Here is a 144,179-nt window from a genome sequence, read left to right as displayed (position 1 = left end):
ACCACATCAGAGTTCAGATGTCAAGAATGAGAGCTGAATGCACTTTTATGCCCTGTTGCTCTTTCTGTCTTGCCCCTCAGAGTCACAATTCAACTCAGTGTTAAGACAGCAAAAGAATACACTTGGTGGAGCAGAACCTTTCTCCAGTGCTAGAGAGTGGAAATCAATGCAGAGAATGAAGTTTCAGTACTGAACATTTCAGCAGTGGGACGATCACTAGTGCCATTTCTTCCATCAAAGGTTAAGCTGCCCGACAAGTTTAAATCCCTAGCTGACCCATTACACTGTGTTTTATTTTTGAAGTGAATTAATTGGGCTTTTAGTTAGTCAGAAAGAGCATTTTATTCATCAGCTTCTCATGTGGGTAAAACCCAGAAAGCGAAAGATCATGTTTCTTCAACCATCCTAGACAGTCTCCAGGATAGCTGTGACAGAGGTCCTAGAGTGAGGAGACCTGAGGCATGTGTTTAAAGATAATCGCTCTTTTCTTCTTGACACACAGCCCTCGTTTACATGTGATTAGGTGAAATTGTAGCTAGGTAAGTGCATTTTCCCTCTCTGCTGCTATGCCCTTCCTTACTGGATCCATTCTACTGTAGGGCTGTGATCTTCACTTTTTGTCAACTTGATATAAACTAGAATCACTTGAGAAGAGGGAACGGCAACTGAGGAACTGCCTCCTCCAGACGGGCTTGTGAACATGCCATTGAGACTTTGTATTGATTGATAATGTTAGAGGACCCAATGCCACTGTGAACAGTCCCATCCCTGGACAGATGGTCCTGAGTTATATAAGGAGACAAGCTGAACAAGGTATGGGTAGCAACCTAGTAAGCAAAGTTCCCCCATTATTCTTCAGTTCCTGCCACTAGGTTTTGGACTTGAGCTCCTGCCCTCACTCCCCTTCGTGATGGGCAGTGAGCTGCAAGATGAAATGAACAAATTTCTCTCCAATCAGCTCATTGTCACATTGTTTATCATAGCAACACAAAGCAAACTTGGACACAAACTGGTACAGGGAAGTCACGTATTGCTGTGATAGATTTAACAATGTTTTGGTGAAGGCTTGTGAAAGGATTTTGAAGCTTTTGACCAGAAAGGGCCATTGAGTGCTCAAATCTTAATGAGATGTATGGGAATTTGGAAGATAGGGCTGTGTGGATAGTTCCAGAAAATTGAAGGCTTAGCTCATACAGTTCCAGAGGGAAGCAATGACTCTTTCAGGGTCATTTATGCAGTATCGTAGATTAAGCTTCTAGGGAAGTAAAACTTAGCTTTACTGGAATGATCAATGCAGGCTAGATGAGCCTGGAGAATTGGTGGTGATTAAATAGAGACTAGCATAATTGACACAACAGCCTCAGAGAAGAGTTTCTTATGGTCAGTACACAGAAGCTGCAATCCAATAGGGAGGCAAAGCTGTACCTCAAATTGTCAACTTGCTAATTTGTAACAGTCTGCACATAGTACTAGTTTCACAACATGAAAATTACAGGATGGAAAGGGTTATGGAGAGTAACTGAAGCTAAGTAGGGTGAGAGGTCAGGAAAGCCCACCTGTGAAGGAACAGCCTCAGTTACAGGGTAGGCACATTGGGGTAGTAGAACAATAGGTGACCACTAATGACAGTAACACATGTAGCTAACCTGAGCCCATGAGACAAGCTCTGTGAATTGTAGATGGCAGAGCCAGAAGAAGTGGCATTATCCAACCTCTTTGGAGCCCAGAAGATCCTGACTGAGCCCGAGATGTTAGACTACTCAGCTACAAGGTTTGCAGCTACATTGCTGGACTTTGGTTTTGCTAGAGTGTGATGGCTTTTAAAGATATTTTATTATTTTATATGCATAGTTGTTTGTGCTGGATGTATTCCACTTTACCTTGTGTGTACCTGGTATCTGAGCAGGTCAAAATAGGGTGTTGGATCTCCAGGAACAGAAGTTAAAGATGTTTTGGCGTCATATGAACACTAGGAATCAATCCCAGGTTCTCTATAAAACTAGTCAGTACATTTTTTCCCCCAGAAACAATGATAACTCAATCGCTGGACATAACAACTAAAATCCTAATCTTGTAAGCCTTATTAAATTTACATCCTCTAGTGGAGAATCCTGATGGACCTGTCATTGAAACCAGGAGACACTCGTAGCTACATCTTGTCCTCACGTTGTCCCTGTCCAAAAGGACCTAACTCTCTCCTGCTTCCTCTCTTCCTCTGTCCAACCTGGATGTCCCTCCTACTCACCTAGTGATTGGCTCCTTTATTCATTAGGAGATTGGTTCACAGGAAGTGTACCTGAGTACATGACTTACTTACTCCTTGTCCCCAACCCCTCCAAGGAAAATGGAATTAGCATCAAAATACAAACAGCACCAAGCCCATCATCCACAACACTTCCCCCCTTTCTGTTCTAATAAAAAACAAAACCTTTCTCTCAAACATAAATAGAGAACAACTATTACACTGGGAATCAAACCTAGGTCCTCTGGAAAACTAGTCAGTACTCCTAACTGCTGTCCCCTTTCCATCTGTGACATGAGATTGCTTTTATGTACTGATTCTTCCCTCTTGGGGTAAGAAAGCAGTTAGTCTGTTTTTGAAGACTTTGGATATTTTAAAGATACTTTGACCTTTAAAACGTTTAGAATTGGGAACAAAACACCCATGGAAGGAGTTACAGAGACAAAGTTTGGAGCTGTGATGAAAGGATGGACCATCTAGAGACTGCCATATCCAGGGAACCACCCCATAATCAGCTTCCAAACGCTGACACCATTGCATACACTAGCAAGATTTTGCTGAAAGAACCCAGATATAGCTGTCTCTTGTGAGACTATGCCGGGGCCTAGCAAACACAGAAGTGGATGCTCACAGTCAGCTATTGGATGGATCACAGGGCTCCCAATGGAGGAGCTAGAGAAAGTACCCAAGAAGCTAAAGGGATCTGCAACCCTATAGGTGGAACAACAATATGAACTAACCAGTACCCCGGAGCTCTTGACTCTAGCTGCATATGTATCGAAAGATGGCCTAGTCGGCCATCACTGGAAAGAGAGGCCCATTGGGCTTGCAAACTTTATATGCCCCAGTACAGGGGAACACCAGGGCCAAAAAAGTGGGATTGGGTGGGTAGGGAAGTGGGGGGGGAGGGTATGGGGGACTTTTGGGATAGCATTGGAAATGTAATTGAGGAAAATACGTAATAAAAAAATTAAAACAAACAAACAAACAAACAAACAAAAAAACCCGTTTGATTATTTTTTAAAGGACTGCAGTGCTTTGAAAGTGTTACTATATTTTATATTGTGAATTTGACAGGAGATCTTGGGATAAACAAAGGAAATGTTGCAGTTTAATAGTGTGATGTTTGTGTGTCCAGATGGCAAGGGTGAAATTGTGCTGGTTAGTTTTTGTCAACTTGACCCAAACTAGAGTCGCTTGGAAAGAGGAAATTTCAATTGAGAAATGCTTCCATTAGACTGGCCTATGAGCCTACCTGCGGGCCATTTTCTTGAATAATGATTGATATGATAGTGCCTAGACCACTATACGTTTTACCATCTTTGGGTGCATGGTCCTTGGTTGTGTAAGCTAGCAAGCTGAGCAAACAAAACATGGATAACAAGCTAGAAAGCAGCATTCCTCCATGGTCTGTGTAGGTCCTGTATCCAGGATCTTGTCTTAAGCTCCTTCCTTGGTTTCCCTTGATGCTCTTCTATAATTATCTTTAATTCAACTTAAGCCTCTCCTACCTTGAGTTGATTTGGGTCACTTTTATCACAGTATCTAAAGCCTAAACCTAGGCTGGTGTCTTATCTCTGCTATGCATGATGTTTTATCCGTGTCTCTTTAGACACAAGCCCAAATCCTTCTCCATGTTTTCATTACAAACTTTTTAAAGTAGCAGTCAATGTTCTCATTAAAATCTTCCTCCTATAATTGTGATTTTATTTCCTCCCATGAGTAGGCATTGAGCTGTATATTAGGCAACAGACAAAACTGGTCATTTCTTTCATTAAAATTCTTCATTTGCCAGAGAACCAGATAACAGGTAAACCATTGAAATGAGTTAATTCTCTGTTAGTGAGAAATGGGAAGATAGTTCAGGAGTTATCAGGCTGAGAATGGGATAAATGTTAGAAGTCCCAGTCTCCAGAGTGGCTGGCTGTTCATTGAAGTTATAATATACATTTTGAGACAAGCACTATAAGAAGAGGCCAGCCATACTACGACCTACTTCTCTTTGTGGCTCTAGGATGATGTATGAAGCCCCTGAAACAACGAAAAATCATTTATACCTACTAACATCTTTTTTTTAATTCTTATTTTTATTTTTATACTTCCAGGAACGACTTTCTACAAGGAAATCCTCATTCACATGATGCCAAGAGACTTTTCTGGCTCACATGCACACAAGAAAACCTACAAACAGAAGCTGATACCTGTAGTGTTATCTGTGTGCCAGCCTCTAATTTCAGCACTTTGGATATAGCAACTCATTTAATTTTTGCAGTGTACCAGGCAGTTTTGTCACCCCTATCTCATATACAACAAAAGAGGCACCTGTGGCAAACTTCCACATTTATAAATATGTAGGCAATTGAGAAGTCTGAATATATAACATTGTTTCAATAAAAGCTTCAAACATGGGCTCTTGTCCCATGGGATATGATTTATTAATTGTTAAACTCATTTTCTTTCTCTTTCTTTCTTTCTTTCTTTCTTTCTTTCTTTCTTTCTTTCTTTCTTTCTTTCTTTCTTTCTTTCTACCTCCCCTCCCCTCCCCTCCCTTCCCCTCCCCTCCCCTCCCCTCCCCTCCCCTCCCCTCCCCTCCCCTCCCCTCCCCTCCCCTCCCCTCCCCTCCCCTCCCCTCCCTCCCTCCCTCCCCTCCCCTCCCCTCCCCTCCCCTCCCCTCCCCTCCCTCCCTCCCTCCCTCCCTCCCTCCCTCCCTCCCTCCCTCCCTCTCTCTCTCTCTCTCTCTCTTTCTTTCTTTCTTTCTTTCTTTCTTTCTTTCTTTCTTTCTTTCTTTCTTTTGTAGAATGAGTCCAAGGCTTCTACTGTTATGGAGAAAGGTGCTGCATCAAGATAATTTATTCTTGCTAAAGAATGTAATAAATCCAGGGAGAGGTTTCCAACTCTTAATTATTAAACAGTGATATAGAACTTCAGACAAAACACCTAGATGCAATTTATATTATAATGTTTTTTCTCCCCACCCCTATATTATAATGTTTTATATACAGATGTCAGGAAAGATGGCCCGAGATAAATTTTATAGAGCTTAAGGTAGATCACACAGTCCTTCCCCTAGAGATGTAGGTCTGTCTTTGTGTTGGTAGAGTTCTATATTTGTCTCAAGAACAAATATTATTAAACATTTGGGGTAACCTGAAAAGATCAGATGTAAAATGTCTTTAGGACTAAATACATGGCTTCTATGTAAAATTTCAAGTCTATCTCTTCTTTCAACTTTTTGTGGTATTATTTTTCTTTCCTCATTAACATGCTCAAGAATTCACTTTCCAGAAGACACCAAAATCATGCAATTGTGCTTTCCCCAACTTCTTAAAAATTTTGCAAATTTAACTTAGAAACATTTTCATTTATTTTTTCAGTTACACCTTTACTCTATTTCTTAAAAGTAAAAAATAAAATATCCTTACAAACAACAGTTGCTCACAGATAAAATTAAAGCTATTGCCCATCTGTCTCCATTGGTCTTTGAAAAACCACAAGTTGTTTTTCTAATTTCTCTTCAACTTTTGACATGCCACTCAAAACAACTTTTCACAGACAGGTGATATGGATATTTCCAATACTGCCTGCAAATTGTAGGAAGGGGCTGGATTAAAATGGAACCTCAGATGGCTGTTTTTCTTACAATAATTGCTGCTTTGGTGATATAACATGTGGGAACTGCCATTTATTTCACTTTTAAGTGAAGAACTAATCTAAATTAAAAATCTAAGATCAATAGCTCATTTTAAGACCACAGGACATTCTTAGTAGGGCAGAGAAGTTGAACTTTCAGAACCTGAACGTCTATAGGAGCATAACACAGGTCTGTGGACTTCTTTATGGCTTCAATTTTTCACATAAATATTTTAGAAGCATCAGCTAGGCCCATTGTAAATACTTCTAAATAGAATATTTCTTCTTTTAGTACAGTCCTTCTTTTGAAAAATATTCCTGTATTAAGGTCAAACTTACTCCTTAATCTGGTTGTTACTTAGGGTGGGGTGACAATTTTGGTTACTCGTCTTTATTCAGCTATTAGAGATACTACATTTTGGGTGAACTTATAGAAAGCAACATGCATGATTCAGTGATGAGTGATTCAAAGATAGAATGTCATATTGGAATTAAGACAATTAACTCTGAGCCTCTGAGAGAGACCTAATGTCCATTGGGACTCAGCTTTGGTCAGTCACAGCTGTTCTCGCCCGTTGTCTTCTGTGGCAAACAGTATAGAAACTCTAATTAGAAAACCACAAATTAGGGCTACAGAGATGGCTCAGTGCTTAAGAGTTCTTACAAAGAGCCATATTCAGATCCCAACCCCTACAACCTTTTCAAACTTCAGCTCCATGGAAAGCCAGTGCCTCTTCTGATTTTCATGGATATCTAAACTTATGTGGCACACAAAAACACTCAGATCACTTTTTTAAAAAATGCAACTGAGGTTTTGATTACTAATATGAGGAGGTCACAGGCCTTGAAAAGGTTTCCCACAGGCTTGACACAGAAGTGAAGAGAAGCTTGAATATGCTGCACCAAACAGTGAAAATTGAGAGTGCTTTCTAAGCATCTCTTCAGAGTTTCAATATATTCATAAGGCAATTCACAGCATTAGCTGTTATCTCTCTCACCATTAGCTCATTCGCTTTGTGCAAGGGGGATATGTGAAACTTGCATTGGGATGGAAATGCTGGAAGAGATCATCTTTTTTGAATCTTCACAAATTATCCTGATTTTACAAAGAAAAAGAGAAAAAAAGAAAAGAAGAGAAAAGAAGAGAAAAGAGAAGAGAAGAGAAGAGAAGAGGAGAGGAGAGAAGAGAAAAGAAAAGAAAAGAAAAGAAAAGAAAAGAAAAGAAAAGAAAAGAAAAGAAAAAAAAAGAAAAGAAAAGGGGACTCTTGAGTAGTGCTATCATTCTGGACACTAGTTTCCCTTGGACTTGTCTCATCCATTTTAGTAGAAAAGGAAGCTGAGGAGACTTGAGGGACGAATTCTTCAAGAATCATGGTACCATATGAGTACCATGGTACCATGGTACTCATACTTTGAGCATCTGTTTGGCCATTCTTTCCTTACAACTGCAATCTTCCCATCTCATACCATGTCATTTGCTCAAAAGCCTGGGAAATAGTGTAAATTTTGTTTCACATGATTTGTATCATATAATATCTTTTTCTTGAAATGTCTACAGGATTCCTGGATTCTTGTAGAAACTGTGTTACTGAGAAGGTGAAGTGTATATTTAGATTAAAATAAAGACTTTTTGTTATACTAATATGGTAATGTGGTGAGATAGAACATCAACATACAATGATCTTTGGATTTCTCTCCACTGAAAATTAACTCTCTGACCAGGAAAAAACCCATTTACAACATTATTAAAAAGTAGAAAAACATTAAGAATGAACTTAGTAAAGCAGGTAATAAGATTAATCATTGAAAGGATAAAACATTGATGAAGGGAAATGTGTAAAACACAAATAAATGCAAAGGAATCTTGAGATCATGGGTCATCAGGATTAATATTGTCCAAATGTTCATTTTACCCAAAGTTAAATACAGATTTAAAGCAGTCCCTATGAAGTCCTAGTGACATTATTTATAGAAATGAATGGTAAAAAATACAGATATTCTTATTTTACAATAAGTAAAACAGTCTTGAGTATGAAGAAAAGTATGAAGTGCCACATTTCCGGTTACTTTGCAAATACAGTAAGATTAAAAAAAATGGTATAGTACTTGTATAAAGATAACTGAATAGAATGGAAGGACAATTAACCAGTACATGTGTAGTTAACAATGCTGAGAATGCATGATGGGAAAGGACAGTGTCTTTAACAGATGGTGTTGGAAAAAACTTATAACCACATACAGAATGAAATTACACATTAGATCATACATAAAGTCAACTCAAAATAGATTGAAGGCTTAAACTTAACAGCTGAGGATGTAAGATGCCCAATAGAAATAGCAACAACAACAACAATACTTTGTCCTATTGGCCTTGACCATGGTTTCCTGAATATATTCATATCCAAAGCAAAAGCTAACAAATGAATCTAAAATGTTTGTGTACAGAAAGAGAAACAACCAATAAAATAAAAAAGTAACTTGTTTAATAAAAGCAAATATGAGAAGACTCCAACTGTGAGCAACAATAAACCCTTTCTCCTTACGTTGTTTCATGCTGTTGTTAACAGTCAAAAGCAGAGTTCCTACTATATGTACAATAGTTAAGATGTAGAAGCAGAGTTGGAGGCAGGTGCTTGCTGAGGCAAGAGGAGGGCAACTGGCCTGACAGGGACTTAACCCACAGAGACGGGCCCACGCGCACGACCCCACACCCACTCACTCGTCCACCTACCCACTCCCCACACCGCCTCCTCCCACACTGAGCAGAGCCACCGAGGATGATAAACACCCAAGACAGTAGTATTTTGCCTTTGAGTAACTGTGCCCAGCTCCAGTGCTGCAGGCACATTGTTCCAGGGCCTCTGTGGTGCTCCTGTCGAAAATCCCAGGAGGGCGAGGGGGCGGCGGCAGGGATCCTTCTCTCTTAGCTCTAATGTATAAGAACCAGAAGCTCTCTGTAACCCAGGACCTCCCCGTGAACGACGGAAAAACCTCACATCGGCCACTTCCAGTATGAGGTCACCGATGTGAAGGTCTCTTCCTGGGATGCAGTCCTGTCCAGCCAGAGCCTGTTTGTAGAAACCCCAGATGGAGTATTAGCTGATGGGAGCAAAGAAGGATTATTAGCACTGCTAGAGTTTGCTGAGGAGAAGATGTACGTGAACTACTTCTTCATTTGCTTCAGGAAGGGCCAGGAAGACAGAGTTCTACTCCTGAAGACATTCAGCATCCTGGGCTTTGAGATTGCACACCCAGGTCATCCCTGTGTCCCCTCTCGGCCAGATGTGATGTTTATGGTTTACCCCCTGGACCAGAACTTGTCTGATGAGGACTAATGGTCACAGAGGATGCTTTGCCTAAGAGCCACAGTGTGGGAAGAGGGGAAGTTAGGCAGCCTTGGGACAGAGGAGAGGGTCTCTACCTGTCTAGGGAAGGATATTGAGGGGCTCAGGTTGAGGGTTGCCCATTGTGTTTTTGGAGTTGACTTGTTGAAATTGTTTTCCATAAAGAACAATATAAGCATATTATTCACATGTAATCACCAATAGTAAATGAAGATGCTTATGGACTAGAAAAAAAAAAAAAGAGATGTGGAAGCAACCTTCGTGTCCACAGGGGATAAATGGATAAAAATTGCAGTGTTTAGAGAAAATTATAAGAACATGTATGTATGAAATGTAATCATGACACCCCTTATTTTATATACCAAATAAAACATTAGTGAAATACAGATGATGTATATATAATATATACATGTATATGAATGTACACACACACACACACACACACACACACGAAGAGATGTTTCTCAGTCTTGAAAACAGGGAAATCCTGTTGTCTGATTCTCAGTTGCCCAATAAAAAAAATCCAAACTAACAAAATGGACTGAATTTTAACAAACTATACATCTGATAGAAGTTTAATATCCAAAATATATAAAGGACTCAAGAAACTAGATGTCAAGAAAACAAATAACTCAGTTAAAAATGGGATATAAATCTAAACAATGACTTCTCAAAAGAGGAAATTCAAATGGCTGAGAAGCTCTTAAAGAAATATTCACCATCCTTAGTCATCAGGGACATGCAAAGTAACACTATTTTGAGATTTCATCTTACACCTATCAGAATGGCCAATATCAATAACACAGTGACAACTCATGCTGGCAAGGGTATAGAGTAAGGGGAACACTCACCCAACGCTGGTGGGAGTGCAAACTCATACAACTACTATAAAAATCTTCATGGTGGTTCATTAGGAAGAAGAAACAAATCTTCCTCAAGATCTGGCTAACAATTCTTGGGCATATGAGCAAAGAATATTTCATCCCATGTTTTCAACCATGTTCATTGCTGCTGTATTCCTAATAAGCAGAAGCTGGAAACAACCTAGATATCCCTCAGTGGTTGAATGGATAATGATAGTGTGATACATTTAAGTCATATAATATTACTCTGCCATTAAAAGTGAAATCATGAAAATTTCAGGTAAATGAATGGAACTAGAAAGAAACGATTCTGAGTCAACTAACCTAAACCAAGAAAGAATATATGATATGTATTTGCTTACATGTGGATGTCAGATGTTAAGTAAAAGATAACAAAGCTACAACTTCTAGAACCACAGAGGTTAGTGCACTGTAAGGTGCTGGAGGGAGGGAGAGATCTTGCTAGGAGGGAGAAATAGAATAGCTAGTTATGAATGGATGGTGGTGGGGGAGTTGGAAAGGGAAGATCAAATGGATGGGCAGAGGGCAAAGGGAATGAAGGGAGGGAATACAGGGAGAGACAATGAAAATTAAGAGCAATTTGGATTTAAGAGCAATAGTATGGAAACTAATGTAGTGGAAGCTTCCTTAACCATGTATGTATGAAGGCAATGTAAATGGAGTGACCAAATAATGCAGGGAGGAAAGCTCCAATTGGACATCCTGGTCAACAAATGAAGCTGTACTACTAGAGACATCGAATCAAATTGTTGGCTCAAAAGGTCCCATGGGAAACTCCAAATAACCCAGTATGTTTCCAAGACTATGGGTTGCTCTGCACAAATTGACAGCAAGGCCCTAATGCTGAAGACAACACCTCCATAACTCATTGAACATGGAGAAGTAGAGATGGTGCCTGCACAGAGCCTTCACTCTTATGTGATAGTATAGTGTCATTGCTACAGAAGGGAACTTACTTTGCATGCTACCGAAGTGGAAATGTAAAAACCAACCCAGGTACAAACCCTTCAATCTATAATGGTGACCTGCCTGCAAGATACCCTAGTGCAATGGTGGCACCAAGCTTGTGGGAGGGATCAAGTGATATCTGATTTGACTTAAAGTCCACTACATGAGATGGAACTCAAACTCAATATTGTTGGGCAACAAAGAACCTGAGGGTAGGTAGGCCGGGCATCTAGGGGAAAACCAAATTCTCAACGAATGTTCTGTTAAAGGAATGTCACAATAAAATGACCCCTAATGGCATCCTGCTACTCTTAAGGGCAGACTGCATCCTCACAGTGGATGGCCAACAGAAAGCCAACTTGAGAGCATTGTTCATTGAGTTACTTGTCTCATAATGTCCTATCAGAACTTTTTAAAAATTTATTTTTATTCAATCTAGTTTATTTTGTTATTTATTTACCCTAAAGACTTTGTATAAACATTATGGCTTCTGGTTTTGTACTTCTATGGAATTCCTGAGTGAGGGAATGAGAGGCTCTCTGCATATATGTTTCTTGTGCCTTTACTTGGGCTCTTTTCTTTCTTTTCATTTTGTCCAATGCCAATGTGTTTGTTTTATCATATGATGTTATATATTGATTTTATTATTACCCCTTAGATTACTGTATGTTTTTTTCAGGAGAGAAAGGAGTGGGTCCAGAGGGAAGGGTGGGGATTGAGAAGAGCTGGAAGGAGTAGTGGGAGAAGAAAACCATCATTGCAATATATTATGTGAGGAAAAACAATCTATTTTCAATAAAAGGAAAAAGAATGTGTAGAAGTAAAATTTGCTTTACTGGATTAGTCAGTGAAGGTTAGCTGGGGCTAAATAATGAACTGTGATTAGTGTCCAGAGAGCAGCATCACAGAGGTAAAGTCCTCAGAGAAGCATTTCCCACATAGAAGCTGTCATCCAGTAGTGATGGTCTGAGAGGCTGGAAGTAGAATGATAATTGCCAAGCAGTTCCTGGGGTAGGGAGAATTTGTGACTTGTGTTTAGAAGGCTGTGTAATCCATATCCAGTGTGGCAATGCTAAGAGGTGGGGCCTAGTTAGGTTATTTAGCATGTTGATCTCAGCAGGAATTAAAGAAGTTCATATACCACTATAAATTCTGTGAGGAGCTATCATTTAGAAGCCTTTCGATGTCCTAGTCTATGCCTTTCTGTCTTACTGCATGTCATAATTTTTGTTATCTTGATACAAGCCTAGATATACCCAGAAAGAGGAATTGTCTCCACCAGCTTGGCCTGTTTGAATGCTTGTGGGGCATTTTCTTAAATTTTAAGTGATAAAGGAGAGCTCAGAGGAAGGCCCAGCTCATTGTGAGTGGTCCATCATTGGCAGGTGGGTTTGGGTCATAGAAGAAAGGTTGCTGAACAAGCCAGAGGCAACAAGTTGGTAGGGCTGTCCCTCCATGGCTTCTGCCTCCATTCCTGCCTCTGCTTCCTGCCTTGAATTATTTCCATGATAGGGTGTAACCTATAGACCAAAGTAAACCCTTTCCAACCCAAGTTGCTTTTGGTTGCTGTAAAACCTAGGGCATTATGTAATCTGCCTTCCCCTATGTGCTTACATAATGAGGCCATACATTATTACATACCTAGGGAGGAAGAGTTCACCACAAATTAATACTCAAAAGTACACAAATAAATATCTTTTCTTAATAAGTCACTCACATGCTGGTAATTTTTAATCCTAATAGTAGAAACTGGATTAATAAAATAAAGTATAAAATTTCACTTAAACAAGTAAGTAATGTCTAGAACTCTATTTGACATTGTGACTGTAGTGAGCTACATAATATTATATAGTTAAAAATTTTGAGGGGGGGCAGAGATGACTCTGTGATTAAGAGCACCAGCTAATCTTCCAGAGGTTGTGAGTTCAATGTTAAGTCACATGGTGACTTACAACCATCTGTAAAGGAATCTGATGCCCTCTTCTTGTGTGTCTGAAGACAGAGTAGAGCAATTAGACAACAAAAGTAGGTCAAGGGGATACAAATTGGAAAGGAAGAAGTCAAAATATCACCTTTTGCAGATGATGTGATAGTATATATAAGTGATCCTAAAAATTCCACCAAAGAACTCCTAAAGCTGATAAACAGCTTCAGTGAAGTAGCTGGGTATAAAATTAACTCAAACAAATCCGTGGCCTTTCTCTATACAAAGGATAAGCAGGCTGAGAAAGAAGTTAGGGAAACAACACCCTTCTCAATAGTCACAAATAATATAAAATACCTTGGTGTGACTCTAACTAAGGAAGTGAAAATTCTGTATGATAAGAATGTCAAGTCTCTGAAGAAAGAAATTAAAGAAGATCTCAGAAGATGGAAAGAGCTCCCATGCTCATGGATTGGCAGGATCAATATAGTAAAAATGGCTATCTTGCCAAAAGCAGTCTATAGATTCAACTCAATCCCCATCAAAATTCCAACTCAATTCTTCAATGAATTAGAAAGGGCAATTTGCAAATTCATCTAGAATCACAAGAAACCTAGTATAGCAAAAACTCTTCTCAATGATAAAAGAACCTCTGGTGGAATCACCATGCCTGACCTAAAGCTGTACTACAGAACAATTGTGATAAAAACTACATGGTACTGGTACAGTGACAAACAGGTAGATCAATGGAATAGAATTGAATACCCAGAAATGAACCCACACACCTATGGTCACTTGATCTTTGACACGGGAGCTAAAACCATCCAGTGGAAAAAAAGACAGCATTTTCAACAAATGGTGCTGGCACAACTCATATACATAAAATAAATAAATCTTTAAAATATCTTAAGGGAGGTCATTGGTTTTATTTTAATACAATAAAGCAGAAAGCTAAAATGTAAGATGTTATTGCAGTATTGTGCAAGATGTATGGAATTTTCTAGGGATGAATCAAGGCTGTTAGAACAGTGCTCATTTACAACTTATGTGGTTTTATTGACTATTTATAAAATCAAGTTACTTAGTAAAAACATCAAGCAATGGTAGTGACTTTCAGATAGGTACAGACTTGCATTGGTTTGCAGCAGAATTCTATGTACGAAAATGAAGTTAAGAGAACCCCTTTTCCTGCTCCAGCTAGGATTGGCATCCTTTAATAATGCTAACATGCAAAGAGAGCTTGTGGAGGGTTGAACCCCATGCTAAGCAATATTCATGTATTACACTATTAATTATTGGAGCTACACTGTAAGTCAAACACTATCATGACTGTTTACCATTTGCACATAAGGAAACTAATTATGCTACTTTCCCAAAGATGCCTAACTCAAAACAGCAGAACTGGAATGCAAGTTCAGGCCTTCTGTCCCAGGGCTTATGCCTCTAACAACCATTGTATAGCTACTCCCCTCTTGCTACCAAACTCTTGTCATTAACTTATTTAGCTCCACATCACTGTTGAGTTCTGAGTGTTACAGAGGACTTCTTCACTAAAGCTTGATCTGACAGTTAAGTCAGAGAGTGTAGTGAGGTGACCTTTTGGAGACCATTCTCTTCCCCTGCATAGATATTTATCTCATAGAGGGCCTTAGTTGTCAGTCTGCTTCTTTGGTCTTTTCCTCTGCTTTAGTCAGTCATAACGGAGTTCATCATCCTTGTTACCAGACATGCACACAAATCACTGGGATACACACCCAAAAGAGAGGAACTTGTTGGCATAAGTCATTGTGCCAACTTTCCACTGAGCTTTGTGTAGACAAGCAGGGAGTTTGAGTGGACTCCTGGGGGAGTTTCTCTGGGCTCTGCTAGAGGGCAGACCTCAGGCTGTGCCTTGTCACTACCCCCACCTTCCCTTCGGCATTTGATGCTTGTCACTCAGACATTAGCCATGCTCTTTTGGGTCATAGTTTTAATACATGGCATCAGAATATGCCAACATTTAAACCCTCTCATTTATTCAGATGATACTGAGACTAAAGGTCTACTCCCCAATCAAATGAATGCATGTTTTAAAAATGTGACCTAGCTGAGTTAATGAAATGCATAAACTGACACCAAAATGAGACTAATGGGTGATATTTGCATAAATAGTCTATCAATATTAAAATAACACAGAAGAAACTTTAGATACAACATTAATTAGAAGCCTGAACTAATTTCATTATTAGCCATTGATACCCTTGGAACATGACCATACAGTTTAAAACATGGAAACAAAAGTCTGTGAGTTATATTCTATGTGAAGAACAATATAATAATTTCATGAAATAAGGCAATATTTTGTTTTAAAACCTGTACTTTAAAGAAGAAATTATATATTTTATTTTATCATTTTAACAGTTTTTTTTATGGATAATTCACCTATCACAAAGTTTACTTGTCTCAAGCATAAAATACAAAGATTGCTTTTTAATAAGATCATAAAATCATGTATTGTTACTAAATTACAGTTTTTGAACAGAATGTAACATTCATAATGTGCACCAGATATAACATAGTTGTTGATTTTAATTTTTTAATTTGTTGATAGGTCAGAAAGGACACTGATAATCATAGGAACAATTAATGAGGTTCTGAACAGAATTTCCATTGAATATTGCCCAGAATAGTTACATAGTTCTGTGAGAAAACTCTCCTCCTCTTCCTCCTCCTCCTCCTCCTCTTTCTTGTTTGTGTACATTTTCATCATGTACTTCAGAAGCAATGCACAGGCATGGATAACTTTAACTTGACAGCTTTCTTTTTGAGAGACAAGATATCACTACATAGCTCAGCCTAGTCTTGAACTTGTGATCCACTTGCCTTAGTATCCTGAGAGCAGGTGTTATGATTGTGTGTTACTATACTCAGCTTCTGATAAATGATCCCCTCCCCTCCCCTCCCCTCCCCTCTCTTTTCCTTGTCCTCTCCTCTCCTTTCTTCTCCTCGATTCCCCTTTCCTGCCTGCCTCTTTCAATCTCTCCCTTCTACACCACGTGTATGTTTGTAGTATTAAAAATTAAACCCAGTGTCCTTACATGTAGCCCTCACTAATTAAAAAAATATTTTTCAAGACAGGCTCACACTAAGTTACCCAGGTTGCCCTTGAAGGTATGTTACAGTCCAGGAGGGCATTGAGTTTGTAATCCTCTTATCTCAGGCTCCTGAGGAGTTGGGATTATAGACCTACATCACTTGTTCCAGATTTTGTGATAGGTAATTGATAGAAGATATCCAAGGCAGAAGCAAAGCTGTGGATGGATTTAGATCATAACAAAGGCTGACAGAGTCTGAGTCACACAAGAACTCCATTCCCAGTAATGCCTTCCCAGACACTGAAACTCCGAGAATATTTCAAAGGCTTTAAGGAACTGTCTGGAGTGCTCATCATCTCAAAAACATCATCTGTGTAAGGAAGTGGAATCTTTGGCTAGAGAATAATCAAGGCAAAGACACACTGTGCCAAGTGTTAATACAACTACTATCATTTATACTGCAAAATGATAGGCAAAACAAATTTAGATAAATTCTAGCATCAGAATTCTTCATAAGAGCAGATTTTTAAAAATATTTGTATTTCTATTTTTATTTTTCCTTGAGATTTTGTACATTTTTATTGGATATTTACCTTATTTACATTTCAAATGTTTTCCCTTTTCCAGGGCTCCCCTTTGGTAACCCCCTTCCATCCTCCCTCTACCTGCCTCTATGAGGGTGTTTCCCTACTCACCCACCCACTCCTGTCTTCCCGCCCTGGCATTACCCTACACTGGGGTATGGAATACCCTCAGACCCAAGGGCCTCTCCTCTTACTTATTTCCAAAAAGGCCATCCTTTGCAACATGGGTCCCTCTATGTGTACTCTTTGGTTGGTGGTCCAGTCCCCAGGAGCCTGTGGGGTCTGGCTAGTTGACACTGTTGCTCCCTCCATGGGGCTGCAGACCTCCTTAATTCCTTCAGTCCCTTCTCCAATTCGTCTATCGGAGACCCCGCCCTCAGTCCAATGGTTGGCTGTGAGCAGAACATCCACCTCTGTATTTGTCAGGTTCTGGCAGAGCCTCTCAGGAGATAGCTATATTAGGCACCGGTCCCCAAGCACTTCTCAGCAACCACAATAGCATCCGGGTTTGGTGTCTGCATTTGGGATGGATTCCCAGGTGGGATAGTCTTTGCATGGCCTTTTCTTCAGTGTCTGAAGAACACACCTCTTATTTGAAAAAAACCAACCAACAGGGCAGCAGATTACCAATAAATCTCTGTATGTATGAGTTCAAATTTTGCTATGATTCTAAGAGAAGGAAGAGAAATCCTTTATAAAAGGGATGAAGACATAGAAGAGAGTAAAGGAGAAACAAAAATAGTAACCATTTTAAATGCATCAGTAAAACAACTGAAGTTTCCTTTCCATACACCCGAAACAGTCCAGCAGACTGCAGACAAACACCTCTTTTGCTATTATCTCCAGTGTTCTGTACATTAGCCACATCCAAGAATTCCCTATGCACAGAGATTTCTTCTGTGAAAATGTTGAGGCCAATTTCTTTCCTCGCTCAGGGCAATTGCTTGCATGGAAACTTGGATGTAAAAACCAACTTTCTTCATTTGCTCTCTCTCTTTAAGAAAGTTGCTGGAAATCAGTCTGGTGGTTCCTCAGAAAATTGGTCATAGTAACCTGAGGACCCAGATATACCACTCCTGTGCATACACCCAAAAGATCCTCCAACATATATCAAGGACACATGCTCCACTATGTTCATAGCAGCCTTATTTATAATAGTCAGAAGCTGGAAAGAACCCAGATGTCCCTCAACAGAGGAATGGATACAGAAAATATGGTACATTTACACAATGGAGTACTACTCAGCTGTTAAAAACAATGACTTAATGAAATTCTGAGGTAAATGGATGAAACTAGAAAATATCATCCTGAGTAAGGTAACCCAGTCACAAAAGAACACACGTGGTATGTACTCACTGATAAGTAGATATTAGCCCAAAAGTTCTGAATACCCAAAATACAATTCACAGACCACTTGAAGCTCAAGAAGAAGAAAGACCCAAGTGTGGATGCTTTGGTCTTTCTTAGAAGGGGGAACAAAATACTCACCAGAGGAAATATAGAGACAAAGTGTGGAGCAGAGACTGAAGGAAAGGCCAACCAAAGACACATCACTCCCATACACAATCACCAAACACAGACGCTATTGTGGATGCCAACAAGTGCATGCTGACAGAAGCCTGATATAGCTGTCTCCTGAAGAGGCTCTACCAGTGCCTGACAAGTGGAGAAGCACATGCTCTCAACCAACCATTGGACTGAACATGAGGTCCCCAATGGAGGAGAGAAAGGACTGAAGAGCTGAAGGGGTTTGCAACCCCATAGGAAGAAAAACAATATCAACCAGACTTTCCAGAACTCCCAGGGAGTAAACCACCAACCAAAGAGTACACATGGAGGGACTCATGGATCCAGCCACATATGTAGCAGAGGATGGCCTTGTTGGGCATCAATGGGAGGAAAGGCCCTTGGTTTGGAGAAGGCTTGATGCCCCAATGAAGGGGAATGCCAGGATGGGGAGACAGGAGTGGGTGGGTGGGTAGAAGAGCACTCTCATAGAAGCAGAGGGAGGGGGAATGGGAAGGGTTTTTTTTTGGGGGGGGGGAATTGGGAAATGGGATAACATTTGAAATGTAAATAAAGAAAATATCCAATTAAAAAATGATTAAAAAAAAAAGTTGCTAGCCACATTCCTCAGAGCTCCTTGGCATCAAAGGGAGGGGAGGCTCTTGGTTTTGTGGAGACTTGATGCCTTAGCACAGACTGGAATGCTAGAGTAGTGAGGCTGGAGTGGGTGAGTGGGTGGGGCACCCTCTTAGAGGCAAAGGGGAAGGAGGATTGAATGGGGAGTGTGAGGAGGGAAGGCTGGGAAGGGAGACAACATTTGAAAGGTAAACAATAAAATTACCAATAAAAAAAGAGAAAGTTGTTAAAATACACACATAAAAAGGGCTTTGGATTTCTGTAGCCTATGAAATTTAGAGTTAAATCCGAATAAAACATGGACAGAACTTTTTATGGGTTTTGATTCCTTTAAAAATTTTCTACTCTTTCAAATAGATATATCATGAAGGTATAGACAACCTGCCTTTTCATGAGTCTTATGTGGGTCAGTAGAGGAATCAGGAGTCTGAGCTATCAATTTTTATCACTACTTCTGGACTATCAGATATATGCACTTTAAGACTTTTTGCAGCTCAAATAAAAAGAGTTACCAGATGTTGTTTTGAATGGAGATGTTCTTGGGAAATTTGTACTGTCAGCAGAGATGGCATAAATGGGAACACAGGCTCTCTATGAGCAATAATTCTCAAGGCTTTGGAGGTTGGTGGGGCTAGGGTTCTTGCAAATCAAAGTCTTCGTGCACTAGCGTTGGCCAGGTGCTTGTGTCCATTACTAATTTCAGCTGCAGTTTTGAGAGGGATAAAATGGAAAAATAAATATTTGTGCAAAGACTAGCAAAGCCAATTAGCTCTGCACCAGTGAGAACTAATGCAGAACTTCTCATGTTTTCTAATGAACTGGCTCTTTCTATATATATTTCAAAAGGCATGTTCACTGTACAATTTAAGTAGTGTATGAATAAGCATATTGTTTGAGTTTTATCAAAAGATATACGGCTATGAAATGTCTGAATTTTAAGAATAAAAATAATGAAGACAGTATATAGGTGTATATTAATTTATGTGGTCAATTTCAGGGTTTTGTTGTTGTCATTGTTTGTTGTTCTTTCTAAAACACAGGATAATAAATTACAGTGTCTTTTTCTTAACTGTCTTTCTTTCTCAAGGAAACATATAGGCAGGAGACACACAGGCGAGAGCTGCCAGTTAGCAATATCATTTCAGGCTTGATATCCCTGACACCTCCACATGTCATTAAGTTTTAAAGTTAGAAAAGTCTAACTTAATGTAGGTTTTTCTCAATGTTGCTTGATTTCAAACTATCTGATGATCTGTTTCAGATTTAGTAGCACAGGATTGCCTATATAATAATAGACCAGTTATACATTTGAAGTATTTGAATATCCTTTATATATTGAACAATCACTTAGAATGTTATATGTGAAATGATCCATAAATGTATCCATGTAAATTGACATACTTAATTTATATAATTACACTGATGTAATATCTATACTACATGTAAGGACACAACTTTGGGAAGATTATGAAAATCCAGTTAGTAGTACTTAGGTTTTTGTGAGTTAAAAGGCTTTAGACTAAATCATTTTCATGGTGTCTTTCTAATATTTCATGTTATTTAGTTCTAAAAAATAATTTCTTCCCTGACATAAGAAAACTATTTACTAAAAGTTAGGTTACCACAGTGGGGAAACAATCATGTCTGCCTAGCAAGACCTTATATTGTCATAGAGTAGATAAGTAGGGAACCCATGCTTGCCTATTATGCATAAGTTCTCTGTTTAGTCTTCAGTTCATTAAAAAAAAAAAAAGGCCAGCAGACACAGTCCTTGGGTTTCTATTGATCACACCGAAGTCCACCACCACACTCATCTTCATTGGCTCAGCCTGTCGACACTCTAATTATTATGTGTGCCACATTTATTTCTGGAACTTAGTAGACTGGAGTCTCTTGTGGAAGTTCTTAAGGGAGAGCAGTAGCCAACTCGCGCTTCTAATTAGTCTTTTCACAAAAAGCCTTAGCTAAATCACTTTCTGTTTGGTAGCATTCCTGTTTCCTCTTCTTCTAGACTGAATAATAAGTTGCTAATTGTAAACATCACACTGAGGAAGAAAAACTAGCCCCCAAGTAAGTGAGCTACTCAACACAGAGAATCAGGCTAATTTTGCCTTAAGAATGTTAGCAGAGAAAGTATGTCTCAAGAACTGTCAACACTCCCACAATTAGACTCAGCTAAAAAGATTCACCTTCTTGTGACATTTTCTAAAAGATAGGAAAATATTTGCATGCATGTGACAATGTGAATGTTTCATTGTAGGTCATGTCATTCTGAAGAATGGTGTTGTGTTAAGTTTCAATGTCTGTCATCCCAGGTGGCAAGATTTCCCTTAAGCCATGCGGAACTGTAACTGTAAGATAATGTATGATGTTTGATATCATTTTTGATTGATAGAGTTGGATTAAATAGCTTGAGGGGTTAAAATAGGAGCTCATAATAGCTAACATTGACATTGGATGTATCTAGTCCAGTGATATTTACTTGCTGGGGCTGGAACTCTTTGCTGTTATTTTGTGAATGAGTATTATAGACTTTATAGATAAAATGCTGGCTTTAGACTGACAGGTCCCTGATTGCTATGTGATATTACTACTGGATGCATTGCTTTTCAAGGGCAATTCTCTCTTAAAAACTCCCAGGAGAAGGTATGTTTGTGTCTAAACTGTTCAATCTCAGTGTGAATTTAGAGCTGAATCGTTAGCTGTATGTATTTTCCTTAGGAGTTGGGAGGACGAGAAAGATATGAAGACAGAGTGGCTGCTCTGGGGTTGAGCAGTGAGCTGAGTTTTCCCCTAAGGCTTGTCCTTCATTTTATTTTATTTTTTAACCTTTTCCTCAGTGACAAACAACTTTTGTGGACATTAGCTTGTGCCATTTGTTAGTAAAGAAGGCCTAAAGTGGGAATGAGTTTGCCCTTGCTCACTCATGGGGAGTTATGGAGCAGTGAAAGATTGTCTAACCTTTCTTGTCTGGGAGTGGAGACTCCAAGGTATTTGGGAAAACAAGCACCTTACTTAGATATCATTGTTAACAGTCACCAGTTAGTACCTTTGAAATCTGCCAAGCCTACTTTTAAAAGACATGTGTGTTCCCACAGATGTATTAATAATTCTTTGAAGATATTCAGGGTGTTCGTTAAAGGCTGACTTATTCCCCCAATGCATTAAGCTTTGATTTCAAAGAGATATTTTCTTTTTAATTTTGAACATAATTTGCTGGATCTATGTGTTACTTTTTAAAAAGTTAAATTTATTTAACAATAAATGACTTATTAATATATAATGTGAATATTTAACACAGCAAATAATTAAAGTACATTTTGCATAGTGTAAAGGAGGAAGGGGATTATCTTTATTGAAGAAAGTCTTAGGAGGCCATCACCATTTCCTTCCCTCTGGTAGGAAATTGGAATGACAGCTGGGTGTGGCGGCACATGCCTTACATCCTAGCACTCCGGAAGCAGAGACAGGCAAATCTGTGTAAGTTCAAGGCCAGGCTTCTTTACAGAGAATCCCTGTCTCCGAAAACAAAAAGCAAAGTGACAATTATGAAACATGTTTATTGCCTTGGAAATATGCATTAAGATAGATGGATGCAACAGACTTGCATTTCAGATATGGTAGTCTGAAGAAGAACTATTCTCAGCAGTTTAATACACCACTATTTGGAAACTAGACTATCACATCTGCTCAGCAAAGAGTATGAACCAGTAGCTAATGACCACATGGCCTTTAAGAATGTTCTAAAAGTTTTAATCTATACACTTAACCATTGTATGGACAGTGAACTCTGTGTTCAAACTAGAACTGATCAGTATAGCCACTTTAGTTGGGAACCTATTCTTATTTAAAAGTTTTGAGGAAATAAATATATTTTATAAAGTGGATTAAAAAAAAACTCACCTTATTAGTTCGGCAGCATCTTTAATTACAATGCTTTAAAGATGAGATAAAAGATTAGCATTCATTGGGACATTAGAGTCACTGTAGGATTTATTTCTCTTCCTTTCCCTTTAATGGAAGTTCAAGGGAACTCTGTAAAGATGTTTTGGAAATCATCTTTGGTCCAGAAAATGGATTTTAGGCTAATTCCCATTCTAAATAAACAACTCTTCAATTGTTTTGTTTTGTTTTCAAGACAGGGTTTCTCTGTGTAGCCTTGGCTGTCCTGGAACTAACTCTGTAGACCAGGCTGGCCTTGAACTCAGAAATCCGCCTGTCTCTGCATCCCGAGTGCTGGGATTAAAGGACGTGCCACCACTGATCTTTATTGCATAAGTATCATTTTAAATAAGAAAGCATGTCACTGTACCTTAGATGTTATTTTGTAACAACATAGTACAACCTCTTGACAATTATCCAATTAATAAATATTTTGTGGGTCTCCCAACAACTGGAGGGGGGGCTTACCACAACCCTCTTGTTTATCTTTGGATCATATTCCCTTAACTGAGCTGCCTTGTCTGGCTTCAGTGAGAGAAGATGAGGCTATTCCTGCAGTGACTTGAGGTGGCAGGGTGGGTTGGTACCCATGTGGGACCTCTCCCTTCTCAGAGGAGAAGGGGAGAGAGGAATAGGGAAGAGGCTTCGTAAGGAAAGACTGGGAGGAGGGGGGCTGAAATTGTAATGTATAAACAAGTAAATTAATAGAAATAAAATTAAAATAAATTTACTGTATCCTAACCACAAAGAACACAATATTATATTTTCATTAAAACTATCAATGTTAAAAAAAATTGGACTAAAGATGTGGCTCAGTGGTCCCTGGGCTGGGTCTCAGCACCACAAAACAAAATGGAATAAAAAAGCCCTAATATGATAATTATAAACATTTCAAGCCCAGCAGGCTTGCACACACCTGCATCCTTTGCACCTAGAATTTGAGCCAGAAAATTATGAGCTTAAGGCAAGACTGAGCTGAAACCCTGTTGCAAGGAAATGAAATAAAACCCATGAGACAGGCAAGGCTGACTCCATGACTGGCTCTAAATTGGTAGTTCAGGTCTAAATCTCTGTTTCTAAGAACTGGGCAGGTTCAGCTACCAAACAAACAACCAACCAACAACAACAATAACCAACCAACCAAACAACCAAACAACCAACCAACCAACCAAACAACCAACCAACCAACCAATCAAACAAACAAAAACCCAGGCTTCAGGCAGCTAGTCAGAAACTGCCCTGCCATCAGAAGCTGACCCCCACCTGGCCTGAGGCAAGGGCAATGGGTCAGCAACAGTTTTCAGACTTCGTTAGCAACAGTTTCCACACTTCTCCAGCAACAGTTTCCACCCTGACTCCACTGCAGTAATGATTCTGGAATGTCCCTAAGATAGAGCCAACAGAGTCAGATAAAGGTCACTTGCTCAGTAATTACCCTAATGTGCTTTAAATCAGGCCTGCAAGATCACTTGGTTCTCCTCCATCTTGGTAATGGGAGACCCCAGCATGCTGGACTTCTACAGAATAAAACGCTCTTTCCTTTTGCATACAGTTTAAGTCCAGGGCATTATTCTTCAATGGATCATGAACCCTTACACCCAGAATGTTAAGATTTAAAACTTTGAATAGCTTGTAGTAGAAACTTTGCTTTTCTTTATGTTTAAGTGAAACTCTCACTGTGGGAGTGAAGTAATGTTTTGTAACAAATCAGAGAATAATATTCTTTGCTATAGATTCTCGATGCCTGAGAGGAATATTATCTTAGCTGCATAAGCCTTTACAAAATCTCTTGTTTAATACACTATTTCTAATAATGCTTTGTGTCTTCTTGTTCTAATTAAATTTTTTTTCTAGAGTTAGCTTCCTAAAAAGAAATAGAATCTCCTGTTATCTGGCCATTGACTGGTATCTTAGTGATTGATAGAGCTTAGTGTTGGAGAGGCTATTATGAAGCCTCACTTCTCTCCCTGAGATGCAAATTCAAAGATTCCATCCTCTGAGAATAGGGGTGAGATTTGCCTCAGTTGGATTAGCAGCACTTGAAACTGTAAGTTCACTGGAAGCAAATTCACCAATATCTGAAGAGAAGAATTAGTTGTAAAGCCTTGTAGTTCTGTTGACTATTGGAAAAGACAATGACATCTTTCCACGCATTTGGGAGTTCAGGTTTTGAGCAGAGGCCTTTGTTGGAGAACTTCTGAGTCCTCCTTTGTTTATCTCTAGAGAGGTGAACCTGGCAGTGAAAGCCACATATATCTAGGCTTCAGAATTCATAGGAGAAGGATGTAGGGTTGAAGGGGTAGGATTGGGTAGGTGTGACTCTGTGAAAATTCTCCTTGAAGCATATCTAAAAGAAATTCAGGGATGATGCAGAGATCGAAGGAAAGGCCAACTAATGACCTGCCCAACTCGAAACCCATCTCATGGGCAAAAACGAATCCCTGACATTATTAGTGATGCTCTGTTATACTTGCCTCCTCTGAGAGGTTCTACCCAGCAGCAAATGGAAACAGAAGCAGATACCCATAGCCAAACATTAATGGGGATATTAATGGAAGAGTTACCAGTAGATGGTAACTCCACAGGCAGATCAACAAAGTCAGCAAACCTGGACCCCTGGGAGCTTTCAGAATCTGAGCCACCAACTGAAGAACATACACAGGTTGGAACAAGACAGAATGAGGCTCACTCATCATGGCTGCCCTGTCTGGCCTCAGTGGGAGAAGATGCAACATCTCACAGAAACTTGATGTGCTAGGGTTGGGGGAGACCCAGAGGGGAGTGTCCTACTCTCTCAGAATGGAAGGGGGCATGGGAGGGAGGGACTCCAGTCAGTGAGGGAGGAAACAGGACAGGGATCAGTGTTTTGGATATAAATTAATTAATTAAAAGGATAAAAAGAAAAAGAAAAAAGAGAAAAGGTACAGTACTCATGGAATTCTAGTACTACATTCCAGGCATGTATTTTAAAAAGTTGTATTTCTATGGTTTTTAACTTAAGGAACTTGGAGCTTTAGGTTTGAGTAACTGTTTTGTGAACTTATAATCAAGAAGCAGGTATAACAGAGGGTATATTTGCCTGTATTTTGTATTCTAATATCCCCAAACTACAGCATTGGTCTTTGCAACTCCCCCTTACTTGCATATATAAAATAAAGGATAAAGATATAAGTACTCATGGGATTAGAAAGGCTCAAAATAATTGCTTTGAAATTTGTAAGAGAAAAACAACCATATCTAACCTAGAAGGTAATTTTAAGGGTTAATTAGTTCAAATTTGCAGAATGCTTAGTTCAGCAATTGTCCAACATGGAATAATCAATAAAATACGTTCCATGTAAAAATGTCAATCACATAGACCCCAATATTTCCTAACACATTCTAGTTTATTTTTCTATTATTTATTTGGATCTATGAGACTTAGTAAAGAGTTTCTTTTATTGTTTCACTATCAATATTTTATCAGGTCTTCTTTTCTCAATAAATACAAATTGAATCTTTTGCTGACATGATTTGAATGCTCAACATCTTTAAAAATGAAAATGGTTAAAGGATAAAGTTATATGGCTCTATCAAAAAGAAAATAAAGTTGAATGGTATTCAGTCCATTTGTTAATAATATATCAAGTATTAGAAATGATTGATGTTTTATATACGTTTACTTTAGATTAAAATAAAAGTTTAATGATGCTGGCTATAAGACAATTAAAATCTCAGTGTTTTTATTTAATGTTTCCAGTGAGGACTTTTGAGTAACTCATATGGTGGAAACAACCACAAAGCTTCCTTGCTATGGGAATGCTATTCAACTTGGAAATAAGACTATTCTTGCCTATGTGGAAACACAGCAGCCTGGGCGCTTCAGAAGGTGACTACAGTACGTGGCTGTGAATTTATCCTCTGTTGCTGAAGAGAACATTGTAATGGAGGATCTATATGGAATGACATTTTACTGGGAAAGAGACAGTATGAGACAGACATGGGTGTCTAAATTGAAACAGTTGAGTTCAGAGTCTTTGAAAAATGTAAACTTGTGATGATTTCAAGTCCCTAGGTTCTTTCCAGTGGCCATGACTTTCTTCATGGACACTTTCATTCATTGGTAATTCTCAGCCTTTTGCTAAGACTGGGACATTGTACTGGAATGTGACTGAGTACACAGTAGTGTGGTTATATGTGAGAGCATGATGTACGATGCTGGAGATTATACTGAGAACATTTGCTGATTGTAACCTATATTAGATAATTTTCTCTTTATTACTTTGGAAAACTATATGGTAAAGTTTATTAATGTTTCTGTTTTATAGACAAAGAAAGAGAAGAAGAAAAGAAAAAAAAATCACCCAGTTTGTTCAAGGCTCCATCTAAGGAAGTGCTGAAACCAAAGCTTTAACTGAACTGCTCTAGTTTATAAGATCATATAATAAATTAATTCATCCCTCTTCTTGACCACTAAGTGGCAAAGAAGTGAAAATAATGTAAACCTAAAGGTAAGATCTAAGGACAAGCTTGTTCTTGTACCTTATTTTAGGGGACAGTTACATACAAACAACAGCATCAACAAATATTTTTGAAATATTAATTTATTTGAGGAAATGTGAATTGTAAGAACTTGGTCTTTTTGTGTCTTGGTAAAGTCCTGGTAGTGCTTCATAGAAAAAAATATTTTCTGTAAATGAAATATAAAACAATGTGTAAGATGTTGGTCTTGGGGCCAGTGTAATGGTTTAGCACATAAAGCTGTGTGCTACCAAGACTGACAATCTGAATTTGATCCCTGGGACCCAGATAATGGAGGGGAAAGGTTAATTCCAATGGTTGTTTTCTGACTTCTGTGTATGGGTTACAACACACACACCACTCTACCCCAGAAAATAAAACATTAAAAAACCTTGTATGAATGATTTTTGTACAAGGATTAGCTACTGCTTATAAAATCCTATTAAGAAATTGATGCTGGAATCAGCCAAAGCCAGGAAGTTGAAGCTGTTATGTCAGTGGTAGTCTGTGGCTGACAGAATATTTATTCTCAGAGGTAACTGCTATAAATTGCATTTTGCTCCTTCAGCTGCTGTAAGCTTATGATGGAGAGTGGGCAGAGAGGACAACCTGTAATTCAAGATGATTGGGAAGCTGGTTGCCTAGGAAACTGAGATGAACAGCAGAATGTCCACCAAAACCAACTGTCAACAAGAGGGCATTTCTGATCTGAGTTGCTTTTTTAATTTATACCTTATGGCTCCTGTAGTGTCTAATTAAAGCTACTTACCCTTGATAGACAGTTCATGCCAAAGTGACCCACATTAGCCAAGAGAGGCTACAAAACTTTTCATAAGCATTCTGCTGACTAAATTTTTTTGGGAGGAAGATAATAGTACAATGAAAATGAATTTACAAAGGAGTGTTGAATATCTAAATATTTTAAATATTTAAAATAAGACATTTAAAAGCTTTTAATATTCTTTCTGTGTATATATACATAGTGTATATGCATGTATGTGTGCAGACATGTGCACATATGCTCACCCATGCAGAGACTGGCAGGAGACATAATGTGTTTTCTTTTATCTCCCTCGACTGTAGTCACTGAATCTTATGCTCACATTGAAGGTAGGTTAGTTGAACAGAGAGCTCCCATGATTCACCTGTCTCTGCCCTCCAATGCTAGGGTGTCTGGAGTATAACCATGCCTAGCTTTGACTTCAGTCTCTTGGCCAATGAGTCATCTCAGCCTCATATAAAGTCATCTCTTAGTCATAACTTATCTGCACCTAAATTTATAGTCACAAAACCTATTTCTGTTTCTAACATGGGAGTTTTATTTGCTATAGTCTCTGCTCTTATGCTCTTCACATGAGATACTTTGGTGTATGATAATTATCTTCAAGAATAACACTTAGAAATTCATAAATATTTGATGAAAATGGTATAAATATAGACATTAAATTTTTAATTTTAAATGTAGTATCTATGTCCATACATATTTTATAGCTCTGCATATTTAATCAGATCCCAACACATGAAATTTCAGTACAGAGCCTATGACCAGGGAAATTTCACTTAGGTAAATTTATAATTAAATAGAATGAATCCATATTTTCTTATCCTTTTTTTGTTTTGATTGTCCTTTCCATTTTCTCATCTCTGCTTCACGGTGTCCTATGCTAACAATATCCACTATCCACTGCCTCTTTCTTACCCATAGGCAACCCACATTACAAGGTAGTATATGAACTCTGTGCTCTAGATTCACAATTCTGCCTGTATGGCCATGTCTAGACTAATGACAAAGCTTGCGGTGCAGTCTCAAGCCTGCAGGCTGCTCTCTTCTGTTGCTGCATCTTTCCATGGCCTGCATCCCCTTTCTGTACGTTAGTGTCCTCCGTCCCTTCTCCCTTCTCATCCTTACTGCGTTTCAGCTTCATTTGTAGTTGCTTCCTTGTTTTCCATCATTTCTCCTTCTAGATTCGATTTCTCCAGTCTGTGCTAGCAACTGTTCACAAATGATCCATGCAACAGACTACGGTTCCGTGTCACACAGATGGATTAGGAGTTGTTTTCTGCTTTTGTCTAATTTGTCTCTATAGAGTAACTTGATATTTTACTCAGGTAACTTAGGATACGTGAGAAGGAAATGCTTTGATTTTTATTCTGCTGACATTAGCTTCCGAGATCCATGGCTTCTTCAACAAGGACAGATTGCCTCCCTAGAGCTATTTCATTGACTTCTTCACTGACACAGTAAAGTTAATAGTCAGACAATACTGTTCTATGCAGACCCCTTAGCATTTATATTACAAAGGAGAGTATTTGAAGTCTTGTGGTGTGCTGGATGTATGGCTCCCCACTGATGTGATAAAAGACCTCAGACAAAGGTTGCTTCTTTCTCTCAGCCCACCCCAGTGCCATTGACACCCCATCCACCTTATACAGGGTAACATTGATCCTATGAGGCATGGAGAGTGACCTCTGCTTGACAAAATGGCATACTCCAGTGCCACCAGGCTGAGGGGGTTATTCTGGAGGTAAACCTCTCTGAATTTTCTCCAGAGGAAATGCAGAGGAAGATGGCAGTACAGGTTCCGTGATGGTGGGCTCATCCTTACCTGCTCGGCCTCACAATCTCCTCCACCTTTATAGATCTTTGGTTTATATTCAAATGACTATTGTTTGTCCAGGTTCCTTTTATCTGTGGAAAGGAAGGTAGTTCCTTTGCGATGAAGTGATATGTCAATCCTTGGAATTTTGTGACTTGAAATTCTTTTGTGAGCAACCAAGAAGACTCCATTCCTGATTAACTGGGATTGATATTCTTGATGGTGTTACCTGGGCTAGGTCAGCCACATTCTGCTGAAGGCCGTCCAGCCAAGGTAGATGCAGTTCACTCAGAGGGTTGTTATTTACCTAGCAAAGAGTTTGCCAAGGGCTTTAAAAGATGTCATATCTAGAATATGCTTAGATCATAGATTTCAGTGAGTGATAACCTTTGTTCCCCACTTAAGGAATGAAATCCCCAAATGGTCCTAGAAGAGGGGTCGTTAAACTCCTCACAGCTGCTTAGAGGTCATCTCTGAACTATATCCCAGGAGAAATGTTTGTAGAAACAAAACGGTACAGGAAAACCAAATGAGGCTAGTGTAGAGGAAGACAGAGGGTGGCTATTTGCAGCTCACTCAGGTGTGCTCTGAAGGTAAATGTCCTACATCAGCATTATCAGAGCAACTCCACTCCCTAGAAAGCACAGAGAGGTCACACATATGCTCATGTGCACACACACACACACACACACACACACACACACACACACTTATTACGATTGTACCTTTGAGTCTCCCAGAAAAGCAGTTTCTGTGGGTAATAGAATGAGTCTAGGTGATTTTCCAAGGAGACTGTTAATTTCCACAGATCTACCCACAACACTGATGTAGGAGGCCCCATTAACCCAAGTTATGGAAGAATTTTTCTAATTTCTTAGGAAGTTGTGTGGATATAATAATATCAGTGCTTCTTTACTTCCAAAACTGGACAGCTCATCAAACATCAGAAACAACAGTATCAGCTCCTGTCCCAACTACCATGGAGTTTCTTGAGAGAACTTATCTTGTGAATGATCAAGCCACCAAGATGTACGCCTTCACTCTAGACAGGTAAGAAGGTACTTATATCTGCATTGGCATTTTCTGTGGCTTCAGTACTCAGGAAGATAGCAAATATTAGTACTTTAGAATGATACAGGTCTGCTTTGAAAATTAGAATTATTTTGAGCATCTCAAAAGAGGTTGACTGCTTTGTGTGACTCATCCTGAGACATACAGAAGACTGCATAGTTGTTCTGATTCATTAGACGTTATAAGTCACAAAAGAAACATTCATTAAAGTAATTTTTCTCCTATGGTTTTTCACTAAAGAAAACAGATAAGAACAATCTAACTGTTTACTGTTGTGTTTTTTCAATTTTCTCATTTTTAAGTTAGAGACTAAAATGTCAAAATTACATTTAGGAAAAATAACACTTTCCAATGATGGCTCAAAACCAGAGTTATATCCATCTCAAGATGAATGGATTACTTTCTATCAGTAAGTGTGCCTACAATAAATGTAGCTGAACTCAATGTTTTCCATGGTTTCAGATTTTTCTTAATGCTTTCACAGTGTCATGTGTAATACAAGTCTTTGATTTTCATTCTTAAACAGTTATTGACTGACCACACCTATCTTATGTCCTCTATATATATTGGAAAAGAAAATATTTCTAGTTCTAGATATCTGTTCATTTAAATTAAGAGACTAATATAAATTGCATATAAAAAGAAGTGACTACGGGATAGATACAGAATAATGCTTGAGACATTTAATGATTATTTTAAAGGAAGACATTAAGAGAAACTAATGTTTCCCTGGGTGTGAGTACAAGTGCAAAATTTCCAGAAATAATAGAATAAGGACTGAAGAAAACAAAATAGGATCATAACAGAGTTAAGGGAAATCTATATAGAAAGTAAGGAAATGGGAGGTAGCGATGTAGCTGAGTGGAAGAGTATGTAGCTAGGGAATTGGTGTATGTGAGAAGATCACTCCTAGTGCGAGTGAAGTCGGTAAATGAAAACATAAGATGAATTCATGCAGAGGAAATTTTAAGAGAATTTGTACTTATTAATAATGTGTGCAATATTTTCATTTATTTTATAGAACCAAATTCATAATCTAAAAACAATGATGTTGTATTTGATCACATCAAATATAGTAAAGAGGACTTTCTCTAAAAAGTATATATTTTTTAAACAAATGAATAATAAACACGAAGGACATCTATAATCACACATTGAAAGAATTATTTTCTTAGAAAATTTGAAGTGTCAGTTATTGACCTCATAAATACTGAAATAAATAAATAAATACAAAAAACAAAGCCTTATATGAAGTCTGGACAACATGCTGTTAGCCCTAGAAGTACTGTCATATTATTGAAATAACAATAATTCCCGTTAAAATAGATTTTTAGAATTCTGATGAACAGCCACCAGTTTATCAAAATGGTCTTGTTCGTCTCGTAGGGTGACTAAGGTATGAGTCTCAAGACATGGTGCATAGGAGAGCCATGAAAACATTCAGTGTTTTCTTTTCAAACACAAAAGTGAAATCTTGAACAGATTTTAAAAATCCTGATCTTTCCATTTGCCACAGAAGAAAATGTATGCCAAAGAGAGCACCCAAACTTGCAAGGCGAGACGGCTGAGTTGAAAGTTGAGAGGATCTGTGCCCCTAGTGGGTTTGTGTAGTAGCTTCCCCTCGCCTTCATCCACACACGTGTGATCTCAAAACCTAATCTAATTGCTCCTGAGAAAATCTGTATCTTGCAGGTCTCTTATCCTTCCCCATCTCTTCCAGTCTCCTTACTTGTATATTTTCTTTCATTTCAGCGCTTTACCTCTTAATAATAATTTTCTTCTCCTGGGTTGCTTCCTTTGACCCATCACTAGCTTCTTGTTTAAATTGTTATGCATTGTAAAGACACTTACTCTTGAAGGCAACCTTGTCATCTAATTCCACCGAGGGATTGTTTCCTATAGCTGAGGCTTTACAATGAACTACTCCCACAGTGGATGGCTTACAGCACATAATTCTATGAGGAAAATCCGAGGCATATGGCCTTTGTTCTGGTTTGCTTAGGAAGTTGTTTTTTTTTTTTTTTTTTTTTTTTTTCTGGTTTCTAGACTAGAAGGTTCAAAATGCCTGGATTCACACTTACATGCCTGGGGTCTTTTCCTGACTTTGGCTAGAGTCTTTGTTTGCCCTCTCTACATTTGCACCAGCCTGAGAGTTTTGACATGATAATTCAGGACCTAAAAAAACAAGACTGGAAGCTTATAACCATCACATAGCTAAAGCCCACAGCAGGATCACTGTTACTATTTTAGCAAGTAATAACAAGCCTCAAGGTCTGGATTTTAACATGACAGATATTACTGGGTGTCACCTTTGTATACATTTCACCATGGGACAAAAGGAAGCCTTGTTAGTGCCATTGTCACTAGGGAATACCCTCTCCTTCCTCTGCAATTCTTACTTCAGAATTGTTCCATTGTTAAAGAAGGGCTGTGGAAACAAGAATAGGGATAGAGGGTAGAGATAAGCTGCTAGAATCTTTTCAACAATCTATCTCTGTCTCTCTGTTACTATATCACTGTCTCTCTGCCTCTCTGTCTCTATCTCTTTGTCTGTGTCTCTGTGTCTGTCTGTCTGTCTCTCTCTCTCGATGTGCGTGCATGTGAAAGACAATCCTCAAGTGCTTCCCACCGTTTTCACCAGCCTGGATCTTGTTAAGTAGGTGAGGCTGGCTGGTCAGTTAGTCTAAGAGGTCCATTTGTCTATGCTTATCCAGTGCTGGGATTACAAGCACACACCACACATCTGGGTTTTTAAATATAGTTTCCAAGGATCCAATACAGGCCCTTCTCTTTTCCAGGCACCCTGGCAAAGTTTATGTTTTTTTATTGTCTCTGGAGTTGTCCTAAGGGCACATGAAGAAATGAAAAACAACATGTTCTCAAAAGCCAGTGAGTCTCAGTAAGAAGTGAGAAGATGGAGAGACTGGGTATTTCCAAGCAGAGCTGCTGCTGAAAACAGTAGAGTTCTTGTTTTTCTGTTGAGAAAGGAAGAGTAAGCTTGAGGCTTTGTGACAGAAATAAACACGAGAGTGAAAGAGCAGCAACAGCCCAAGATTAAAACCACACACACACACACACACACACCACACGTAAAAATCCCTCTGGGGTTGCGGCTAACCACAGACTGGCATCAACAGCAATCCTGGAGAGAGGATTCCTTGTGTTCCCCACTCATGGAATTCACATGCTGACACCTGAAGACGCAGTGTGGACTTATTAACAACAATGCAAATCCTAAGGGTGTAACCAAGTTTAAATGTGGTTACAGGAATATCTTTTACATATGATAAGCCAGAGAATCCATTTTCTCTCTCTTTATGTGCACAGTGATAAAAGCCATGTGAGGATATCAAAGGGCTGCCATCAGTGAGCCAGTAAGAATTTGCATAAATTTATTAGCACACTGGCCAGGAAGTTCTAAACTCCAGACCTGTGCAAAGATACATTTCTGTTAAGTCATCCGTGCTATGATGCTTTCTTGCAGTTCAAGCAGCCTAACAGAAGCCCTAAATCTGATTGAACCATGTAAACTGTGGAGTAATTTTTATCTTAGAGCATTGTTGAAAACAGTCAAGCAATTGGAAGGCAACTAGACAGCCCACACTCTGAGTGAGTTATTAGTAGAGGCAGAATATCCAGCATAGGCTTGAGAGTGCAGCCATGGAAAGAGACAAAGCATGTGCAACTAAAATGACCACCATCCGTTGAGGGTACAGAGAGGTAAAGACACCCAGAGATGAGCCCTCTCAAGGAGCATGGGGCACTCACAGGCGTAGAAAACCAGGGGAATGCACTCCACTGAACTGGGTAATCCAAGTTCCCAAATAAGAAATGAAAAGAAAGAAAATCACAAAGAATCACTATCTAGTAACAGGACAATACAGAAAGATATTCATTTTCCTCAAAATCAAAAGACAAAGAAACAGAAAAAATACATAAATAGTAAAAAAAAAAAATCCAGTCATAGGACAGCTTTAAAAATGTCTAAATGTTGGACTTACAGTTTAAATGTTTTGATAGCAGCTACTATAATTTATCAAGAGAACAAAAATGTAATTATGTTTAAAACACTAATGAAAGACTTGATGACTATCTCAAAATAGTGAATACCAACAAGGAAATAGAGACCATAAGATCAAATTTTAAATTCTAAGATAGAAAGGCATAATAAGTAAAATTAAAAAAAAAAAAAGAAAGAAAAAGAAAAAACCCGCCTGAAGGGCCTGATAACAGACCTCTGCTACTGAAATCAGCAAACAGAACAAAACTTCAGTGGTCTTCAAAATAAAGAAATAGTTATCATTAATAAAATAATAAAGTAATAATTAAAATAATTAAATAACTCAAACTAAAATTAATCAATACAATATTTGTATAATTACATAAACATATGTGTATGATTATAAAATAATAATAATAATTTAAAAGTTAAAGAAAATGAGCAGAGCATTAGAGAATTGTGACACATGATAAATTCTTTTTTTCCATTTTTTTATTAGATATTTAGCTCATTTACATTTCCAATGCTATACCAAAAGTCCCCCATACCCACCCCCCTCCCCCACTCCCCTACCCACCCACACCCACTTTTTGGCCCTGGCATTCCCCTGTACTGGGGCATATAAAGTTTGCAAGTCCTATGGGCCTCTCTTTCAAGTGATGGCCTATTAGGCCATCTTTTGATACATATGCAGCTAGAGACAAGAGCTCCGGGGTACTTGTTAGTTCATATTGTTGTTCCACCTATAGGGTTGCAGATCCCTTTAGCTCTTTGGGTGCTTTCTCTAGCTCCTCCATTGGGGGCCCTGTGATCCATTCAATAGCTGACTGGGAGCATCCACGTCTGTGTTTCCTAGGTCCTGGCATAGTATCACAAGAGACAGCTATATCTGGGTCTTTTCAGCAAAATCTTGCTAGTGTAGGCAATGGTGTCAGCATTTGGAAGCTGATCATGGGATGGATCTCTGGATATGGCAATCACGAGATGGTCCATCCTTTCGTCACACTTCCAAATTTTGTCTCTGTAACTCCTTCCATGGGTGTTTTGTTCCCTATTCTAAGAAGGGGCAAAGTGTCCACACTTTGGTCTTCCTTCTATTGAGTTTAATGCGTTTAGGAAATTGTATCATATATCTTGGGTATCCTAAGTTTCTGGGCAAATATCCACTTATCAGTGAGTACATATTGTGAGAGTTCCTTTGTGATTGGGTTACCTCACTCAAGATTTGCCTAGGAATTTCATAAATTCATTATTTTTAATAGCTGAGTAGTACTCCATTGTGTAAATGTACCACATTTTCTGTATCCATTCCTCTGTTGAGGGGCATCTGGGTTCTTTCCAGCTTCTGGCTATTATAAATAAGGTTGCTATGAACATAGTGGAGCATGTGTCCTTCTTACCGGTTGGGACATCTGGATATATATGCCCAGGAGAGGTATTGCTGGATCCTCCGGTAGTACTATGTCCAATTTTCTGAGGAACCGCCAGACTGATTTCCAGAGTGGTTGTACAAGCTTGCAATCCCACCAACAATGGAGGAGCGTTCCTCTCTCTCCACATCCTCGCCAGCATCTGCTGTTATCTGAATTTTTGATCTTAGCCATTCTGACTGGTGTGAGGTGGAATCTCAGGGTTGTTTTGATTTGCATTTCCCTGATGATTAAGGATGTTGAACATTTTTTCAGGTGCTTCTCTGCCATGCGGGATTCCTCAGGGGAGAATTCTTTGTTCAGTTCTGAGCCCCATTTTTAATGGGGTTATTTGATTTTATGGAGTCCACCTTCTTTTGTTCTTTATATATATTGGATATTAGTCCCCTATCTGATTTAGGATAGGAAAGATCCTTTCCCAATCTGTTGGTGGTCTTTTTGTCTTATTGATGGTGTCTTTTGCCTTGCAGAAGCTTTGCAATTTTATGAGGTCCCATTTATCGATTCTCGATCTTACAGCACAAGCCCTTGCTGTTCTATTCAGGAATTTTTCCACTGTACCCATATCTTCGAGGCTTTTCTCTACTTTCTCCTCTATAAGTTTCAGTGCCTCTGGTTTTATGTGGAGTTCCTTAATCCACTTAGATTTGACCTTAGTACAAGGAGATAGTAATGGATCAATTCACAATCTTCTACATGATAACAGCCAGTTGTGCCAGCACCATTTGTTGAAAATGCTGTCTTTTTTCCACTGGATTGTTTTAGCTCCCTTGTCAAAGATCAAGTGACCATAGGTGCGTGGGTTCATCTCAGGGTCTTCAATTCTGTTCCATTGGTCTACTTGTCTGTCACTATACCAGTACCATGCAGTTTTTTATCACAATTCCTCTGTAGTACAGCTTTAGGTTAGGCATGGTGATTCCACCAGAGGTTCTTTTATCCTTGAGAAGAGTTTTTGCTATCCTAGGTCTTTTGTTATTCCAGATGAATCTGCTGATTGCCCTTTCTAATTCGTTGAAGAATTGAGTTGGAATTTTAATGGGGATTACATTGAATCTGTAGATTGCTTTTGGCAAGATAGCCATTTTTACTATACTGATTCTGCCAATCCATGAGCATGGGAGATCTTACCAGCTTCTGAGATCTTCTTTAATTTCTTTCTTCTGAGACATGAAGTTCTTTTCATACAGATCTTTCACTTCCTTAGTTAGAGTCACGCCTAGGTATTTTATATTTTTTGTGGCTATTGAGAAAGGTGTTCTTTCCCTAATTTCTTTCTCAGCCTGTTTGTCCTTTGTGTAGAGAAAGGCCATTGACTTGAGTTAATTTTATATCCAGCTACTTCACTGAAGCTGTTTATCAGGCTTAGGAGTTCTCTGGTGGAATTTGATAGTCACGTATATATACTATCATATCATCTGCAAAAAGTGATCTTTTGACTTCTTCTTTTCCAATTTGTATCCCCTTGATCTCCTTTTGTTGTCGAATTGCTCTGGCTAGGACTTCAAGTACAATGTTGAATAGGTAGGGAGAGAGTGGACAGCCTTGTCTAGTCCCTGATTTTAGTGGGATTGCTTCAAGCTTCTCACCATTTACTTTGATGCTGGCTACTGGTTTGCTGTAGATTGCTTTTATCATGTTTAGGTATGGGCCTTGAATTCCTGACCTTTCCAAGACTTTTATCATGAATGGGTGTTGGATTTTTGTCAAGTGCTTTCTCAGCATCTAACGAGATGATCATGTGGTTTTTGTCTTTGAGTTTGTTTATATACTGGATTACGTTGATGGATTTCCGTATATTGAACCATCCCTGCATCCCTGGGATGGAACCTACTTGGTCAGATGGATGATTGTTTTGATGTGTTCTTGGATTCAGTTAGCGAGAACTTTATTGAGGATTTTTGCATCGATATTCATAAGAGAAATTGGTCTAAAGCTCTCTATTTTTGTTGGGTCTTTTTGTGGTTTAAGTATCAGAGTAATTGTGGCTTCATAGAATGAGTTGAATAGAATATCTTCTGTTTCTATTTTGTGGAATAGTTTGTGAAGAACTGGGATTAGATCTTCTTTGAAGGTCTGATAGAACTCTGCACTAAACCCTGGTCCTGGGCTTTTTTTGGTTGGGAGACTATTAATGACTGATTCTATTTCTTTGGGGGATATAGGGCTGTTTAGATCATTAACCTGATCTTGGTTCAACTTTGGTACCTGGTATTTGTCTAGGAACTTCTCCATTTCATCCAGGTTCTCCAGTTTTGTTGAGTATAGCCTTTGGTAGAAGGATCTGATGGTGTTTTGGATGTCTTCAGGATCTGTTGTTATGTCTCCTTTTTCATTTCTGATTTTGTTAATTAGGATGCTTTCCCTGTGCCCTCTAGTGAGTCTGGCTAAGGGTTTATCTATCTTGTTGATTTTCTCAAAGAACCAGCTCCTCGTTTGGTTGATTCTTTGAATAGTTCTTCTTGTTTCTACTTGATTGATTTCGCCCCTGAGTTTGATTATTTCCTGCCATCTACTCCTCTTGGGTGAATTTGCTTCCTTTTGTTCTAGTGCTTTTAGGTGTGTTGTCAAGCTGCTAATGTGTGCTCTCTCTAGTTTCTTTTTGGAGGCACTCAGAGCTATGTGTTTTCCTCTTAGAAATGCTTTCATTGCGTCCCATAAGTTTGCTTATGTTGTGGCTTCATTTTCATTGAACTCTAAGAAGTCCTTAATTTCTTTCTTTATTCCTTCCTTGACCAAGGTATCATTGAGAAGAGTGTTGTTCAGTTTCCACGTGAATGTTGACTTTCTATTATTTATTTTGTTATTGAAGATCAGCCTTAGTCCATGGTGATCTGATAGGAATGATGGGACAATTTCAATATTTTTGTATCTGTTGAGGCCTGTTTTGTGACCTATTATGTGGTCAATTTTGGAGAAGGTACCATGAGGTGCTGAGAAGAAGGTATATCCTTTTGTTTTAGGATAAAATGTTCTGTAGATATCTGTCAGATCCATTTGTTTCATAACTTCTGTTAGTTTCACTGTGTCCCTGTTTAGTTTCTGTTTCCATGATCTGTCCATTGGTGAAAGTGGTGTGTTGAAGTCTCCCACTATTATTGTGTGAGGTGCAATGTGTGCTTTGAGCTTTACTAAAGTTTCTTTAATGAATGTGGCTGCCCTTGTATTTGGAGCATAGTTATTCAGAATTGATAGTTCCTCTTGGAGGATTTTACCTTTGATGAGAATGAAGTGCCCCTCCTTGTCTTTTTTGATGACTTTGGGTTGGAAGTCAATCTTATCAGATATTAGAATGGCTACTCCGGCTTGTTTCTTCATACCATTTGCTTGGAAAATTGTTTTCCAGCCTTTCATTCTGAGGTAGTGTCTATCTTTTTCTCTGAGATGAGTTTCCTGTAAGCTGCAAAATGTTGGGTCTTGTTTGTGTAGCCAGTTTGTTAGTCTATGTCTTTTTATTGGGGAGTTGAGACCATTGATATTAAGAGATATTAAGGAAAAGTAATTGTTCCTTCCTGTTATTTTTGTTGTTAAAGTTGGCATTCTGTTCTTGTGGCTGTCTTCTTTTAGGTTTGTTGAGGGATTACCTTCTTGTTGTTTCTAGGGCGAGGTTCCCGTCCCTGTATTGGTTTTTTTCTGTTATTATCCTTTGAAGGGCTGGATTCGTGGAAAGGTAATGTGTGAATTTGGTTTTGTCGTGGAATACTTTGGTTTCTCCCTCTATCTTAATTGAGAGTTTGGCTGGGTATAGTAGTCTGGTCTGGCATTTGTGTTCTCTTAGTGTCTGTATAACATCTGTCCAGGATCTTCTGGCTTTCATAGTCTCTGGTGAAAAATCTTGTGTAATTCTGATAGGCTTGCCTTTATATGTTACTTGACCTTTTTCCCTTACTGCTTTTAGTATTCTATCTTTATTTAGTGCATTTGTTGTCCTGATTATTATGTGTCGGGGGGAATTTCTTTTCTGGTCCAGTCTATTTGGAGTTCTGTAGGCTTCTTCTATGTTCATGGGCATCTCTTTCTTTAGATTTGGGAAGTTTTCTTCTATAATTTTGTTGAAGATATTTGCTGGTCCTTTGAGTTGAAAATCTTCATTCTCATCCACTCCTATAATCCGTAGGTTTGGTCTTCTCATTGTGTCCTGGATTTCCTGGATGTTTTGAGTTAGGATCTTTTTCCATTTTCCATTTTCTTTGATTGTTGTGCCGATGTTCTCTTTGGAATCTTCTGCACCTGAGATTCTCTCTTCCATCTCTTGTATTCTGTTGCTGATGCTTGCATCTATGTTTCCAGATTTCTTTCCTAGGGTTTCTATCTCCAGCGTTGCCTCACTTTGAGTTTTCTTTATTGTGTCTACTTCCCTTTTTAGGTCTAGTATGGTTTTGTTCATTTCCATCACCTGTTTGGATGTGTTTTCCTGTTTTTCTGTAAGGACTTCTACCTGTTTGGATGTGTTTTCCTGTTTTTCTTTAAGGACTTGTAACTCTTTAGCAGTGTTCTCCTCTATTTCTTTAAGTGAGTTATTAAAGTCCTTCTTGATGTCCTCTACCATCATCATGAGATATGCTTTTAAATCCGGGTCTAGCTTTTTGGGTGTGTTGGGGTGCCCTGGACTGTGCGAAGTGGGAGTGCTGGGTTCTGATGATGGTGAGTGGTCTTGGTTCCTGTTAGTAAGATTCTTACTTTTATCTTTCGCCATCTGGTAATCTCTGGAGTTAGTTGTTATAGTTGACTCTGTTTAGAGATTGTTCTTCTGGTGATTCTGTTACCGTCTATCAGCAGACCTGGGAGACAGGCTCTCCTGAGTTTCAGTGGTCAGAGCGCTCTCTGCTGGCAAGCTCTCCTCTTACAGGGAAGGTGCACAGATATCTTGCGTTTGGACCTCCTCCTGGCCGAAGAAGAAGGCCCAAAACAGGACCTTTCCCAGAAGCTGTGTTGCTTTGGCAGGTCACAGAAGCTGTCAGCTTCTGTGTTGCACACTCTCACCTGTGAAGACCAAGTTCCTAAGTTCAACGGAGTCCCGGAACCAAGATGACGCCCACTGCTCCTGAGGCAGAGGGCTTCCGAGACAGGCAGACACCTGTCCTCTGTCCTGGAGGGTGGCCGGATGTCTGGAGCCCAAAACGGGTGCTGCCTCAGAGGCTCTGTGGCTCCCGCCTGTCCCAGAAGCTGTCCATTTCTGTGGTGCACACTCTCACCTGTGCAGACTGAGTTCCTAAGTTCAACGGAGTCCCGGAACCAAGATGGCGTCCGCTGCTCCTGAGCCAGAGGGCTTCTGAGCCAGGCAGACACCTTTCCTCTGGCCGGGAGGGTGGCCGGCCGTCTGCAGCCCGAAAAGGGTGCTGCCTCAGTGGCTCTGTGGCTCCCGCCTGTCCCAGAAGCTGTCCACTTCTCTGGTGCACCCTCTCACCTGTGCAGACTAAGTTCCTAAGTTCGGTGGAGTCCCGGAACCAAGATCATACATGATAAATTTACTAGTTCATGCATAATAGTATTACCAGAAGGAAAGAAAAAAATATAAATGTCTTTAATGACCCCAAATCTCAAAAATTTGGTGGAAATTAATTTGTAGTTCCATTATACTTAGTGAATATAAGAAGAGATAAGCAGCTCGGTGAGGTGATGCATGTTTATGCTGCGGTACTTGGGAGGCAGAGGTACGTGGATATCTCTAAGTTTGAGGCTGGCCTAATCTACATAGTGAGTTCTGGGACACCCAGTGCTAAATAGAGAGACTTTGTCTCAAAAAACTGGTGAGGCCAGAGGAGGGTACTGGGTTCCTCTGAAATGACAGGTTGCTGTTAGCTGCCTGACTTTGTAGATGGGTGTGAGCCCCCATGTGCTCAGAGCTGAAACCCAGCTTTTCTACAAAAAGCACTAAGCACTCACCTCCTGCACAGCCATCTCTCAGCCCTGAAGAGAATCTCTTTACATCCAAAACATGGAATGTTATAATTAAGAAGAAAGTCTGAAAGTATTTCAGAATATGTAGAACATAACTATGCCCAGGCTCGTTGCTTCTAATAAACATTAGAAGATACTATGCATTTCAGCCAGGACTTCCATGTGAGAAAACAAAAGGAGAGACATCAGAATAGAAAGGGAAAATGAAAGCTATATTTCCAAACAATAACAAAAATGTCAAAACATACTCTGAGAAATGTAACATTTAGTAAGTTCAATAAAGTGGTAATAAATGATAGATGTAAATGTAATTGTATTTTTACATAGGAATAGCAAAATAAATAAAATAAAAAGACCTGAAAATAAAGTTAAGAAAACTCATTTACTTAATAGGGCATACAAATAAAGCATATGAATTCATCAAATAGGGGGTAAAGATATAACTTATTGGCTAAAGGCATTGGTTGCTCTTTCAGACGACCCAAGTTTGATTCCTAACACTCACATGGAGGCTCACCAACACCTAGAACTACAGTCCCCAGGGGATCTAATGCCTTCTTTGGTCTTTTGCCAACACAACATCGCATGCAGTACACAAACCATACATGCAGGCAAAACACCCATACTCATAAATTAGAAATTACAAAAAAGTAATTCATTAAATAAATAAAAATGCTCAATTTTATATTATAATTTACAGAACATTGTAGGAATTAAAGAATTCACTAAGAATGTTTCCAGCACGGTCGGGGTGGAAGAATTAATATTGCTAAATTTTAAAATTGACATGAGGATTTTATGTGCTCACCATAATACTTATTTAGAGAAATTAAACCTTTTAAGAGAAATGAACAAAATAGACCTCACAACTTCCATAGTACCAGAAGGGACTTCTTACTTGGGATTTTGATTGCTGTCAAGAGGTGCGGTAACCATAGCAACTCTTATAGAGGAAAGCATTGAATTGGGGTTGACTTACAGTTCAGAGGTTTAGTCTATTATTGTCATGGTGGGAAGCATGTGGCATACAGGCAGACATGATTCTGGAGAGGTTGCTGAGAGTTCTATGTCTGGGTTGGCAATCTGCAGAAAGAGAGAGGGAGATACTGCGAAGTCCTCCCCCTGTGACAGTTTCTCCAATAAGCTGATACCTACTCCCAAAAGGCCACTTGTCCTAATCCTTCCAAATAGTGCCGATGGGGGCCATTTTCCCTTAAAATACCATATCCCATTCCCTGAACCCATAGGATTCTAATCATAACTTCAAAAATCCTTATTATAGCCTATAACAGTCTCAACATTGTTGAAATGCCTAAAGTTCAAAATCTCTTCTGAGACTCATGATAAACTTCTTAGCTGTAGTCCCCTGTAAGATCAATATCAGAAAGCATATCACACACTTCCTACACACCATAGGATAGGAAATATACTACCATTCCTGAAGGTAGGAAAGGGAACATAGTGGGAAAATACTGGACCAAAGCAAGACGGAAAACCAGATGACAAACTCCAAATTCTGTATCTCTATGTCTGATGTCACCGAGGTCTTCAGATCCCTAACTCCTTTCAGCCTTGTTGACTGCAGAATATTGCTTTCTCTCAATATGGTTCCACTCTCTGTTAGCAGCTTTCCTCAGAAACCATCCCGTGACGCTGCTATCTTTAACACCTTGAAGTCTTCAAGGCAGTTCTGACTTCACCTTCACAGCTTTCAGCAATGGCCTTGTTAGTCCTCCACACAGTGACACACCTGCCATATATCTGACCTCAATGGTTTGCCTTAGATGTCAGAACCCTTTTCTTTTATCCTTGATCTACAGCCATAAACAAGTGAAGGGAGAAGATGGCAAGTTCTGCTGCTTGCTGGCCCTGGAACATGCCCCACTCATTTGAATACATTTTCCCTATCTTTCTGTTTTCAATGGTTTGAACTTCCTCTGTAGACTAGGCTGGCCTTGAACTCAGAGATCCACTTGCTTTTGCCTCCTAAGTGCTAGGATTAAAGGCGTGTGCCACTATGTCTACCCTGAACCTTTCCTTAAATCCTTTTCACAAATTGGAAGCTTAGCTGGGTGGGGCTTTGCTCTGAGGTCACTACTCCTTTGATTCCATTTAGCACCAGGCTTTTCTTTAATCTGTTTACAATTCCCAGTGTCCCTTTTCTCAAACTGTACATTTGGTATTTTTCCTTGCTCAGCTTGCTCCTTTTCATTATAGATATGTGTAAGACTGGCCACAAATAATCAAGCAACTAATAAAGCAACACTATCAGTGCTACGCTTTCTGGAAATTTCTTCTACCAATGCTGTTAATCCATAACTCTTCAATTTAGCTTCAGGCAGACTTTTCAGACAAGGACAAAAAGTATTCTTCACCAACATATCATAAGAATTTGACTAGGCCACATAGTAGTACTCTTCTCTGAAACCTCTTAAGCCAGACCCCCAGAGTTCAAACCACTCAACACCACTGTCTTCCACGATTCTACTAGCATGGCCTATTAAGCCCCACTTTAAGTACTCAACTGCTTTCCTAATCCAAAGTCCACATTCTGCCATAAAGGGAAAAGATCAAGCCTACTATTGCAATACCCCAGTCCCTGGTGCCAACTTCACAAGGTGTCACATACCCTGCTATTAAAAATTAACACAAACCCGATTAGAAAGCACTTGGTCATCCCCACAATAATCCCAGCACTATTACACTAGAGTGTATTTATCTCTTCATCCAGGTAATTCACACACACCAAGAAGACATAAAAGAAGTCGTGTGTGGTGGTTTGAATATGCTTGTCCTAAGGAGTAGCACTATTAGGAGTTGTGGCCTTAGACTAAATGTGGCCTTGTTGGAGGAGGTGTGTCACTGTGGGAGTGGGCTTTGATGTCTCTATGCTCAGTCTCCTCCCAATGTTGACTAAGAGCCTCCTGGCTGCCTGCGGAATCCAGTCTTTTCCTGGATGTCTTCAGATCAAGATACAGAACTCTCAGCTCCTCCAGCATCATGTCTGCCTGCATGCTGCCATGCTTCCTGCCATGATGATAATGGACTGAACCTTTGAAACTGTAAGCCAGCCCCAATTAAATGTTTTCCTGTATAAGAGTTGTGCCTTGGTCATGGTGTCTCTTCACAGCGATGGAAACCCTTACTAAGACAGAGTGACAAGAAGGCTTTCAGTAGTAGAGAGAGAGGCAAAAGAGAGGAAAATTATAGGGTAAAAAGCCCCTGAAATTAATTATGTGCATGTATGAAACCCTCAAAGATTCAAAAAATGAAAAGAGTAAGTATATAGTTAAATTCACGACATGGGCTACCAGCATATACATACTAATATACATATACATATACATATACATATACATATACATATACATATACATATACATATACATATACATATACATATACATATACATATACATATACATATACATATACATATACATATACATACATATAATAATACATACCAACTGAATGGGCCAATTGTATTTCAACAAAGTGTTTTCAACATATGTTTTTGGGACAATTAAATAGTTGTGTAAAGAAAAGTTAATATGTATATATTTCTGACATCATATTAAAGAACTTTACTAACATGGGTTATAGCATTAAGGAAGATGCCAAGATGATATAGTTAAATATCTTCTTAAAGGAAACATAGGTATAAACCAATGAATCTTGGATTAGGAATGTTTTCTTGAAAAGATACTTAACATATTAAATATTAAAATTGTGTAAGTTAACAAAAAAGGGAACATCTTCTTCTGTAAACTATAGTACAGAAACAGTGCCCAAATTACACAAAGTTAATGGGGGTAGACTTTGTTCTAAGCTCTAGGAAGCAGCATGGCTGGGTTTAGGCCTAAATGTAAGGAGCTCTACACAAACAGTCTTCAGTTATAGTGGATGGGTCTCATTTGATAAAAATAGTTTGCTTCCAGACTCTTGGGTCAATTTTGAGAATGATTATTACATTAGTATTCTCATGGCTGTGACCAAAAGCAAGTTCAAGGAGAAAAGACTTAGCTCTGGTCATGGTTCAGGAGATGACAGTCTACCATGACAAGACAAGGTACGTCCATTGTGATGGAAGCATGAGCCTGGGGCTCTCCTATCTTAGCTTTTCCAGGAAGCACAAAGAAATAGGACAAAATCAAGAGGAGGTATAAAATTCACGGACTGATCCTAGAGCTCATTTCTGCAGCCAAATCCTACATTTTACACCATTAAAACAGTTACGGAAAACGGAGATCAAGAAGTGAAACATTGGCTCAGGGTGAAGGGTGTGAGGGGAGGCTTTCAGCTTCAAACCATGGCAGATAAACTCCTCCACCTGAATACCCACAAGGATAGTCTTATATACCCCGACACCCATTCCAAGATAGGCGGAAAAGCAGTCTTGGGATAAAGCATAGCTCTGTCCAAATAGTGCTTGAAGCCTAGGTGCTTTTAGGTGTCTGCAGTAGTATAACCAACAATTCTCATGTGTTACCTTTTCAATAAAATTTTTGTTTTCTATATGTATAACTCAAAACAAGCTAACCAATGGACTCTCATTGTATAAAAATGCATATTTAATATGTTGCAACACTTTCCAATAAAACATCAATAATTGGATTTTAGAAGTATAATCACCAGTGATTTTTCTCTGCTTTGTGTTTTTTGTTATACTAAGTTTCCTATAATGATATGCACATTTATTATTTTTCAGAAGAATTCAAATATGACAGTAATTAGAGTGATTCTAATACTTATCAGCTAAGCCCAAACATTCAGGGTTTTAATTCCAGATGGTGATAATCCAAATGAGATAACCTTCAAATAGAAGCTAATGTAAAATTTAACTTTCAGAGCTAGAAATGTAAAGTTCTTAATTCCGAGAACCTCACTAGTGTTTTCAAATAATTTATGGAGTTTAAAAACATCCCATTAGTTCAAGATTCAGGGTCAGTGTCATCTGGACCAGTAACAATTAATTTTTAGGTGCACTCATATTGAGATAGCAGCCTAGTCTGTGCCATGGTGGGAAACACTGGGTTTTGCATTGTCATCTTCTGACTTTTTGACCTCAGAAAAATCACATGACCTCTCTGAAACTTACTTATCTCAGTCAAGAAACTATGCAGCTGGGTTACCTTTCACTAATAGCCTGACCAACTATGATCTTATGGAAATGCCCAAATTAAGTTTTGTGTTGGAACAGAGGTGATAGTTACTATTTGAGGACTCACAAGTGGAATCCAGCTTTTATCCTAACAGTGAGTAATTGGTGGAGGCTGTCTGCAAATGGTGCAAATGGGTGATCAGGTGTTTGAAGGTCTCCACGAACTCAGCCTGAACAAGCATTGTGACCTACTGATGTCTATTTGTCATACCTTACAATCTACCATGATAGTGATGGTGGTGGGTTCTGAGCAAAATATTCAGAACCTTTTTATTAAAGGAGCAATTAAGAAAGATTTGTCCTTAAGAATCTCTATTTTTTTTCCCCTTAGCTCAACAAAGGCAATGCTTGGAAGCAGTTGTGGGTTCAGAAGGAAATGTAAAGAAAGCTCTGAATTACAACTCCTTGGCTAGTTTGCAAATGTCCTATGACATTGAGAGTGGGTAGGGCTGCCAGGAAGGTGCGTGTTTGCAACCATGTTCACTTCTTCTTGCTCCTGTCAAAATCATCCTCAACAGAGAACTTCGACAGAAGCCTGTGAATAAAGATCAGTGTCCTGGAGACAGGCCAGAGCATCCAGAGGCAGGAGGCATCTATCACTGCCACAACAGCGCCAAGGCCACAGGGAACAGGTCGAGCAAGCAAGCGCATGCCAAGTGGAGACTCTGTGCTGCTTCAGCAATATGCTTCATCTTTATGGTGGCAGAGGTGGTGGGTGAGTACTGCCCAGGAAACCGCTCGATGACTCTGCAAACTAACTAAACCCTGCATCGAGATGGGAGGGACAACTAAGTTGTTCTTTCAAATAAGTGGTTAGTGTTTTCTGCATGCATGAATGACAGTAGGCACATAGTAGTCAAGTTGGAAAATAGAGGGAAAACAAACTCTATTATTATGTCACATTTAAATTAAAACCTCTAATTACACCATAGATTATTTCCTACAGTGTATCTTCTGTGCATAGCTCAGCGGTTATTTTTCTACTCTTTTATATAACTTGGACCATAGTGAATGATCTTGTTTTTGTTTTTTGTTTTTTGTTTTTTGTTTTTTGTTTTTTGTTTTTTGGTTTTTGGTTTTTGGTTTTTGGTTTTTGGTTTTTGGTTTTTGGTTTTTGGTTTTTGGTTTTTGGTTTTTGGTTTTTCAAGACAGGGTTTCTCTGAGTATCCCTGGCTGTCCTGGAACTCACTCTGTAGACCAGGCTGGCCTCGAACTCAGAAATCTACCTGCCTCTGCCTCCCAAGTTGAATGCTCTTGTCTATGCTATCAAATACTGTTTAAAAATATTTTTGTGCCCAAAGAATATACTCCACTGTAATTTGTATAACTATTCCTCTACTGGTAGGAATTTAGGGAGTTTTTTTTTTTTTTTGCTTCTGCACTATATTACAAAGAAGATAATCTTAATAAAAATCTGCCTACCCTTCTGATTATCCCTTGAAAGGGATTCTAAAAATGGAAATAATTGAAATACTTGGTTGAAAGACATGAATATTTTTCTTACTTCCTGAATCATTCTGTCAAACCTATGTCCAGACACTTGAAATGATTTGTCAGTATGGAAGCTCCTCATAAAAATGATTTTCCATCCAACTCTTTGTAAATACAGCTGTAGAGGGTCTGATACTCTCTTTTGAACTCTACAGATATGTACATGTACACATGCACACCCACACAAGCACATCCACCCCCACACATGCACACACATACATTCACACACACAAATAAAGTCTTTGATGACATATATATATACATATATATATGTGTGTGTGTGTGTGTGTGTGTGTATATGTATATATACACACACGAGTGTTTTAGTATTCATTGTTTTGATTCTTAGTTAGCATCTTTCACACACTTATTAGTTGGACATGTTTACTCCTATGATGTACCCCCTCCTTCTTTCTTATTAACTTGTTTTTTTTTTCCAATTTTTAATAAGGTATTTCTTCATTTACATTTCAAGTGCTATCCCAAAAGTCCCCCATACCCTCCCCCACCCCCTACCTCTGCTCTGCTACCCACCCACTCCCACTTCTTGGTCCTGATGTTCCCCTGTACTGGGGCATATAAAGTTTGCAATACCAAGAGGACTCTCTTCCCAATAATGGCTGACTAGGCCAATTTCTGATACATATGCAGCTAGAGAAACGAGCTCTGGGGGTACTGGTTAGTTTATATTGTTGTTCCACCTATAGGTTTGCAGACCCCTTTAGCTCCTTGGGTACTTTCTCAAGCTCCTCCATTGAGGTCCTTATGTTCCATCCAATAGCTGACTGTGAGCATCCACTTCTGTGTTTGCCAGGCCCCGGCATAGCCTAACAAGAGACAGCTATATCTGGGTCCTTTCAGCAAAATCTTGCTGGCTTATGCAATGGTGTCAGCATTTGGAGGCTGATTATGGGATGGATCCCTGGATATGGCAGTCTCTAGATGGTCCATCCTTTCGTTTCAGCTCCAAACTTTGTCTCTGTAACTCCTTCCATGGGTGTTTTGTTCCCAATTCTAAGAAGGGGCAAAGTGTCCACACTTTGGTCTTTGTTCTTCTTGAGTTTCACGTGTTTTGCAGATTATATCTTGAGTATTCTAAGTTTCTGAGCTAATATCCACTTATCAGTGAGTACATATCATTTGAGTTCTTTTGTGATTGTGTTACCTCACTCAGAATGATGCCCTCCAGGTCCAACCATTTGCCTAGGAATTTCATAAATTCATTCCTTTTAATAGCTGAGTAGTACTCCATTGTGTAAATGTACCACATTTTTTGTATCCATTCCTCTTTTGAGGGGCATCTTCTGGCTATTATAAATAAGGCTGCTATGAACATAGTGGAGCATGTGTCCTTCTTACTAGTTGGAACATCTTCTGGATATATGCCCAGGAGAGGTATTGCGGGATCCTCCGGTAGTACTATGTCCAATTTTCTGAGGAACTGCCAGACTGATTTCCAGAGTGGTTATACAAGCTTGCAATCCCACCAACAATGGAGGAGTGTTCCTCTTTCTCCACATCCTCACCAGCATCTGCTGTTACCAGAATTTTTGATCTTAGGCATTCTGACTGGTGTGAGATGGAATCTCAGGGTTGTTTTGATTTGCATTTCTCTGATGATTAAGGATGCTGAGCTCTACTTTTTAATGGAGTTATTTGATTTTCTGGAGTCCACCTTCTTGAGTTCTTTATATATATTGGATATTAGTCCTCTATCTAATTTAGGATAGGTAAAGATCCTTTCCCATTCTGTGCCTTTTTGTCTTATCGACAGTGTCTTTTGCCTTACAGAAGCTTTGCAATTTTATGAGGTCCCATTTGTTGATTCTTGATCTTACAGCACAAGCCATTGCTCTTCTATTCAGGAATTTTTCCCCTGTACCCATATCTTCTAGGCTTTTCCCCAATAACTTCTTAGTTGAGAATTTTGCAAATTATTTTATTGACCTCTGGGAGCTCCTTATGTGTTGGGATATTAATTCTGAGCTATAGCATTCATAAATCTTTTTTAACTTATTGATTGCCTTTTCATTTGTTTTGACTTTAGAGCTTAAATTTAAGCAGTTTAGGTTTTAAATATAGGCAACTATAAAAAACTTTCATCCTGATTTTTTTGTTGTTGTTGTTGGTTTTTTGAGACAGGGTTTCTCTGTGAATCACTTGCTGTCCTGGAACTCACTCTGTAGACTAGGCTGGCCTTGAACTCAGAAATCTTCCTGCCTCTGCCTCCCAAGTACTGGGATTAAAGGTGTGTGCCACCAGCTGCTTTTTTTTTTTAACTTGGTAATCTCCACCTACTGAGAGAATAAATACTTTTTAATGCATTTTCTTTGGTTTTTGCACGTAATTTTAACATCAATGTAAAATTAGACATTAGATTCTACAAGAACTAAAGTTCCTTTTCTAAACATATAAAAAAGTTTATAATATCATGACATAATTATTTTTCCATTGATATTCAATATATTTTTGTTTTTCATTAACCTTTTGTAAGTATCAAAGTGTGTTTCTAAGTATATTCACTGATCTGCATTCCTATTCTATGGCAGTAAAATAATTAATGTAGATTTAAACATCATAGCATCTGTTGTATCCTCTCTTTAGAAGAAAAGTATAATGGTTATTAATTTCTGTGTTTCTAATAAAACATAAGACTCATTCCGTTATCATTCAATCGAATTATGATTTTTTTGGCATGTAAGTTAACAGAAAATTATAAGTATTTATTACTAGCTGAAAATTTAATAGCAGTTTTCTATTTAAGAGTTTTTTTAAGAGTTTTGAGTCACAACCACACATGCTAATATAGAAAGCTGAGTTTTATTTTTTTTTTCATTTTTAATAAATAAACCATATGTTTTGTAACCATCTCTTTTAGAGAACTTTTAAAGTATTTTTTTGGTACGTATTTTAGCTTTTGTCTCATTCATTGGTAAACTCAAATTTTCTACTTCTTCAGTACTATTTTCCTCTTCTATATATTTCTCTAGAACCATTTAGCTGCTGGGAAATATCAAAATTATTGTCAGATGCTGGGGCGTGATGGCCTTCTGTTTGAATTGCTCAGCTTGAAGGTTTTGGAACGCGATGTTATCGCATTTTTCTCTAAATATGTAATAGAAAACTCTAAGTTACATGTATGTGGGGTCATTATTACTTTTAATAATGGGTCTGTTACCCACTACCTCTCGTGGTGTTAACAATGTCTTAGGGGCCTCATTTCCATTTTGTCACCTAGAGGGAAGGTGATATGAGTAGAAACAAGCAAATAAAAGAAAATAGGCTCTCCCTAGCTCCTTTTACCACTGTATTTTTTTAGCTACCAGAATAAGATGTGTTTTTTTTCTAGCTGTAGACTCTTCTCATATGTAGATTTTCACAGCATTTGAAAATCAGATAAAACCATAGACCTTTTAAATCCAAAACAAGCAGCATCGATACAGCACTTTACTCTGAATTTACAAAGAAAGAAAGTACCACACAATTTCTTTAACAAGTGCTCTATCTTTTGAGGAAAGAGATTGAAAGTATGATGGAGTTGCAAAATAATTTGCTGAGGGCAATAGGCAGTTCCAATCTAGAACATCCTCTTGAAAATGTACCAAAAACTCACAAAAGTGCACACAGAAGCATGCACAGATAGGTGACATATTACATATATGTATGTACATGTATGCATGTACATATATGCCTATAGATGATGTTTGATACAAATAGAAAATGTCACTCCTTCTTTCCTGTTATAATGTTTTCTATTCCTTTGTCTTGTTTATTTGCTCTGACTAAGGCCTTCAGAACATACCAAATGGAAGTGGCAAAAGTGAGTTCCTTGGTTTGCTCCCAAGGAATGCTTTCCCTTTTCCATCCTGTGTAGCATGAGGCTATGTCATCTGTAGCTTTCATTTCATTCATTACTCCTAATATTCCTTATTTGCTATTTGCCATTTTGTTTCAAAATACCTCATGTGAGATAGGCATGGGCAGCTATCTACATGGAGTCCTCCTTTCCCTCTTATTCCTGTGTATCCAAGTTCGTGAGTTCTAGTCTGACTCTTAAAGTCACCTGTGATCTCATTAGTAAAGGAATACAAGGGATACAGCCTGAAACCTGGTGAGTTTTGAGCCATGTCAGCATCAAGTTGATTATTATTGTAATCATGGCTCCTATCAGGGCTACATCCATCTTCGAAGGCTTCAGCATTTTCACTTTGCTTAAAATGCAATCGAGCACAAGGGTAAACCAACAAAAACGTGAGTAGCTGGAAGAGGCTGGTCCAGAAGCTGCTTCTATGCTAGACCCCACTTTGCTCTCCCAAATGAAATGTGATCAATATATTAGGAGTTCTGCACATCTAAGACAAAAGAAAAGAAAATTCTTTCTGTGAAATACTTTTTCAGGTATTCCACAGTCAGTCTGACTTATAAATTACTAATAATTTTCTTTTGCCACATCCTTACATATTTATTCAGTTCTAACTCAAAGAGATTATTCATTTTCTGGGAAATGATCCTATGCTTTAGAGTCTCAGGAGCTTTCGTCTTTTTATTTAAATTCCAAAGTCTCCATTCTCATCAAAGCCTTAGCCATCACTCAAGATCCCAGTCCACAGCACACCTATTCCCTGAAGTCAAATCAAGAAGTGATTATTCTCAAGACCTTTTAGGAAAGTCTAGAAGGCCCTTCTTCAAGGCAGAGACTCTGAAAAAGGCCTCAAAGGAAGAACTAAGAGGTTTGCAAATTACATGAGGAAGTCCTTTTTGATACAAAACTGAAAGTGATGTAATTATATTTAAATTTAAAAAACAGTTAAATCAATAAATAAAAATAACAACCCAAACCAAACAGCTTATTATTTATGCCTGTGGCCTGAGAAGTAGTGATTATCAGGATCTTCCTTCAAATATCTCTGTGGTTACGTTTGAGACAGAGCAAGGAATAATACCTACAGAGATACAGGCATAGCAGCTTGAAGGAGACAAACACATTGTCCACAATAGCTACAAGACTTACTCTCTTGGCCTAAGTACTTGATGCTTGAAGTATCTCTGGGATTTATATAAAAAGGCTGAATAAAATCTTACTGTCTTTCCTCTAAATGTATTAATGTGGAATGATGCAATTCCAAAGCTTCCAGAGCCCCACCTACATCTTACCTGCCTTTAGTAACCTGCTTTAGTAGCAGCTTTGATCCTTAGATTTAGGGCACACCTGATCAATTATCCTCAGATTCATTTATAGGAGCCAATAACTTAAAACCTCCCTGTTGTTTAGTCTAATTTAGATCAAGCTTTTATGACCCAGACAAAGGAGAATACCTAAAGGAGATTCTGTTGAAGACACAGCTAGAATAGTAGTTGGTGGTTCTGCTGGGGAACCTGGTCCTTTGGCAGAGCTTGCTTTATAATTGGTCTTTAGAGTTCGAGAGAATCAGGCCCTTGGGCTACATTTGGGGGAGATGACTGCCACAGTGTGCAGAGCAGACTGGTAGAAGGACTGAGAAATGAAGGAGACAGGCACAGTGTACCCACTCTTGGGCCTTTGGAGCTGTCAGACTAGGACTGTTTTGTGGCTTGTAAAAATTCTTCACTGTGCAAAGGCCATAAAATGGGGCTTATATTGCAGATATGAACACACACATCTCTATTTGAAAAGATGAAATGAAGACACAGAGAACTCAGGAAACTAAGCCTGAGTGTGTCATTGCTGGAAGCAATTGAGAGTAGGTAGGGAGAGGCATCTGGGGTACCATGTTCGGTGTTATGTAAGGATGGGGAAAGATGATTTTGCCTGGCAATGATGCAGAGCTGGAGCAGGCTGAAAAAAACCACACATTTGAGAGTGAGAATTTCTGTCTTACTAAGAGAAGGATATAGCTGTAATGCGTGATGCATGTTTGATTACTAGAGTTTTACTTGAGTTGTTCTGTAGGTACGGCACCTCAGTGACATGGGTCATAAATAGTTTTGGTTTAAAATATTTTACTCTTTGAGAACTGAATCAGTATATGAGCACTGAAACCACATCACACTGGCCCTTCCATTACTCCATTCAACTTCTCCTTGTGTCTACCATTCCAGTTCAAGTCGCAGATATTTTTTGTGGTTCCTGCTATTGGGAAATTTTAAAACAAGACCTGGAAAACTATAGTTTGCTTTAAATACTTGCTAAACAATAACTGAAGGTTTTGACATCCATATTAGATAATACAGTATAATGAAAGGCCACTCATAAGATAGTTAAGTCATTCTTCTTATATGAATTAATGGCCTACAATTGTGTAGCCCAGTCATGGATTCAAGGTGGTCTTGGTTAATTTTCTATTGCTATGATAAGACACCATGGCCAAAGCAATTTGTAGAATGAATTTACTTGGGGCAGACAGTTTCAGAGAGTTTGAATTCATGAAGACTGTGGCAAAGAGTATGGTAGCAAGCAAGCTGGTGCTGCCAGAGCAGTAGCTGAGAGCTCACTTCTTGAGACATAAGTATAAGGCAGAGAAACATAATTGGGAATGGTGTAATGTTGTGGGAAATATTTAAAAAATGAACTGGCAGGTTCCTGAGCTATGCCCTGCTACTCTCAATCCTGGAGGTCTCGCTGTCTTATTCTTATCTCCTGGAGACTCTCTGGCCCAGAGCTCCCAAAACTTCTCCACCCAGTGTGCTAAGTTCCTACTGATGGGTCACGTCAGCCCTATGCTTCAAAACTCCCATGACCTTTGTGGTATATCTCAGGCAAAACCATGCTTTGCTACCATACCTTTCTCTCTTGAACCCAGATGAGCCACTATGTGAAGGAAAACAAAACACAAACTTAGTTCAGAAACAACAGTAACTCAGCCGCTGGGCACAACAACTAAAATACTAATCTTGTCAGCTTTATTAAATCTAAATCCTCCAGCGAATCCTGACAGGTCCACCATTGAAACTGGGAGACATTAGTAGTTACATCTTGTCCTCACGTTATCCCTGTCCAAAAAGACCTAACTCTCCTGCTTTCTCTCTTCCTCAATCCAACCTGGAAGTCCTTCCTACTCACTCAGTGATTGGCTCCTTTATTCAATGGGGGATTGGTTCACAAGAAGTCAGCTGAATACATGACTTACTCCTTGTCCCCAACCCCTCTCAGGAGAGTGGAGTTAGCATCAAAATACAAACAGCAAGAGGCCCAACCACAACAGTGTAGATTTTTGAAATTTCAAACCCCACCCCCAGTGACACACCTCTTCTGCCAAAGCCACATCTCCTAGTTCTTCCCAAATAATTGCATCACTAGGGACTAAGCCTTTAAATATATGAACCCATGGGGTAGTCTCATTCAAACCCCACAAAAGCTATTATCATCAGGTGAATTGTTTTTTTCTCGGCACTGTCAACACATCTCTTTCTTATTGGAAAATGTCAATTGTTTAAATCTGAGGGGGTCCATGTCCAGGAGATGCAGGGACAGTATTCTGCTCTCAGGGCCTATGCAATCTGTTCCCAGGTTAAGACCTCTCTTTGCCTGTGTTTCCTTGCCATAAGAACATTCTGCACACACCTTGCCATGGCTAGAAACAGAACCAACAACACTCTGCTTCATGCATTCTCCATAGTTCCTTTCAGCAATTACTGCTGTGTGGGTTTTTAAAATTTGCCTACAAACTATTAGGTTTCATTATGATATTCTGCAACATTTTTTTTTATTCCAGTGTTTCCTCTTCACATTCCTGCTCCTGTTCTTCAATTATTCCCTTCTACCTCCATATCCTCCTTTCAATTTTCTTGCCCTGTGTGTTGTATTTTTCTCTTCACCTTCTTCAATAATTTTCCCCCTCATCTCATGGTCTCATTTCTACTTTCATAGCTTGTGCACATTTGCACACAAACATACCTTTTTACACACACACACACACACACACACACATACACACACACACATACACACACACACACACGGGAAGAGAGAGAGAGAGAGAGAGAGAGAGAGAGAGAGAGAGAGAGAGCTAGGAAACATGTATGAGAAAGATCATGTGATATTTGTCTCTCTGAGTTTTATCATATAATTGTTTCCAGATCCATTTGTTTTTAATCATCAATGTCTTGTCCCTCCAAGTATTGGTGACAAAGACCTTTCTCACAAACACAAATTAAATATGCATTGGCATTGTCTGTACGTCCTAAGCAGATCTCCTTAGCAAGGAGGCTAGCCTTCAACTTCTTTGTCAATCTCATTTCCCAGAATATTCTGCTATTTCTTCATCTATTATAGCAAAGTGCCACATTCTTTTATTTCTTTGTCCATGTTCCTGTGCCTCATGAAAACCCACAATTTTCTTGCTAATTCTCAGTCCTTCTTTGAAAAGTTCCCGAATACCACAGTGTTCCCAGGTCCCATTCCAGTAGCAAGTCTTCAGTGCAGTGTTAGGCAATCGCTGAAGAAAGGGATTGTAATTTGTTTATCTTTGTGTACTTTGTTCATGTTACCAGGCACAGCAAGGGCTCCATAAGTGCTGGCTGAATAGTTGAATTAATGGTCAATAATGCCCCATGCTTTCCCAAGCAAATGCACTTGCAACCTCTTGCATGCAGTGTGCTCTGTATCATTCAGCAGTGCCCACACTTTTCTGGATAGTTCTTATTACCAGCTCTGATGGTTGGGAAATGATTATGGGGTCCCAGGTCTCCAAATTACCATGATTCTTCTAAAGCAAGCTCTTTTCTTAGTTGCTTCTTCACCAGCTGAGCCTGCTAAAGAATTTTTCCAAGACTTTTCTTGCCTTGACTTAGTGGGCAATTTCAGTGTGGCACTGAGAATCCCCATCATTCATGGCTAAAAGTGCGGCATGCTGCTTATCTGCATGTAGTTATTCTCCAGGCAAGAAATAATGCATTATTAACACAGCTTTATTATCAGGACCGAGTCTGGCAGATCGAGGAACATTAGAGGATAATTGGAAGGACAGCTGATTTGTTAGCAAAATGTTGCCTTTTGGCTAATGAATCATTCTGATTTTTGCACGGACAGCTCCGTAACAAGCCTGAAGGCTACTTTGCTTCAGACCATTAAACTTTGACAAACCCGTTATTAAGTACAGCTCGAGCCACCGGTCTGCGGGGAGTATTGCAATGATGAGCCATCTATGCAATTTTTTTTTTAATCATTAAGCGAGACAAGGTGAGTCTGATGATGGAGGGTCTGATGACGGATGGTATCCGCTGCTCTGTAGTACACAAGGCAATAAACAGTGGCAGGAATGACTCATCAGTCAGCACACATTCTTTGCTGGAAAGAGGTAGGGAGAGCAATAGAGGTTATTGCTCTCAAAGAAGCCACGCTCAGGAAGAAAGGACACAACATTCCTTTAATTTCTCTTCTGGAGGCTGGAGGTGTTTTCAAAGGAGAGGAAGAGGGAAGGACGAGGAATGTCACCAATGTCCAGAAAAGCAAGGTGGCCACGTGGGCCTGCATTGCTCTGTCCTATGCTTCATCAGATTGTTCATGCCTTTGTTCAATGCCTTCATTTCTCCTTTCTGTTCTGCTCTCCCACCATTTATAACACGGATCTCCAGTGCAGCTAGTGTAATTCAGCACAACAAAGAGTGGCAGTAAAGGCTATGGTAAAATTACAAATAAATAGCAAGACTCTGAGCCAGATTGCAATGCTGCTTTCCAGGCAGAAGTTCAAGTCTACAGCCTGGATTATGAGATCCTGTGAATCTAGCCAATGCCTCTACAGCCATATGTACTTGTAGGTCTGTTCGTGAGACTTCGTGCCTAGCGTAATTGAGATGCTGTTTCTATTTGCTTCATAATTCCTATCGCTATACATCCACGGCCTCAGGAATGACACCCTGAACATTTATATTTATGTGCTTAAATTTAGTTACTGTTATGGTCTCAGTTATTTTTCAAATTGGGAAAAAGAGGTGGGTTAATTTGAATTCAATACCTTTTTTTTTCTTCCCAAGTTGTATGAATGAACTAGGTCTAATATGCAGACGAGTCCTAATTGCATTCTCAGCCTTTAACCCGCTGTGATATTGTGCATCTCACAGGTGGACACGTTGCTGGAAGTCTGGCTATCCTCACTGATGCGGCTCATCTCTTAATTGACCTGACTAGTTTCCTGCTCAGTCTCTTTTCTTTGTGGTTGTCATCGAGGCCCCCTTCCAAGCGGCTGACATTTGGGTGGTATCGAGCAGGTAACATTCTCTGATTGCACAATAGTGAATGCATAATGATATAGATTCAAACAGAGCTTGAAAAAAAGGGGGGGGAAGGTAAAGAGCAAAGCCTTGCCCAATAATTCCCTCTGGGCTACAAGTCTGCTGCTCAGGATAAAATAACCATGTGGGAATGTGAGCTCTCAAGATTAATTCAGCTGACGGCAAGATTAATGGAAGAACCTCCTCTACTGTGGGACAACAGGAATAGCTGTATCGTGATAGCAGACATTTCTGTCCCCAGGGTCTCTGTGGAGTAGCAACTAGGAGATGATTCTTTCTGTTACTCTACATCCTTCGAAGAAAGGATGAAGGCAGAGAATCTAGGGTTTAGTGATTGTCCCTAGGGAGTTAGGCACAAAATATGGACGTTCTCAATCACACACATAGTCATTCCTACAATCTGAATGCTGCTTTGGAATCTCAGGTGTGAATTTAAGGACTGTTCGGGTGGTCTTGAGATAGGACTTCATTAAGTTATGAGATCTGTACTCTCATTAATGGGTCAATGCAGTTATTGTGGGAGTGGGATCCTGGTAAAAATGATGAGGTCAGTATAACTTATTTCCCTGCCTCACACACACTTGCTCTTCTATCATGCTAGGATGCAGCGTAAAAATGTTTGCCAACTTCAAGAACCTTGATCTTGTACTTCCCAGGATCCAGAACTATGAGAGAAGGAAAAAAATCTCCTTTCGTTATAAATGGCCTACTCTCTAGTATTTTGTTATAGCATCAGAAAATGCACCAAGAATGCATCCAGTGAATGCTTGACTCAGCTGAATCCTTGTTCATTTAAACATCAATAGCAATGAAGTAGACAAAAATGATGACAAGGAAAAAAGGGAGAGAGTAAAATTCACTCTTTTGACCTTTCTCGGAGCTGTTTCTTTCACTGAGTGACTGCCTGCTCTTGCCCAGAAAGCAGCCAGAGCCATGAGAAGTGTTCAGTCTCTGCAAAGCATTTACTATGGGTTTTCTTTACTGTATACCCTCACTCCCTCACCTCGCTGCTGCACTATTTCCCGTCTCTGTGGTTTCTTATATCAGTTGGAGGGATTTCTGTTGGAATATTTTGTACTAGTCTTGGGAACATATAGTTACAGCTCTGACTTCACACAGGCTGAGAAGCCAAGGCAAAGGAGAGCTGACTGCAGCATGCGGGGTAATCTTCATGGTCAGCCTTCCCAGGGAGAGACGCTGGCAGCCAAAAACCACAGCTTCACTGACAATGTGAAGTGTAGGTTTTAGAAGTTAGAGTACTAGGAAACTCTGTCTTCGTGCTAAGCAGTTTATCAGTGCAGGTGTTCAGGATTGGCTTCCCTTCAACAGTCAGAGAGAAATAAACAGTCTTAGAAAGTGTGTGAGACTGAGCTTAGAGAAGTCTTAGTACTATTTCTGAAAAAGGTACACCTGGAAGCCATGTGAGGTCTGTAGAACTCTCCCCATTTGTCAGCACAGATTTGTACACACACTCAACACTTCCTAGTACTATTAGAACTGTTTTGTTTCACTGGAAAGTTTCCTTTTTTAGATAGACTAGACTCAGAACTTTACATCTTTGCTTCAACTCTGTGCAATTAATCATGGAAATCTATGAGCCCTAATATTCTAAAAGGCCAAGAATGTTCAATAAAAACTCTCTGCTAGTAGGCAAAATATTTTGAAATACAGAGTACAATGTAAACATTGAGAACTTTAAATGTGGCTAGGATGACTTAATAACAATATTTTGAATTTTATCTAATGTCTAATTGAATGGCTACACAGGATTGGTGGCTACCATGTGAAACAGTGTCATAGATACAGGTGGGCCCTGTGAATCCACAGCCCAATCTGGCCAATCCACCACCCGCCTACTTGGCTGTTTCCTTGGAAACCATGTAGCACAATGATACCATTTATCTGTTTTTCCTCATGTGTTTCTTTCCTAACTAGTTGCTTCCAGGTTCCTAACCAATGTTTGGATCCGACTGTTGCTCTTGAACTTGGTATGAGGGCTTTATTGTTCCAGCCCTTGTCTCCCTAAATATTTCTAAGCATGGGCTTAGGGTGGGAGATGACAAACTTGAATATCCCCATTTAGATCTGGTCTCTGTTTCTGGCTAAGCAGAATTTTAAAAGGCTGACTCTCATTTATTTTGGCAAAGGAAGTTTTAAGCAATCTGACTAATTAGTAGTTCTTGAGAGGTTGTTTAATGTTCCATTAGTTCCCCTGAGTTGCTTTAACAGCATGGTTCCAACTGGACAGCTCAGAGACATTTGATGTCTTAGAGGTCTAGAGAAACAGAAGTGTGTGGTAAAGACATGAGTGAGTTTGGGTTCTTCTGACATCTGTCAGTGAAACCTGTCCCCTACCTCTCTCAGACTAGCTGGTGGTCATTTGCCAACAGTCTTTGTTCCTTGCCTAAAATATATCTGCTTTAATTTTTATATTGTCCTGCAGTCCCTCTCTCTATGCACATCTATTCCCACATTTCCCCTTAGAATAAGCCAACTGGCCACATTTGAATATAGGAATGCCTTATACCAAAATGACTACATCTTAACTAGCCATGTGGAAACACCCTGTTTTCAAATAATGTGGCGATATGAATTGCTGATAAGTAGCATTTCTATGTACAGATCTTTGAGGGACAGAATTCAAGATACAACCCATGCCAACTTGTATTCATATGCTATGAATATAGCATATGAATAAACATCTATCTTATAGTTAAGAAACTCCTATTGTATAAAGTCATATAGGCAGTCACTGGTGAACCATATGGGTCTGATACTTGTAGCCAAGTCCTAAATATCTGCATCAGCACTCCCTATTATGTAAAAAAATGTTCCACGGATGGACTATCAGATGTTTTGAGCATTTCATAGGCAATAACCACATACACATTCTATTATGCATGAAACTTAAGGTAGGACATCAAAATTGCAATTTTATGTATAATTTTATTTAGGAAGAACCTAAGCATAGGTAGGTTCATGTGAAAAAATATGAAATGACAGCTAAGTAGCACTTGAATATGGCACAAAAAATGAAGATTGTATATAGCTGACTGAAGTCAGAGAAGCAATTAGCCACATGGTGGGTTAAAGTCCATAATTCTGCTTTAGCAGGCTCTAATACATAAGAATAATGTAAACACAGGAGTGGATGTTCACAGTCAGCTATTGGATGTATCACAGGGCTCCCAATGGAGAAGCTAGAGAAAGTACCCAAGGAGCTAAAGGGATCTGCAACCCTATTGTTGGAACAACATGATGTACTAACCAGAACCCTGGAGCTCTTGTCTCTAGCTGCATATGTATCGAAAGATGGCCTAGTCGGCCATCAATGGAAAGAGAGGCCCATTGGACTTGCAAACTTTATATGCCCCAATATAGGGGAATGCCAGGGCCAAAAGAATGGGAATGGGTGGGTAGGGAAGTGGGGGGCGCTATGGGGGACTTTTGGGATAGTATTGGAAATGTAATTGAGGAAAATATGTAATAAAAAAAAAAAAAAAAAAGAATAATGTAAAGGGAGTGTTGTAGTTGGTGTTAATTGTCTTGATACAGCCTATAGTCAACTAAGAAGAAACTCCCAACTAAGGGATTGCCTAGATCAGATTAGCCTGTGGGCAGATTAGCCACAGGCTTTTGGGCATGTCTCTGGAGGATAGTCTTGATTGCTCTTGGAGGGCCCTGCCTAATATGGGTGGCACCATTCCCTAGGCTGGTGGTCTTGTGCTGCATACGAAGTCTAGCTAAACATAAACCATCAAGCAGCATTCCTCTATGGTTTTTTCTTCAAGTTCTTGCTTGAGTTCTGGTCTTGACTTCCCTCTACGATAGATTGTGGCCTGGAAGTTAAGCCAAACAAACCCATTCTTCTCCTAGATTGGTGTTTGTCACAGCACAAGAATGAAACCAGGGCAGGGAGTAGAGAATAGACCTTTGTGGGTTTTTAAAGTCTATCTACAAGGTTGAAAGTACAAGGTGAGATATTAAGGAATGTCCATGTGAGCCAAAGTACGTTCTTTTTTAAACAAGCACACTGAGATCTCCCTTATCTTCAAATATTAATGCAAATGTTTCCATTTGATGTTTCTTTTCCTCGAGGTTGCTCTTAAAGAGAAGTTGCAGCCCTGAGAAGCTCTTGAGTTTGCCTCTGTGTTTACAATATGTCGGGTTGGCAAATGAAACCCATTTTCGTAAAGTACACTCTGATGCTTTCCTTTTTTACTAGCTTATTCCTCTAAAGGTGCCAGTGCTGGCAAGTTGTAAATGTTTTATGGTGAAATTAAGAGTTTCTAAACACATTTTACTCGTCATATCTCATTATTTCATCCCTCCCTAATAAGTTTTCATCATTTTAGCACCTGTGTAAATTAAAATTCCCCAGGAGAACAGGGAGGGCAGGCAGCAATTAATATGTTCTAAAAATTTGCTGAAAATTACCCAGTAATAGGGAGCCTAATGAATTCTGATGCTCGTGTTTTATGGATGCAATGCTAAAATGCCTCATCTCGGTGCTCAAACCCATTGATACTTTTGCTTCATGAATCACTGAAAAAACAATATGAAGCCAGCAGGGGTGTGGATCAAAGAGTCTTTGACTCTTGTGTGGGGAGTCAAGATGTGAAGGTGATATTCATGTTGCTTTCTGTGAACTTGACTCCTAGAGATCCTCGGTGCCCTGCTGTCTGTCCTTTGCATCTGGGTGGTGACTGGTGTGCTGCTGTACCTTGCCTGTGAGCGCCTCTTGTATCCTGATTACCAGATCCAAGCAGGCATCATGATCACTGTTTCAGGCTGTGCAGTGGCAGCCAACATTGTGTAAGTTATACCATTGTAACTGACTATTTGGCCTATCTCCACTCTTATCTAGAGAAACAGTTAGAAATAAATCCCCTGTGTCTAGAAGATGCTAATGTTCTGACATGGTATTTGAGTGCCACGATGACAGAAAATAATGTTGGTCACTAAAGATTAAAGAGTTTTAAAACATTGCCTCCTTGTAATTATCATATTTGAAAACTTGCAACATGCCAGAGACTGGAAAAAGATCTTGTGATATACATATCAAACTGAATTTTCACAGTCCTCTAAACCCACAGAGTGTGAAATGGAAACTCAGCTATGTTAAATAGGTGATGAGGAATTAGGATTCAAACCTAGAAGCACAGATTTGGATGGAGCTTCCATCCGCTCTGCTTTCTTGTGTGTGTTGATGATCTCATGGAATGTGGCTTCCCAATGGCTCAGCGTTTGTTAGGTAAGTAGATAATGAGAATTCAGACTGCTGAGTTGACAGAGACCTTAGAAATTATTTACTGCCATCAGGATTCTACATTTAAGTTAGCTTTTGCAGTATGTTTATAAAGCACTCTTCACCTTTGTGTAGTCATCCAAACCAAAAATGGAGGGATTTCTTCCCCATCAAAGTCTATTTTATCTTTGTAACATACTACTGCAAGAAAAGTTGTTAGGGGAGAAAAATCCTTTCCACAGGTGCCTCCAGGAGGAACTCAGTCCTTCAAAGCTACTGTGGATGTCTCGCCTCCTGAACTGTAAGACAATAAATTCACATTGTTTGAAGCTCCCCACAAATTGTGGTACTTAAACCGGGGACTTTGGAATATGTCTCATGCTCAAAATTCTGGGCCTTGGAGTGTTTTGAACATTTTGAGTAGTCAAGTCAGGAATATTTAACCAGCAAATTTTATGTAAAAATTCACACACACACACACACACACACACACACCCCAAGTATGTCAAGTATATCATCTTTCAAAACAAACTGATGCATATTATAAGGTAGATTTGGCATTAAAGACTTGATAGTGGTTAAAGAAATAAAATGCTTCTGACAGTGTTTTTTTTTTATTGTTTTTGTTGTCATTTTGGAGTGTGTACAATGGTATCTTTTCAATTGATAGATATGCTAGCATGTATGGTTTGAAAATGTGTTCTCAGGCTATTGGAAGAGTATTCCATTTAGACACCTCTATTTTCACCTCACAGTTTGTACCCAAAATGTCTGAGCTGAAAGTTAAGGGTGGTATTTGATGATCTGCAGTCATTGACCAGATCCTGTGTGCTATGAGTTAAGTTGAAACTATGCTTCATTTTGGAAACAGAATGCAGACAGATAAATGTGAATCTATCTTGTCTAGGAGATAAATACTCAGATGTGTTCTGATCACTGAGGTAGTGGTGGTGGTGGCAATACCTTCTTTTAGAAGGAGAAGAGTATGTCTTAAAGTCAGTAGGAAGAATGAAAGTATTCATAGTTTCCAAAGAGTCATGTGCCACGTGGGTTGTGTTAATACTGTGCAAAGATCAACCACAGTGTATCAACCAAGCTAATTACTTCATTAATTTGGGGTACCTTAAGAGTGGATTTTATCTTCACAATAGATACTGTCTTAGTCAGGGTTTCTATTCCTGCACAAACATCACGACCAAGAGGCAAGTTGGAGAGGAAAGGGTTTACTCAGTTTACACTTCCATATTGCTGTTCATCAGCAAAGGAAGTCAGGACTGGAACTCAAGCTGGGCAGGAAGCAGGAGCTGGTGCAGAGGCCATGGAGGGATGTTCTTTACTGGCTTGCTTCTCCTGGCTTGCTCAGCCTGCTCTCTTATAGAATCCAAGACTGCCAGCCCAGAGATGGTCCCATCCACAAGGGGCCTTTCCCCCTTGATCACTAATTGAGAAAATGTCTTACAGTTGGATCTCATGGAGGCATTTTCTCAACTGAAGCTCCTTTCTCTGTGATAACTCCAGCTGTGTCAAGTTGACACAAAACTAGCCAGTACAGATACCATCTAGGTTTTCTTTTTACTGCATTGATTTTGAACATTGACCTGACAATTGCAAGTAGTTTTCATATTTAGAGAGACAGCTAACTGTCTGCTCTGCTATTCTCAAGCAAGCAACCAGATGGTTATTTGTAGATAAAGGTGACTAGAATGTTTACTCTGGGAACTGAGAATGTGGGTTTCAAGTGCTGCTAGATACTGTGTTGTGGGAATATACAGAGATATCAGAACTGAAATTTGCGAGGAAATCTGCTCTTTGGGAACCCAAAAACCAGAACAGAAAGTTCTAATAGCAACTGTGAAGAGAGTCTTTGATGAAAGTTGTAGATAGAGCTCTGAAGTGAAGATATTTCTGCTTAACTTTCGAAATGCTATTTGTCTAAACTAGACTCCTATGTTGGTCAACTATGGTGATAAATTTTAGTAGATATGAATACAAATTGTGTGTGTGTAATCCCCTTTCTCTCTGCCACAAGTGTATGCTAGGGAGATATCATGTCCAGTTTGTGGTACAAATATTAACTGTGCCTAAATATGTGTTCCTTGTCATCTTAAAATAAAAAAATTAAAGAATGAATGACAATGCAATGAGCTCTAATAACAGATCCAGAGGCTCTATTTACAGCCAGCCTGTCTGGGGCATGTGGAAAGGTAACTTACAGTTGACAGTGAATTCCTATCCAAATACTGACAATCTGAAAACTGCATTATGGAATGATTGAGCCTTGGTGGGTAGCTGGGATTCTGCTTTCAGTGATGGACTGAGATTCAGCAGATATGTGACACATACATGATGTGTTTCATTCTTTGTCAGTTTGCTTGGAAGATGAGTGATAAACTTTGCAATATGTCATAATATGCGCGTATATATGCAAGCATTTTATACGATATCAAATAATTTCAGTCCTTGCATGGATAAGTATATATTCAGATACAGTATACTTTGCATTGGCCATTAGAAAATTATTCAGATTTAAATGATCTTTCAATTTTAAATAAAGGACAGGTGGGGTGGGGGTAGGGGCATCCCGGTGGAGACAGAGTGGGGTGAGAAGGAGGTGTGGGTTGTGAAGCAGTCAGATGCTGGATGGGTGGGGCAGGGGATGAAATATGGAGTGTAAAAAATTAAAAATAAAATTAAATTAAAAAATAATCTTTCAAATGAAACAAATTAAGTTAAATGAAAGATTCCAGCTTTGGGAGCAAGAGAGGTCTATGTAAGTTGCTCATTGTACCAATGTTTGATTTTCATAAAAGCAGTAATCCTTTTCACTTTTACCATGAGACAGAATAGTATTATGTGGTTGAATTCTCCAGAAAAAAGGGGTTGCATTTTTGAAATATTTCCTTTTGAGAATTTTGAAAAGTTCTAAGGTATACTTATATTCAAATGTAAGTCCAACATAGTATACCTTAATTTATTTTAATTAACTGACAGGTTGAGTAATAAATGCTCTTGATGACGCCTCCATTATGTTGTAAAAACTTACTGCGTGTCAGGAACATTGTTATCTCTTTCAGACTAACTATGATTTTGCACCAACGGAACCTTGGCCACAACCACAAGGATGTACAAGCTAATGCCAGTGTCCAAGCAGCCTTTGTACATGCCCTGGGGGATGTATTTCAGAGCATCAGTGTGCTAATTAGTGCTCTCATTATCTACTTTAAGGTGAGTGTGTTTAGTAATCAGTGATTCTCTGGACGTAGCAGCATCAAAACTAAGCCTCAAATACCACCAATGCTAGCGGCCTGTGTTTACTCGCTTAAACCATTTTACAAAGTGAAAGCTAACAAATCCTGAAACCTCAGTCTTTCCTGGATTCTAAAAAGCTGTTTGTGCTTCATCTGTTGGGCTTTGAGTCTGTCAAGAAAGATGCTTTTGATATGGTGTTATGATGTAAACCAATGAAATCATGGACACCTTGAGTTTCTTCAGATGTAAACGATGGAAGAGATCTCAATGGCTGATGTAAATTATACTTATTGTCTGAAAAAAAATGCATGGAATGAATTCAGAGACACAAACCAAGGTAGTAATCTGGCACATTCTTGCTATTTACAGGTATCTTTACTGAAATAAATATGTCTGATCAAGTATTTTACCTGTTCTTATTATCACTGCCAAGAGTCATATTTCTTAAATATTTATCTATGCATGCTTTATTAGTTATGTCCAGTAATGTCTCTTGAGTAAGTATGCGCACATGAGTCTAGGTATCCACAGAGGACAGAGGAGTTGGATTCCCCCGGAGCTGGAGTTATTAGCAGCCTAATGTGATTGCTGAGTGTTGGGTTGAGGTTCTCTGGAAGGGCAGAATCTGCTCCAAATCACGGAGACACCTTCTCCAGCTTTTGGAGAATTATATTTCTTGGGGCGGGGGCGGGGGCCGGGGCAGGGGCAGGGGAATCCAATTCGCTGTGTTTGGGATTTGTGCCTACTGCTTGGCTGGGGAACGGTAGAACACTTGATTCCTGGGCCCACTGATACTGTTTTCAGTGTGGCAGGAGCTTCTTTTATCTCAAAGCAGAACTCTGGGCAAAATGAGAGTGGAGAAGGGTCTCTCATTCTAAACGTGTAAGTACTCCTTGACAGAGATGTGCGTTTGGGACGGAGTGAGTAGGGAAAAAAAAGAATTGTTTACAGCTCTGCCATTTGTATCATGCTATTATAATTATCCAATTTGGAGTCTATAGTATTTTTTTTCCTAAAGTGTGAAAACATGTCAGTAAAAGGAAAAAGCAAAAGGAAAAAATACCTGACTCCTGAGGTTGGGGGTGGGAGATTCACGTTAAAAGCTTGAAGTTAGTAAATAAATAAAAACTTTTAAAGTTAAATAAAAACTTCAAGTCATAGGCAGAGGCAGTTTAAAATCATAAAGAGTAATAGCTTGAGTTTGCCAAAGAGGATGGTGAATACCAATGAAAAAAGGCCTTCTAAACACAGCAAGGCTTATCTAAGTATGAACTCATGTATATTTGGCAGTACACATTGGGCCTGCCAGGTCTGGACCTGATGTAGCCTTAGTGCTGAGATGGGGAGTGGACACAGGTCCCATCTCAAACACAGAAGCTATTTCCATTGATAACTGCTCACAAATGAAAAATTAGTTATTTTAAACACTTATTCTCCAATGGAGTCTCCCTGGCTATATAAACCATACTTATAGGCAGGCTCCATGCCCATCAGTAAATGTCAAAACAGAATGAATGCAATGGCATTTTTGGATGTTCTCTGTCTCATAATGCTTTGTCAAGCCTTTTGTCTTTTTAAACCTTACAGGTCCTTTGCACATATTTTATAGCTTCTGACTTCGTATTTTATGAGATTTGTGTGTGTGTGTGTGTATTTATGTGTGTCTGTATCTATTTGTGTTTCTTGAGCTTTTGTTTCCGGCTTTTTTCTTACGTGTTTGTTTTGTCCGATTCTGTTTATCGTATTAGTATTAGTATTAGTATTAGTATTAGTATTAGTATTAGTATTAGTATTAGTATTGCCTGTGTATATCTTAATGAGAGAAAGGAAAGGTATGGGTTTGGGTGGGTAGAGAAGTGGACACAATCCAAGAAGAGTTGGGGAAGGGAAACTATAATCGGAATATACTGCATTAAACAATCTACTTAAATAAAAAAAGAAACAAAACTTTGCAATGCATTCTTAATAGACCACTTACTTTCACTCATGTAAAAAGCTACGAATGTCATCCGATTACATCACACAGCATCTGAAATCTACAGCAGACTTTTCCCAGCTTCCCCACCCGTGCCATCGACAATATATTTGGCAAGTAATTTGATTTATGACTTTCTTTGTTGTGTAACTAATAAAATCCATGTAACACCTTAAAAATGAGTCCAGTTGCTGCATGCACAAAGGTTAGGTTTATGTTACATTTCCTAAAGGAAGTAGAGAATGGACTTTTCTGCACCACCGAGCTTCATCATAATCAGAACAGTACATATTTCACTCTAATTTCAAGACCAAAAATCAGCAGGGGTAGGGAAGGAGAGGGAGGGGGAGGGGGGAGGGGGAGAGGGAGAGAGAAGCTCAAGAATCATGTTTTGGTTTGTGCTTTAAAAGCTGAAATAAATGATACCCCCTTTCCTCCCTTGTCATAATTATGGTTGAAAAGTATTGACTAGTGTGACCATCTTTTCAACACTTCCATGACTACTGTGCTCTCAAATTAATTTGAAAGCTCTGAATCAAGTAAATATAGAGCATGCTTAAGAATACATTTCAGTTTAATCCCTGAGTTATGAGGAATGCATTTCCAGATCCCCCCATTGCTTACTCATTGCAAATTTAAAACTTGGGTGAATTTGCAGATTGCACTTTCTAATTCGTTGAAGAATTGAATTGGAATTTTGATGGGGATTGCATTGAATCTGTAGATTGCTTTTGGCAAGATAGCCATTTTTAAAATGTTGATCCTGCCAATCCATGAGCATGGGAGATCTTTCCATCTTCTGAGATCTTCTATAATTTCTTTCTTCAGAGACTTGAAGTTTTTATTATACAGATCTTTCACTTCCTTAGTTAGAGTCACGCCAAGATATTTTATATTATTTGTGACTATTGAGAAGGGTGTTGTTTCCCTAATTTCTTTCTCAGCCTGTTTATTCTTTGTGTAGAGAAAGGCCATTGATTTGTTTGAGTTAATTTTATATCCAGCTACTTCACCGAAGCTGTTTATCAGGTTTAGGAGTTCTCTGGTGGAATTTTTAGGGTCACTTATATATACTATCATATCATCTGCAAAAAGTGATATTTTGACTTCATCTTTTCCAATTTGTATCCCTTTGATCTCCTTTTGTTGTCGAATTGCTCTGGCTAGGACTTCAAGTACTATGTTGAATAGGTATGGAGAAAGTGGACAGCCTTGTCTAGTCCCTGATTTTAGAGGGATTGCTTCAAGCTTCTCACCATTTACTTTGATGTTGGCTACTGGTTTGCTGTAGATTGCTTTTATCATGTTTAGGTATTGGCCTTGAATTCCTGATCTTTCCAAGACTTTTATCATGAATGGGTGTTGGATCTTGTCAAATGCTTTTTCCGCATCTAACGAGATGACCATGTGGTTTTTGTCTTTGAGTTTGTTTAAATACTGGATTACGTTGATGGATTTCCGTATATTGAACCATCCCTGCAAAAAAGCTAGGATAGCAAAAACTCTTCTCAAGGATAAAAGAACCTCTGGTGGAATCACCATGCCAGCCCTAAAGCTTTACTACAGAGCAATTGTGATAAAAACTGCGTAGTACTGGTATAGTGACAGACAAATAGACCAATGGAATAGAATTGAAGACCCAGAAATGAACCCACACACCTACGGTTACTTGATCTTCGACAAGGGAGCTAAAACCATCCAGTGGAAGAAAGACAGCATTTTCAACAAATGGTGCTGGCACAACTGGTTGTTATCATGTAGAAGAATGTGAATCGATCCATTCCTATCTCCTTGTACTAAGGTCAAGTCTAAGTGGATCAAGGAACTTCACATAAAACAAGACACACTGAAACTTATAGAGGAGAAAGTGGGGAAAAGCCTTGAAGATATGGGCACAGGGGAAAAATTCTTGAATAGAACAGCAATGGCTTGTGCTGTAAGATTGAGAATTAACAAATGGGACCTCATGAAACTGCAAAGCTTCTGCAAGGCAAAAGACACCATCAATAAGACAAAAAAACCACCAACAGATTGGGAAAGGATCTTTACCTATCCTAAATCAGATAAGGGTCTAATATCCAATATATATAAGGAACTCAAGAAGGTGGACTCCAGAAAGTCAAATAACTCCATTAAAAAATGGGGCTCAGAATTGAACAAAAAATTCTCACCTGAAGAATACTGAATGGCAGAGAAGCACCTGAAAAAATGTTCAACATCCTTAATCATCAGGGAAATGCAAATCAAAACAACCCTGAGATTTCACCTCACACCAGTCAGAATGGCTAAGATCAAAAATTCAGGTGACAGCAGATGCTGGCGAGGATGTGGAGAAAGAGGAACACTCCTCCATTGTTGGTGGGATTGCAAGCTTGTACAACCACTCTGGAAATCAGTCTGGCGGTTCCTCAGAAAATTGGACATAGTACTACCGGAGGATCCAGCAATACCTCTCCTGGGCATATATCCAGAAGATGTCCCAACCGGTAAGAAGGACACATGCTCCACTATGTTCATAGCAGCCCTATTTATAATAGCCAGAAGCTGGAAAGAACCCAGATGTCCCTCAACAGAGGAATGGATACAGAAATTATGGTACATTTACACAATGGAGCACTACTCAGCTATTAAAAAGAATGAATTTATGAAATTCCTAGCCAAATGGATGGACCTGGAGGGCATCATCTTGAGTGAGGTAACACAATCACAAAGGAACTCACACAATATGTATTCACTGATAAGTGGATATTAGCCCAAAACTTAGGATACCCAAGATATAAGATACAATTTGCTAAATTCATGAAACTCAAGAAGAATGAAGACCAAAATGTGGACACTGTGCCCCTTCTTAGAATTGGGAACAAAACACCCATGGAAGGAGTTACAGAGACAAAGTTTGGAGCTGTGGTGAAAGGATGGACCATCTAGAGACTGCCGTATCCAGGGATCCATCCCATAATCAGCTTCTAAACGCTGACACCATTGCATACACTAGCAAGATTTTGCTGAAAGGACCCAAATATAGCTGTCTCTTGTGAGACTATGCAGGGGCCTAGCAAACACAGGAGTGGATGCTCACAATCAGCTATTGGATGTATCACAGGGTTCCCAATGGAGAAGCTAGAGAAAGTACCCAAGGAGCTAAAGGGATCTGCAACCCTATAGTTGGAACAACATGATGAACTAACCAGTACCCCGGAGCTCTTGTCTCTAGCTGCATATGTATCGAAAGATGGCCTAGTCGGCCATCACTGGAAAGAGAGGCCCATTGGACTTGCAAACTTTATATGCCCCAATATAGGGGAACGCCAGGGCCAAAAGAATGGGAATGGGTGGGTAGGGAAGTGGGGGGCGCTATGGGGGACTTTTGGGATAGCATTGGAAATGTAATTGAGGAAAATATGTAATAAAAAATATTAAAAAAAAAAACTTGGGTGACTGAGTCCCCAGGAAAAGCATCCTGCTTTTGAATTGAACACCCAGGGTCAGGAAGATCAGTGAGTGGCAGAGAAAGAAAGATTCAGAGAGTGTTACTTCTTTTATCAACTGGAGTCTTGATAGAAAGTTTGAACTCAGTTAACCAAGGATGCTGTGTTTTCCAGCCTGACTACAAAATTGCTGATCCAGTGTGCACATTTATCTTTTCCATCTTGGTTTTGGCCAGCACCGTCATGATCTTAAAAGACTTCTCCATCTTACTCATGGAAGGTAGGACTGCTTTCATCAGTATCCTCAGGACTGATGCTCTTTCCCTTTGATCATAAAAGGGGTGACTGCCAGGCATGTTCTTGGTTAATTTGTATCTATATTATAGAGGAAAATTAGAGTGATAAGGATTATTAATGTTTGGTTTCTGCCTCTATGGAACTAATAGAAATCACACACACACACACACACACACACACACACACACACACAAATGTTCTCTCTCTCTCTCTCTCTCTCTCTCTCTCTCACACACACACACACACACACAAATGTTCTCTCGCTCTCTCTCTCTCTCTCACACACACACACACACACACACACACAAATGTTCTCTCTCTCTCTCTCACACACACACACACACTGTTAAATTATATTTCACAATGTAAAGATATCAAATATAAGCACTGAATACAATATTAGAGGGAAATAGTGCAGAAGTATACTGGAAAATATCAAGGAAAGAAGAGATAAGACAGGTCTTTCTATTAGGCAGCAATATAATTGTTTAGATCTCACGTGTCTCAAAGTCTCACTGGGTTGACATTTATTTATCCAGCAAGTGTTTGCAGAACGGTGTTAGATCATGTCCTTAAAATTAGATTTACTAAAATGAGCAAAGCAGTGAATGACACTCTCCTACTGGAGGGAGCTATGCTTGAATAAAAGGAGAGATTGTCTAAACAATAAGAAAGAATAGAACAGTAAGTGCTATAAAGAAGAGCCGGGATTCTAACATGGCTGGGGAGGAGGGGCCAGCAAGCAGATGGGATTACAATGTCACAAGCTTGTTCTTAGCCCAGGGTAGTATCTTTTGCATGTGAACCTCATTGCCCATAGACAGTATGGTTCCCAGCTATTCTGCTTTGCCTGGCTGGCTCCATGGGTCTTCCTGTCAATCAGAAAAAGATGACAGAAGTAACTCTCACTGTCAAGACAGTAGCTCCTATGACTAAAGCTTCCTGGGAATGTCTCCCCGCTGCATTCTACAGTTTGTTACTTTGTTTTCATTTGGCATAACCCAGTTGAAGAACTGCTGTTTCCTGAGATTCCCAGACTGCATCTCAGTAGTGAGGTGTGACTGACATAAATTCCAGGAATAGTTAACCTCAAAGAACAGGTAGTATTCAGGTGCAGTTGCAAATGCCTATAAGCTCAGCAACTTGGAGATAGAGGCAGAAGGATTGTTGTAAGTTCAAGGCCAATCTGGACTATATAATACATTCAGGCCATTTAGGGTTACATAGGGAGAACCTGTTAAAAATAAATTATAAAAATTAAAGCCAAGCTGATTGGCCAGTAGTCTTCCCATCTTCCCACGTGTTCTACATGATTTAGTTAAAAAGAAGAGTGTCTCTAATTATTATAGTCTGTTACCCAGACGTTGAATGACCTGGGCAGCTAACACAATGGGCAATTTGCAAACCAAATGGCTTATCGTTAGCATCTCCTCTTAGCACAGTTCCTGGAGTGACCACTGGATATCAATCTTTCACTGCATTATAATTTATAAAGGACAGACTTGTTCCATGAGCTCCCCACATCATTCATCATCTATGATTTGCTCACATTGGTCACATTTTACTATGCATATGATGCAAGTCAGAGAAGCATCACAATTTGAGAAAATTCACAGTAATTATAGTCAGAATGCAAACCCAAGATTTATGATAGCAAACCCCATGCTGTTTCATTATGCTTTGTAGAGCATGTGCAAAGATAATTAGGGAAAACACTGTTGGTATAATAACATCTTCAGGATGATTACTGTTGCTAGATGTTGCTGAGTAAATTCTGTGAGTATTTTGTCTGTGAACTTGACGCTCATCAGTCTCAAAGCCTTCGGCAGAGGCAGATTTTTAAACATTTGAAGTACAAAACCAAAGAAAGGCACTGGATGCAAGTTGGTGTTCTGCTGAAGACTGTGCGGTCCACTTAGCTTTCATGGTGAGTATATTTAGGTAAGTAACAAGAGGGTCCTATGATTCCTTTGTCAGGTGTTCCAAAGGGCCTGAGTTACAACAGTGTGAAAGAGATCATCCTCGCAGTTGATGGCGTGATCTCCGTGCACAGTCTACACATCTGGTCATTGACTGTGAACCAAGTGATTCTCTCTGTTCATGTTGCTACAGGTCAGTGAGTTTTGCAAACACCCAGGCAAGATTCACTCCTTAGCCTGAAAAGGCAGTCATTTCTCTTCTTTTTACAGCTGCCCTTACTATCTATTGTCTGTCAAAACAACTATAAAATGTGTTGCTCTCTCTACTCAACACCTCTGAAAACCAACCCACTTATCAATGTTGTCATAGCAACAATGATCCCAGTTGCATCCTCTGAGCTGATTGCGTAGAACAGAAAGACAGTGTAAAGGGCTAAAATGTCTCTCTTACTTTAAGTCCTTGGCTTCTGAAGAAATGACTTTGCCTATTTGTCTGGGTGCCCCCTTAGTCTAAATAGTAGGAATGAATTAGACAACAAAGAATCTCCATGGAGTATCTCCTGTGTAAACGATACTTTTCTGACCCTGAAGAAGAAAGAAGGGAGGCGGAGGCTCAGTTTTGAAATTCCAGCAAGCTAGTAGATGTGTTGAAAGATGGTCAGACATCATGTGGCCATGCAAGACACGTCACAGAATAGACTCAAACCTGCTTTTTTCAAGTAGAAGGTGAGTGTGTCCGTGATAAGTTTTCAGACTGGGAGAAATGGGAGGCAGGAGATTTTTCTTTCTCTTAAGAGAAACCTCAGGCCAACGTTAGTAATTAGGTTGTTAAAAATGACTCAAGATGTTACTTAGAGGCAAGGGATAGGAAAGTCAGTGACAGTCACTTGAAGGCTGTACTTTGTCAGATGTCTTCATTTTCTTCAAGGGGCTCAGGTATGACTTCCAGAAATTTACAACATCCTCTGTACAAATATTTCACCAAAAGTATAGGAGTATAGTAAAGAATCAGGTAACCATGCAGGGAATTTGCAGCCTCCTGATATTATTTAAGACTGGAAAAAAAAAGGATGGCAGTGAGGGTGGATGCTCTAGGGAAGGCCTTTGGGGAGCTCTAAATGCTTCTGTGTTCCTGCCACTTGTCTTGATATAAATTCTAATTAAATCCAAGATCGGCAAGAGGGAGATCCCTGGGGGCTGGTGAGCAGAGTCCAATAAGACACAGGAGCTCTGTCTAGTTCTACTGCTTTCCAAGTCATGTCTCTCCTTCCATAAGAAGCTCCTACCAGTGCCAGACTACAGAAGTAACTATGTGGGAAGAGCACCTGTAGTAACCGATACCTTGCGATACTGGGATGCACATTGTCTGTGTGAACAGAAGTGAGTGTTAGAACCAACTGGTTCTTTTGAGGGCTCTGCCCTTTCTCTATCCTTCAGGTACCAAACCCTTGAAGGTAAAATCAGCTCCTGCTTCAGCATGTGTTCACATGTGTGTGTGTGTGTGTGTGTGTGTGTGTGTGTGTGTGTGTGTGTGGAGAGAAAGAGAGAGACAGACAGAGAGAGAACATGAGTACATCATCACATTAACTGTGTTAATCTTCCTGTGGTTCTTTATCAACAGCTGCCAGCCAGGACAGCCAGTCTGTGCGGACAGGAATTGCTCAAGCCCTCAGCAGCTTTGATCTGCACTCTCTTACCATTCAGATAGAATCTGCAGCAGACCAGGACCCCAACTGCCTTCTCTGCGAAGACCCTCAGGACTAGCTCGGTCACACTGTCAGCTTCCTGTGTTTCCTAGGCCATGATAAGATGCAGCAAAGTTTCTGCAATGCACAATGGAGCAACCGTCGGAATAGATTTGAGAAAGTCATGACAATGCAATGTGCACGCTCTTCCTTTGTATTTATCTCTATCCACCATGAATGAGGATGCATGGGACTTGTCAGCTTCTTGGATTATACACTAATCAGTAGTTGTGCTCAATTGTAGTATATATAGATTATTCCTAACTGGAGTTGAAATAACAGATGTTTGCAATCATAGGTAATGAATGATTCACTTGCCTACAATAGTGGGTATAGCTGAACTCGGGAATGCCTTTCTAGGAATCCACAGTATGAGAAACAAACATTTGAAGAGAATTTGAGGCCTTAGAATTTGATTCTGCCACCATACTCAATGAGATCTTTATTACTTGTGAAACAGTAAAACTTCCCTCTTTTGACCTTGCATGTAAATTATGGTGTTGTGTGTGTGAAGTATTGAATTATATTTTAATTCTATGTGCAAAGGGTATGGAAAAAGGAAAAAAATTCTGAAATTGCTAACTTTTGAATGTTTCCAAAAAGTGTAATTTAAAAATGGAAGAAAATGAGGAGGCACAGAATGGGATGTTTCTTATCCAGGTCACACAGTAAGAAATTCAGTCAAAGAATCAGGACAACTCTCAAATTTTACACAATACTTCTGCATTCCTATTGTTCAGTTGCTGTACTTCATTTTTCAAGAACATAACTTTTAGAATTTCAACTTAATACTATTACTTTACTCGGTAGATAGAACATAAAGATCAAAGAGAAGTAATTTTTAAAAATGTTATTTATTCATATTTTTGATGCCAGATGTGGGATGAGTGCAGGTGAAGAGCTTTGTTTTTTTATTTCTGTAAATGAATTATACTAGGCCATTAAAGCAGAAACAAAAGTTTATAGAGCTCCTGGCTCTGGAGGCAGGGAATCTACACATGAGTGGCTGCTGCTGGGGATGGGAATGGATGTTTGTAGAATCCCTAGGCAGAGCAGAGCATCGCAGGGTGAGAGACAAGCATCCTGGCTTGCTTTTCTTCCTCTTCATATAAAGCCAGTTTCACTGGATTAGGGCACTGTCTTTGTGGTCCTATTGAACATTATCTCCCAGTGGTTTCACTCAGCAAACCAAGGTTAGATTAGGTTTCTACTCTCTTAAGAGTCTACCAGGGGCATTAAATTTCAACATTAGTTTTAGTGGGGTTGTTTAAACTATTATCAGTGAATGAAGCTGACTTTAACACTGGTACTCATAGCACTAATTTTCTTTTGTTGGGGAGACATACACTACATATATGCAAAAAGCTGAGAATTACTAAAAGAAATAGCCAATAATCTGAAGGAAGAGAGGCTGTGAGATTAAGGCAGGTTCATGAAGACTTTCTTAGAGAAAACAAAATTTGATGGAAACAATAACAACAACAACAAATATGTGCTAGCCCAGTGGAATGTAGGAGGAGCCATGATCTATGAGAACTAACCCAGGTTGAGACCCATACTACAAGAGGGTGCCCACCTCTGGCACTGCCTGGTCAGGCCCCATAGCCTTGATAGCCCAGGGACTTAGATAGAACCAAACATGACTGATAAATAAATAAATAAATAAATAAATAAATAAATAAATAAACAAACAAACAAAAACTTAATGAAATGATTCTTACTGATAGCCTGCTCTACTCATAGGTTGGTACCTCACCCAACTTTCATCAGAGGGGCTTCACCCAGCAATGGATGAAAACAGGTGCAGAGACCCACAGCAGAGCTCAGAGAATCCTGCAAAAGAGGGGGAGGAAGGATTGTAGGAGCCAGAGAGATGAAGGACACCACAAGAAAATGCACAGGATCATTCCTGAGTTCATTCCACCTCATAGAAACTGAAATGCTAACCAGAGAGCCTACAGGCGAGGCTCTCTGCACATACGCTACAGCCGTGTAGCTTGCTCTTCTTGTGAGACTCCTAACAGTGGTGGGAGTAGGGGCTACCTCTGATTGTTTTGCTGGATTTTGAGACCCTCTACCTCATGCTAGGTTGCCTCCTTTAGCCTTAATAGGAGAAGAGGTGCCTAGTTTTACTACAACTTGATATACCATGTTTGGTTAATATCCATGGGAGCCTACACTTGTCTGAAGAGAAAAATGAGAGGGAGTGGATTTGGGGGGCTATGTTGAGGGGAGGTGATGGGGAGGTGAGGACAGGAGGGAGGGGAAACTTCAGTCAGGATGTAGTAATAATAATAATAATAATAATAATGAAGAATTAAATAAGGGAGTGAGCACCCTGAAGAACTTAGTGCATTGGAGAACATGAAGAAGGTTCTTGATGCTACTGGTGCACTAAACAGATGAATTAGAGACCATGAAAAAAATTAACTTGGAGAGAAATGCAAGCCAAGTCACTATGCAAGATCTACCCTGAAGCTTACCTGTGCATTCCTTGGAATACATTTCTCTGTGTTCTCTGTTTCCCTCTCCCTCTCCCCCTCCTTCTCCCTCTCCCCCTCCTTCTCCCTCTCCCCCTCCTTCTCCCTCTCCCCCTTCCCCTCCCCCTCCCTCTCCCCCCACTCATTTTGACCAAATAACCTGTTTCAATGGTTAGCTATTTCAGCAGAAGTGTGTACAAATAATCAGTTTTCATTCTTTTAAAGAAGAGAATGAATAAGATGTGGATGTTAAAGGCATCCCTGATGCTAGTTCCCTGATGTACTCTATCTGTGCCTGACCATGCCCTGCTATTCACAGAATGCACTGAGTGAGCTTCACTCTGAATAAAAGTCTTTCTAGGAAAAAAGAAAAGAGTTGGTCAAAAGAGTTGACTGGATAAAAGACACATCTGGGGTATGCTGTTAACAACAGTGCTGTGGAGGAGAAAAGCTACAGGTTACATTAGCAGGGATGGAGTTAGAGATGGCGGTGGGTAAAGAGCATGATAGAATTATAAAACATGGATTCCATCTCATTCTGCTTCCTTCCATATATCTAACCTTGAATTGGTCCCATTTCTCTGAGCTTCAGAGTCATCACAGAAAATGAAGTTTTTATTGTTATGACACCATTTATAGCTGAGCTTCATAGACTAATGAATGTAAGGAATGGGGTTCTTTCTGAGGTGAATAGTCTAACCTACCATCTCTGAACCTCAGTATTGTAAGAAATATTAAATATGAGTTTTTTCCATTAACTACTATAAAATGTGTTTTTTAACAAAGAATTTAAATCATTTTATCTCACCACCTTGTAAGAGTTTTATGCAAGTGTTTTATTTCCCCAACCTTACTCCTGTAAAATATTTGTATACACAAAGGCCCTATTAAGATCTCCAATTAAAATGTCAGATCTGTCTACCCTTTATCCCTTATTGTGCTAGTTTTTAAAGGGGAAAGATGGTTAGATCAGACACCTAATAGCTAATAAGGAAAATACACAGTTGTCACCTGCATTAGAAGAACTAAACTCACCATGTGCTTGTTCCACCGCTTTAGTGAGCAGCTCACCCTACTGACCAAATTTCTACCTTGTTGCAAGACCTTGATTGGAATGGTGGACTCTTTCTTTGCAAACTCAAACATATTTCTAAGAGCACTAATCCTATTTGGGGCTGAATCACTCTTTGTTATGGGGAACATTGTCCTTTCCTTGACAGCATATTTAGTAGGATCCCCAGGCCTAGTTGCATTTGCTAATTGTGGTTGTAATGCACGCTTGTACACACACACACACACACACACACACACACACACACACACACACACAGAGAGACTATGAAGGGAAGTGGAGGTGGTATTTGGAGCTTACATGCCCACCTTTGAACAAGAAACCAAGATTCACAAAGGGACCTTGAGGGTGCCTTTCATGTTGGGTTCATTATTGTCTTCTTATTTTTCAGATTCTTCATTAAGCAGTCAGGATATTTAATATGATTCATCTGAAACTATAACAGTTATTGGGCTAACTTATTATGCAAATTTATGGCATACCAAAGCCAGGGAAACTGGCTCATATATATTTTTCTCTATGTACCCCTTGGTACATAAAGTAGGCATAATATGTCTCTGTTAGCTAGACCCAGGCTTGGTTGACTCCTATTCTTTCCATCTGTGATGAGCACAGGGTTGAGGGTTGAGCAGATAGGAACAGGTTCTTGGCAAATATGGCCACCCTCTCATTCCTTCATTTTCACAGGGGGATTGAATAAGCTTGTCTCAAGACTTAAGCTTAAACCACAGAAAAAATGGGTGGCATAATTCATATTCTAGCCCCCAAAACATTTCTTTGAATTATTGGACTCAAATATTGATCCAGGGGTATTTTGATTTGTATTATCTTATTTATAGGTTTTCTTTTAGGCCCTCCTCTGGGAAGAAAGACAATTGGCAATAGCGGTCTATATCACTCCAAGTTTTTTTTTTCCCTTGGTTTTTTGAGACAGGTTTTTTTCTGTGTAGCCCTGGCTGTCTTGGAACTTACTCTGTAGACCAGGCTGGACTTGAACTCGGAAATCTACCTGCCTCTACCTCCCAAGTGCCAGGATTAAAGGCATGTGCCACCATTGCCCAACTTTTTAACATTTTCTTTTTGGTCACTCCAAGTTCTTGACTGTATAATATCATATTATTATAAACATTGGTGCTTATTTCTAATAAGGCGAGGAAACAAATTCCATTTAAATATGTTAATTATAAAGGTATTAATGGGCAGAAAATTGGTTGTAGGTCCTTTTTTTCTAGTCTGAATTTGGACATGCGTATAAATATACAAAATCCTTTTCAAGTTTATTATTCCTTTATCACCTCTTGACAATAAATCCTTTATGGTTTTAAATTCTAACCTATCACAGTGTTTATGTCATGGGACCCACCAAAGAATGCGCTTGTTGGAACCCAGAAATCTCTAAGAAGAACAAGTAAAAAATTCAAAGTCATTGAATTACATTTTTAAATAATAAATCCCAGCAGGGGCAGGGTTTACTACCCACCTCAATGGTTTATGTTCCTGAAGAAAGCACACACACACACACACACACACACACACACACACACAGACATTATATTTGAAAATGCCTTAAGCAACTCAATAGCTGGGCCACTGCCTAACCTCTACTCCGTTAATTCTGAGTTATTACTAGTTCTAAGTTCTGTCTTACCTGACCTGGGGCTGCCTTCTCTCAGCTCCTTTGCATGGCAGTCATGCCTCTCTGTCCTCCACTTTTCTCAGGTGTGGTGTCTCTTTTCTCCTACACATTCTTCTTGTATGGTGGTTATTCTCCTTCCTCCTCCTCCTGGTTCCAAGTCGGGGAAATTCCAAAACCCCGCCTCTGTCTGTACTTCCTAGCTATTGGCTGTTGACCTTTTTATTTACCAATCAGAATCAACTGGGGGTAGGTTTCCAGAAACTTCTTGCAGACACTCTTGTAAAAAGATTTTGGGGAAATGTAATTACCATTCATAATATAAGCAGCTACACAAAGTTGACTCTCCAAGTCATTGACATGATAATTAACCTAAAAGGAGTAATGAAGATGCAATGGCTTTATTGATTCCACATGTACAACCTGAGCACTTGCTTTGCAGCGGGCATCATGCTAGACAATGGGGTTATAAAGAAGAAATAGACATAGTATATGCTTCTAACCCTCAGTGGTAACTCATACTTCCTCTGGTAATTCAATTAAAATAAAAGTGTTCAGGCCAGTGTCTGGTAAACCATAAGTAAGAGGCCATGGTTTATATGGTTTGAGCATTTATGTAAATTACCTAGAGAGGACTCTAAAGAAGAGGCACTAACTGGAAGAAGCTCAAACGGAAACTAAAAGGCACAGAGGATGAGAGTCAGACATATGCGTAGATAGCTACAGCAGCATTTCACATTATAGGATGAAGTAAGGCAAGAGGCGGGATTGTGACGTCATTCTGGATCTTGCCTTTTATAATGGGGTTCCAAGCAGATAGGGATACTCATTCTAGGCAATGGCACAAAAGTGAGCAAGGCACACTTGTGTTTACCTGTCAGTCTTCAATTATAAAGCAATGAGCATGTGAGAAAGGCCTTTTTCAACTCTAGGTTTTTAATGTCATATAATTTTACAGCTCTATGGTTATTAGTGCTTAGAGAATATCACTCCAGTTTTAGGCAATCTTTTTATCATCACCAGCCTCCAGCAGGATGCTAGAAACCTCGAAGGCCTTAAGGACTGTGAGGCTAGAGGTGAGTCTTGTGACTGCTTTTTCATTTATGTTTGTATTTTTCTGGAATGTTGAAGGCCAAGAACACATTGACTTTGACAGAGGAGGTCACATCTGTGCAATCTCTTCAGATTAGTCAGTGTCACTGGCATGCTATTTAGCATTCTGCTGACATCTGGCCCTGTTCAGTGGAGGCAAATTGTTGTTTCCCCTCTTGGAAGAGCACATTCATGCAACTGCTCAGGTTTCTCGTCTCCAGCCACATCTGGCTTCCCCAGTGGCTCAGATCATGCAAGTTTGTTTCCTCTGTCTCAAGAGTTATGGAATGACTCTTTGTTTTCATATCTTGTGGGGGTTACAGTGCTAATGATAAGGTAACCTGACAAACACATTGGTTGTTTGCAATTTCAAATCATGTAAGATTTTTTTTTAAATTTTTTTGGTTTTTTTTATTAGATATTTTTTTATTTACATTTCAAATGCTATCCATTTTCCACATTTCCCCTCCAAAAGCTCCCCACCCACCCCATCTGCCATCCCCCTGCTCCCTAACCCACCCACTCCCACTTCCCTGTATTGGCATTCCCCTACACTGGAATACTAATCCCTCACAGGATCAAGGGCCTCCCCTCCCATTGATGGCCCACAAGGCCACCCTCTGCACGTATGTGGCTGGAGCCATGGGTCCCTCCAAATGCACAGTATTTCAGGCAATCATGATGGTGGGAGCGTGATGTGTCTACCAAAGGAATTGGCTCATGGCTTCTAGTTAATTCTCTGAAATTTTTCATTTTATTTTTTTGAAAATTCCACATCTTTAATCAGCTCACTCAGAGGATCTAGATGGTAAATTGAAAATCAACTTAAAATGAAGATTTAAAAATCTTAAGACAAAAAACCCCAGATGTTGCCAAGTACTTTTATACACCATCTGTCAGTTCTGACGTTCTGACTCACCCTCTGCCCCTTCCTTTGCATGGTCAGAATTCTGAGCCACTGAAGTGAGTGACACAGCATAGGATTCTTTGCTTTGAGACACTGAATTCCCCCAGCTTTCAAAACATCATTTCTGTCAAAGCATCGTACCTCATTCTTCTGAGTACTGAAATCAGGTCAACCTCTCTGCCCTCTCCTTCCTTAATATGCTTCTCCATTGTCCAACGCTTAGTTGAGATTCATCTAGGGCTCTATGGTGATGTTAGGACTCATAAAAGAAATTTATGTGTTCCATATGTTTGGTTGCAGATGGAAAATGGGAATTCTGAAGGACATGACCGAGAGAGTGCTTCTGCATGGAGCATTGATTTGGAAGTTAGATTACCTAAGTTGGGATCTCAGCTCTTCATCTTATTGGCTCTGTAACCTCTCAAGCTGGTTACTTAAGTACTCTGACCCTTCATTTCCTGAGTGGCAAAACTTTCCTATTTAGTTGCCTGAGTATCCAAAAAAAAATTGGGACAGTTAGAAGAGTTCAAACTGTGCAAAGTGGTCATCATTCAGGATATATTAGCGATCATTTATAAAAGTGAGAATATATATATATATATATATATATATATATATATATATATATAACAGATTTAAATCATCCAACTCTTTAGAAACTCCTATGTCATCAGCACAAATACCACCACAGACACGCAAAATGGCTGGTGAAAATTAAACAGTCTTTTTATAAGAAAGAATAATTGAGCCTTGCTGAGATAAAGGCGTTTACTGAGAGAATAATTCCCACCGAGGAAGTCATGAACTAATTAAATCAGTCCAATCTCTTCCTGTCAGTCTCTGAAAATGTCTACTCTCATCTTTGAAGCAGAGGCTGATTAATCACTCCAAGTGTGTTTATTAGCAAAAAGTGTAACTGGCCAGCTCCAAGAGGGTGATCGTAGCTTCTATCCAGCTTCCCCAGTTCCTATAAAATATCACACTACCATCTCTCACTTTCTCCCTGTCTTTTTGCCCCAACTCATTTTTTAAAAAACATTTTCTACAAATGTTTATTTATTTATATTTTAGTGTGTGTGTGTATGCCTACTGCATGTGCATGTGCGTGTATGCCCAGTCTATGTGTATGTGAGTGTGCTATTGTGCTAGCCCTTGCATATGTTTTAGAGACTAAGAGAGGACACTATGTGTCCTGCTCTATCACTCTTTGCCTTACTCATTTGAGACAGGTTCTCTCAATGAACCTGGAACCAGACTGGCATCCAGTAACCCAGGGATCTTCCTGTCTCCACCTACTACAGAGTTGGTGTTATAGGCATAGGCAGCCACATCTTGCCTTCTTTGTGGGTGCTGGGGTTTGAAATCAGATCCCCATGCTTGGAAAATATGCACTCTTACCCTGCTAGCTACCTCTCTTAGTTTCTGGTTCAATTCATTCTCACCAAGTACATTTCCTTCTTGCTTCTAGCTAGCCAATTGTGACATTAGATCACTTGATATCTTGTAGCCAACAAAGCTCTTTATAGCACTCCAGTGTCAGAGAGAAAAAGATATATTCTCATCACATATATTTTTATAGAGTCCTGGCTGCTCTCTAGCTCCATCCTCACCTAATGAAACATGATCCGAAGACCTCTTCACAGAATAAAGTCTTGTTTCCCACAATAAGCTACAAGAAAAGTACCTTCAGGATATTATTTTCTCAGCTCATCTCTCTGCTCCCCCAGTTTTGGATCACAGGGCAATCTGTTTAAATGACTAATTACAGACATATTAAAGGCACCAAGCAAATGTCTGTGAATACCCACTTCTTGACTTGACAGTGATGAGGCCACTTAGCAGACCAGTGCAGGAGGAGGTTTCAAAGAAAAAAATGGTGACCATATGTGGATTTGTTTCTTTAACTTTCAGATTTCACACTTAACGCTTGTCATTCTGTTACTGGGCACCTGTTTCAGTTCTATTTAAAAATGTTAATATATGTTGTTTAGAATAAAATCAGGGAGAAGACAGTTCAGGTTAATTTGCCTTAACTTTTTTCAATAACCAAAATCATGGTGGAATATTTTCCACTATTGAAAGGAAGTCTGCCAGGAAAATTTCTTTTTAGTTCTCTATCTTTTCTTGGTAGAAAGAATCTATTTGGTTAACAGACTGGGTCAGGGGAAATGGATGTTGATTTAAGAATTGAGAGCATTTTTTTTTAAATCACCCTGTCATAGGTATAAGAATCCAGCTGGAGAGGAAGATGAGGGTCAGAGGTAATGTGGTAATACTTGACAATTGTACAAAAGATCTTCAAATGTAAAAGCTGGGAAGAGATAAAAGATGTCTTTCATCTAGTGTGATACAAGTAGAGAGATGAGTAGGCTCTCAGGAGTAATGGTCAAGTCCTGGAGAGGACATATCAATAAAAAATGTCCTCTATATCCTTTCTTCAAAAGCAGATGATTGCTAACAATATAATTCTCATATTTGTAGCCATCAAAACTATATGGTGGCACACGCCTTTAATTCCAGCACTCGGGAGGCAGAGGTAGGCGGATTTCTGAGTTCGAGGCCAGCCTGGTCTACAAAGTGAGTTCCAGGACAGCCCGGGCTATACAGAGAAACCCTGTCTCAAAAAACCAAACAACAACAACAACAAACAAACAAACAAAAAAAAAACTATATGGCTACTGCATACAGTCCAATAATGCTATCCAATATTATCTTCCTGGATTTGCAATGCTTGGGTGTGTTTGGGAATACTGTGATAAAGAATAACTGTTATGCAGAAAATGCTCTAAACCACAAGTTAGCCTGCACAACGGAAGGAGGATGACATGTGAATTTGTCCCATGTTTGAAGGTTAACCTCATCTTCAGAAAGGGGCTTTGCAAATCAGTTCCATGTTTTCCTGTGCACTAGCTCATGTTTTAAGACATTAAGTACATAGTTTAGAAAACTGCAAAACAACAGCCTTTTATTGCCCCTTTCTATATATACTTTCGCTGTGGCATGGTAAAATCTCTCAACAGAAAACTGAATACTCCATTTTGGGATTTCTCTAGAGTAGTATTTTTGACAAATACTTTTGACAAATTAGTGGCCTTGAAAGATAAGGCCTCTTTTCGAGGGATGGAGTTGGGATGTCATAGAATTCAGCATCTCAAATCAGTTTTCATGGGAAAAGATAATTCACACTTCTCAGCTGTAGTAACTCATAAACAAAAGTGTCTGACCCTCCATTCGGCCTCCAATCCTTTCTACAAAGGAGGCAACAGAGGGTATTTTCAACATTTCACCTTGACTATAAAGAGGGCACAGCCAGAGACACTGGGTGGTGCAGACCTATTTTTCCTTCTCTTCTTATTGCTATTATTTTGGCAATTTTCAAGTGTCCTAGAATTTATTACTTCAACTGCGGTGGTCACTTATCTAAGTAGAAACATTTATACAACAACAGAAATACTGTAGTAATATGGAGTTTGGAAAAAATTTAATTCATTTGTTCATCTTATTTTAAAAAAATACAGATAAACCACAAGTCAAACATAGTGATAGGAGAACACTAGTGCTTTAGAAAAATTAACATTCATCCCAAAGACTCCTAGTCATAGCCAGGATTAGAACTTTCTGAATTTCTAAACTTTAGGTGTCTTCAAAAATGCCTCATATTTATGTGCAAGGCATCAATTCTGAGAACTAAACACACCTGCACTGATTCTCCTCTGCAAATATATTACCTAACCGAATTGCTCAGGTGCAATCAAGTCACAGAATCAGTCCCAGTTCCCGATGTATGTTTCCTGTTTATTCCCAAACATGGAAGTACTTCACTTCATTTTCCTTCTTCAATTACTGAGAGATGATGTGCATCGTAAGTAGCAAATGTGGGCAATGGCATGAGTGGGTATTTTTGAATGTTATTGCTTGGATACAACTCAGGAATAGAGCTGGAAAAGCCAAGAGGTTAATATGTATGGTGTGCATGTGTGTGTGTGTGTGTGTGTGTGCGTGTGTGTGTATGTGTGTGTGTTGGGAGGTGTGGGATAAGATGTAGAACGTGAAGTCCTAGGCAAGTAGCTTAATAAACCAGCATCTGAGAAGTTAAAAATACAGTTGTTTATGTGAGTCTGGGTTGAAGTTAAAGAAATAGCACTTTTATGTCTCTGCACAATCAGGGATATAGAGGAAGGGACTCTGTTGTGTTTTAAATTGCAGCATCAGGTCACAGGGTAGACAAGGAGAGAAGCACTGGCTTTAATGTCATCTTATACTTTTCAAATAATATTATCTTTAAACTGACATTCCCCATGTCTGCTGAGTCTATTGGTCACACTAATCATACCTAACCTAACCAAATGGGAGCTGACAGATACAAAGAAGCTCATGGCTTCAGAGCTTAGAGAGAGAGGAGAGGATGGCTGAAATAGAATGCACCAGTAAGGAAGGAGAGCCCAAATCTCACATTTCTTTTCTATGAAACTGGAACAAAATCCATCTATTGAGTATATCACTGAAGGAGAAGACACTGAGAACTGGAAATGGGAGGGACAAAAATGAAATAGTCATCAGAAAAAGTAGCCAGGGAAGAGCCAGTACTGAAAGCTTGCTTGCCTGGTTGTGCCCATTGCTAAGTTTTGACTCTCAATCTCCCACTCATTTATCTACATTTGCCTTCAAGATATTGAGGCAGGACTGTTGTCCTCCTTGCATTCCTCCTTGGTTGGAGCTTTCTAGCCAGCAGGCTCTAGAGGGAGATCATCAACCAGAAGCCCGGATTCAGAAAAAGAGGGCTTTCTTCTGGGTTTGTTTTGGGCTCCTGCTTGAGCCACTCACAACAGAGCCGGCATAACAAAGCAGTTCACTCTGGCAGCAGAGCTCTGTCTCATTCCCTCTCTGTTTTCCTTCTGAAGTATGACCAACACACACAGAACCAGTCTCAGTCATACTTCTCCAGAGAAGGGCACCAACTTGCTGTTATCTATCTTTCTCGAGAGACCTAGACTGTAGCTCCATGGCAATCCTCTGCAGACCAAGACAGCAATGGTGGTTATCAGTGCCTCTCCTCAGGGCAGAGCTGTAGCCCTTTAAAGTTTAATCCTTGAAGCTCCTGGGCCCTATTCATTCTTTAGCTATAACAATGTTACCTCCTTCAGTGCTGTCGATGCTGGTTCAGTGTTGTTTCTCTGTCTCTCTGCCTTATAATCTTTTTAGTCTATAGCTAATATTTTATATAAAATATAATATAGTTGGCAGTCTTATAGGAGTCCATGTGATACTGTAGCTTTTTGAAGACCAGCAAACCAATTAACCTGATTGTGTTTCAATTTTATTCTTAACAAAAGAACTAAAAACTGTCACTTTTTGTGTAGTCGTGACTGCTAAATGAGAAGTTGCGTGAAAATCATTCAGCAAGATGCATCTCACATAGTAAGTTCTCAATAAATCCCAATCATCCAATTTCAGGTCATTATACTTCTGACTTCCGGACCAATGCTAGCCATCATTACTCACTTCTCAGGGAGAGCAATTCCTCTCAACCCTTTCCAGCTGCTGTGTTTGTCCCCTGCTTGTAGGTTGTGTATAGTGTTGCTTTGACTTTTAAATAGTTTCCCTCCTCTAACTATAACGCTCTGTTTTGTTTTGTTCTTCGGCACTTAGCTCAAGGCTTTAGTAGAAAGTAGAATTCCGTAAATTGCCTTATTGAAAGTGTAATAGTCTTGTCTGGGAGACTAAAATGTTATAAATAAAATACTGAGTCACTTCAGTTCTTTCACGTTTAATTGTAAACACAGACATCTACATTTGGACTCTAACCTTAGATTTACTTCACCGTGCCTTAGGTGTGATTTTTGGATTTGGAGCTTCAAGATTTTGGACAGATCCTGAAACGGGAATTAAATGGGGTGGGGGTGGAGTGGGGCTGGTAATGGCATCTATTCCATGAGGTTGTATAATCATCAGGTAACTAATGTGGCTGGAACATAATATGGCCTAAGGACATGAGTACTTGTTTGGTTTGAAATGTATCCCTGCTCATGAACACGAATGTGTGGATGACAACGATAGAATATGTGGGAGATGTGTATTATTTAATTAGAAGAAGTTTCATGTTCTTATTTAAAGAGTTAAATTATCAAAATAATGAAAAAAAATCACTCGTATCCTAGAATTTTAAAACATAGATAGAATGTAAGAAGTATTATAGCCCATTGTTTCCTTACAGTATATTCAATGTACTATTCATAAAAGGCTGAAAGAGGAAACCATAGAACTGTTTTTAATGAATAGATATAAAGAACTAAGAAATGAAGAAGATAGAAATTAAAAGGCTTAAAAGTAGAGTGATGCCACTGTTATGCAATTTGTGTGGGTGAGGGGGAATTATATTCAGATATCATGCTTATGAAATGTTCAGTGTGGAGCATTGTATGCCTAGGGATTATCCTAGAAGAGGATGAGAGCATACATGTTTCCTGGCATAGAAAGAATACACAGGGAAAATGAAGATGTGCGAAGGGTGTAGGGTGGATTTAAAGGAAGAGTAAGGGATTGAGGATAATGTGATGAAAATGACTCAACCCCCTGTATCTTGGGAGATGCTAAAATGAAACAGAAATGGCATTGTGTTATGTCCATTTCCTCCCAGATTTAGAAAAGTCCAGTAGAAATTCAGGTGTTAGTGAACAAATCTTATCTTGCCTTCAAACTACCCTTGCTTTTTCATAAGCATGTTTATTCAGAACATTTAATGAATGCTGATTTTGCACAAAGCCCTGTGGTACCTTTAAACACCCAGCCAATTTGCAGACAGTTTGGTGTCCAGTGAAGGCACCTATGCTGGTTTGGATAAGATATCCACCATACTCTTGGACATTTGAATACTTGGTCGCTCTCTAGTTGCACTGTTTGGGAGGCTTAGGATGTATGATCTTGTTGGAATGGGTATGAAATGAAATGATTTCAGTGTTAAATTTAAAATGTAAAACTCTTAGCTTCCAGTTGCAGCTGCTGTGACTTCACTCTGCTGTCATAGATTCTTATCCCTCTGGAACTGTTAGCCCAAGTAAACATTCCTAAAAGTTGCCTTGGCCAGGATGTTTTATCACATTAATAAAAATGTAACCAATACAGACATTGATAATAAACAAGCAAATAAAGGCCTAAATGAGGCACCTTGGGGGCAGTGACAAGAAGAAAATGATAATGATTAGCAGTACAACAGAGGAAGGCAGCTGCATACATAAAGGTCATGGAGGTCCTATTGAAAAAAGGCAACATTTGAGCTGAACCTGAACATCAGGAAAAGTCCAGCTATAAAAAGAGATTGAGGCAAAGGACCAATCCTTCATGGTACGGGAGGAAAAGACAGACTAGCATGTGTAAAAGCCAAGGTAAGAAGAACTTGAAAAGGAAATGAAGACAGTGTGTTTGAATATTGTGAGCAAAGGCTGCAAAAGTGGATACCCAAGTTAAAGCCAGTAGGCAAAGACTGGTACTGAGACTTTACTATAAGTAAAAAGTCTTTTTCTGATAGATTGGAACCACAGCAAGATCTGGTCATGTTACAAGTCTTTAAGGTAGTGTTGCTTGGAAAAATATATTTTCAAATAAATCCATTAAATGTATACCAAGGCCCGCAAGTCTCTTCTAAAGAAATGCTTCACTATGTATGTGTTATTTAATATTTATAATTAAAAGATCCTCCTGGAAGAAGCAAAGCAGCACAGAGGGAAATGACTCCCAGGAAGTCAGAAGAAAAATAGAGAGGTAGGATGGATGACTGGTGACCCCAACCTCATACTCCTGAGATGTGTCTCCTCATGAAATCTCTCTGGTAATCTGTCATCACTAGCATTTAAGAAGGATTATGGTCAAGGAAGCCATATCTGGATTGGAGTTCCTCCTTTTGTTTTGTTTTTTCTTTTTAGGCATGACATTCAGCCCAAGGGCTGCAGGGGACGTCTGCTTTCTTCATGTAGTCAGCAAGGACAAACTGTAGTGCCCAAATACTACTCAGCTGACCACAATACCTGTATTCTCTCTACATCTACCATGGGACAAGTGCAGGCTTCTGGAGAGTGGAATCATCAGGCATCCCCCAGCCAGAAGATGTGTCATTCACTTACAAACCTTGTTGTTCTCTTAAAATTCTATTTTTTTTAAAGCGAGTAAGAGTTTATTTTGGAACAATATTGAATGACCCTGGCCTGGGAAACACAGTGTTAGGTTACCTCTAATTCCATGTTCCAATGTGGGAGCAGTTTCATGAAGTATTTATAGTTTTAAAAAGCAAAGAAAGTCACACATCAAGGCAAGTTTAAAATATCTTCATGGGTATGTTAGAGAGACAGTCACAGTGAGATGGAGGAGGCTTTACAACAGCCCAAGATGCTATCTGAACTTTTGGGTTGGTGGAAGTTAGTGGTGTGCTAAGTTAAGAAATTTCAAGTGTTTTTAAATCTGTTAGCCATAAGATGTTAGCTCTGGCACACAGGTGGGCAAGGAATGATTGTTTCGGGGGCTACATCTAGCCTAAGATAATGTTATCTTCTGGACCTGAAACATTCCAATCTCTTCACAGCACTGTATAAGTTTAACCATCTTAGGGTTTTTTCAGGTCTTGTTCCCAGGGCCCCATGTTGGACAAGTGCCAGAGTCAAATACTAATTATTAATATTATAAAGTCCTTTATAGATAGGAAGGCTCACTTGTAGGATTTGATGTAGATGAGGTTAAATAATGAAATATAGTTTAGCACATTCTACTGAAACTAGATATCTCTTTATGGAGTTACCATGTGCCATTTCACTCTCTCATAGCATAATCTAGAAGGCACCCAGTTTCTACCAGATGGGCATGCTTGTCCCTGGCTCTGGGCCTTTGATCATTTTTCCTTCCTGGAATACCCTATCATCTATTCCTTTCCTTCTGTTACTTAAACGTTGCACTTACCTTTTCAAAATTACTTATTTATTTATTCTCTCATATATACTATATTCCAGCTACAGTTTCACCTTCCTCCTCTCTTCCCAGTCCCTCAGAACACCCCTCTCCCACCGATCTACTCCTCCTCCATTTTCTTTCAGAAAAAGGCAGGCACCTTAGGGATATAACCAAACATGCCATATCAGTCTGCAATAGACTAGGCAACCATCTTATTAAGGCTGGAAGAGGCAACCCAGAAGGAGGAAAAGGTTCCCAATAGTAAGGAAAAGAATCAGACACACGACTGCTGTTCTCTCTGATAGAAGTCTCACAAGAAGACCTGAAGAGATGGCTCAGCAGTTAAAGGCTAAGCTCACAGTCAGAAATTTATTTACTTCTGAAAGTCCTGCTAAAGAGCAACTATTTTTGTATCTTCTCTCACTTCTGGCCTCTTCTTTCCTTATTTAATATTTTGTAGGTACTTTACCAAATTCATTACTTTTGACCCCTTCAACTAGATTTTGGGTTATTCAAAAGAATGTTGTCTTATTTTTACTTCTTCAACTAGATTTTTAATTCTTTCAAAGCAGTGATTTTTGTCTTTCCCTCTTTCTCCTCTCACAGAACCTATCATAGATCTTAGGCTCTAAGTTCACTGAAGGATTTTCTGAATGAAAAATTATACAACATGCCAAGTCTTAAAGCATAGACGGGATATACTGATCTTTAATTAAACTCTCAGGAAAGTGGGATAGCCAGAGTATATGAGGACAGGTGATAGGAAGGACAACAGGACAGGTACCAACGTAACTGATTCCATAGTGGGAATTATCTCTTTGCAAAATTTAACTGGAAATAAGAATCTAGGTTTTCATTATTTTCTTTAGTTGCTATGCAGACCAATGAGATAAGATAAGTAAAAGTCCTTTGTTAACTGCCAAGCATCATATGTGAGCAAATACTACCCCCCACTCCTTTTAGCAGTGATTCTGTGCATGGTAATGTATTATAAAAATGCTCCATCCAGTGGGAGTATAGATGTCCTTCCTCCCTTGTAACCACCAGCATATTGAAAACACACATTTAGCTACTGGCTTGGTTGAATAACTAGCCTATTCAGACTAGTTTCTTCTCATTTATATGACTGTGGAAAGCTATTTCCTGAAATCTTTCTGTGCTAACATTTGACCTCAATGTTTGGAAGGAAATTTCAATGGAAATAAGGGGAAATGCAGACTCATGGAAGCTGAGAAGTAATCCTTGCAGTTGTAACCAGCACTGCATCTGCAAAGTCAAGATAATGCCAGAGGGAAGCATGTAGTCAGATCTGAAATTTTACTCAACAGAAGTGGGTTAAGTTTGTAGCACAGCATATGATAGGATGATCTTGCTTATCTTATTGTAGGAGCATGGACACAGTTAGACTTCTCCAAATACTACTTCCCTGGGCTGAGCCATGTAATAAAATAAAGAAAGCAATGACAGTGGGTTCCCTGACTCATGTATTCTCTATTAACCATCCCCGCCTCTCTCTCTCTCTCATTGTGTTTGTGTGTGTTGGAGTACGATAGCCTCTGCACTAATGTTTTACCCATAATTCTGTACATCTTTGGCTTTTGGACCAATTTTAGGAAGATTGGATGTCAAGGATTAAGTGATTGTGGAAGGTAAAGATGCCTTGAAACTTCTCTTTTCTTGTATTCTTTCTTTTTCTTTCTTCTTTTTGTAAAGATGGAATCTGGTGTCAATTCTAAGAGTAGTCTTAGAAGGATATCTAAGCCATAAGCTCTAAAGTGTGTTGAAGCCCTTCAAAGTGAGAGATTGGCAGGGGGTGTTTATTCAGATTAGGGTTTTCTTTACTTAGAAAGAAATGTCTCTTATTTTCTAGTATATCAATTCCAGTAGACATAACCGAGATGAAGCAGAAGAAGACAGGAGCCTGATTGATGTTGACTTCTGTACCTTACATGATGCTTTGGGAGAAATGACCATCTTACACAAGGGGACTTGGATAAGTTTTTGTGTTCAGTTTATTAAAGTCCAAATAACTTGGTCTAGCCATCAGCCCCTTGATTCCCTAGGAGTTGAGACTGGGATTGTGCACATGGTCCTTTTGGACACACAGTTTTCAGCCATACCCAGCCAGCTCCAGGATCTCACCTTCACAGTGGGTAGGATAGGCTATCCTATCTCCTTCTATGTTCCCACAGTGCTGTGGCATCTTGTCATTCAGTAAATACTTTATGATCTAAATGTCAAGAGCAGCTTGAACTTGGCATATCTTTTCAAAAGTCTTGGACAAGGAAAGGTGATACTGAGCTGGCTGTTAGAAGGAAAGAATGGGGTCCAACTCTCTTTATCATAAATGGCAACTGTGATAGCCATAATAGCAAAATATTAGTAATATAAAAGTAATAATGCAAAAAGACCAGCCAGTAAGATCTCAGGCATTGACATGACAAATATATTTCTTATTCAGCTCTCAATAAAACATTATATGTGTGTGTGTATACACATATATAATGTTATATATATACATATATATACTCAATAAATTCTTAAATGTAGATATATACATTTAAGATATATATATATACTTCCATATGAAAGATGGAAAATGGAGAGTGTGACTTACTCAAAGCTTGTACCTAATAAAAATAAAACTCAGACCTAGATGTGTATTAATCTACAACATAGACTCTAAAATGATTCTATATTCTTCCTTAGTCCATCTCTCCTGTGGTTCCATGAATAGTGTGGAAGGTGATTGGGAGGGACAAGAGAGCTTCCAATTTTCTTACTTGGTACTTCAAGAGTAAAATTTCTCAGTAACGCCAAACTGCAAGGCAATGGCACAAAGGCTGAGGGGAATATATTGGAAAGAAAATAATATTAGTTTTGTTTCCCATGTGTCTCATATCCTAAGTGTCCCCAAGAAATACTGAAAAGTGCCCCATTTGAGAAATTCAATTATATTATTCACATACTATTCATATAATAGTAATGATGATGACCACATAGCTGTAGAAGAAAACCTCCCAGCTGTTGAATAATGCAATATTATCAAGCTTCATTAGCTATAGAAATGAAGATGAAACCCCTACATGCTATGTCCTTTAAAAAACTCTTCTGGTTTTGACTATGCTTCAACATATCCTACAAAAATATGAAATTCAACATTTGCACAGCTCATTATTGATCTAGAAACTAAAATGCCTTTGTTAGGCAGAGCCAACCTCATATACATTCCTTTATAGATTATGAAGCAAAACAAATGGAGTGGAGAAGATAAAGCCCTCATATTCCATTTTCAGTCACATTAGGGATGAGATTTAGTCCATTGATTCTATTATGTACATAAGGCTCTTGATATTCGATGGAAATGGGAAGGACTGAGACTCACACAGCAGGACCCAGTAGAACTAGAATATCAATCCCCTACCCCCCAAAAGAATAAAAACTTTTACTTCAATCCAGTTGTAGGTCATCTCAGTATCACAGATAAACAATTCTACAAAATTGACATCTTTCATGAATAATAATATTTAGAGAATTATAAATCTAGGTAAATTCCTCAAACTGATGCAGGTCATCTGGTAAAAACCAAGTTATCATCGGGGTAAAGATGGAAGACTGGATGCTTCCTTTTTAAGACTGGGAATGATGTAGAAATATTCACTTTTACTATTTATTAAGCATTTTACCATGCACTGTAGCCCATAGAAGAGAAAATATTTGTGAGCCATATATCTGTTAAGAAACATTTAAGCAGACTACATAAAGTGTTTCTAAAATTTAATAATAAAAGCATCAAGAATCTAGTTAAAAAATATACCAACAATTTGAATAGACATTTCTCCCAAGATACACAAATAGTTGTAAGCACATGAAAAGTATTTAACATCATTCCTTGTATTTGTTAGGGTTTCTATTGCTGTGGTGAAACTACATGACCATAAGCAACTTTAGGAGGAAAGGGCTTATTTAGGTCATGGTTATACATCACAGTACACAATCCAAGAAAGTCAGGGCAAGAACCTGGAGGGAGGAACTAACACAGAGGCCACGCAGGCTTGCTCCTCATGGATTGCTCAGCCTGCACTCTTATGTCACTCAAGACCACTGGTCCATCAGTAGCACTGCCCAAGTGAGCTTGGTCCTCCCACATAAAACATCAATTGAGAGAATGTAGCATAGGCTTTCATAGGAAAATTTTGTGGGGATTTTTTCTCAGTTGAGCTGTCCTCTTCCAAAATGACTCTAGCTATGTCAAATTACCATAAAACTAGCAATGCAGCACATTATTGGTGAGATGAAAATCAAAACTATGAGCTGTCAACCCAAATACATTAGGATGGCTATAATTGAAAACACAAACTAAGGGTTAATGGGTATGTAAAGACATGTAAAATTTGTTATGTTGCCTTTTGGAATGCAGGATGGTGGGGTCACTTTGGAAAACAATTTGGCAATTCCTAAAGATGTTAAAGTCACTGTATTCCATGGCCTAGTAGTTTGACTCGTACAAGTACATGTGTCTCTCCAAAAGCAATGAAATCCCTCTTACACACAAAAACTGAGCCTAAGTGTTAATACAGTGTTCATAGAACACGATCAGAAAAGCCCAAACTGGAAATGCACTATTAAGCACATTTTCTTTCTTTTCTTTTTTTCCGATGCAAAAGCAAGAGGTTTATTTTCCAGCTCATCAATTAGTCCCTCAAGGCGAGTGATTAGAAGGGGACTCCTAATGGCTATTACGAGCAGTTTTTCTACTTTTTAGGGGCACAGGTTACATCGGCAAGTTCCAGTTCAAACTGGTTGGCTGAACATATTGACCTTTAAATCGATTGACTAGGAAGTATGACACACATTTAAACTCTACCTGGGACTTTCCAGAGGGTCAGGTGACTATCACTCAAAACATTCTGAGAATTTTTTGCTCAAGAATGTTTCTGTGGGTGGATAATGGAACTTGGCCTAGCCTTGACCTCAGGCAGCAGGAGGGGGAAGCTGTAAGGAGGGTGTGGGACTGGCAAAAGCCCATAGGATGCATTATTTTCCCCCTTTTCTTGTACATGCTCCAATCCTGGAGCTCTGCTCAGGGGTCTTGGGTAACTAGCTCATATTCTTCAGGTCCTGTCCTCAGGGTCTCATACTCTTGGCACAGGACCATCAGCTGCAATGCTCCTATTCTTTCTTTTATGAAGGCTATAAGCTTGTTCAATATTCAGGGTCCAAAAGTCAACAATTGCAGGAGAACAATTAGGGGTCCTAATAAGGTATATATGAGGGTCATTAACCAAGGGGAAGAGTTAAACTAAGACTTGAACCAGCCCTGACTCTGCTCAATTTCTCTTTTCAGCTGGACTAACCCTTAGCTCATCTTGGCCATTGAATCCTTAACTACCCCTGGGATGGTCTCCAGTATGTGCTTCCAGATGTTTCACCCCCCACAGGTAGCACAGAAAAAGTGCTCTCCCCCCCCCCCCCCACTTATGGGCCTGCTGCTGACTTCTCCCATCTCGGAGACACACATATATGGGGGTATCTCGAAGGACACTCCTCAACTTTGGGTGCCCACACCCTAAGCTCCACCCTCCAAGGTCACTTCTGGGGCATGGTTTAGATTCACAAGTCCCTTGTGCCCCACATCTGGGTAATTCTTCCTCATGTCTCTAGGATGGGGATATCCCAGGAGTCAAGGCCTGTTGCTAACTTACAGAGATCAAAGACAAAGTCTGGCCACCAGGTATAAGGCACGTATCCTTCTGTAGTGGACCAAGCTATATCCCCAGTGGCTGAGACTACTTGACAAGTCACTTTGGGAGGGTTGTGGGGTTGCTGAGGCTCAGAGACAGAAGGATGATACACCATAGCCATCTCATGGTTTCTCTGGCCTTGCAGAAGGGTGGGTGATCTTAAGCTGGAGGGAGTTGCTCAGGTGTCTGGCTGCTATCCAGTTGCCGTCTGGTGCAGGTGATGGTCTGACATGAGTTATATGAACCCAGGCAGTAACTCCATCCGTTTTAACAGCAGTTGGGTTGGTCAACAACACCAGGAATGGCCCTTCCCACTTTGCTTCAAGTTTTCAGCTCCATGCATCTTAACATATACCCAATCTCCATCTTGGTACTCCTGTAGAACCTCTGGGGTACCTGTGTTATACAGGATACTAAGTGTAGGCCACAATTCCTGGTGGTTGATCTGGAAAGATTGCAATCGAGCCATAAGATCCTTGTCAGCCTGAAAAGTCACTCTGAGGAAATCAAGAGCTGGGGTCAAGAGAGTAGCTGTCCCATGCAGGACCTCAAAAGGGGTCCATTGAAAATGGTAGGGGAATATTCCAGGCTCGGAACAGAGTCAGGAGAAGGAGCACCACCCAGTCAGCACAAGTCTCCAAGGACAATTTAGTTAAGGTCTCTTTTAGGGTTTGGTAAAATTGACCTCCCAATATACTCAAGGCCATTCACCCCTATTTCTTTTGCCCTGTTTACTCTTAGCTGCATAAGCATTCATTTGCTGGAATACCTTATACTGTTCTACTATCTTTCTGGCCCAAAACCAGAGGTCCATTATATATACTTTAGATCCCTTAACTGCTTGGACAAGCTTTTTATCCCCTAAATGAGTCCATCTGTGCATTCGGCCTAGTAAGTCTTTTGCTTGCTTTCTGGGAAGTATAGTTTTTCCTTCTTGTGTGCAACAGTGCCGTTCCTTCTCTAGGTAATAGTTGGTAGGGTGGCTAGCAATATGAGTTCTTTTTCTGCCATATATTTTAAATGAAGTCTTCCCTTAGTCCAGGCCCATTCTTCAGCAGGTGTCTCTTACAGGCCCATAACTGGGATAGGCTCCTGCATAGCCACTTCTCGAGCCACTTGATCTGCCTGGTTATTGCCTTGGGCCACTGAGTCTCTCCCTTTCTTATCTCCTGGGCAATGAACAATACTTACTGTTGCCAGCTTCATCAGGACATCCAAGAGATCCAAGATTTTCTGTTTTTAAAAAAATTTTTTTCCCTCTGATGTGAGCAGTCACTTCTCTCGGTATATTCTCTGTGGACGTGGGCTGTGGGAAAGGCATACCTGCTATCCGTGTAGATGTTAATTTTCTTGCCGGCCCCAAGTTCCAAGGCTTTGATGATGGCAATTAGCTCTGCTTTCTGTGCCGACATGCTGGGGAGCAGAGGTTCAGCCCAGATGGCATTTGTGCTATCCACCATGGCAGCACCTTCTTGTCGCTGACCTTTATGGAGAAAACTGCTTCCGTCTATAAACCAGGTAGACCAGCAAGGTCAGTCAGAGAGGTCTTTCCTCCACTCATGGGCTCTTCTTTTGAGCCAGTTAGTTGTGGCCTGTCGGGTAGGAATTGTATCTGGGCCTCCATTTTAGAGGGTAAGTCTCACCCCAACAGAGGAGATGGACAATCTGGGATGACCATAAATGAATGGGATACCTGGCCCATCCCCAGGTCCACTGTTCTTCAGGTAGTCCATGAATATATTTTGGTGCCAGTGGCTCCTTGGACCCAAGATTTTTTCTTGGAAATGGGACCATCAGCTTAGAGGAGGACTGAGTGTTGAACCACTGTGTCCACCTAGAATTGAGTGGGTTTCCCCTCTACTCTCAGAGTTACCCTGTTCTCTGTGAGGGGGTCCAAACCCAGTCTCTTCTAATCACGGTCTTCACCCAGGGTTAATACCTTCACCATTTGGGGAGGGCTTTTCCCAAGGCCTGGAATTTCTCACCCCCAGATTCCATTTGTTGGGGCACTTTCAGGTCCAGTGGCCCGTCTTCTTGCAATACATGCACTGGTCCCTTTCAAGGATTTTTCTATTTCTCTTTGGTTGGAGTCTCTCTTTTCTGCTTTCCCTAACTACTGTAGCCAAGATTCTCTGTAAATTACTTTCCTGTCACTTTTCTTTTTTTCATTTACCTTTTGTCCTCTTCCCTTCTCTATCTTTGCTCCTTCTCCTCCTCTGTCTTCCTCTTATGGTAGACTTTCTCAGCAACCTACACTAAATCCCTCAATGACTTACTCTATCGTCCCTCTAGCCTCTGAAGCTTTTTACTGATATCTTTACTAACCTAGTCTATAAAAGCCAAAGTCACAGTAGCTTTGTGCTCCTCACTGGTGGAGTCATAGGGTGTATACTGATGGAATGCCTCCATGAGTCACTCTAGAAAGGCTGCAGGTCTGGTCCCTGCTTAATCTCATGTACCTTGGTCGAATTGGTGGGTTACTGTGCAGCCCCGCTTGAGACCTACCAATGGAGCCTGGTGGTAGACCTTCAGGTGCCACTTACCTTCTGCCATATTAAAGTTCCAGTCAGGTCTAATCAGAGGAAACCCAGTTTACATGATAGCCTGTTCAATCGATGGTGCCCCCATGTGTGAGGGGACATTCTTTCTTGCTTCCTGCATTATCCTCTCCCACTCTTCGGTCATAAAGAGCACTCTTATGAGTTGTTGGATATCATCCCAGGTTGGCTGAAGGGTAAATAATTTAGTCTCAAATAGATTAATCAGCCCCTTGGGGTTATCTGAAAGTGGGGGGTCTTCCAGTTATTCAAGTTGGCTTAAGAGTGGGGCCAATATTGCATAGCCTGACTGTTATCCTTATCTGTGGGCCCATAGGCTTGGAGGAGGAGGGCCATTGTTGTATCGCGTGAAGTGGGCCTTTTTCTCCAAGACCCCATGGCCGATTTCAGTTCTGAGGGTCTCTCTCCTTCCTCCCTGCTTGCTGAGGCCAATCCTTGAGGAGGGGCTGTGGGAACCAAGGCCCTGGTAGTGGAGAAAGGGGGTGGAGGATCCAGCAGCAGTAGCTCTGCTGTGGAAGGGCCCTGGAGGATGTTCTTTACAGACTTGTTGGTTTCTATGGGGTTTTTCTCCTTCATGTCTCAGAGACAAAAGAAAGCTTTTATTCAAGTGGGGGAATCCTCCACTAGATCCTTCCAGGTAACTATAGAGGGCACGGGTTTGAGTGTCCGAGGGATCCTGGCCTAAAGCCTCTTTCCTCTACTGCTTTGATTACCTGTAAGTCGAAGGTCCCTATGGGTAGGCCATTTGGAGAAGCAGAGAGTAACTAATTTGCCCTTCTTTACTACTACTGACAAGTTTTCTCCTCTTTCCCTAACTTTCCTCCAGTGGTTAATTAAGACATTTAACAGGGTAGATTCAGTCTGTCTCATGCCCCCCAAATTATGTCAGTCTAAGTCAAAGAACACGGAGAAAGATAATCAACACAGAGACAGTTCGACCCTGCCATGGGTGCAGAAACCAGGTTATACAGACAGTTTGCCCCTGCCACAGGTGCAGAAAACTAGGTTTACAGCAAGAATTGGTCAGCTCCCTTGGTACTGTGTCTTGCCTCAATACTTGTCCTTTCCAAACAGAACAGAGTCCTCATGACTCCATCCAGGAGGGCCTGAAGTGTCCTCCAGACTTCCCATGTTCACAGTGTTAAGGCACATTTGCCCGCCACAATTGACTACTCTAGACCAGAGGCTTTCCAGCTGACATGGTGCTCATGAACCAAAGGTGAAGGCAAAAGACAGAGAGATAGAAAATCAAATAAGCCCATTAAAAAATGGAGCTCAGAGCTAAACAAAGAATTCTCACCTGAGGAATACTGAATGGCGGAGAAGCACCTGAAAAAATGTTCAGCATCCTTAATCATCAGGGAAATGCAAATCAAAACAACCCTGAGATTCCACCTCACACCAGTCAGAATGGCTAAGATAGCAGGTGACAGCAGATGCTGGCGAGGATGTGGAGAAAGAGGAACACTCCTCCATTGTTGGTGGGATTGCAAGCTTGTACAACCACTTTGGAAATCAGTCTGGCGGTTCCTTAGAAAATTGGACATAGTACTACCGGAGGATCCAGCAATACCTCTCCTGGGCATATATCCAAAAGATATTCCAACCGGTAAGAAGGACACATGCTCCACTATGTTCATAGCAGCCTTATTTGTAATAGCCAGAAGCTGGAACGAACCCAGATGACCCTCAGCAGAGGAATGGATACAGAAAATGTGGTACATTTACACAATGGAGTATTACTCAGCTATCAAAAAGAATGAATTTATGAAATTCCTAGGTAAATAGATGGACCTGGAGGGCATCATCCTGAGTGAGGTAACCCAATCACAAAAGAACTCACACAATATGCACTCACTGGTAAGTGGTTTTTAGCCCTGAAACTTAGAATAGCCAAGATATAAGATACAATTTGCTAAACACATGAAATTCAAGAAGAACAAAGACCAAAGTGTGGACACTTTGCCCCTTCTTAGAATTGGGAGCAAAACACCCATGGAAGGAGTTACAGAGACAAAGTTTGGAGCTGAGACAAAAGGATGGACCATCTAGAGACTGCCATACCCAGAGATCCATCCCATAATCAGCCTCCAATCCCTGACACCATTGCATACACTAGGAAGACTTAGCTGAAAGGACCCTGATATAGCTTTCTCTTCTGAGACTCTGCTGGGTCTAGCAAATACAGAAGTAGATGCTCACAGTCAACTATTGGATGGATCACAGGAGCCCCAATGGAGGAGCTAGAGAAAGTACCCAAGGACTAGGGGGATCTGCAACCCTATAGGTGGAACAACAATATGAACTAACAAGTACCCCCCAGAGCTCATGTCTCTAGCTGCATATGTATTAGAAGATTGCCTAGTTGGCCATCAGGGGAAAGAGAGGCCCATTGGTCGTGTAAACTTTATATGCCTCAGTACAGGGGAACACCAGTGCCAAGAAGTGGGAGTGGGTGGGTGGAGGAGTGGGTAGGGGAAGGTGTGGGGGACTTTTGGGATAGCATTGGAAATGTAAATGAAATAAATACCTAATTAAAAAAAAGACAGAGAGACAAACACAACAAGCACTTATGTGCCTGAGCTCTGCCTTTTTCCCTCTGAGCAGTCTAGTTGGTGGTCACTCAGAGGTCTCCTTGAATCCTGGACAAGCCTCCAACGATAAGACCCCCTACTCAACCCTCAATCAGTGTTATTTACTTCAAGGCACCGAAAAGCAGATATATGCAAAAGCAAGAGGTTTTTTTTTTTTTTTTCCTGCACATCGGGGTCAACCTTCAATTAGTCCCTCAAGGCAAGTGATGAGAAGGGGACCCAGACACATTTTCATTAACATAATATGCTATTAATTCTCTGAGTATTTTATATATGTGTAATATGTATTTTGATCCTATTTACCTCTAACTCTTCTCATACCCTCCCTCCACTCTTTCCAAACTTTCTTTCATTTTTCTTTCTTTCAATTTTAAAATATCACACTGAGTCCAATTTGTGTTTCCCATATGCACATGGGTATGGAACCATCCACTAGAGCATGATCAAATTACCATGGGTCATATTCCTAGTAAAAGCATATTCTCCCTCTGATAGAATCCATAAACTTATTAATACACTCTCTGTTAATGCAATTGATATTGAGAGAAATAACTTAAGGGAGTGTGATAGTTTAAATACAAATGGCCCCCAAGGCTCATATTTAAATGTATAGGGAATGGCATTAGGAGGACCCTTGTTGGAGTAGGTTGATCTTGTGGAGGAAGTGTGTGACACTGGAGGAGGGCTGTGGGGTTTCAAATCCTCAAGCCATCTTGGTTTACTCTCTCTTCCTGCTGCTCATTGATCCAGAGGTAGAACTTTTGGCTTCTTCTCCAGTGCCATGAATGCTTGTGTTCCACCATGCTTCCCACCATGAAGATAATGGATTAAACATCTGAACCTGTAAGTCAGCTCCAATTATTTTTTTTTCTTTATAAGAGTTGCTGTGGTCATGGTGTTTCTTTATAGCAATAGTAACCCTAGATTTATTGCTATGCATATGTATGAAATAGGAGGAAAGCATGACAGAGAAAAAATTTCACCCCAAGGCATCATGGAATAAGATGCAGGAAAGGTCAGAGATCAATTATTGCCTACAAAGATAAACCCTCTGTGACTTACTTTCTTCATTTCTTCCTGCCTCTAAAATGCCATTGTCTTCCAGAGCATGAGCCTATGGGGGGACAATTCATGTTAAAAATCATAATACAATCTAAATATTTAGCAGCTAATGAATGAATGAATACATCAACCCCTGGAATATTCTTCATAAATAGAAAGGATAAAAACGTGGCTCATGCTATAACATAGATGACGCTTGGAAAAATGACCTTAAGTGAAAGGATCTCATTACAAAGAACCCAGTACATGATTCCACTCAAACTGAAAGTCAAGAGCAGGCAATTCTGTGGAGATGGAAACTCCATAATGTTTCTTACAGCAGAGAAAGGAAAGTTGTGGAGAGCAAACGGGAAGTGAGTATTAAGATATTTTATCTCGTACTTGAGGTTCTTACAACTTTATTAAATTAAATTATGGTGGACTTTATGATTAAAACAAATGCTGAGGCTAAAAATTAATAATAGGATTAAAACTCAAAAGGTTCAGAAGGTTGGAGAAATTCTGTAACTAGGTATGGGATAGCCAAGGTGACCAGATTAGAAGAAGGGCAGGGCTCTGGCTAAAACCAAACAGTCCCAGGAACATTTGTAAGTATTAATGTCCTTCCCCCACCCCCAGTGAACATCTTAATTTTATGTGTGTGTGTGCATGCGTAGACACACACACACACACAGAGAGAGAGAGAGAGAGAGAGAGAGAGAGAGAGAGAGAGAGAGAGAGAGAGAGGGGAGAGAGAGAGAGACAGAGAGAGAGAGAGAGAGAGAGAGAGAGAGAGAGAGAGAGAGAGAGAGAGAGAGAGAGAATCCCTGGATTTTATATATAGAGAGAGATTTATGATTAAACTTTAAAAGTATTTTCTATTTTCTCCTTGTGTCTCATACTCTGCAATTGGGTGCAGCCATCTTTTATGAAGAATGTCAGAAAAGACTTCTTTTGCATGGGGATGCTTGTCACCATCCCACTGATAGTGAGGTGTGGGTGCTCCAAGAGAAGCAAATCTTAGGAAGTTTCCATCCTTTATTAAAGAATGGTTACAATTGCTAAATGATTCAAAACCACCCACTCAAGGGGGCCATGATCTGGGTTGGACCATGCATATTTCCTATTAAAATTACTTGATTGTGAGGTTAGGAGCAGAAAGCAGGATATCTGGGTAAGTGTGAAAAGAAAGGTTTCCCTAAGTAAAGGTTTTATTAATCCTAGGCTCACCATATGGGAGGAAATTCGAGAAAGGTATATGACAGCTTAATGGAACGTGCTGAAATATGGACTGCTTCCCATTTTTGTAGAGCCTCTTAAGTGCAAAGTGTCCATAGGTGCTGAAAGTACCTCTGGCGATGGTGTTCACATTTGTCAAAAGATTTCTGCCTGTTATGGACCAACAGCAGTCAGATGCCCAGTGATTTCTTGTTTCAGTCTTAGTGGTTGCTGACAGCCAACTGAAGAAATATGAATGGACCATTCCCGGACCACTCTTCTTTCAAACACAGAGGTGCTCATTAGAGATCAGTCCAGGGAACTGTTCATCTGGGTACCAGGGCCAGACTGCCTGGGCATGGATCTAATCTCAGTGTTTTCTTGGCCATCTGACATCAACTACTGAGTTTTGCTAAGGCTGTTTTCCTCTGTACAACAGGAGTGATCAGATTGCCCTGATGCTTGGGTTGTACCATTAATGTATAGACAGGGATGCCAAGCATCTGTGGCTTTTTATTAATATATTACACCTCAGCTTTAAAAATCTTGTCTCTGTATTAGGTGCCCTAATACAGTCTTAAATTAGGAGTTGTGATTCACCCTTTGTGCAACATTTAAGGACTTTCTCCTTCCCTTTTGATTTCACCCTGGTGGCATTCTCATTCATTAGATTCCTCCAACACCCTCCCAATCATGAACTTTGCATAAACTATGTTTCTGTCTGTAATTGTGTTTCTTTCCTCCTTATAGAACAAGTCCTGAATTCTAGATTAAGTCTTGAGCTACATAACATATGACTAGGTCTGACTTCAGTTTCCTTCATTGTTTCCCCGTAATATAAACTTCTGTGTAGCTTTAATCACAATATAATTAAAAATCTATTGATGCTTCTTTAAAAGTCTGACCTGTAATGATGATACTTAAAAATGCTGAAGAAATATTAGAATAAGTATATGAATGCATGAATAAATAAATTAATGAATGCAAACCTATTTTGCTTTTATTGGGAACTTGTACATAATAATAAGTATACTTTTTATTTATCAATATGGAGCTGATATTACATGCCTTTGGAGGTTATCAGGAGGTGTTATTAGCATGTGTTATTATAGGTCCTTATATTTGTTTTGAAAGCTCATCTTTAAACTAGATTTCATAGTCCTCAAAGACAAAAGCTAATGGTTTAAACATACACATTTTAACAAAAAGTATGTATAAATAGGTTTAAAATATCAAAAAGATGGCTATTCTACATTGTACACAGCTGCCTGGCCTGGTGAACTACAAATCTTGGCTAGTGTAAGTGCACACACAGTACAAATGAATCCATGTAGGAGTTGACACATAGGCCACGGTTATGTGTAATTATTAGAGTGTTGATAATGCCCAGGGTTATGACTACATCCCCTGACCTGTCTGTGCTACACTACAGATAAGCCGGTTTGCCCTCTAAGGGATGTCATCTGTCACTTTGCTTTTGCTCCCGTGCCCTGCCACTGTCAAAGTGTTTTCGGCTCAGAATCAGTCTGACTCTAGTTATAACACATGTCACTGTGTCCTTGGATCGGGGCGCCTTTCCAGACGCCTCATTCAGCTTCAAGTTGGCTATATGTTCCTCCTGTTATCTTCATGTAAAGCCACCTATAATACTGGTCCATGGGTTTTATCAATGTCTTTTATTCCATATTCTACTCAGCATGAGATTAGTCTCTCTATGAACAACATAGAGCGGGAACTAATGGCACAGACTGGAGTAGAAGAGACCAGGATTCAATTAAGCCTCTGCCAAAAATTTGTGGAATTGATAACTGTGAACAGTTTCTTCAGCTTTTAAGAGAGTAGCTAAATAGGCTAAGTCAAAACTTTATTGAGGCAGTGTATAAATAATATTTAATGTAGTGACTATACCATCTACTATTAATAAATGTTAGAGTACTGCTATTGTTAGTATGGCTATTACTATGACTACTATTGTTGTTACTTTAATGTCAGAGAAAGAAGAGATGACTAAATGTCACCAATCCATGTCTTACATTTGCAATTACTGAAAATACCTAGTAGACTATTTTGTACTCAGCTGGGGAGTTTTTGAGCGGTTCAGAATCCTCACGGTGATGCACCTGCTGGTTTTCAAATGATGCTGAGGGGAAGAATAAAAGATGAAAAGGAAGGATAGATTTAAAAATCCTGTAAGTTGCAAGTTGCACTTGAGGATCATAGGAAAGTCTTTGCTATCTATTTTGCAAATTAGTGTGCTTTACAAGTTTCCAAAAAGTCCAGTGATGCTAGCTAACAAACCAGAAGAAGACCATAGGTTAGTGAGAGTTTCTTTTTAAGTTGCTACATGTTCATAATAACTATTCCATAATCTATACAAGCCATGTGCACTTTATTATAGAAAAGTGCCTAGGTTCCTTTAGGGTACTCATCTTCATGAATACCCTAAGAATTTAGAGTAATACCTCTTAACACTAGACAGATTCACCCTAAGCTGTTTGGGAAGGAGGAGAAGAACAGTACAGATATCTTGGGCTTCTCTGTACATGGTAGATTTCCTTGCTGCTGTTTCTACCTGTCTGATGGAGGGTGGTTCTCTCTGTGATAAAGAGAGAGTGAACAAAGTTTTTGATTCACCCCCAGAGGAATCGACAGTGAAGGTATCTTACGAGGAATTCAGGGTGTCACATGCATGTTCTTCATCTGGGGTGGATCATTTCACGTTTTAATTCTTTCAGCAAGGCACCGTTGTGATGATAAAGTGAATGTCCTATGTCTTAAGTTGCAAACTGTCTCAAGTCATAAGTTTTAGGGAGGTTGCATGTCCCTATCAACCTACAAGGTGTTCTTTCTTGTCTTCTTGGGACTTAGGATCCAACACCATGATAATCTTTACTCATTCTTGAATGTAACTTCTACAATTTCCTTATTTTAGTAATATAAATATACTTATATTTAGTAATATCTACCACTGTCTCGAGTAAATTACAGTGATGAATTTACAGCATTAGTAAAGTGTGGGACAGAAGATCAATGAATACACATGCATGAATAAATATACCTATTCATGTTTATGTGACACCTCCATCAATATATACAATATATCAGGACTATCACTAATAGTTTGTACTATGATTTCCTATATGCCTAATTCATAGCCTTTATAGAGTTATTTTATAAATTTATAATTGAAAATTATACTTGCCAGATCAGTGATAGAAGGAATTACTAATTCCCTCCTATGCTACACCATCCCAAGGTTGAATTTGTATGTTTGTACATACACATGTACACATGTATGTATATGTATGTATACACAGATACATACATATATGTAATGTATTTCATATACACATACATATACATATATATAGGTGTAGCACCCATCTATCTGTGTGTCTTACATATCTTTTAGCCTGATTATAGTCCTGATATCTTGCATCATAGGTAAGGAGATGCAGGTTTCCACTTAACCCCATTTTTCAGGTACTCTGCTTGGGACTCTGCATTAGAGGCTGAGGAAAAACACATTTCCCCAGTTTCTCTCCATAGGGGCGAAATGCCCGAGCATACACATCATTATGTTCTTGGTTTCCTTCTTCCTTCTGGCTCTCTGTCCCTTCCCAGGACTCTACGCTATCTGTGACTATTGGGATTAAACTTCTCAACTACAGCATCCTTTTGTGATTGGAGCCTTTGAAGTTTTGGTCGTACTGTCTATGGCTTCTGCTGCCTTTGCTCTTTTGACATCAGGCAAAGTCAACAGTTTCTGTCCAGATGGTGTCAGTTAAATGATTGGTACCTAATGTTGCGTGATACACCAGCGCTGACCCAATATGCATTATGGGCAATTTTCTGAGATTTTCCTTTGTAGAGGAGAATGAAGCATTTGGGAAACAGCATAGTTGTAGTAATATGAAAAATCTCTATCTTAAAATTATCTCTAAGCCTGATATAAAATACATGAATATTACCATTTTGGTAGTATAGCTGGACATTTATTAAAAGCCAGAAGTGTGCCATTAAGTGTAATGAGTTGTTTTTTATGTGCTTAAAATCATTAAACTGGGTCTTTTCTGTGTTCTGTGAAGCCCTGAGCGGCCTGGATTCTGCTCATCTCTCCAAACTTCAGTTAGAAGTTGGACTTGTGTGTCAAATTAAAGAAATTTCACAATTGTTCAAAAACTGAATGATCAATACTTCTCATATTCTCAATACTTCTCATATGACATTTCAAATGTCAGAAGTCCAATCAGCTGATAAAGAGTGTATATATATATATATATATATATATATATATATATATACACACACACATACACACACATATATGTATACATATATATGTATATATACATGTATATATGTATATATACATATACATATACATATACATATATATGTATATATACACACATATACATATATATGTATATATATACATGTATACACACACACACACACATATATATGCTCTTTTTTGGTTTTGTCCAGGCTCTTTCAAGTCCTTTCCTATGTTGTCTTTACCATGGAATCCTTGTCCAAAATGGTTACTGTGGTATCAAAAAGGGAAAAGGGTTATTGTCTGGAATTATGGTACTCTTTTTAAGTTATTGATAAATTCTCTCCAGGGCGAATCTTAGCCTCTCCTATCAGATACTCTTGTTCCAGAGAATCAGCTACCATTTCAAATGAAGTCAAAACAGTCACGAGGACTGAGCAAGGGCCCAATAGGAAGCAATTGCTGCAACTTTCACTTCTCTGTCTTATTCCTTAGATCCCAGCCACATGGGCTTCTTCCAGTGCGGCAAGCTCTTGTCTCTGCATGTGCATCCTTGCACTCACTATTTGTTGCCTGAGGGCTGGAACTGTAACTCCATACTAGGTCAATTGCTTGCCTAGTATGACAAAACCCCAACACTGGAAATAAAAACGTTTCTCCTTTCTCCTGCTAGCAACTGGCTTTTTCATAGCTAATCTACACCGTGTAAAGTACCTCTCTTCCCACCTCTAAATGTGAATCACAGAACAGTTTTTGTTGTTTTCCACATTTTCTGTTGTTCACCACTGTGTTTCTGGCATTGATCTTGTCATGCTAGACCAATGGAAAGTGAATGAATGCTCGACTCTGTTTGGTATTTGCAATGGCTCTGGGATACAGGTATCTACTTGAGTGCTCTCAGTGGATGGCTGAATAGATCAGACAGAATTCAGAACTCTCGATTCTTTCCAAACACACCCCTTCTTAACAGCAGGCAAGGTAGTTCACATGAGTTTGTCTCTATTTTAGGGCATTAAAGACATGCTCTACACTAGGCTAATTGATTTGTTTGCTGTATCTATAGCAGCCAAGATGAATTAAATTAGGACTACTATGCCCTACAAAAAGTAGTTTTTACATTTGATTTATCCAAGAAGGCCGAAGATATAAACACCTTCTTTGTGTTTATATTGTTGCCTTTAAGTGGCTCCATCTTTCACAACCAGCACATGAGAATGACCAGTCTGTACTGTATTCATTAACACAGCTGTTTCAGCTCAGAGATGAAGGATTGTTTTCTGTTTAGAGGAGGCAATCCTTCCTGATTCTTTTTAGTTCTTTTCAAATATTATTCTATGATGTAAAAATAAAAAGTTTTACCTAAATGCTACTTAGTTAATTTTTTTTGTCAGACTATTGCCAATTAAAAAGAACTTGACCAATATCTAGGGATCAGATCCCATGTGAAACACAGACTGTCGTTGTGACTGTTGTGTTGTAGACTTGATTGTAAGTGTCCTTGCTTGGTTACCAGTCTCTGGCTGTGTGAAGTGCCAGGCGTGCTTACTGCCTCAGCTGTGGTCACCATTTCATGCCAGTGCCCATCAAACCATCATATTGCACCATGGAAATTTAAATATTTCTTCCTGCTTGTTAAGTGTACTTCAATAAAGCTGAGAATAAAAATAAATGGATCAAATCTCATTAGCTGACTGCTTGTTCCCCTCAGCAGTTCAAAAATCTCTCCGTTGCATGCTTGGTATCTTTTCTTCTTTCATTTTGAGAGTTCTGAATATTTTCCTCTTCCCACTTTGGAAATTTCATAGCGCCCCACTTTACTTTTGCTGTTGTAATGGTTATTGCTGATTCTGTATTGGTTTGTCTGTCAAGCATGATCTTTTGGCCTGGATTACCCCCAGAACATATATATATATATATATATATATATATATATATATATATATATATGCTTTATTCTCCACTTGATTATGTTTCTCTCTTCTCTTCATTATATTGGAGGTAATATTCTCCACTACAAAATGTTTTATATCCCACAGTGTTGTAAGCCTTTTTATTATCCAAAATTTAATTTTTTTCTTCTCCAGATTTTTTTCACAAGTTTGATGTTTGTTCAACAAATTGTTTACTGCAAATTTTATTGCACATTCATCATTCTAAGACCAGAGATAAGGAAAGCAAAGAAAACTAAATGTGATATGACACCTTAGAAGTAACCTAGTAACTGGGAGAAAGCCAGAGAATGGTAAGGGTAGATCGAGATATGAGGAGTTCTGGAGGTAAGTCATCACTGAGGTAGTATCAAGGAGATGAATGCTTCGATTAATGATTCTCAACCTGTGGTTCCCAACCCCTTTGGGAAACCTCGATCTCTAAATATTTCCATTATGATTCATAACAGTAGCAAAATTACAGTTATGAAGTAGAAACAAAAATAATTTTATGGTTGGAGTCATCAAAACATAAGGAACTGTGTTAAAGGGTCACAGCATTAAGGGTGAGGCCCATTAGCTTAGATGAGGATTGTATATATAGCAAACAAGAATAAATATATTAATATAGGATTACATCTTTTTTCTGATAAAAAAAGAACAGAGACCAGAGGGACCTGAATGAACAGAACGAGAGGTAGTAGCATGTGGAGGTGAATTCCGAGAAGGATCCTGTCAGGGGGCCTTGTCTATTTGGTCCTGTGATAATGACGTCTTTGAGTTTGCTTTAGGTGGAAAGCTAAGAGAAAGGTTTGCTCAACAAATGGCATAAGCAAATTAGGTCTCAAAAAGAATGAACTGGCTGATGTTTAACAAGTAGGCTGAGAATTAACCATGGATAGAAGAGAGCTGCAGGAGACTGTCATCTCAGTTGAGTGGTGGCAATAGAAGCCAACTGAATGCAGTTCAGGTTATGAGAGGTGGGGGAGGGGAATATGAATATAATTTGGAAAGAAAGGTGGAACAATTTCATGGATGAATGTGGGACATGAATAAATAAATAAATAAATCTTTAAAAAGTCTAAATCCATGGAATGTTGCAGTTGCTACTGCTAAAGAAACAAAAAGCATCAGGCAGGTGGCAGGAGGGGCGGAGAAATCTGGAGCCTGCTTGGAAGTGTGGTTCTAAGGTGTCGCTGGACATTTACATGGACATAAGTAGGGGATTGGGCATATGCATCTATTGTATGGGGGACTTGTAGGGTTTTGTCCACTTACTAAGGAGAGAAACATGCTGATGGCATCTTGAGGCAACCTTTTATTACTTTTTTGCTCATAAACCATATCGACATACTAAAACAAATAAAAGTAGATAAAATTGGATTAAACCAGGAGAATAGATGGGATTGAAATGCTGTTTCCCCATTCAAAAACATCAGCTTCTACCATATATCCAATTCACTTTAGTGTCTGAATCTGATTTTTATATTATCTTCACATTGCCGGTACACCATTTTCATTGTATGTATTCTCCTAAGCACTTTATCATTTTTGTCACAGAATAGATAGGAACACCATATTCTCTAAATCAGTGTTTGGCAAAGTGTTTCATAAGGGGCCAGATAGCAACTCTAACACACACACTCTTTCTCTCTCTCTCTCTCTCTCTCTCTCTCTCTCTCTCTCTCTCTCTCTCTCTCTCTCTCTCCCTCTCCCTCTCCCTCTCCCTCTCCCTCTCCCTCTCCCTCTCTCTCTCTCTCTCCCCCCCCCTTGTCCCTCTCTCCTTCATTCCCCGTCTCTTCCATTATATTCAAGACTCTATTTGGATATTGAAACCAGGAACCCTTTTACAACATAAAATCTATTTATCTTCTTTTATGTGTATAGGTGTGTGTGTGTCTGTCTGTCTGTCTGTGCATATATGTGTACCACATGCATGTTGCCTAGTACCTGGAGAGGCCCAAAGATATCATATTCTAAAGAACTGGAGTTACATATAGTTGTGGGATGCCACGTGGATTCTGAAAACTGAACCAGGCTCCTCTGAAGAGCAGCCAATATTCTTAACCACTCAGCCATCTCTCCAGCCCATGAAATATTCTTTAAGATTAGCCTCCCATGTTATTGTTCATCATTGTTTGTTAATCTATTAAGGAAAACTCTTGCTTACCTTTAGTTTATGACACACAAGAAATGTGATGTCTTATTATTGTTATAATGAGCGTTACTAAAATTTTAAATTACTAAAGTGAGATGAGTTTTTAAAATTTAGTTTTGAGCCGATTCCTCTTTAATTTTTTGACACAGAATTATATCATGTTAAAGCAATGATAACCTTGTCCTTTAGTTATTATTTGAATAGATTACTCTCACTTTCATTTAACGATGAGAATCGGCATCTTCAAAAGTCTACTGAGGTCTTGTGAACAGAGGGTGAAAACACTTCCTGCCAAGCCTGATGGCCTGAGTTACATCCCCAGAAGTCACGTGGTAGAAAGAGAACTAATGCCTGGAACTTTCTTCTGACATCCACAGGTTCTGTAACAGACATGATCCCTGACCTCAGAATAAGTAAATAAGTGTAATATGAAAGATACATGCTAGTTCAAAAACTGTGGTAAATGATTGTGTTGCCTTGTTGCTGATATGAAAGAAGTTTACTTTAGAATTTTGACATTAAGCATTAATACTGAGGTTTGGATGAAAATGTGTTTCTAGAATACTCTTTTAGAAGTTACGTGTTTCTAATTTTTATTTTCAGAAATAAATATGTATGTTGTATTAGGTGCCTCTAGGTTTTCATTGTGATACTTACTTGTCTTCCCCTTGACCTCTTAGAATATAAATACAACTGATTATTGATATAATGAATGTGCCACAGGAAACAGGATGCATGTCGGCAGATTTGAGGCAGCCTGGTTGAGGGGTACAAGAAGGGGCTGATATCCCCTTTCCTTCCTCTTCTAATGGCTCTACTGGTGTTAGTCCTCAGAACAGGGTTTCTTATCTCAATGTTGACTTCTGATTCTGAGTCTTCAAGATATTAAAGAGTTTGTTTCAGATTCAGTCCTTACAACTGGAGTGAAGAGTTCACACTTCTACTAAGTTCCTAGGTGGACTTAAACCTATCAGGGTTGTGATCTCAGTTTGAGAACCATTGGCCCAGAGGAAGAATCTCTTAGTCTAATGTGTAGGAAGTGTCATGAAATGGTAACAATAGATTAGAAGGGAATGTGGCTATACAATTGACAAGAACATAGTGGGAAGAGGACAGAGGATGATCCACTTCTGGTGGACTATGTGCAGGATTCTGCTAACTTTCAGGATCAATTTTAGCAGAAGATGAAGTTGGTTTCCAAGCTTCAAGAAGTTTAATGTGAATGTATTCTCTGAATTTAAAGTGGGTAACTGCATAATGACAAACAAGAGTCTAGTAGAAATGAAGAAAATCATTATCAAAGGACAAATCATGGGCAGACATTAATAGAGAATAAAACAGAGAATGTGAAAGAGAAGTTTTTGTTGTTGTTTGTTTCAATTCTTAAAAAAGGTATTGTCTGGGTATGGAAATAAGTCAGAATGCCCTCACTCAGCCAGGATTTGCTCTGTCAGTCATGAAGGCTGTGGTGGGGCACTTGGGCCAGGCTGCTGTGATCTGTGTCTTAATATGAAAACAGCACAGAAGTCGAAAGTCTATGAGGAACCGTGTCCTTCAGCCTATGGAGGCTTATGCTTTCTCTGTGCCTTTGGCTTTATGCAAACAGGAAGAAGGACTGTCCTTAAGGAATCAATCACAATCATTTTACGAAATCACTGATACATGGAAAAATTAACTTTCTCAGAACCTCTCTATGCTCTTGAGTGTAGCCTTATGAACCTCTGCTGGCCTAAGACACTGCTACATCTCTATTCTCCTCTTACACCCTCCCCTTTGGCACAGATTGCTGTTCTTCATTTTTCCTGGATTATGAAGGAAGATGTCTCAGGAAGGTATGATAAGAAGTAAACTGTTCAAATTATGCGGCTTTCGTTGAACTCAGCATGATAATAGTCGAAAATATTGGAAACCACTGCAATTATGACTAGAATTAGTCATGTTCAATCCAGAGTCAAACTTTGTAGACATAATATGATGTGGAGAGGAGGGATCTTAACACTAAGGATTGTGGGATAAGCCATATGGAAATCTACAACTCTGTAGCACACATATAAAAAAACAAACAATATATTATACATGTTAAATAATTTTATAGGAATTGCTCTAGACAGGGGATAATGATCCTTGAAGGAACCATAGGTTGCAAATAGAAAGGCAAGTGCTAATTATAAGATACCTCTTCTTGAGCTTTTGGTCAGAGGTGTCCTGAAAACCACCAAACAATATAGGTTCCTGCCACTGTTCTTGGTTATGCATCAGAAGTTGGTAAACTGTATTTGCTGAAGACACTACACACTTTCATGACAGGACAGGAAGAAATCAAGTTGGGACTGACCAGGAAGTTTCCCCTATGCTGCCTAGCTTTCATACATAACATGAGCAGGTTCTACACAGGCTTCTGGGAGAATGTCTATCAGGGCAAGATAGGCTGATGGGTGCAAAGGTGGCATTAATATATTGGGTGTAAACAACTGCTTTCTTATATTTAATCTAATACAATAAGAAGCCAACATTGGAGATCTCACAGGCCAAAGGGATGAACTTATCATCATCATCATCATCATCATCATCATCATCATCATCATGTTAAATAGACATAGTATCAGACTGAGATCCCTCTACCAAGTCTTAGGGATCACCATGAAAGAAGTGGGGTTGAGATGGGAATCATAAGACCCAGAAGTTAGGGGGGACTAGAGTGAAAGTGTTTTCTAGATATGACCATGCCACTGCACTCATAAAATTACAGTGCTGTGCCTGCACAAGATCAGTAAAAGATTAAGTTAATCAACATACTAGCATGGACTGTGAAGGAGTTTATGAGCCCCTACTCTTAACTGAAGAGCCTAGGACAGCTGATACATTTCAGGGTAGGGAGATTTGGTTTTCTTTAAGGATGTGACCCTGGTAATTGACCTTATTCCAGAAGATGGTCCCATTTCCAGGAGCATATGGACATCACAAATTGGTCTCAATTTTTTTTCTTTTTCTTCTTTTAGATGATACAAAGTTTGAAGTGAACAACAATGTGGGAATGAATCTAGAAGAGTTAAGGGGAGGAGTTGGGATAACTATGATAAAAGAGGATTTATGAAATTCTCAATGAATTATTTAAATACATTTAAAAATGTGAATCAGAGAACTAGGTTGGAGCTGGGTTTGTCTACACATATATATCCTAGACATTTTTATTTCAAGTGCAGTCTAAAATGACAACTTGGGCACTATAATGAATGGGCTGTTTGAATTCATTTACTGCACATCACAATATAATCTGCTCTAAAACGCAAATGAGTTCTCAGCTATGACCAGTTATTTTCATAAATATTAGTTCATTTGATTCCTCCAACAATCTGTGAAAGTGATGTTTTTATCTCTTCTGAAAGAACATTAGTTCAAGAACAAACTAAGAGCATGCGTAATTAATAATCTTTCACATTCCTGGAGGACTCACTGTGTATCCATTACTTTGTATGCACGGTCTCTAACACTAGCAAAGGTAATAGAAGGTGAATAGCATTTCTCAGTTGGAGTCCATTTTACCTGCCTGATAACACTTGGTGTTATCTGGAAATAATTTCAGTTTTCACAGCCAAGTGTGACAGGTGAGAATGAGCATGCCCTTACATCTAAGGAATAAAAGAATGCTAAGTCAGAACTGTTGCTCCCAACCAAGAATTATGTTCAGGTAAATGTTAAAAGTACTATGAGGGTTCCTTTAACATTTAGCTGCAGTAAACCCCAATACAGAGATGGAAAAAAAACCCTCAGAGTTAGATCTAAGCCTGTAGTAGCCAGTGATGTTTATGTGGAATTTGAACCCAGTCTCTACTGACCAGGCAAATTTTGCTGTTACAGCACAGTACACTGAGTTCTAACTTGCTGCAATCTTAACAAAACAAAACAAACAAACAAATAACAGTCTGGTGTCTCTGTGTTCTAATGCTAAAACTGAAGACATTGCCATCCACTCTGTTCTCTGGAATTCATTTTTTGTCTTAACTGACCGTGTTTCACAAAATACAATGATGTCATTTTCAGACGGAGCATTAATCAGCACTGTGACAAGAACACAGGTCCAAAAGTCAAGAACGCCTCACTTCAAAACCAAGCTCTGATGGTGGCTGTCCATGGAACTTTGACCAGCTTTCTTAAACTCCCTGGGCCTTAATTCTCTCATCTAAAAAAAAAAAAAGAAGAGAAATTGTTGCCAGGAGGATATAGATCAAGAATGAAATTGAAATTGCATTAGAAGAGGGACTGGTATATGCTGAATGAACTGTGGGCTATCATTCATTTGCATTATTCATGTTTATGTAAATATCTAATTATGAAGAATTCTTCAGTTCTTCTAATATTTTATATGGCACATCCAGCTGATTTCACAAACGTCTGTCATCTGTGTCACTGTGGTCTGTTGTTCATGGAAGCAAACTCTTGTGAAGTCAGGTCACCTTGTGTGATCTACAGAACCAAAATAGCACTCACTACTAAGAAGGAAAACGTGCTCATGTCGCCCTCAAAGCCACACAAAGACTCAGAGGGCAAAATCAGAATCTAATTACCCAATAGCATTTTGAAAGACTGCATTTAGACAAGCTCATGGTGTGCTTATCTATACTTACAAAATGTTTTATTTGGGAGAAGAACCCCCTAAGCATTAATTATCATAAATGAGCCCCAAAGGATTCATCCTAGACTCATGTGTATTGACCCTCAGACAATTTCTGTAGATTTTCATTAGTAGAATCCTCCTCTTAGAAGTAGAATGAAAAAGTTCCAAGATGATTCCTTTTAAAAGGCATAGGAACAATTTAATAAAGGAATTTAGTTTCAAGGGGTGTGGATGCAATGACAGAACCCACATGGATACAATAGGTACTTATTCCCTATAGGGCACTGGTCTTGCAGTGACTAAATACAAAGTCATTCCCATTTAGATATGGTTTTATTGCTTCAATTCTGCACAGCCGGAGTGGCTATGTTCTGTCTAACCATTCTGGGGCAGAATAAAAAAAGAAAAATGAAAACCTGCCCTCAGGCAAACATTCTCGTCGAAGGTAAAGTAAAATAATTCCCTTACTCAGGGTAATTCTTGAATGCATGCATCACTGGCCAGTTGCTGTTTTAGAAGAGAGATTAAACTGCGAATGCTACAAGGTCCTTACATTTTAGTGAGGGACACAGGCAATCAGCAAATAAACACATAAAGAAATGTGATCATTTCAGGCAGCAGGATGCCCAGAGAAGGGAGAATAAAGGCAGGTATTGCAGAGTCACGGGGAAGGACGATGGTGGCAAGGAGATGCATGTGGGAGCTGAAGGTAAACTCGGAAATGTTTTAGACCCTTTGAGTGAATTTTTAGTTTGGAAATTCAGGACCTGTCATTGGTGATGGTGCCTCCTCCCAGCCTTTGTATCTTTAATGAACCCTTGAGGCTCTTCCCTTGTTCCCTGGGTGATTAAGAGGACTGTGAAGTTCTAGCCATCACATCCATGTGCTAGACAATGAGAAAGCAAAGAAACACCTTACCCCTTTGGAAAACTTCCCAGTTTCTGTTGGACATTTACATCTCCTTTTTTCCCCACATTTTTTCATTAGATATTTTCTTCATTTACGTTTCAAATGCTATCCCAAAAGTCCCCTATACCCTCCCCCCACCCTGCTCCCCTACCCACCCACTCCCACTTCTTGACCCTGGCATTCCCCTGTACTGGGGCATATAAAGTTTGCTAGGCCAAGGGCCTCTCTTCCAAATGATGACTGACTAGGCCATCTTCTGCTTCATATGCAGCTAGAAACATGACCTCTGGGGGTACTGATTAGTTCATATTGTTGTTCCACCTATAGGGTTGCAGACCCCTTCAGCTCTTGGGTACTTTCTCTAGCTCCTATACACCAGCAAGATTTTGCTGAAGGGACCCTGATATAGCTGTCTCCTGTGAGGCTTTGCCAGTGCCTGTTAAATACAGAAGTGGACGCTCACAGTCATCTATAGGATGGAACACAGGACCCCCATATAGGAGCATTTACATCTCTTTAGATTGAGTTAAGCTACCCAGTCCAGTCCTCCAAACCTTCAAGGGGCTACAAAGTATAGCCTTACAATTAGGTAGTAATGTCCTTTTATTCATTGCTGTCACCAAATCTGTGCCAGGAAACAGCTTCATGGAAGATGATTTTATGTTGGCTCAAGTTTGAGAGGTATAGCTCAGAGTGAAAAATGGCATTGAGACTGGGCCTCAGCTGTGGTAACAGGAAGAGTAAAACTGCTTCATCACATTTAGGTGATCAGGAAGCAGAGAGAAGACAGCAGTACTAGGGTATAAAATCGTAAGAACTGGCCTTCCTTTGGGAGTCACTCCTTCCAGTTAGGCACAGCTCCTAAAGGCTTCATGGCCCGAGCCACCAATCAAAGAGCATACACAGGCTGGACCAAGGACCCAGCACATATGTAACAGACCTGCAGCTGAGTCTCCACACTGCCTTGTCTGGCCATAGTGGAAGAAGATGCACCTAACCCTGCAGAGACTTGATGTTCCAGGGTGGGATTATGTGGGGAGGCACCATCTCAGAGAAGAACAGGATGGGAAATGGGGGAGGGAATCTGGGACAGGGGATTGGGAAGGGAGCCATGTTCGGAATGTAAGTAAATAAATAAAATTTAAAAATTTAATAAAGAAATGAATAAATTAAATTTTTAAAAGATGACATGTAGTTGAGAAGTGAATGGACACGTGAATCCAGTAGGAATTAGAGAGCAGAAACAAGATACATTGATACGAGTTGAAATTCTCAAATAATAAAAAAAAAAGATAAAACAAAAAGAACAAAAACCTGCTCAGAGAGGACAAGAGATTGGGGCTTGGGGGAGAAGCTGTATGATGAGGGCGACTGCCAAATAAATAAATTAATGGAAAAAAGATTTAAAAATAACAACAAAAAATAAACAAAAACATCTCACACAAATGGAGGTCAAATGTGCAAATACGTGAGCTTGTAGAGTGCATTGGACATTCAGATCATGAAGCTCATGAATGCTGTCAGTGATTAACTGCACTTGTGTTATTTTAAAATAGAACACTAGGCACCAGGCTGATGCTAATAGAGTCTGTCAGAAGGATTGGCTTAGAATGAACTGTCCTGATTAGTTCTCTGTAGAGAAGGTCTTTGTCACCCATTCTGAAGGATTTGGAGGAGTAATGGTGTGAACAGCTCTAGGAAAACGGGTACAGCGAAGAGAGCATGGGCTGAGGAGAGGACTTGGGGTGGGTTTTAAAGAAAGAAGGGAAGATGGGTATGAGTTGAATGTAATTAACCAGGTAGAGAATTCTTGGCACAAAGAAAAACCTTTAAGGGCAATTGTAAATTATGAAGAGTGATGAGCAGAAGGGTCTTGAGCAGATTTTCCAGTTTGTACAACTCTGTGGAAACTGGACAGTGGAGAGGATGTTATTTAGAAAGGATATTCTCCATCATGCACAACCTCCAAGTGGAAATATGTAGAGACATAAGCATCTGTTACTATTGTAGAGGCCATCACTTCTGTTACCCATTTTGATTCACTATTTACCCCCCAAACACACACACACACACACACACACACACACACACACACACACTCACTCATACACACTGTTGCATTCTTGAGATTCTTACTCACTAGTTTTGCTGTGGACAGAAGTGGGGTAGGAGGGGGATACAAGCAGAGGAATGAACAGTACAGAGCGTGTTGGAGGAATTTTGACTGTCTCCTGCTGGGAAGCATGGGTTAATTGGACTTTCCTGTCCAGTTCCCACTAAATCATTCTCTACACCTATGCTCAGTGCTGGGGGCCACTTCTCATCATGCAAGGTTAGGGATGGCAGAGGCTTGGTGGCTTCTACATAGTGTTGATGTTCTATATCTCTGTTACAGCTTGATGATGGATAAATATCCCACAACTTTCCCTGTGTAAAATTCTTGATCTGTGGAGGGTAATACTGGAAATTATTTTAGACCCAGAAGCGTGTACTACTAGTACAGGCTACATAGTCAAGTATGCCCTCCAAGGGGATTGTGGGGCCTTGCTCCTTGCCTCCTCTTCAGCTTACGAGGCAACGATACGTGTTATATGTTCCTGATATACCAGTCTTACCAGAGACCCAAGACAAGGGGGCCACCTCAGGTAGGACTGAAGCCTCAATGAGTGTGAACTAGAGAAGCTTCTCTTTGTAGACGTGAATTGCCTTAGCATCTTGTTAGAGTAATATGAAACTGATCTATTTAAGCTTTTTCAAGTTTACCACCACCTATGTCAAGAGTTCAGTTATCATCTATTCTCCCATAACACAGTCTGAACGCCTTGTTTACTACAGGAGCAAGGATAATATCTATTCTTCTCAAATGCTAAGCACTGCACAACATCTGGTTTAATCTCTAAAGCAAATATAGGCAGGGATTACAATCACTGCCTTAAACAAAGAAATCTTTATTTGTAAAAATACATTTCAAATTTAGAAGTGGGGTGGGCATCTGTGTAGTTTGGCATCTCATTCTGAGTTCCTGAGTACCTCCTTTCTTCCAGTTACAACACGATTTCAGTACCTTTCTTCTTTTCTTTTTCTTCAGAGCTCATGGTATATTCCTTACTTTCTTGGGGCCCTTTTGTTTTTCAGTGATTGCACACACTACACATGTGCTTTTGAGGGACTTCCCTGTCAGCCTCTTTATGGATCATCTGCGAAAACAAAGGCACAGAGAGGGCCGTTTTTTACCCACTGTGGGTACAAAACAGCGGTAGAGAAAATAAAGCGCACTTCTTGCGAGGGACAGCCAGAGATAATAGATACTATCAAAGCAAGAATTTGAGAGTGGGTTGTAAATCAAAACAGCACAATGTGCAATCAAACAGATAGGGCATGGGAGCAATAAAGGCACTTTTCATCTATATATTTATCCACTCTCAGCAGATGGTGCTGGCTTCGGAGAATCCGAACTCCTAGAAGTGCCAAACCTCATTGCTGGGCAAGGTTCGATGCTGACATGTTATTCACACCCAAGCATCTAGCTGTCACTCTGGACTTCACAGTCGAGCCAAGCAGCTCCCGTGAAGCCTGTAATAGAAGACTGCACACTTTCAACAGTGGCAAGGCTGGATAATAAGGTTCAGGAGTGGAAGCATGTGCCGGATAGGAGGCTGACAGATGCCACTGGCAATAAAAGGGTCGAACGAACGTGTCTTCACTGTAAACCATGTGAAGCTGGTGTAGCACTTTTGAAACACGATAGGGTGGGTGCTGTTTACGATTTACAAAGCCTTCTTTATTCTAAGGGAGCCAGAGGAGGAAAGGCATTGAAAGCACTGTGGATTTTGTTCATTTGGTGCTAATTAGCCTGGTTACAAGACAGGAGTTTATGGAGCTTAGAGAACATACTGTGAGGTAGGCTTATTGTGTTTCTGAGTTAGCACTTTCTTGGTTTGTAAACTCTGGTGCTGTTACCAGTAAGCTAGTGCAGCCAGGTTTTAAGGAAACAACATAGTCTGTGGGATTCTGGCTTAGGATAGAGCTCAAGAAGGCCTAGGGGAATTGCTTAGTTAGTAAAGTGATTACCTTGCAAACACAAGGATCCGATTTGATCCCCAGAACCTACATAAGGAGATCTGGGTGTGGTGTTGTGTATGTGTAATCCCAGAGCGGGGAGACAGAGTTAGATTGATCTCTCAAACCCTCTGGCTATCCAGGGAGGCCTACTCTACAAGTTTCAGATCAGTGAGAAATCCTCTCTCTTTCTCTCTCTCTCCCTCCCTCAAAACAATGAAGGTAGATCACTGCTGAGATATGGTGTCTTCATTTATTACACTTTACCATGTGCACACATGCACACTCCCATGCACCCTTCCCTAACATATTCATGTGAAAACATGAACAGTTCACCAAGAAAAATAAGGAATAAGCAATCCACGCCATCCAAAAGCGGGTATATTGAGGCTTGCTCTCAAGCGCAAGCGGTAGGCTCCCCAAGGTTTGAAGAAGAAAACCTGTGAATGAAAAGGCAGGAGGCTGCAGACACAGTCAGTTGCCTCTGGATGTGTTTTCTGCATGTCTTGCAGTTCTTTCCTCTGGCACCAAGGGTTACACTTGACATGGTGATGTCATTTGCATTGTGTCTGCACTCAGCTGGCAGAAAGTGCTCATGACTGCCACCATCGGAATGGCATTCATGAGTGCCACGTAAGCAAGCAGTGAGTTTGTAAGAGAGCTTACGGGAAGAGACATCAGCTTCAGGGCCTGATTATTGATGGAATCATCACATTAATTGCTCTCCTACACTATATTAAATCCATTTTAGAGTATCTCCAAGGTTAAGATGCCTTCCTTTGCTTTTGTTTGGACTGGATCCCCAGATGGATTATGTAATATAGTAAACTTGAGCAAGAGGCCTGTCCACCTCTCTGTACCAATAATGTCTGTGGTCTTAGCCAAACTTGTATCCAGCTGCACAATCTTGGGGTCCAGCCAGTGCACAAGCATCTGCTTCAGGCTGCCTAGAGCATCATCTTAACATTTGCTTCTCATCTTATTTCCCAGGGGACCAATCGGAGGTGCTGTCAGACCTGGGCATCACACAGAAGTGGTGCTCAGCTGCCTGTACAGTCTCAGAATTCATCATGACTGTCCTTATTTTAGATCCATGGAAAAATTCTACCAAGGAGAAGAGTTTCTATTATCCTTGTTAGGTCTATTCCATGGGTAGTATAGAAACTACACAAGAGCAGCCAAAGCTATATCACACAGAAGGCTGTTTACGTATTACCTCAGACCAACACTATTTTATAAAAACAGCAACAACAAGAAAAAAAATAATATTTCTATATTTTTAAATGGTTATGTAAATGCCTATATAGTCTCCTTGCTTATTCATCTGGGCCTAAAAATGCCTAAAATAATAACAAAAACATCTGGGAACGTCCTTTCTAGATTTCCAAAGAAAATTCTAGACACTGTTGCTGTGGCTGAGACACTGAAGCAGGAAAGTCATTATAGCCCCATGTTAAGCCAGAGACAAACTGTCAGTCAATGGAGAGGAACTGGGGAAAGGAAAGAAATCTTGTGCTAATAAGCCTCTAAGAACCTGCTGAAATGTGAGAAAGGAAGCCCTGCTGTAGAGACCCTGGAAAGTTTCTGAGGCAGGAGCATGTCATTTCTTTCCGTCTCTGTGATTCAGGATCCCAAGTTTAAGTGGGTTTGTCTAGACATTAGTCGAGCCTTGAAGCCCATGCAGAGTGCCATTTCTCTCATTCATAATTTATGATTCAGTAGCCTACAGGCCAGGATTCAGCTACTAATTTGTGTGTAGAGTTTATTAGAAGGGCCATGCTTACTTATTTTGTATAGATTATTGTTATTTTGATGCCCCCGTGGCAGGAAGGATTAGTTATAACAGAGACCACAGGAGCCATACATTTACACATTTGTCGTTTGATCTTTTAAGGGAAAGGTCTCACTATCCAAGATATAGTTTTGTTAAAAGTAAAAAGGGACAATTACATCAGAGGTGGACAAGGCAAATAAAATTAAAGAGCCCAAGAGAATGCACAAGAACTAGAGACCAGATCCAGAGTCCTATGGACAAACATTACATGGAGCTTGGAGAGTTCTGTGGGGGAGAATTGGAGGAACCAGAGGAGCCAGGGACACACCAGGAGAACAGGATTCACAGAATCGACTGATGAGAACTCATGGGAAGTTGCAGAGATCAGGGAGCCTGTAGGGGTCTGACCTAGGTCCTCTGCATATATGTTATGGCTGAGTAGCTCAGTGTTCATGTGGATATCCTAAGAGCGAGAGCAGGGCTGTTCCCAACTCCCTTGTCTACTTAGGGGCCCTTTTTCTCCCACTGGGTTGCCTTGTCCAGATGTGATGCTGTGTGCCTGGCTTTTTTGAAGATTGATACATATATAACTAATATATATATATATATATATATATATATATATATATATATATATATCTTCCCACTCAAGGCCCCTTCTATTCATAATTACTTGTTTTATTTCTCAAAGAGATTTTGTTTCCTGATAAGAGTTAGCCATACCCTCTCATCACTTATTCTATATGTAAAGTTTGTGATTCTATAGATTTATAGCTTGATTATCATTGGTCTAATAGCTAATATCCACACATTATATTTGTCTTTCTGGGCCCAAGATACCCTAAGATGATTTTTTTCTAGTTCTATTCATTTATATGTAAATTTCATAATATTCCATCATGAGTCAAGTCAAGAGAACTAGGAAGATAGAACTGTTAAACCCCTTATATCATCAGGACACATTGTATTTATAGATATATACACATATACTGTGTGTATACACACATATATTATGAAATATATACATATGAATTATGTATTCCTTTGTGGTGGTTTGAATAGGAATACCCTACATAAACTCATGTGTTTGAATGCTTGTCCATAGGGAGTGTCGCTGTTAGGTGGGGTGGGCTTCTTGGAGTACGTGTGGCTGTGTTGGAGGAAGTGTGTCACTGTGGAGGTGGGCTTTGAGGTCTCAGAAGCTTAAGCCAGCTCTCTTCCTGTTGCCTAGAGATCAATATGTAGAATTCTCAGTTCCTTCTCCAGAACCAGGTCTGCTTGCACAATGCCATGCTTTCTGCCACAATGATGATAGACTAAACCTCTGAATAGTAAGACAGACTCAAATATTTCACTTCATAAGAATTGCCAGGGTCATGGTATCTCCCCAAAGCAAACGAACCCCTATCTAAGACAATACTGCATATATACATATACTATACATCATACATTATGTGTATGCACATACACACACATATTGAGTACTGTATATGTGTGTATATGTATGTAGAGACATACATCCTATATACCTTATAAATATTAGAATTATTATATGTTAAATGCTTTTAGAAAACAAAAACATTAAACTATGCAGACACAAAAATACCAAGACCAACAATATTAACACATATTCTACATGCACACTTCAGTTAAAAGCATTATGAGATATAAAATTATGTGGCGATAAAGGGCTCAACTGGATGATAAGGTATAACAATCTTAGTTACACACTAAAGAAGAGTGAGTCAAAACTCAGTGCAAAACCCAACAAACCTAGGAGGAAATATAGCCCTCAAAGTAGGTGGATGCTTTAGTACTCCTCTCCTGGCAATTGATAGAACTGGCAGCCAAGAAAGTCATCTTCTCATATTTCTGCAAATCCTTCCAAGAATGATATACAAAGATCTCTCTGGGCACTCTATTCTATTTAAACAGAACATATGTAAGTTAAGCATATGTTATACACAATTAGATTTATTCTTATCTTATTCTAAGCCATTGTGTGTTCTGTTTAATTATAACACATCAAACCGAATTTCATGATTATGAAAATAAAGTAATTATGTAGCACTAGCTTGGTTTTTGTAAAATAACAAATATGAAAGTAACATATTTTATGAATTACACAATGAAGAGAAAAATTAGCTGGAGCTTGCGGGTATGTTTGCTTTTGTTTCCTTTTGTTATGAATACACATCACTGTTTCTGTTAAGGGCTTGATTAAGTCTCCATTCCCAGCAGTATGCATGAGCATGCTCCCAGCAAGCATTGTAGCAAAGCACTTGGAAATTCAGGGGACAATTGGGGACTTGAAGTTGGATAGCTGAGCTCATGAGAAATTGCAAAACATCTCCAGGAGCTGATAAAAGGAAGCTGGAATCTGGACAGCTGCTTTTGGTGTTGCACTGGACCTGGGCGGGTCTCTAGGCTTCAAGTGGACACAACTCAGTATCTGTGCCAGAGTAGGAAACATAAATATTCTTCAGTCTGCACAAAGCAAGGTGTTAGTGTTGAAACTCAAAATGCTGCATCTGGGCTAAAATTGTAGAGCCGAAAAGATTCATATGTCATTATGTCATGAAGATAAAGAAACGTGTATTTTGACCTGGAATTTGGTGGGGAGGAGATAATGCCAAAGTTGGCAATCATGAAGATATGAGATTTGACTTTATAACACCTGCATTTTCAGGAAAACACTCAAGTCAAAGAATAACAACACAAGGTTAGTAAAACTAGGCTATTGGGTGTGTTTCTTGAGAAATCCAGAACTGCCTAGACATCCATGCCACAGATGCACCCCCTCCACATGCAGAGCTATGGAACTGAAAGGCAAAGCAGTACGCAGATAGAGCACACAGCTCCTAAGTCTCACAAACCTGCAAAAATGCTGCCATGGACCATCTTAACTGGGAAACATATTACTGCACTTCACAGTTAATTTAATTTAAACATTATTTCTTTGAACTATGGTCTGTTGCTTCATAAAAGTCATTGCTATTTGTCACAAACTAATGGTGCTTTGAATTTATGGCAAAAAATGCATGAGCTTTACAATCATATATCTTCAGCATTAGGACTTAGTAATTCACACAGAGTTTTCTTAGAAATCCTTAGATATTCTTAGAAATGTCTAATGCTCTCTTCTCTTTCTCTTATTGTTCAGGTACAATGCATGTAAAAGCAACACTGCATTGCATTTGAAAATACATGTTTTTAATATAGAGTTTAGCACTAATTTCTCCTAAGGTAAGAATTGGAATTTAATTTGCTTTTATAAATTTCATGTTAGGATGTAATGATTTTAGCATTCTTTGTGCATACACATGGGCTTCAAGTGCATATTTTCATATTAGAGCTTTTAAAACTCTGATGAACGCATATGTTTGGCAAATAACTAAAAATGTTGATATATGCTTTCAATTTATTCAGTGATATTTAGTGATCAGAATTTGAGATCCCTTATCTAATGGCCATTTTTTGTGTGTGAGCTCATTTCATAAGGCATAATTAGGCTGTGCTCATTTGCCTCCTGTCTACATCTTGAAATGATTGGAGCAACTTAGAGATTGCCTTGCTTCATTTATATTATGTATTCAACATCACTTGCATGCTAAGTGGGCTTAGGATTGGTTTACAATAGATTTCTTTTTCCAGTAGAGTTCTATTAGTTATTTTTCACTCACTCTACTACTCTGACAACCAATATGAGTTTTATACCTTCATACACTCCATGTGTTATTTCATGTGTTATTCACTTTATAGGCATAAAGTATACTCTCAGAGAAGCAGGGAAGAACAACACAGGCTTCACCCAGGTGTGGTTCTGGAAACTGGAAAGGAATCCAACTGCATCCACTGTATTTCTCATACTCCACTTGAAGTGGAACCTTCAAAAGACAACTACACTTGGGAAATGAAGGCAGAGGCGGGGAGGGAGGAAATAATACAAGTTCTCAATGTCAGTCAGAAGTTCCAGAAGCCTCATTAGAGTAATGGAATTTCCTTTCAGAACAGAAATTGGCATGGTCAAATCTAAATTTCATCATTCTTGTTCACAGTTAAAAGCTCTGCTGCTCTGTGAAGAGTACATATCCCAGGCCTTTAAATGGAAGGAATGTACTCTTTATAAAAAGACATTTAAGATTCTTGTATTTATGTCTTCAGGGCTTAACATTTGATATCGAATAACCAGTTGATTTGTTTTTCCCTGTGGAAGACTGTTGCTCCTGCTCTTCTCATCCCTTAGTTGCCTGGAGGCCTTTAACACAAGGTTAAGGCTTCAAGGTCTTTGCCCAACCACTTGAGCACATCTATGGCTGTGATTTCCCAGCTCAAGTTTAGGCAGCCAGGTGGGTGAGACAGACTTTATGGGTGTTAACTTCAGGCACCCCCAGGACATACAAACTCACAGCAAATTGCCACTAAGCCAAGTGATATACTTTCAAGGTATTATTTTTGGAATTGTCCCATGATGTACTGTGGTACAAGTCAGCAGTAATTGCTGATTTCTGGAACATCCTATGGCTAGGACTCTCCTTCGTAAAATTTTAACAGAAAGAATATACAGACAAGTCATAAGTCATGAAGAGACTGTTGCACTATGAAGAAGACATGATGGGATGCTCTGGACATCAGTGAGAAAGAAGCCCCACCCATCTTGGAGGATCAATGAAGAACTACAATGAGACACTGCAGACTGAAAACTAGAGGAGAAGAAGCGAGCCGTGTGTGTTAAATGGGGAAGGCTTCACAGGTGGGTGGGAAGCAGAGGTAGACACATTTAGGGAAGCAGAATAGTTGTCCTCCAGCATTCACCAGAGTAAGTGGCACCTCTTGGCAGCTGCTGTTTTCAAAAACTGATTCTGATGAACTATATGACATTGGCAAACCAATGTTGATAGGCGCCTTCAGAGCCTGACACTTCTAAGACATGTTTAAGAATGAGTTCACTCCAGAAGGTTGTGACCATATGACCTGTGTGAGGTAATTCTTCACAGTTACTTTTTATCCAAGCAGTTGAAATTTAAATTCCCAATTTCAATCCGATGACTAATTCTGCACAGTTGCTTAGACTATAGAGACAGACATGATATGGCTTTGTGTCTCATTTGTGAAGTTCATTTAGTGCATCTATCTACACATATTTAATAATATGCTTCCAGGTTCGGGTGATGTGCTAGATACTGTTGCTAAACAGCTTGGGTTAAGTAAAGCTTGAGCAGAAAGCATTCTTTAAGATCTGCCTCTGTTCAAACACATTTCATGACAAATGCTCCATTAAAAAAACAAAAAACTTTTCAAGAAATAGTTTCTTATTTTGTTCCTGTAATTTAACACATTCTTTAAACAGGCACTTAGTACATATTTTTAAAGCAGGGCAATTTAAATGTTTTCTTCTTAAAATATTATCTTTTCTTTGAGAATTTCATGTATGTATACAATGTATTTTGGTATCTTCTTTTCTCCTTTCCCCCTAAATTCTTCCAGAGCCCTTCACTTCCCCTTACCAATTTCATATGCTCTTCATCTATTTTCTTTGTAAGCTAGAGTCCAGTTAGAGATGCCTAATGTGTGGCTATGGAAGGAGGGCCACAGGGGTGTGGCACCTTACCAAAGGACACACTTCTGATAACTGATTCCTTCCCCCAACAAGCATCTATTATTAATAGTTCTCAGCCAAGGGTAGTGACATATGGATGCCTCTCCTATTCATTCTAGAATGGTGACTGGCTTGCTCTTGTAAAGGCAGCCAGACCACTATGAGTTCAAGAGTGCAAGGTGATTTCATGTCCAGAAATCATTTGGACTGTTGTTATTCCTAATCTCTGGCTCTTTAATCATTTGACCCAATTTTCTGTGCTCTCCTTTAACCTAGCTATCAACTTCTTATAGATCTTTTAACAAGATGTAGAAATCATTGAATATAATGATAATTAAGTAACTATTTATTAATTAATAATGAATATAAAGATTGGCATTAAAGCTTCAGAATACTTCCTATAGGAAAGTGATGCTTAATCTTCATTGTTAACTTGACTGTATTGAAAATCATCATAGAACCAAAGTTTTGAGTGTGTTCATAAGAATGTTTAGAGGAAAGTTTAGCCAGAAAGAAGGAGTCCCCTTGAATGTGAGTGATACCATTTCATAGGCTGGGTTCCTGAACTAAATAAAAAGGAAAAGCTAGCTGAGTACCACCATTCTTCCCTACCCCATCTATCCACACTTTATCTCTTTCTTTATTGGTCATGAAATATGACCTTACTTACTTACAGCTGTGGGACAATGGACCATGCCACGAAACTTGGTAAGGTTGAGCGGGTTTAGAGTCTCCAGCTCCCAGGCACCCACCTGAGACAGTAGGTGGCTCCATGCTATATAGGAAACAGGACCACATAACCCAAAACAGAGTTCTCCATGCTAAGAAGATATCTGCAAACCCTGAGGATTTAGCCAATAAGCTTCCCAGTTCTGATATTCCACCCTGCAAAGGGGATTTAATCTCTGGTCCACCCTGAGGAGGTGATATGCACCCACTTTTGACGATGAACAATCAACAGTTTGAAACCAAGGACTGTCTCTTTCATCAAGAACCACTGAGGGGAGCATAGAGAAGGCCTTGTCTATAGAGCCTGTCTGCCTAAGTCTCCCACAGAAGGCCCCTCTGTGCTCCCTGACAACTGCCACTAAGCTTAAGACTTTCGCAGATGAGCTAAGCCAGAATTCTCCTCCCCTCGGCCCCAGGCTTGTCCTCAGGGCCAATTCAGTTCTTGGCCCTTCCTTGAGGACATCTCATCACAGGCTCATGGACACCTAACTTCATTCCTCACTTCCTGTGACCTAGCTGCATCTGGATGTCCAGGAGTCTTTGAGCCCTGGCCCATGCTCCTCATCAAGGGCCCGTGGAGCTCCAAACCCTTCCTTCCGACTCCATGCATTTTCCAGTAGTGACTAGATGCCTGGGAGCTTAGAAACAACAAATGATGAGAATGACTACAAAAACGTGGGGTACCTAAGATTTGGGAAGGTGATGTATGTATGCTTAGAAAGACTGACAGGATTTTGATTAATAAGCTCTTAGACTCCCTTCTTAGACTTCCTTAGACTTTTACTTATGAAAAGTACCAACATCCAATGGCCAGTCAGTATCTTCATAGGATATCTACCTGGCCCCTCTGTAAGCCCCTCGAGGTGCATGAGTACCTAGACCGTGCCCCTGATGACCTCTAACAGCCAGGCTCTGCCTACAGAACACTCTAATGTCTGTAAAGACTGGACTTAGCCTCTTTAAACACAAACAGCCAAGCTTTGCCCTACAAAGTAAAAAGCCAAGATCAAGACTTCATCCAAATACCACTAATCTGCATCCTGGAAAGCTCTGCCCTCCCCAATAAATACTATATAAACCCCATCTTCAGTTCTGTTTTCTGCTGCTTTTCACTAGAGCAGAGGCAGCCTCCCTCCTGGGATTTTCCTTCCCAAGAAGTCTGTTGTGTGAGGTTTATTGTGCCATGTGACCTTGTAGTATTCCTTGGCTCCTGACTGCCAGGACATCCTTCCCTTCAGAGCTACAACACTTCCAGTGGGAAAACCTTCCCTCTTAGAGCTGTAAAACTCAAACTCTCAAACAACATGCAAAAATCAAATCCTGTCCTTCTCTAAACTTCAGGGTCTACAGATTTTCTTTGATTCATTAGCATCTTCTTATGTCGAGGAGCTCAGATCAAAGTCATCCTTGACACTTCTATTTTCTTCACACTGAACATCTTATCTTTCAGTGAGTCTGGCTAATTCTACATTCACAGTGTGCTAAGGGAGTTCTCCTTTCTCATCACCTCCAGACACAAGGCATCATATCTTCTTTGGGTATTAGAGATTGATCACCATCTCTCTGCTTCTGGGACAGCTTCCTCTGGTCTTTCTCTTGAACAACTCGTCCGGGTTACCCTTTTAAACTCTATGATCCCGTCATTCTTCTTAGAACCTTAAAATAACCTTGCACTTCACTCAAGATAAAGGCTGACCGAACAAGGGATGACAGGCATAATAAGATTTGTGCCATGCCTGGCTCTTTGGTTTCAAGTCTGATTATTCACTCGATCTTTCACTCCCTCCCACTGTTCTATGCAAGCTTCTTTCCCTGGAGCTCAAGCATTTTCCCATCAGCAATGCTTGTACAGGATTAGCAGCCCCAGGTATCCTTAGAGTTCATCCTCATCTGCTTCCAGTCCTTGATGCCATGTTTCAGGTCACAATCTCAGAAAGAGCTTCCAGACACTCCTATTAAAATTCTCACTTGTATTTTCCTACCTCTTTTGCTTTTCCTATGGCACTTTAATAATTTCACTAAAAAAAAATCTAAATCTTAATTTAATATATAGTAACTTGCAAATGAGTGCCAGAAGCATAAAGAGGTTAGAAAGATGCTCAAGCTGATATTAGATGGTCATTCTTCGAGTGATGGACAAAATTTGTTGATCTAGAGAATTTCTGCTAGGCCCTTAATCTGTTTAGAGATATTAGAGGTGGGATCATAACAGGAGTCTGAAGGTCAATGAACTCTTCACAAGCAACAGCTTCCTTTGTAGTAGAGCATATCATGAAAGTGACCCCACATAGCTGCCTCTCATCCATGGGTTACATCTCAGACTGGTGGGTCAGGCGTTCCTCCTCTTCTGTTTCTCCCTTCTATCCTCTGAGTCAGGAATTCTTTTTGAAGACTCAGATAGGAGGGATGGGGTGTGCAGTGTCTCTAGGAACCCCTGCATTATGAAATGGGACCACTGGGCTGAAGGAGTGCTTTGAAGACCTGCTTCTGAAAAGGGTCTCTGATGATTCCATGGGGTTCTTCTTTTGCAGGCTCTATGGAAGAAAGAAAAACACCTTTATGATAAAAAATTACCTATTTCTCTTTGACTTTTTTCATAAATATGTGTGAAATTTAAAATACATTTCAAAGAGGAAAAATGATCCTTCTTCAATGGAATTCTATGAGGGGGAAAAACCAATTGGAGAGAAAAAGGGATTTGTCTATTGTCAGTGTGTCTTTATGTGGAGAGACAATCTTTGATGTAGCTGATAGCTTGGTTATATAATAGTCCAAGAATACAGAAGTAGCATGTGATGTATTATGTAGCACTTGAGACCAAAGTTTCCTCCTCTCAGACTAGCATGAAAAGTTCACTCTGGAAATTTCTATTGAAAAAGAAAATTTCTTTGTAATAAATCAGGACCTGTGAAAGTTGTCTTTTAGTAGGTACCTCATATACAGTTCAGGAAAGAAAAAAAAAAGTTAACTCATTAAGATTAATGGCCCCTGAAGCATCCCAGCATGCTACAGAGACTAAACTTTTAACAAAGCTTGCTTCTAAGGAGGTAGGTATTGAACCTGCCAGAACAGCAAGTAAGTCATGCTTTACTGAAGGCAGTAAGCAATTCTAAAGATGGCTATCTCTATCAACTATCTCACCAGAAAATAAAGGAACAATAACGGTCATCTGGAAAAAAATTAATTTAAAAAGGTCAGCTCACCAAAATGAACCAGAAAGAAAAGCTAACTAAATTGAGAACTGTTATGAGGAGAGAGGGAGAAAGAGAGAGAAGGGGGGGAGAGGGGGGAGAGGGAGAGGGAGAGGGGAGAAGGGGAAAGAGAGAGAGAGGGGGAGAGGGGGAAAGGGAGAGGGAGAGGGAGAGGGAGAGGGAGAGGGAGAGGGAGAGGGAGAGGGAGAGGGAGAGGGAGAGGGAGAGGGAGAGGGAGAGGGAGAGGGAGAGGGAGAGGGAGGAGAGGGAGAGGGAGAGGGAGAGGGAGAGGGAGAGGGAGAGGGAGAGGGAGAGGGAGAGGGAGAGGGAGAGGGAGAGGGAGAGGGAGAGGGAGAGGGAGAGGGAGAGGGAGAGGGAGAGGGAGAGGGAGAGAACCAAAATCTTTATAATGGAGATGACATGAATAGGCAGAAGAAATAATGTAGGTGTACAGAGCATTAAGTCTTCAGTTACTGGTATACAAATAAAATGCTGATTTTTTTCAGACTCTGTGGTTATGAATGTAGTGCTGAAAATTTAAAACAAAATGCAAAAGTGAAACACAATTGCATACATTAGGACTCTTCTCTAAGCTCCTCAATAAATATTTTAAGAAGAATATTTACTTCAGTCCTTGACTTCCAATAAGAGCTCAAACACTGAGTTGGTTGTAATTATTATCTGCTTCCTAGTGCAGGCCAAGTATTGTGTTAGCTGATCTTTATGCACTGTTGCATTTAATTTCATACAGAAGAAACTAAGAAAGCTAAGAATGAAAAAAAAATTCTTTCAAGCCAAAATTGAGAATTAACACATTAAAAGCTTAATAAATCTAGATGAGACTTTAAAAAAGCCTCTCTTATAAATTTACTTACTGATAATTCCTTCCATCTGATCATTTAAAATTACCACTTTTATAAGCATCAGACAAATATTTGGCATGGTTTACACCAAGTCTGATAGTTCAGCTGCTGTCTTCCCAATTTATCACCTCTAGACACTCACTTCCTGTTCTTTCCCCATCTTTCCTTCTGGCATCGATGCAGGTTCTCATTTGTCATTTGGGGATATACTACTTGTCTCGTTCTTGTCCAGATTATTTGCAAAGATGCTGTAATTTAGTGTGGGCAACCTGGGTGAGTGCTGCAGATAAAATTATGGCTTGCTCAAGGTTTCCTTTGGGAATTCTGACAAGTCATTTCAACTGTGAGCTGTGTTGAGTACATTTCAATTTATTACTTTTTCTAAGTGAACTAATCTAAATTAAAATCTCACAGAATCAATATCTCATTTTTATCATAGGATGTTCTGATTCCACTTCCCAATCATTCATCTATCATCGCCTTTGGCTTGGAAATTTCTAAGAAAAGGAGCTATTTTATATCATATTAGGACTATAACACATCTGTAGCCTGTTGTTTCCTATATATGTTTAACTTTTACAGTAAGTATTACATTGCCTCAGCTCCCTATTTTATTTATTTGTAGAACATCCCTCATTTCTTTATCATGAGGATCATCTCACACTTATTATATGTTAACAATGTCCTTGATTACAATCTGAAAGCTATCAGTAAAAACTGCCTCATAATTTGACTTCAGTTTCTTATTACTGTTACAGCTAGCAGACTACACAAATGGGAAAGGACCTTGTGGTGATGCTCAGTGTCCTTCTTCCAATGGATCATTTTGGGTATTTCCATTTGGTGTGTAATCGTGTCGTGTTAACTCAGAGGTCTTGCAAGGATTTTTCATGCATGTGCCAATATTCTAATATATTTTCTAACATAATTTTCATTTCTGGTGACCTAGAAAAAAAAACAGTAGCAAAATAACAGGGTAAGGGGAATTTATTCTCATGGTGGAGTATTTTTTTTAAAGGCTTTCAAGGGATTTATTTAGTCAGATCTCGTCTTTTCCATTTTTCTTTTTATGTCCCACTTGTATTGCATAGTCTATGGTCGATCCATAAAAGAATAATAAAAAAGCCCCATTTTATGCAGCCACGTACGAGCATGTCTGCATAAAATAGGTGATGCATATATTTTATGTCCAGAATTCCAAATGGCCATTCATATTTCTTTTTTGTCTCCATTCAAGGTTGGGTTCTTCGTTTCTCAAGAGCAAAAGATACTCAGTGTATTTGCTTCATGAGAGCAAGGGCTGTGTCTTTCTCATATGAATTCCTGGAATAGGTCTTAGCTGTATCTTAGTCTATGAAATGTATGAGAACAATTTTTCTTCCAGAACTAGTTACCATCATCCACTTTACTAATTACCGCTAGTCAATATTTTCAGATAAGATTCTTTATCCTGGTATTGCTTAAAATTTTGCAAAAGATTTGCTGTGATACATTCTAATTTTCAAGGGCAGCAATAAATTTTATGCATTAGAAAAATGAATGATAGTTTCAAACAATGTGACTTAACCTGGTTGAGCTACATTTCCAAAGGATAATAACCAATTACAGGCAAAGAGAACCACAGAAGTTGTTACCCGGTAGAATCTATGTCAAGTTAGATAGACATTGTTGACTGCTTTGTGTGATAATTCACAGCAAATACATGAAGATCCTGAATCTGAAACAATAGAAAGATGGCCATCGACTTCAGGTGGCTTGTAGGCTAGGTAAAAAAGAGCATATGACTTTAAAAAATAAAGATACAAAGCTAAACATGAGAAACTATCTAATGAAATGAGGCCAAACAAAATTCAACTGAGTTGGGAAGGGCTATGGAAGGGGCTGAGGAAGACTTTGGAAGGATTCTGGGTCCTGAATAAGACTTTTCCTTCCCTCCATCATTATACAGATAAGGTGTTAAAGACTGAGAACTTTTAGGTGAAGAAGAATGATGTCAGATAGTGATGCAGGGTTACACCAGTGAGTTCAACACTAGGTACCAGTGCTTAGAGAAAGCCCCACTGATGATGGGAGTTTGTTTTGGCAATTTTTCACAAATACTGTTAAGCTTGGGCTTATGTGAATATCACAGTCATAATGAGAATTGGATGGACCTTGTGTTTTTCCAAAATACATGAGTCATTATTGTGTTTATACATAAGAATATATCCATTCCCTTACTGCAAATAAGTGATTTGGCCAAACGTTGATTGAGAAATAACGTTCATCAGTGTAAACAGGAACTGAACACTAAGTAGAAATGAGTTTCATGAATGTCTCAGGCATCAGAAGGAGCTTGGAAAGTTGTTCTTTGTAGCTCATGTGCTGCTTTTCTTCATGGCAGAAGCTGACATCAGAAAACAAATAACAGAATCGAAGTACCAGGTAAAAGAATATGGAAAAGGACATACTTGGAGATGTGTAGCTCAAGGCCATGTCAGAGGTTACCCCAGTTGAAGGTTCAGGATTACCATAGTCAACATCCTAGATTTGCTCAACTAGGCAGTGGGGCTGCTTACCTACTGCTTTGACAGAGGCTTGACACTTGATGGAATGTATATTCACATCAAGAATGGGACCTAGGCCAACCAGAGACCTGGCATTTGCAGCTAGGTAGCAGATGGGGCTTGGTCTGTGTCTTGTGATATCACCTAATCATCTCTAATGCTTCTCTAATCATTGCTACAAAGAATCTATCAGATATTCACTGTGAAGGACAGCTTGCTGTAATCTGATCTATTAGTAGCAAAGTTTGGTTGTTTTGGAAAATGGTGCTGTTGGCTCTACATCAAGATTAAGTCAAAACCCTGCATCTCAAGATTTACACACATACATACACACACACACACACACACACACACACACACACACACACACACACACACACCAAGGCTGTGAGCTACGAATGAACAGACTGAAATAGCTTGCTGACAACTGAAATGTCTGTCAGTCATAGATTGGTTAAATCCAGCAGTATTTGTACATCCACTGTAAAAACCAAGAGCCCCTAAGAAGAGGAGGAAGGACTATGAGATGTCTACCAGTGTTCTCCGAGAGACAAAAGGCCTCCATGTTTTCAGTTTAGAAACACAGTGTTACATTAAGCTTAGTGTATTTTATTACTACTTCTGGAGACCTTTAAATGTGTAGATGTGATTTCCTCTGGGGGTGGTAGTAATGGTAAGTTTCTTCAACATCATTCAGAAAAGAGGGAACTTTCACCTAGCATACCCCTGTGTACATCTTGAAGAACTCACCAAAGGCCCAATTACAGGGCTTAGGGCTTTAGTTTACTTTCTTAGTTTCAGTGAGCAAAAGTAAAGAGTATCTTTCATAAAGCCATGGAAAGAAAAATGTTTTTGCCTATCAAATTCTGGTTATAACTCTGGTTAACCCTGATGTTCAATTCTGGTATAAATATGCAGTCATATTTAAGGGCACCATTTATAATTTCTTAAGTTAATGTGAAAATATATGTATTCTGAGCAAGAGTAACAAATTTTATTTAATCAGCACCCCATCCATCACTATATAATGTATGCAGTCTCAGTAAAATGCATAGGAAGGTGCAAATTCTGGAGCTGATGAATTATGGAAACCTTATATGTATGCTCAGCACATTAAACAACTTCTACTCACCTGGAATTTCAACCTCTCAGCTAATACAGCCCGAGTAGTATTAAATAAACAAAACCCCTTCATCACCTCTAATGTTCAAAAGAAGGAAACACAATTAGTTCTTTGTATAACAATTCAGAAATGTGAGCATATTTCCCTGTCCTAAACTTAGCTGTATTGTTGTTTAGATGAAGCTTGTTAACTAAAGGAAAAGATGAAAATGTGTTTCCAACTCTAGACTCTTATTAATTATGAATACTGTGTAGCTTATCAAATCAAGTAATTAAAAAGTAATTCATAGGTTCAGTGCTTGCATCATCAATAATCTGGATCACATTTATCATGTAACAATAAATACTAGCATCTAGGAGTTGGAGAGTTTTGACTTTCTGCTTGGCATTTGAAGTTGTCTTAGAAGGAACTCTATAGTCTGCAACCCTATAGGTGGAACAACAATATGAACTAACCAGTACCCCCAGAACTCATGCCCCTAGTTGCATATGTAGCAGAAGATGACCTTAGTTGGCCATCATTGGGAAGAGAGGCCCCTTGGTATTGCAAACTTTATATGCCCCAGTACAGGGGAATGCCAGGGCCAAGAAGTGGGAGTGGGTGGGTAGGGGAGCAGCGTGGAGGGAGGGTATAGGGAACTTTTGGGATAGCATTTGAAATGTATATAAAGAAAATATATAATAATAATAATAATAATAATAATAATAATAATAATAAGAAGAAGAAGAAGAAGAAGAAGAAGAAGAAGAAGAAAGAAGAAGGAGAAGAAAGAAGAAGGAGAAGGAGATGAAGGAGGAGGAGGAAGAGGAGAAGGAGAAGGGGAAGGAGAAGGAGAAGAAGAAGAAGAAGAAGAAGAAGAAGAAGAAGAAGAAGAAGAAGAAGAAGAAGAAGAAGAAGAAGAAGGAACTCTCTTTGTAACCAGATTGTAAAGCAATGCATATGTGAGCGTCCACACAAAGTGTTGACTGTTTACTCAGTACATGGGTGCAATATTCAGAGGCTTGTTATTGTGAATAAAATATTGCATTTGGGATAAAACATATTCTTCAATAATTTGGCCGTTTCGGTTTGTTACCTTGAGAAATCCTTTAATGAGTAACTATATAATAGCACTCTTTATTCATCTCCAAAATGTTCTTTCTGCCAACTGATCACTTACAATGTGCCTGCCAATAAGTTGACTTATTGGTTCTTTATTTAAGTTCCACGAGGCTCTTTCTATCATAATAAGACAGGGAGCATAGTGCTTCAGAGATTAACTTAGAGTGACTCCCAGAATAAGATATAGAGGTTGGATTTGAACTCACACATTTAGTCTTTTCAGATAAATTTATGTGAAAAGCTCGTTCTTGATAAAAGTAGATATGAATACTTTTTTCTAATCATTACCATTTTTATATAAGTTTCATGCAAGACAGTCATTTCCAAAGATAGTTACATCAGTGTATCTCCCATACTACATAAGCTTTGGTGATGTCATGTTGACAAGTCTCAATTTTGCATCTGGAATAATACTGTAGCTTCCTGTATCAATGCAGTGCAATAGAAAAGACAGAATGATAATCTTACGCTGGGTCAAAAATGTCATTATGACATCCATTGGCAAGTTCTTCTCTTTGCTTGTCTTCGAGGCAGCTTTCTCATGGTGAGGAGCTACAAGCTACACAAGCAATACTGAGATTAGGAAAAGAATGAAGGCTCCTAAGCATGAGCCAGCACCAACTTGTCAGCCATTCAGGATAAGCACTTCCTACTTAGGAATGCCTAAAGATCCAACTGTAGACCCAAGAGATTCCAGCAGTCATGGCCACTCAAGGACTACACCTTTATACTACTCTTCTGGGTTCATAGTGGCTCATAAAAAACACATGAGGATTGTTTTCTTACCTAATAACTTTCGAATGGATTGTTGCAAATAGTAGACTTGCAAAGGGAAGTACATGCCTTAAGTTTTTACAGTCTGAAATTTTACCTTGCAAAACATATCCGTGCCCATTGAGTATATGCATTCTGAGAGCAGAAACTTCAATAAATGGACAAATGCAACTGAATAATTTATGTTTTGGTTGCAACACATACAATCTAAACCTTCACTTTACAGTTTGCTGCCATAGGGTTAGAACACTAGTTGATTTAATAGGTTTCTATCCGGTAACGAGTGTGTAGATGGGGAGAGGGAAGCAACTTTCCATGCATCTTGTAGTCCCAACTTTAGTGACCGCTAACAAACATTGTATCAGGTGCCAACTGACCACAACATTCATGAAGTTGTGGCTTCTAGTCCTCTCAGTGGTACAAGTCCCCCCACAATGAGACCATTCTTAGTGATATCCATGTTCATTGTTATGTTGTTGCTTTGCCCTTTTTTCCAAGATGGATGGAAGAATGTATTTTTTACATATGGTCATGCACAAGCAAGCACACATGTACAACATATACATATACACGTATGAACGAAATTATAAATTTGTTAGTGAACAATGCAAACTTATGCATTTTGCAAGAAACAAAAGAATCAAAAAACAGATCTCTGGCTGTCAGCTCAATTCTCTCTCCACATTTCTGCTCTTCTGCAAGCATATATCCTCTCTATCTCATCAAATTTCCCATCAAAATGCTTCGATCCCATAGGACATATTTCAGCTACTTGTTATTTCCTGTCATTAATGTGATTTAGCTTTAATTAACTATAAGTAATTGGAAAGGTTGTTTAAGAGCTGCCTTCAAAGCTATAATCTTAGTAAGGATTTGCATTAGGAGTTTAGGCACCAAGACCTGCCCATGTAACATGTTTTAGATTTAAGGGTTTCCACCAAGACATGAAAACTCATCTGCTATACTGGGGAAATGGCTTTGTGGATGAGGCAATGGCCATGAGAATGAAGAACAAATCTTAGATCCTTAGAAGGTCCATGAAAGCCAGGTAGGTGAGGTAGTCTGCTTGTAATCTAGAGCTCATGAGCATAGCCAGTAGGTCTCCAGAGCAAGCGGACAAACTAGCAGGAATAGATGAATTAGCCACCATCCAGCTCTGTAGGGTATCCTGCCTGAGTAAATGAAATTGAAAGACATTGAAAAAGATACCAGACAATCAACTCTTTCCTCCACATGACACATAGACATGTGACATGCACCCACAACACATGCAAACATGCATGCATCTCACACACACACACACACACACACACACACACACACACCTGAACATCAGACCAAGAAAAAGATTCATATGTTGGGTATATTGCAATGTTGAAAGCAAAACATAAAGTTAAGCTGCACTTTACTGGACATTGTCACCCAGTGAGTGTCATTGTCACTTTCCAAGACCCATCTTGTTCTGACTTCTAAAAAAGTAAGTACTCCCCAATTTTTTTCTACTGAGCACAGACTGCTGAATTGGATCATGGATCATCTTGAATGTTTTTCCAGAGGGGGGAAAATTAAAAAAGAGAGAGAGAGAAAGAAAGAGAAAAAACTGAGAGCCCAGTTTGCAGATGCAGATGTGAGAAGAAATAAAACTTCTTCGAAGGCAACAGCAAACTGGGTGGAGCCGAGACCCTGGGACAGCTGACTTCAGTGGGTTTTAAATGGTCCTAATGGATGCTTGAAAGGGCTCCTCCCAAAGTGTCCTTCAGCTGATAATGTATTCTCACTCCTTTCCCTCATCATAGGCAAATGTTTAATGGACTTTCCTTTTTGCAGCAAATCTTAATGTAACAGTTAATATGCAGACGAACTGACCGAGTCCCCTTGACACATGCATCTGATTTCCATTTAGCAGAACCAGGAGGGAGGCAGGAGGAGGAAGTGTGGCCTCCTTTTGTGCTGGAAAGAACACTTTCTGCTCATTAAGATTTCTTACAAATCTCTCCCTAAGATACCAAATTGTGGGGACTTTTTATTTTCAATTTTGTAAATACTATTTTTTTGCTAATATCCATTTTTTTCTATTTGATGTTAGGAATATTATTTACAGTTGACATTTTATTTTAGATAAGATGTCAGTTATTCCATTTAATCTGGTTTCAAGATAAAAGGGTAGCAAATAAGCTCTCGATAATTGGATTAGCTCTTTGTCCTTCCTCTTACATTTACAATATTCTAGAAGGAACCTCTAGTCTGTGCTCTCTCTTAGAATTTCCTAGTGGACTACTCATTAATGGACCATTGTTCTTCATATCATTTGGTCTTAATC

At 39.4% G+C, this 144,179-nt stretch overlaps 1 protein-coding gene and 1 pseudogene across 2 annotated transcripts; both read left to right on the top strand.

Moving 5' to 3' along the window:
• The first annotated feature begins 8,649 nt into the window (after positions 1 to 8,649).
• LOC110310983 (ornithine decarboxylase antizyme 2 pseudogene) lies at positions 8,650 to 9,237 on the top strand (annotated as a pseudogene).
• Positions 9,238 to 30,790: 21,553 nt separating this feature from the next.
• Positions 30,791 to 76,957, top strand: Slc30a8 (solute carrier family 30 member 8). 2 transcript variants are annotated; one of them, XM_085831718.1, is made up of 9 exons: positions 30,791 to 30,861; positions 31,753 to 31,755; positions 47,896 to 48,092; positions 58,907 to 59,053; positions 63,739 to 63,892; positions 67,400 to 67,550; positions 73,152 to 73,257; positions 75,252 to 75,386; positions 76,815 to 76,957. In XM_085831718.1, exons 1-9 carry the CDS (start codon positions 30,791 to 30,793, stop codon positions 76,955 to 76,957), a joined length of 1,107 nt encoding a protein of 368 aa, XP_085687844.1. The 2 variants fall into 2 exon arrangements, with proteins under 2 accessions (XP_085687844.1, XP_085687845.1); XM_085831719.1 differs by lacking the exon at positions 31,753 to 31,755.
• The last annotated feature ends 67,222 nt before the right edge of the window (positions 76,958 to 144,179 follow it).

The sequence above is a fragment of the Mus caroli genome, unplaced genomic scaffold (assembly GCF_978045245.1).
Source record: "Mus caroli unplaced genomic scaffold, Mus_caroli_1 scaffold_16, whole genome shotgun sequence".
NCBI lineage: Eukaryota > Metazoa > Chordata > Mammalia > Rodentia > Muridae > Mus > Mus caroli.
The sequence above is the reverse complement of the archived record's forward strand: the minus strand, read 5'-3'. Positions and strand labels throughout refer to the sequence as shown.

Bases quoted from the DNA above. Each gene is read 5' to 3' on its own strand.
- Slc30a8 (XM_085831718.1), top strand. From the start codon at position 30,791: ATGGAGTTTCTTGAGAGAACTTATCTTGTGAATGATCAAGCCACCAAG. The intron at 48,093-58,906 runs GTGAGTACTGCC...TGCATCTCACAG, and splicing joins TATGGTGGCAGAGGTGGTGG to GTGGACACGTTGCTGGAAGT. The intron at 59,054-63,738 runs GTAACATTCTCT...CTTGACTCCTAG, and splicing joins ATTTGGGTGGTATCGAGCAG to AGATCCTCGGTGCCCTGCTG.